Source organism: Lithobates pipiens, unplaced genomic scaffold (assembly GCF_037356315.1).
Source record: "Lithobates pipiens isolate NorthernLeopardFrog02 unplaced genomic scaffold, aLitPip1_a1.2 Scaffold_27, whole genome shotgun sequence".
Taxonomy (NCBI): domain Eukaryota; kingdom Metazoa; phylum Chordata; class Amphibia; order Anura; family Ranidae; genus Lithobates; species Lithobates pipiens.
Genome location: NW_027507788.1, coordinates 140,280,938 through 140,402,833, shown reverse-complemented (window position 1 = coordinate 140,402,833; position 121,896 = coordinate 140,280,938). Strand labels below are relative to the sequence as shown.

Below are 121,896 nucleotides of genomic sequence, written 5' to 3'. Positions count from 1 at the left end.
TATTTTAAAATTAATAATTTTTTTTTTTTTTTATTTGATCACTTTTATTGCTGTCACAAGGAATGTAAACATCCCTTGTGACAGTAATAGGTGGTGACAGGTACTCTTTATGGAGGGATTTTACTCCTTTACACTTCAAAGTATTCAGATCGCTGTTTTCGGTGATTCTGAATACTATATGTTTTTTTTAAACGGGCGCCATTGTCACCCGAGTAAACGGGAAGTGACGTCATGACGTCGCTTCCACGTTTACAATTAAGAGACTTTAATGACGGCTTCATTCCAGTCTGTCCCTAGCCACCAGAAGCTGCGGTTTGTTGACCGGTAAGAGTGGTGGGAGGCGGCGGGAGGGGGACACATCTACACTGACCACCAACATAAGCGACACATCTACACTGACCACCAATGTAAGGGGACACTTCTACACTGACCACCAACGTAAGCGACACATCTACACTGACCACCAATGTAAGGGGACACTTCTACACTGACCACCAACGTAAGGGGACACTTCTACACTGACCACCAATGTAAGAGGACACTTCTACACTGACCACCAATGTAAGGGGACACTTCTACACTGACCACCAATGTAAGGGGACACTTCTACACTGACCACCAACATAAGGGGACACTTCTACACTGACCACCAATGTAAGAGGACACTTCTACACTGACCACCAATGTAAGGGGACACTTCTACACTGACCACCAACGTAGGGGGACACTTCTACACTGACCACCAATGTAAGAGGACACTTCTACACTGACCACCAATGTAAGGGGACACTTCTACACTGACCACCAACGTAGGGGGACACTTCTACACTGACCACCAATGTAAGGGGACACTTCTACACTGACCACCAATGTAAGGGGACACTTCTACACTGACCACCAACGTAGGGGGACACTTCTACACTGACCACCAACGTAAGGGGACACTTCTACACTGACCACTAACGTAGGGGGACACTTCTACACTGACCACCAACGTAAGGGGACACTTCTACACTGACCACCAATGTAAGGGAACACTTCTACACTGACCACCAACATAGGGGGACACTTCTACACTGACCACCAACGTAAGGGGACACTTCTACACTGACCACCAACGTAAGGGGACACTTCTACACTGACCACCAATGTAAGGGGACACTTCTACACTGACCACCAACGTAAGGGGACACTTCTACACTGACCAGCAACGTAAGGGGACACTTCTACACTGACCACCAATGTAAGGGGACACTTCTACACTGACCACCAACGTAAGGGGACACTTCTACACTGACCACTAATGTAAGGGGACACTTCTACACTGACCACCAACGTAAGGGGACACTTCTACACTGACCACCAACGTAAGGGGACACTTCTACACTGACTACCAACGTAAGGGGACACTTCTACACTGACCAGCAACGTAAGGGGGCATTTCTACACTGACCACCAACGTAAGGGGACACTTCTACACTGACCACCAACGTAAGGGGACACTTCTACACTGACCACCAACGTAAGGGGACACTTCTACACTGACCACCAACGTAAGGGGACACTTCTACACTGACCACCAACGTAAGGGGACACTTCTACACTGACCACTAATGTAAGGGGACACTTCTACACTGACCACTAATGTAAGGGGACACTTCTACACTGACCACCAACGTAAGGGGACACTTCTACACTGACCACCAATGTAAGGGGGCACTTCTACACTGACCAGCAACGTAAGGGGACACTTCTACACTGACCACTAATGTAAGGGGACACTTCTACACTGACCACCAATGTAAGGGGACACTTCTACACTGACCACCAACGTAAGGGGACACTTCTACACTGACCACCAATGTAAGGGGACACTTCTACACTGACCACCAATGTAAGGGGACACTAGTTGTGTGAATGGCGGAGGGACAGGAAATGATAAATGAATGGGGGGACACAAGTCATTCCCACTCACAGCCACTGTTATTAACCCCTGCATCACTGGGAGATCCCCCCTCCAGGCCGTATCCAGCTGGATTAATAGAGGATGTTTAGATGAAGCAGCAGCCTGCAGGTAATGGGTTACACATCATTGGGGTGTGGCTCCACTTTGTAATATTCGGCATACAGGACCATTTGTTCAAAAAAATCGAAGTTTTAATGTGTTCTCTTCTGCTTGCAGCTCTCCCCTTATAAGCATCATCATCGCACATCTGCAATAACCCCAGCCCCCAGTAGGGGGAGCCAGCATGTGACTGTCTTTGACCCCGTCGTCCTTCTCGCAGGCAGCTCTGTGGTTTTCAGCACTGCAGCAAGCTCAAACTCCGCCCAATCCCCTTGCGTCGCCTTGGACACGCGGAACGTGTCACCTGTGTGCGGGCGTGTCCTCTCCCCCACCTTCCCCCTGAGCTGCGAGCTTCCTACTTCCGGTGTGCAGGAAGGAAGGTGCGGGGGAGCTGGTCTGCGGCTCTGTGTTCAGGTAACTGATTGTATGCAGTGGTAGATTTATCTGTATGTGCGGACACGTTCTCACTCTGTGACATATAGACAGCGGTATGTGTGTATATGTAGATATACATATACACTCTCTCCTGTCATCACCGGCACACCAGTGTCATTCCTAGACCCCTCTGCTGTCTGTAGACGTGGTGGACCGTCCCATACATACCAGTCTGAAGTCTGCACCTGCCTCTGCTCTATACATTCATGGGACTGCAGTCATCACAACTCATTTCTACACCCTCTTCCCATCCTACTGTAAATATGCATGGGGACTCTGTTATCACTTACACACCACACCCCCTCCGGTGTTCTGCACCACACACACCCTCCACCATCTCATGTGACCTACCACAATGTATACATCGCTCCACACTGTCCCTGATTTCTAAGGACTGTCCCTCTTTCTTCCTCATTTGTCCCTCATGTTGGTCTCATCTATATAGTTGTATATAAAATGCACTTTTTATCTATTAAAGGGTGTTTTCCAGCACTAAAACTTTCATCGGATTTCTAAATTGCTGCATTGATAAAATTCCAAAAAACAATATAAAGGAATATTAGTGGTAAAAAAGCACTTGTGGGTTTAACCAATCCGTCTTCCTTTTTTTATTTTTTACTTTATTTTTAAATTTTAATACAATTCTCCTTTAAGGGGGTGTGGCGGGGTGTGTCCTATGCCTGCATACTTTTGCTGATAGGTGTCCCTCATTCCCATCTCAAAAAGTTGGGAGGTATGATGTATCTGAACTAGGGATGCACCAATGCCTTTTTTTTTTTTTTTTTTTGTACTCGCCGATACCGATTACCAATACCTACTGGTTTTCACTTCAGCTGTCAGCAATGGTACAAAGCATTGAAAAGTTATTTACAAATGAAATAAATAGATTTTTGATTTTGCGCTTTTTCAATGTGAAATGGTGTAAGTGTGTGTGTGTGTGTGTGTGTGTGTGTATGTATGTATGTATGTATGTATGTATGTATGTATATGTGTATGTATGTGTTTTTTATTTATATATATATATATATATATATATATATATATATCAAAACTAGTCACTAACAAAGCAAACAAAAAAAAGTTTTAATTGTTTTATCATTTATAAAATAGACGTGAACAAAAAAAAAAGCAGGAAAATAATAAAGGGAGGAGAATAGGGAGTTGAGGCTGATTAAATTAAGGAGTTAAATAGAGGAACATTCATTCATCCCTTTGCTCTGCAGATGAAGAGACAGATTCAAAAATATACAATGTTTCTTTTTATTTTAGTGTTTCAGTGGCTGAGCAATGAATTTGTTTTTTTTTTCAGCTCCAATTACCTCTTTAACACTTTACCTGTCAACAGGGGAGACCCACTGACAGCTCAAAGAACCGAGCTTGGAAGTATCGGTTTCAGGTATCAGTGTATTTGCATGAGTACCGATACTTGCACAAATACTCAGTATCGGTGCAGCCCTAATCTGAACCTATATTCGGTATTTTTCACATTTTCTCCAGCACACTGTAGAGGCCACTTATAACACACAATTCTAGCTTGCTTCCCCTTTCCTCCCCATGTTGGACAGGCCAGTGGCAGGCAATCCTCTACAGGCTGCACTGTGACAGAACTCTGAATTCTTTCAGATTTGGGGCTTTTTTTTTTTTATGTTTTTTTTTTTTTTTTTTTCTCTTATTGAGTGGATCAGAACCTTGCTTTCTCATTTAAATGTGGCCCTCCTGATCACTAGAGGGTTACTGATCGAAAAAATCTCTGGGAGATTCAGGTACTGCTACTTTCTTGTGTATTAAATAGAAAATGTATACTTCGCTGTGGTAACAGTATAAGTTAACCAGGATAACGCAGCTGCAGCATACCACGTGATATAAACATAGTGTGATAAGAAAATTAAAAGTGCTGCACTATTGTCTCCCATCACATAAACGCCACAAAAATGCAATAACACTGTGATTCAGTGTAATGAACAAATAGAAAAAGTCCAAGTGGCGATCAATCGTGTATCAGAAATGGGACACCAATCTCTGACTACCGGCTTAGGTGATACAATATCATCTGTCTCCTATTGTATAGAACAGGGATATGCAATTAGTGGACCTCCAGCTGTTGCAGAACTACAAGTCCCGTCATGCCTCTGCCTCTGGCTGTCATGCTTGTGGCTGTCAGTCTTACTGTGCCTCATGGGACTTGTAGTTCTGCAACAGCTGGAGGTCAGTTAATTGCATGTCCCTGCCATAGCAGATCATCCCTGGCAGCTGTAGTATGCTTTCACCGGAATGCTCCTCCACATGCCGATATGTTGGGCATAAAGCAAAGAGAACCACTAATGGTGTACTCTTTATAGGCCTGGTGGACAAGGTAGAAGAGTTGCTCTGCTTGCTTTTTCAGTTCATTATCCCTGTGCTGGTCAGGGTGGTATGGCATGAACAGTTTGCGGTATGATGCCTTCAATTCCTCCTGAGTAGCACACCTGGCGTTTAGCAGCACATAGTTAATTTACTGCTGCTTTCCTACCATACTAGCAAAGTGAACAGTGAGTATCACAATGGTGACATCCCCATATTTTTTTGGGTCAGTGTTTCAACTCCAGTCCTCAAGTTGCCCCAACTGGTCATGTTTTCAGGCTTTCCATTATTTGCACAGGTCATGTGATCAGTTTCATCTGAGGGAAATCCTGAAAACATGACCTGTTGAGGTGCCTTGAGAAATGTGGTTTTCACCATTCTGCCGTTAATATAGCTGAAAACGCATGCAATGGCAGGTGGCACTTGTTGGTGTTAGCAGGTGGCACTGATTGGCGGTGGCACTGGTTGTCACTGACAGGTGGCACTCGGCACTGGTTGGTGGTGATTCTGGATGGCACTGGCAGGTGGCACTGATTGGCGGTGGCACTGATTGGCGGTGGCACAGGTTGGTGGTTGCAGGTGGCATTTATTGGCGATGGCACTGGTTGGCACTGATTGGTAGGTGGCACTGATTGGCAGTGGCAGGTGGCACTGGTTGGTGGTGGCATTGATTGGCGGTGGCACTGGCAGGTGGCACTGGTTGGCGGTGGCACTGGTTGGCACTGGCAGGTGGCACTGGTTGGCAGTGGCAGGTGGCACTGGTTGGCGTGGCACTGTCACTGGCAGGTGGCACTGGTTGGTGGTGGCAATTGTTGGCGGTGGCAATGGCAGGGGGCGCTAATTTGGCGGTGGCACTAATTGGTAGTGCCTGGTGGCACTGATTGGCGGTGGCACTGGTTGGCGGTTGCAGGTGGCGGCGGCACTGGTTGGCGGTTGCAGGTGGCGGCAGCACTGGTAGGCGGTTGCAGGTGGCGGCGGCACTGGTTGGCGGTTGCAGGTGGCGGCGGCACTGGTTCACGGTTGCAGGTGGCGGCGGCACTGGTTGGCGGTTGCAGGTGGCGGCGGCACTGGTTGGCGGTTGCAGGTGGCGGCGGCACTGGTTGGCGGTTGCAGGTGGCGGCGGCACTGGTTGGCGGTTGCAGGTGGCGGCGGCACTGGTTGGCGGTTGCAGGTGGCGGCGGCACTGGTTGGCGGTTGCAGGTGGCGGCGGCACTGGTTGGCGGTTGCAGGTGGCACTGGTTGGTGGTGGCACTGGTTGGTGGTTGCAGCTGGCATTGACTGGCGGTGGCACTGGTTAGCATTGGCAGGTGGCACTGGTTGGTGGTTGCAACTGGCATTGACTGGCGGTGGCACTGGTTGGCGGTGGCACTGGTTGGTGGCAGGTGGCACTGATTGGTGGTGACACGTGGCATTGGTTGGCAGGTGGCACTGGTTGGCGGTGGCACTGGCAGGTGGCACATTGAGCACTCTGTTACTGAAAAGTAACAGAGGAGCTGTCAGAATTGAGCTTTAATGTCGGGAGTGGGCGGGATCCAGCCGGGGAGTGAAACTGACAAGTAACAGAGAGGCAGATCTGTCAGATTTGAGCTTTATGTCGGGGTGGGCGGGACTCAGCAGCTATCAAACATCAGCCAACGATTGGGCTGCATAAGAAAAGGGGCAAGGCCACATACAAGTAGCGACCTGCCCAGATCCCATTGGCTGGTGTTTGATAGCTGCTGGATCCCGCCCACCCCGACATCAAGCTCAAATCTGACAGAGCCTCCTCTCCTCTCTGTTGCGTCTCAGTTTCACACACTTAGCGCGGTGCTTGATGCTTGCCAGAGCCGCTGAGTGTGGAGGAGGGAGAAGGACGGCAGTCGGTGTTAATGCGCTGCATGTCTGGGGCATCAATAGTGAGTGGGGCTGGTGGCAGCTTAGGCGGCAGGTTGCGATTTCTGGTCGCATTGGTTATCTGGCGCCTGGGGTTTGTCGAGCCGTGGCTTATGGTGTGTTTTTCATAGGTCATGTGACCCAAAAACTGCATTAAAAACGTAACGCAGGTGCATTATTGATGTATTTTTGCTGCTTTTTCAATGCATTTCAAGGGGGAGGTGCATTTTTGGTGTGCTTTTTTTTTTTTATTTTTTTTTTTTTTTGACCAAAAATGCACCAAGCAAGATTAACACAACGGAAGCACACCGGACCAGTGTGAAGGAACACAAAGAAATTTAAAGGGACGCATTTTTCATAAGCTTTTTTTGCTCTAAAGGCACCAATAAATTCATATTTATATAAACACTAACCGTCGTATAGTAAAATGACAGTGGGCAGGATGCGCTCTCGTTCTGGGAGGAAGTCATAAGATGACTCCTCAGAACGGCCACTCTCGCGGGCCCGCGGGGTCGCGCAGCGATCACGGCCGCGCTGTGTTCCTAGGATACGGCGATAAACTGATCTTAGTAAAAAGCTGATGCTGCTTTCATCACAATTGAAACCAACAATTCAAATTTCTTTGGAAATAATTACTTCTGCGCTCTCTGTGGTGCTTCATCTCCACAATTAGGTTTGTCGTAATTTCCACGCTCTCGCTTGGAGCCCCTCCATTTTTTTCTGTCCAGGTGGGGAGAAGTATTCCCACGGGCTCCCAGGCCTCACCTGTCCCACTGAGCCGGCGTTCTCCATTTGCGATCTTTTTTTTTAATTCACACAACGTTTACATCCGTGCTATCCTCAAGACCCTGACAAAGGGGAGGCACCCGCGAAACGCGTAGGGAATTTTATGTATAAACTGCTGGGAACTTGCACATTCCTGAACTCAAATTGAATCATTAAGACTGTAATGTATCTTTAAATTTAGTTTTTTAGAAAATAATACATTTTTGTATAATTGTATTGTCTTTCAATTTATTCTAGTCCCACTTTATTCTATTATTTATTTTAAAATATATTTACATCTACTCTCTGGGATGGTTCCTCTGTAGGAATATTGGTGTTCCACGCCCACCCCACCCCTACACAATCACTTTTGGAAGAATGTGCTGCTCTAACGTTGTCCTGTTTTGTTGAGATTCCTGTTGCCCGCTTCCGTTTTGCCCTTTCTACAATTTAGCAGTTGGATAACCTGAACAACAAGAGCTCAGTTAGGGAAAAAAATCAATTATTCTCTATGGAGATGGTTCACATCTCCACTCCAAAATGCACCAAGTTCTGGACTTTTTATTTTTTTTGGCAGTTTTCTGCTTTTTACATTGGTGACCTCTTGACCTGCACAAAATTGCGCAACTTTCTGCCTGAAAACTCCACGCTCCGATGTGAATAGAGCCTAAAACTGGAGAGTGCAAAATCTGGTGAAACTGCGTGCAGCTTTCAGGTTTTATTGTGAAAACTTAACTGAACAAGCCAAAGTTAGAAGCTGATTGGCTACAATGCAGAGCTATACCAGATTCTGAGTGCTCCAGTTTTGGTGAATCTACACTTTTAAGTCTACATTCATCCTGGTGATGGTCCAAATAGTAGTGCCAGGAATTGGTTTCCTGCTGCGGCTCTCAGCGACTGGGTGCAGCTATTTTGTGTGCATCCAGCAGCAAACACCACAGGTAATAGCTGGCCCTGCAGAACGCTGCAAAAAGCTGTAGCCGGCTGTGACCTGTCATTATAGCGAACAGGGCCGGCCGCTGCACCTAGTCGCTGAGAGCAGCATCAGGAACTGTTGCTACAATTCGCACTGGCCTTAAAGAGGAAGTAAACCCTGATGGGTTTACTTCCTCTTTTTATCCCTGCAAAGGTAAAGCATAATGGACTACTATGCATCGCATAGTAGCTCATTATGTGTCACTTACCTGACACAGGAGCCAGCGAAGTCGCCGCTGTCCCCTGTAGTCCGCCGCATCCATCTTGCTGGTGGCGTCTCGCAGCTCCGACGAATCACAGCGGCGAAGCTGCGATGACGTCACTCCCGCGCATGCGCACGGGAGTCGCGTCTCGCAGCTCCGCCGCTGCCATTCGGCGAAGCCGCGATGACGTCACTCCCGCGCATGCGCACGGGAGTCGACAAATTAGGCAAATCCATTCTTGGACTTGCCGCATTTAGTGCGCCTGCGCGCCGCTGTCTACGGCGCATGCGCCGTAGACAGCGGTGGACATTTTCGGGCAAATATCTCCTAAACCATGTAGGTTTAGGAGATATTGCTTGGACCTACAGGTAAGCCTTAATCTAGGCTTACCTGTAGGTCAAAGTGGTTTGAAAGGGTTTACTTCCTCTTTAATTGGCGATGTGATTGTAGCCTTAGCCTTTACTGCCCACTGAAAGTCTGATAAGGCAGCCAATAGGGGTCATACTCATGTTGCTATATAAACCTTTCCCCTGGCTTCCCTGCCTAGGAGAGAGGATGTAAGATCCCAGGAAGTGCTGAGTACTCCGGGTCACACTCCTCCAGCACACTTCAGAAACATCTTCTAGTGAGATTTGTGGTACTAAACATTCCCCAAGATCTTACCAGAATGGTGACCTCTGTAGTGCAGAACCCCCGAGCTATGATGCCTAAATGTACAAGTGTTTGAGATATATATATATAAAACAAAAACAAATTTTTTTCCGAAGCATTTTGACATCTGAATTTCTAAGCAGACCTTATTCTACCATGATGGTCCTTGTTTAGAAACTTCTTGTCATAGGGTAACAACATTGTGCCCATCTCCCTGCTGTTCTACACTATCACCCTGTCTTCTGATAGACTACAAGAGTCTGTTCGTTGCATGGTCCACGGTTACCATCAGGAACCCACCTTGAGAAATGGCATGCAGCCATCACTAGAGTATGTGCGTGTAGATGGAAAGTGTCTGCAGAGGGTGCAGGAAATCGGTTATAATTAAAAAAGAGAAACCTCTTTAACAGCTATGAATCATCAAACTGCAGCGTAATGAAAGCCTGCTGTCAGTGCCAGGTTGGCACTTTTAGCCTGTGGCTCTGTATATTGTTTTCTCCGTCAGGGATTACTGAGATGTAGTCCTTCTAAAATTCCTGCAGTGTCCTTGACGTTTTCTTGCTGTGTTATGAAGTCTTATTTGTATCCTGCATCTGCCCAGAGCTTTTCTGATTGCAGTGCTCCCTGACAGGAGCTTTCTGTAAGCTCTTCCTCTTGTAGATGTTTTATTAATTTTGTACAAAGTACATGTTACTGCAGATTTCTGTTATAGACAAGTATATACACCCACCGGCCACTTTATTAGCTACACCTTGCTAGGACTGGGTTGGACCCCCCTTTTGCCTTCAGAACTGCCTTAATTCTTTATGCCATAGATTCAACAAAGGTGTTGGAAACATTCCTCAGATTTTGGTCCATATTGACATGAGAGCATCACATAATTGCTGCAGATTTGTCCGCTGCACATCCATGATGCAAATCTCCCATTCCACCACATCCCAAAGGTGCTCTATTGGAATGACATCTGGTGACTGTGGAGGCCATTGGAGTACAGTGATCTCATTGTAATGTTCAAGAATCCAGCGGTGAGATGATTTGAGCTTTGTGACATGGTGCATTATCCTGCTGGAAGGAGCCATCAGAAGATGGGTACACTGTAGTCATAAAGGGATGGACATGGTCAGTAACAATACTCGGGTAGGATGTGGCATGTAAACGATGCTCAATTGGTGCTAAGAGGCCCAAAGTGTGCCAAGAAAATATCCCCCACAGCATTACACCACCATCAGCTTGAATTGTTGATACAAGGCAGGATGGATCCATGCTTTCATGTTGTATATGCCAAATTCTGACCCCACGATCTGAAAATCGAGACTCCTCAGACTAGGCAATGTCTTTCCAATCTTCTATTGTTCAATTTTGGTGAGCCTGTATGAATTGTAGCCTCAGTTTCCTGTTCTTAGCTGATGGGAGTGGCACCCGGTGTGGTCTTCTGCTGCTGTACCCCATCTGCTTAAAGGTTTGTAACAAATGGTTATTTGAGTTACTGTTGCCTTTTTATCATCTCAAACTATTCTCCTCTGACATCAACAAGGCATTTTCTGCCACACAACTGCCGCTCACTGGATATTTTCTCTTTTTTGGTCCATTCTCCGTAAACACTAGAGCTGGCTGTACGTGAAAATCCTGGTGCATCAGCAGTTTTTGAAATACTCAGACCAGCCCGTCTGGCACAGACAACCATGCCACGTTCAAAATCCCCTTTCTTGCCCATTCTGATGCTCTGCTTGAACTTCAGCAAGTCGTCTTCACCACGTATAGATGCCTAAATGCACGACGTTGCTGCCATGCGATTGGCTGATTAGCAATTTGTGTTACCAAGCAATTGAACAGGTATACCTAATAAAGTGACCGGTGAGTGTTTACTTGCTGCAGATTATTTGCATCAACAAGAGCAGTAAATGGAGAGGATTGCGTGTAAAATAAAAAATAAAAATCCTAAAGATTTTAATAGCCTTTTGTTTACCTTGATTTATTTTTGTCTGCAGCTGGTCATTGGTTTTGGTATTCTCTGTGTAATGTGATTGTAGAGACTCTGTTGCCAGACTATTAATTTCAACAACCGTTGTCCCTCTGTGTGTCTTTTCCATATACAGCGCATTCTATTTACCTGCACAAACCTCCCTTGTGTAGATGCCCAAAAGCCTTGAGACTGCTGTTTGCCACCATCTCAGATATGATGTCAGCAGATTTATAGCTGTCATTCCAGCGACACTATAGTATTCCCCCTTCACTCTTCCTCCAGCTACATCAGTTTATGTAGGGCAGTGATGGCGAACCTTGGCACCCCAGATGTTTTAAAACTACATTTCCCAGGATGCTTAACTACACTGCAGAGTGCCAGAGCATCATGGGAAATGTAGTTCCAAAACATCAAGGTTTGCCATCACTGATGTAGGCAATGGATGTAAAAGCTGGGCCAGCACAGAGTAATGTGTTACTTCGGTAGGAGGAGGAGAGGGCTGTGACTTGCAAGGAGGCAAAGCTGTGCTCTGAAAATGACTTTTAGGCCTCATGCACACGGACGTTTTTACAGCCGCTTTTTTGAGTGTTTTCTGCAGCTTAAAAGCGCCTGTCCATGTTAGTCTATGGCTTCATGCCCACCTAGGCGTTTTTGAGCTGCAAATGGCATAGGCGTTTTTAAGCTGTAAAAAAACCCCAGGACCAGTGCGTTCCGTGGCGCAGAGCTAGAGCTCTAAAAACGCGAATCGTGGAAAAACGCGCATAAACGCGTAACATATTTTCTTTGTTTTCTGAGTGCTATAGCCAAGAGATGTTTCTTTAAAAAACGCGCAAAAACGCCAATGCAAAACGCGGTAAAAATCGCGTTTTTAACAACGATTTTTCCAGGCGTCGGAGCTAGCTTTGCAGCCAGTTTTTTAAAACGTCCGTGTGCATGAGCACTTACTAGAAGAATACGATTTTCTGTCCATTTTCAAAGCAAGTAATCCTGCAAGGAAGCATTTGAAATGTTTGAATTTTGTGCTTTGTGTGTATTTATTATTTTTTATCTTTTTTATTTTTTTAGGTTGATGATGGTCTTTTTACGTAAACCAGTTACAGGACTGGGCAATTTAAAGTGAGAACGATGGAGGGAAAAACAAAAACTCATGGCAGACTAATCTGTAGATAGAGATGTAGGCAATTGTATAATATTGACCCTTGCTGCGAAATTAAACTTGGACCCACCCTCTACCGCCTCTAAAGTTTTCCATTGGTCAGGGGAAGCTATAATCGTGCTCAGGAAGTGGAGTCTCCTAGATGGTTTGCCCTATAGCGGAGTTCTACCCAAAAAAGGAACTTCTGCTTTAAGGGAAGGTGACCCCCTGACATGCCACGTTTGTCATGCCATTTTTTTTGGGGGGGGGCAAAAAACCTATTTTTCGTGGGTTCCCGCTCCCGGGGCACCGCGGCGCCGGAAGGAAGTTCACCTCTTCCCCCCCCCTCCCTCCTGGAAGGACACATCACAGGTCCCAGATGATTGCTCGGCCAGTCACAGCGTGGCTGGCGCATGCGCAGTGCGTGCCCGGCTGTGAAGCCACAACCTGTGACAATTCTGGCGCCGCAGAGAGGAGGGGTAGATGAGCGGAGCTTCGTTCCCCCGCATCTCTGGACCCTGGGACAGGTAAGAGTCCGATTTATTAAAAGTCAGCAACTGTATTTGTAGCTGCTGATTTTAATTATTTATTTTTTATTGGAACTCCGCTTTAAAGTATGACTAAAGGCAAAACCTTTTTAGTTTTGGACAGAGTGGGATGGACTAGAACACCTATCATCAGGTTTTTATTGCAGTCTGTGCCCTGTTTACCATTATCATCAAAAGTGAAAGTAAAGAAAACCCCAGATTTTGGGTTGTTTCTAAAAATTTAATATTTGGAAAATCACCCAATGGGGCCACGAGTTCTGGTGATCTGGGGGTCCCCACGGAATTACCTTAATTTGCAGGATTATCCGTAACTTCCTGTTTTGGCTTTGGGGACAGGAAGTAAAGGTAAATCTCACCAATTGTACACACAGGGCATGTCTGTGCGGTTGATACGTTTGGTGTACTTTTTCAGTGCGTTTTTGATGCATTTGCAAGCTTCATGCGTTTTTTTTTAATTATTTTTTTTGTAGGAGGAATTGTTAGACACAAAACCCTACAAAAAATGCACCAATAACACGTCCATAATGCACATTCAACGAGGTAGAAGTTATGGACGCTTCTGGAAGAGTGGTGTGCCAGTGGTAAAAAATCCCTGGAATCATTAAAGGCCCTGGCAGGGTATATAGTCACAAGCGCTAGTGACCTCCTGTAGTGGTGAGGTCCATGTGAGTTTTTCAGCCTTTGGTGGTATTGATGCACCGATCACGTGTCAAGGTGGTGGATGGTGGAGACATACAGCAAGAATAATTATAACATCACATCACTTGTGGATATTTTTTCTCTTTTTTTTTTTTTCTTATTAGTGCACTCTCTGTAAAGCTATAGAGATCTGGGAGAGCCGCTACTCTCGTGCACATCGCTGGATCAAGGTAAGTAGGGGGGCACATGCAGCACAGAAGGTTTTATTTATTTATTTTTTATCCTTGATGCATAGAATGTATTAAGGCAGCCTTTCTCGACCTTTTCAACACAGAGGAACCCTTGAAATAGTTCTCTGGTCTTGGGGAACCCCTACTAAAAATGAGAAATCTACAATTCATGATACATTAGTGTGATGGTCAGTGGGACCTTTTTCACCATGAAAATGATTGCAAATAGTGTGTGCGTGTTATACGCCAATACTTCAATTTTAGCTGCCTTGGAGGGGACAGGGAGCGGGGCAGGATGAGCACCGTTAGATACAGTGAGAATCTCCTGTTTACTCGGCGGCCTCTGTAATAGGAATTCCCGTATCCTGGGCCGCCATTGGACCACTGTTCTGTCTATAACGGGAGATTCTCACTGTATGTAATCTGTTGGAGCTTGTCCCACCCCCTCTCTGCCCCCTCTGGGCCGCACCGATGGCACTGATGAGGCTGCATTGATGGCAATGGTGAGGCTGTAGATGGGCACTGACCCAAAGTTTTTTTTTTTTTTTTTTCTCTTTTTTTTTTTTTTTCCCTGAAACTTCCCTTTTAAAATGAATGTGCGTGTTATACGCCAATAAATGCGGTACCTCCTTACAGATAGCTAAAAAGATCAATGGGATCTTGGTAACAGTGGGAACTTATCTTAGAGGCAGACATTGCCAAATGCTGAAGGAACCCCTAGCAACCTCTGGAGGAACCCTGGTTCAGAATCGCTGTATTAAGGTAAAACAAAAAATAAAAACCCCTAAGGCTTTACAACCACTTTAACCTTCAGTCTAGTGTCACCTGTCCTTGTTTTTTTTTCTTTATGCTCCCTCCAGCCTGTACATTGTGGTAACGGTAAAATGTGTATTGCCTCAATGCGCGATGGTGCAATACACTGTGTGCAGCACCATTCATGTTCCTCTGTCCTGTTTGTTAAAACTTCTGTTTGGTGAGCTGTAAATATGAGTCAAGTATTCGTTATCTGCTATCCCCCCCCCCTTCTACAAAACTCTCTTGTCTTCTTTTGTGGTATTTGGGTGTCATGAAAACTTTACTCGAGCCATCTGTCATTATCCTCCAAAACCCCTCATGTTCTGTTTAAAGCTTAGTCAGGTGTCACACCCTGTTATTGAGTCATTAGTCGTTTTGAGCTATTACAGTTTTATTAATCGGTGGTCATTTAAAGCGGAGTTCCACCCATTTCTGTGTAGCTACTGACTTTTAATAAACAGACCCTCACCTGTCCCACGGTCCAGCGATGCGGCCACCTGAAGCCTTGCTTCGCTCCTTCTCCTTCTCTCCGCAGCACCAGCATTGCAAGTTTGGGCACCCGGTCGTGACAGCTTGTAGCTTCACAGCCAGATGCGCACTGTGCATGTGTGAGTCACGCTGCATGTTCTGAATGGCTGGGCAACCTTCTGGAACCTGTGACATGTCCCAGAAGAGGACAGGGAAGGAGGGGGGAGAGGAGAATTTCTGCTCTGTGCCATGAGTGAAAGTGGGAGCTGCGTACCTGTCAAAACTAGGTACCCGCTAATTGTAGCACGTCAGGGGGGTCAGGAGTCCTTAAAGTGGACGTTCCACTTTAGGGTGGAACTCCACTTTAATCCTCCATTTGTCCTGCTCGTTGCTTATTACCACACTTGTCCTTGAAATCAGTGGTCATCAACCCTGTCCTCGGGGCCCACTAACAGGCCAGGTTTTATGTATTACTGTATTTATCGGAGTATAACACGCACCCCAAGTTTAGGAGGGAAGTTTAAGGAAAAAAATTCAGTGTCAATTGCAGCCTTGTCAGTCATTTGCAGCCTTCCATTGCAGTCTTGCCAGTCATTTGCAGCCTTGCCAGTCATTTGCAGCCTTGCCAGTCATTTGCAGCCTTGTCAGTGTGTTTGTGGTTTAAAAATGGTGCTACCGAGATACAGAGCAGATGTCCTGTGTATCTCGGCGGCGCTCGGTAGTTCTCGGCGACCTTCGGCTATTTTCGGCCGTTCTCTGCCGCTTTTCTGCTTTTTGCGGCCAAAAATACCCGAAGGTTGTCGAGAACTACCGAGGAAAAAAGAGCATGTTATTATACACCAATAAATAAGGTACCTTGGGGGAGATGCAGACTAGAATACTGAAATCACTGAGCAGCAAATGATATCGCCTGTATTTGTTATCTTGCAAATCTGGCCTGTTATTGGGCCCTGAGGACAGGTTTGATGACCACTGCTTTAAATGCCTTGTGTGTCAGAAATAATTTTCTCTTTTGTCACAAACAGCAGACGTTCCTCAGCTTTACAAACTGATACACTGCCGCTGTGCTACATTCATACCGGTGATTATAGCCAGTGCTAATTGTAGTGGCCGTTCCTTCTGCAGCTCACAGCGACTCTCAGCAACTAGGTGTAGCCACCACCCCCTGCACTACAATGACAGGTGGCTGTTCGCTGGATGCACAGGGAACAGTGATTACCTGCATCGTTCCCTGCTGGACAACGTTACTATTCGCACCGGCTCTAATCCCTGGTGTGAATATAGCCTTAGGCAGAGCCGACAGACCATCCACTTCACATCACATTCACCACAGTGCCTGGCTTGATACATTTCAGATGACATAGGTAGGTCCGCATGGTCCCTGCCACATGTTTTACCTCCTTTAATGAAATGTACATATGTGTGGGTACACACTAAACGGAGTAACGCAGTGTGAACGGGGCCAAAATCTGTTGGGTTTTTTATATATAAGGCTAACATAAACAGGTATTACATTGTCATTGCATTAAAGCAAAACTAAATTGCACATTGTATGGTTGAGCCAGAATGTCTGTTTGCACAGCATCCCAGGTGTTCTTCATATTGAATTGGAGGGGTTGTAAAGGTTTGTGTTTTCACCTTAATGCATCCTATGCATTAAGGTGAAAAAACACCTGTCAGTGACCGGCCCCCAGCTCCCCCATTTTACTTACCCCTCAAACTTGTCCCATGGGGATGCACCGTCTGTCTGGGTTTCTCAGCTCTTGATTGGATAGATTGGTAGCAGCCCAGCCATTGACTCCCGCTGCTGTCAATCAAATCCAATGACTGGGGGGCGGGGCCGAGTCCTGCATTCGGAAATGCTGGACTCGGGAGCTGCAAGGTAACCCCCACGGAGGGTGCTTCTCCCAGGTAGTTATCTGAAGTAGGAGGGAGCCGAGAGAGCTGCTGAGGGACCCCAGAAGACCAGGATCGGGGGGCCACACTGTGCAGAACAAGCTGCACAGTGGAGGTAAGTATGATATGTTTGTTTTAAAAAATTAACTTTAGTGTCACTTTAAAGCTGAAGTTGGATCTGTATATATGTTTTGCCTTCTCTGGTGCCTTCCTATCCCTATCATCAATGTACTGATCTTTTTAACCACTTCAATACTGGGCATTTTTACCACCTTCCTGCCCAGGCCATTTTTCGGCTTTCTGTGCTGTCGCAGTTTCAGTGACAATTGCACAGTCATGCAGCGCTGTACCCAAACTACATTTTTAGCCTTTTTTTTTTTATTTTTTTTTTTTTTTGGAGACAGAGCTTTCTCTTGGTTTTATTTCCTCTCACACTGTGACATTGTGTGAGGAGAGGAATGATGATAACTGGCAAGTTTATTTACATGTATTCAGCTGTGATTGTCCCCTTACAGCAATCACAGCACACCTGATGTGTGCCCCGGGGGGGGCGGGGTTCTGGGAGGATGTTTATAGACGTCCTCCCAGAACGAGAGAGCCGCGCTGTAACGGTCTATCAGCTATAGTGTGGGTCTGAAGTGGTTCAATCCATTTTGTCTTCATTACATGCCTGTAGTCACTGAGTCTCTGTTCTTTTCTTTGCAACTCTGGTGGGAGAGGCTGGCAGGATGCTGTATATGGCTTCCTAAAAAACCTCACAGCACCCTTTTGGAGGAGTTATGCAAATATCAAAATGCCTTGATGGGTGGATGTTAGTCTGGAGGCGAGGAAGTCCTAGGCAGGCTGTAGACCTTTCTAAATAAAAATAAAAAAACACATGGGATGCTGAGTCTCTGATTAAAGAACTGAAATCCAATGAATGAATGGGGCGGGCCAGGGACAGTCAGTGTTAGGAGGAAAGGGCTAGATGATGCTGGATGTTCTCCAGCCAGTGAGCGAGATGTGCTCTATCTGACTTGCTGCAACTTTTAATGAACACTACAAGAATCTCAGTGTGCTATGAAATGAGGGAAAGCGTTTTCATTACAGGACAGGAGCATGTACAGCTGTGCAAGACTAAGAAAAGGTGAACTACATACTGACCCCCCCCCCCCCCCTCTGTGGTTGATGAACCAGTGCAGCAGTCCAAGGATTTGAAATCCTGCCCTTCTCCACCTCATTTCTGCCCGGGATGTATAAGAATGATTCAAACTGGTTATCACCGGTACAGAGAATTACTCTGATCCATCCCAAAAGGCCCCACAGAAAGAAAAGGGAAAAGGAGCAGGGATTTTAATTCCTTGTGCCACTGCACCAGCTATGTTGGCACTGACTGTTCATCGCCCAGGGAGGTAAGTACAGCGAGGAGGTGTGTAGAGTGCGGTTTACATTTTTATTTTTTCTCAAAAGGTGAACTAACCCTGGAAAGGTTTGTGTTTTATGTAAGAATTTTCTGTTCTTATTTGTTTTGCAGGTAAAAATCTCCACATTGCCAGGAATGATGGTATCTAAGCAGGCCTTTATGTTCAGCTTGGGCTCCCTCTATCTGTCCCTTCTATTTGTGTTTCTTCTCATGGACGTCTACGCCAGACCTGCAAACAATTCGTCCATAAAGGAGAAACCCCTGGAAAGCAAAAACGAGAATGAGATACTGCCTCCCGACCATCTGAACGGGGTGAAGATGGAAATGGATGGTCATTTGAACAAGGATTTCCATCAAGAGGTATTCTTGGGCACAGACGACTTCAACGAAGACTCCGAGCCAAGCAGGAATAGGAGGAAACTAGCAGTTATCTTTTCTAAGTAAGTAACTGATTACAACACAAGTCAGGCAAAGCGCTCACAGATCAGTCGTATTGTATATTTATAGGAAATGTAATGCTTGCAGTGCAATGTCTGTAAAAGCCGAAAGGTGGCACAATTCCCCTAACTTAGGAACAGTACAAGTTTGCATTCAGTTTAATGTGACTGGTAGATGTTCTATGCATTAGTCACTACTGCAAACTACTGAAGTTCCTTATATCCGTGGTGATGCCAGGTGCAAAAGCCCAGGAGTCCGCTGCTGCATGTGAATACAAAGAATCGGGCCGCACACTTAGATATGCAATTCCTAGTGTTCTGAAGAATTATGTACATACTTTAACCATTTGCTTACTCTGCACTTAAACCCCTCACCTATCCAGACCAATTTTTAGCTTTCAGCGCTGATGCACTTTGACAATTGCACAGTCATACAACACTGTACCCAAATTAAATTTTTATCCCCCCAAATAAGCTTTCTTTTGGTGGTATTTAATCACCTGTGAAATTTTTATTTTTTAAAAAAATGTAAAAAGACCGACTTTTTTTAATTTAAATTTTTTTAATTTTTATTTTGTTATAAAATTTTAAAACTGGTAATTTTTGTCCATCGTTGATGTATGCTGATGAGGCGGCAGTGATGGGCACTGGTGGGTGGCAGTGATGGGCACTGGTGGGTGGCAGTGATGGACACCAATGGGTGGCAGTGATGGGCACTGATCGGTGGCACTGATCGGTTACACTGATAGGCAGCACTTCTATGTGGCACTTGTGGGCATTTTCAGGTTGCAATTATGAGGCATAATTGCCTCTTCCGTTTCGGGACCGATGTCCCTTTAAGGTCCACTGTTAGCGTGAGGAGAGAAAAAAAGCAATCACCAAGCTTTTGTTTTGATCATGTGATCAGCTGTCATTGGCTGACAGCTGATCATATGGAAAGGGCTCGGGACTGACCCCTTACTCAGATCGGTGATCAACCGAGTCTCAGTGACTCGGTGATCACAGGTACACGTGCAGGTAGCGTGCACAGGGGAGCTCATTATATGACGGCCTCCCGGGAATTCACATCCGCGCTGTGGCAGTCATTCGGCCATAGTGCGGATGTCAGGTGGTTAAAGGTAAATCTATGAAAAACATTGGCCCTAAAGGAAGATTTTACCCCCTTCATGACCAGGGCATTTTTTTTTGCTTTTCCACCCTGCAAAAATTAGTCATGCAACACTGTACCCAAATTAAATGTGTATATTTTCTTTCTATACAAATGAAGCCTTCTTTTGATGGTATTTGATCATCACTGGGTTTTTTTTTTTGTTTTTGTTTTTTAAACGAAACGAGAAAAGACCAAAAATTGTGGGAAAAAGCTATAGTTTTTACATTCTGCTGTAAAACATTTCCAATAAAAAAAAATGCAAAAATCAAGTTTCTTCATAATGGATTTTGCAGGCCAAAATATATTCTGCCACATGTCTTTTGTAAGAAAAATGCTAATATGTGTATATTGGTGTGCATGAAAGCTATGGCATCTACAGATGATTGTGTAAATATACTGAACTTATTTTTATTTTATATATATATTAGTAATGGCGGTGATTAGTGACTTATAGTGGGACTGTGATGGGCAATCTGACACTGGGAACTGGCTTACGCTGGCTGGAGAGGGGTTAACAATGTGTAATGACTGCGGCTTTAACCAGTCAATATGACAGATTTTTCTCCCTGCTGTGCAGGCAGAAAAAAAAAAAAAACGCCACATCACTGCGCCATGTACTGAGCCCTGTGTTGTTAATAAATGAATGGCTTTGTACTCTGATTCACTAAGCCAATCAGCAGGTCCACGCCATAAATCATTGGCATTGGGGCACTCTGAAGGCAGGAGGAGCCAGAAGTGCCAGTGGGGGACCCCTAAAGAGGAGAATCAGGGCTACTCTGTGCAAAATCATTGTTTTTTTTATTTTTTAAAAATAAAATGGAACCTTTATCATCACTTTTAGTGCCGTAGGAAACGCAGATAGCAGCAGAAGAGTTCTGTTTCAGTTCATGATGCAGATTTTATCCTTCCCAGGCCACTCCCCCCCCCCCCCCCCTTATTAGAATGACTGACTAGGACTTTGCTTCACAGTTGCAAAAGAAGAAAAGTTCAAGCCACTTGTATATATTTATTGCTGGGTCTTCTGTTCCCTCGCTATAGTTGAATGATTATTGCTATATATCAGGCTATGGGAATTGTAGATGTACTACGCAATCAAAGTATACTTGAGAGATCTATCCTCTTCCATTGCTGACCTCCTTTTGAAGATGCGCTGATCCTCCTGGCTTCAAAACTTTGAGTTTTTGATTTAAAAAGTGGATGTAAACCCGATTTATGAAATATGAGCCGGACACATATATCTGCAGTATTTTCTTATCTCTCTCCAAAGTCCCCTGACTTTCTCCTGCTCCTTTCTTCCGTTATCAGCATGATAATGTCTGACAAGTTCTCCATCACAGGAGATAAAACCAACCTGAAATTTGTGTTGGGGAGGTTCATATAAATTAGCAGACAGCTAAACTATTCACAAGACAGCTCTGAAAATCGCTACCTATGAGGGGGGGGGGGGGTGCCTTTCCTCCAATCAGCTGTCTTGCCTGTATGCCCTGACTTCACTTCCTGTGCTGAACAGGAAGAGAATGTCATCTGAACTTTCTAAAGAATATATAAAGCTGAAGACAGCAGATATAGATGTAAAACTTATGTAGGGAGATTTGTTTAATCTCTGTGTATCATCTGAGGCTGTTCACTTCACTGGGTATATGTGAGGGTTTAAATCCACTTTAAATTAAGCTTGCGGCAAGTGAAGTCGGAACCTCATTTGTTCCAGGTCAATGACCTTTAGAAGCATGAAGATCAGCATGGCAGTCAGGTGATTAAAGCTGGATACACACTATATCATTTTGTTTAGATTTATTCCTTTAGATTTACCAAAAACCATATAATATGAGGTAAATTCTAAACACTTTCAATTTGTATGCAATCAGGCAGACCCTTGTACTACACAGTTGAAGGTAAATCCAAAGGAAATCGAACAACAAAAGTTGTATAGTTTGTATCCAGCTTTACACTTTAGCAGGGTGGATTCAATTTAAATCGAGTCAATTTAAAGCGGGAGTCTGCCGGGAGTGCGCGTTTTTTTTTTTTTTTTTTTAAAGCCAGCAGCTACAAATACTGCAGCTGCTGACTTTTAAAATAGTGACACTTAACTGTCCAGCGCGCCCGCGATGTCGGCACCCGAAGCCGATCTCTCGATCGTCTCTCGGGTGCTGCCGCCACCATCTTGGGTATGGGAATCAGGAAGTGGAGCCTTTTGGCTTCATTTCCCGGTTCTCTACTGCGCATGCGCGAGTCACGCTGTGCAATGAGGATGGACCCGCTGCCTCTGGGATGTGTGTGTTTCCCAGCAGGCAGCGGGGGACTTTCGGAAAGGGGCGTAATCTACGCCCCTTTCCGCAGAGAGCTATCCCGGAAGTGGGTGCAGATACCTGTACTGTACAGGTACCTGCACCCCCCTCCCCCCTGAAAGGTGCCAATTGTGGTGCCGGAAGGGGGGAGGATTCCAATGAGCGGAAGGTCCACTTTTAGGGTGGACCTCTGCTTTAAATCATAATTTCTAAAGAACTGTCATCTCTGTCCCGCAGCAGCTCCTCCTCTGACCCGCTGTTGACTCACCAACAGTCCCATTCACTTTAATGGGACGGCTGGTGACGTGGCAGTGACCCAGCAAGCTGAGGGACATGGCGGCAGCAGGTGAGTGGATGGATGCCCGCTAACAGGCACTGCCATTATGGATCTGAAATGACAGGTGCTCTTTAAATGTAAGGGCTTATTCTTACTGGTAGTTAGAATCTTTAATATTTGCAAACAAAACGAAGGGTTTCCTATTTAGAATAATAAGATGTCAGGTTAGTAAAACAGAAATATCAGAACCGATTTTAGGTTAGTCATACATGGTTGAACTACTTAAATTCTTTTGTTTAATTAAAACAATATTATTGCCAGTGCATGTTATCTCAGCTTGCAGAGCTTGGATTCCTTGAATGAGTTTACAAAAAATGTAAAATATTGCACAATGCTACATAAATAAGCTCAAGTTCATGCTGAATAAATGTAATTATTATTGTCTTAAAGTGGGGTGCCCCCCCAAAAAAAAAGTCAGCAGCTACAAATACCGCAGCTGCTGACTTTTAATAATCGGACACTTACCTGTCCCAGGGTCCAGCGATGCGGGAGAACGAAGCCCCCCCCCCCCTCGTTCCCCGCTCTGCCCGCGGCGCCGTCATTCGTACTGTGGGCACCCGGCTGTGGCTTCACAGCCGGGCACCCACTGCGCATGCGCGAGCGGCGCAGGGCGCCGTGATACGCCGCACAGTCACCTGGGACACGTGACAGGTCCCAGATGACTGTGTGGCGCGAGGGGAAGCGATGTCACCAGCCCGGGCAAGGAAGAAGGCAGACTGAGGGACCCCCTAGCAACAGGTATTTAGAGGTGAGTAAAAGAATGTATTTTTTTCCAATTTTTTTTTTTTTTTTTTTTTTTTAAGATTTTTATTCCCTTTTTTTTATTTTATGGTGGCAACACCACTTTAAATAGAAAACTATCTCTATATAGATTTTTGCGCCAAAAATTTATTACAATTTGTTAAAAGTAAAAAAAAAAAAAAAAAGTGTGTGTGTGCATATATATATATATATATATATATATATATATATATATATATATATATATATATATATATATAATATAATATAATTTTTTTTATTTTTTTTTATCCACCTTGCACTTCAGTAGACAGTCATAGGAGCCCACATAGACCTCCCTCTGAATGTAAATAAAGGAGCTATTGACAGTTTTACTGAAGCATCTCGGCCCCCGACATAGACGCGTGTGTGACTGTATACAGAGGAGGAACAAAACTAAGATAGAAATAGCAGTTTTTGTGGGTTTTTTATGGCACGCCTCTCTAGTGAAGTCTTCTCTGGAAACTTCTGCAGTTTTGTGGTCAGGGGATCCATCCTTGAAATTTATATGTTGTAACCATAGTAAAATGTATGATGGATTTTAAGGGAAGTTAGTCATTATAAGTACTGACTAATATGACTAATCTATATGACTACTATATCACTTCTTAAAAGTGCTAGACATTTGACTTCGGTGACATGAGTCTGAATCACATGTTTTTGTGTTTTGTATGGGTTCAGTAAAGTAACAGGCCATTCAGAATCAATATTTCAGATTTGAAAAGATGCCAGCAAGATGAATTGTATAACAGATTTGGATGTTTCTGCTGAAGACTAAGTATCCAGCTCCACCCAGTTGTGATGGCCCCTACAAAGGCATTTTCACTCTGTTTCAAAAATAATGCAAGCTAGGGGGCCTAGAACTAGTCACCAGTGTTAGCTGTATAGCAGTGGTAGTCAATGTATTTGCTATAGGGAGCCTGAAGTGGGGCCCCCTGACATGCACATAATAATCAATATATACAATATTTTAGAAAGCTGTCAGACCACAGATATACTATAGGAGATGGTCAGAGCCTACTACCATGCTACAAGATAAGGTAACGTTATAGGAGTTTTTGAACACAGTCATAGACCAAAGACACAATAGTCAAGACTCTCCTTCTTTACAAATTAATTCTTCCATATATGTGCTCTCTACAGCCCAGTTAAAAATTACTTTTATCACATTAACCACTTCGGACCCAGGCCAATTCTGACATTTCTCTCCTACATGTAAAATTCCTAATTTTTTTGCTAGAAAATTACATAGAACCCCCAAACATCATATATGTTTTTTTAGCAAAGACCCTAGAGAATACAATGGCGGTCATTGCAACTTTTTATCTCGTACGGTATTTGCGCAGCAATTTTTCGAACGCGTTTTTTTCAGAAAAAAAACAGTTTCATGCTTAAAAAAAAAACAGTAAAGTTAGCCCAATTTTTTTGCATAATGTGAAAGAGGAGGATACGCCGAGTAAATAGATACCCAACATCTCATGCTTCAAGATTGCCCGTGCTCGTGGAATGGCGCCAAACTTTGGTATTTAAAAATCCCCATAGGCGACGCTTTAAATTTTTTTACTGGTTACATATTTTGGGTTACAGAGGAGGTCTAGGGCTAGAATTATTGCTCTCGCTCTAACGTTCGCGGCGATACCTCACATGTGTGGTTTGAACAACGTTTTCATATGTGGGCGGGACTTACGTATGCGTTCGCTTCTGTGTGCGAGCTCACTCAATAAGACCCCATATCTCACCTCTAGGCTGGGAAGAATAAAAAAAAAACGATCATGGCTTCCTAGCCAGATCGGCGCCAATAATTTGAATACCGAGACGGCGTGACGTCATAACATCGCGCCCGGCCTCCGAACGATCATAGAGACTCCGGGGACAATCTAGCCCGCCGGAAATCTCTATGATCACTTGCTGGGGGATCCTGTGACCGACTCACTGATGGAAACAGTGAGTCGGTAGAAGCACCGGAGGGCGGCGGGAGGGGGGGGCGTCCCCTCCCGCCGCCCGTAAGAACGATCAAGAGGCGGAACAGCCGCTATGATCGTTCTTATGGTGTAGGGAATCGCTGGCTGAAAACGGCAATATCTGAATGATGTCTGTGGCCTCAGGCATCATTTAGATATAACCAGCGAAACCCCATGACGTCAATAGACGTAGTGCGGGTCTCAAGTGGTTAAAGGGGTTGTAAAGGCAGAAGGTTTTTTCTCAATGCATTAAGATAAAAAGCCTTCCGTGTGAAGCAGCTCCCCCTAATACTTACCTGATGTCCCTCTGTCCAGCGATGTCCAAGAGTGTCTCAGCCATTCGACATTCTCCTTCCTGATTGGCTGAGACACAGCAGTGGTGCCATTGGCTCCCGTTAATAATGGGAGAGAGTGGCCCGGGCCAGGGCTCCGTGTTTGAATGAACACAGGGAAGTGTGACCCATAGCAAGCTGCTTGCTGTGGGGGCACTAAACAGGAAGGAGGGACCAGGATCACAGAAGAGGGACCTGAGAAGAGGAGAATCTGGCTGCTCTGTGCAAATCCACTGCAACAGAGCAGGTAAGTATAACAGGTTTGTTATTTTTATAGCAAAAAAAGAGACTTTACAATCACTTTAACTAAAAGCTGCAGGAGCCAATGGCTCCCATAGCTGGTGGCTTCATGGGTCAATCGGAGAACATAAGGCAGGAAGAGGTGGGCCACATCTCCCCTGTGGAAGTTTTCCTTTTAATGTTTGTAAAAAATAAAAAAATAAAAATGCCCATGCTATGGAAATCCACGAACTTGACCGTGCTAAATTCCATAATGTGTGGCCAACCCAAATATAATTTCTGAATTTAAATTGACTAAGTGGACACAGCCTACCTGCTGTAGTGGTCTTTTTTTTTTTATTGAATCACAAAACTGGTTGAGCAGAATTAGAAATATTTGGTAACCTTTGTGTAGTCAGCAGTTTGGCTGCAGCTTTGCTTTATACTATATATGCATGGCAGGATGATGATGTGTAAAGGGTATGGGGTAAATCCCCTATCTCTGCAAAATAAGTGATTACATTTGGCTGCTCACTATTGCTGTAGAGCAGATACCCGCTTCTGAGAAATCTGGGCCCACGTCTTCGGTAAGAGTGTGCTCATTGGCTCTTCCTGTTGGAAGCAATGCCTCTTCACGTACTTTTACAAGAAACTAAACCTGTCTGATTGAAACAGCTTGATAACCTGAAACCTGACTGAACGTTGTGGTTCTGAGAGGTGCAGAATATATGCCCACGCACGTAAAGATCTCTGTTAGTGTTTGCAGACTTTGCTGAGCTAGGTGATTTTTGCTGAACTGAATTGCAGAGGTTTGTATTTAGTGTGAAAAAGGGAAGATATGGGAAATGATCACCCCCCCCCCCCCCCCCGACCAATATATTTTCAAAACAGGTTTTATTAAAAAAAATTGCATTTATAAAAAAAAGGTTAGACACAGACAATGTAAACATGGTAAAAATTTACAATCGTAGCACACCAAAAAAACAATCTGGAGAACATTAACAAGACAAAAGGAAAGGCCTCAACAAAGGCCAATAATATGGGGATCATAGAACAAGCATTAACAACTTCTAATGAGCAGTGTGCAAGCATTTAAATATCAAGGAACAGCTCAATGCTATGACTTCATTGCCTCTTGGCCAATATAAAGGGTCTCCTAAATTGAGAAATCCATGCATTTTTTTATTTTGTTTTGATCACTTTAATTGCTGTCATAAGGAATGTAACCATCCTTGTGGCATGTACTCTTTATGGACGGATCTGGGGTCCATAAGATTAGCAGTTTTGAATACTTTCAATTTTAAAAAAATTGCGTTATGATGCCGGTAACCCAGAATCAATGACCTGTCGTGTCATTGCTTCTGGGTTACCATAGCGACTGCCTGATCAGAGCCAATTCCGGCTTTGTTCGGGTCTTGCGGTGGGGCAGGAGAGCCCAAGCGAACCACAGAAAGCGGAGGGACGGGTGGGTATGGCGGGGGGTGGGAACTTGATAACAGAGTGGCTGGTTATCCACTCTGTTTGTTATTACAAGAAAGCTGACTGTCTGCTCTAAAAAAAAACGGTACTGGGGCATCACCCTGGCACAACCACTTGAAGTCAAATGACATACCAGGTACGTGACTTGGCGGCCAGTGGTTATCACAAATATGACAGAATCAAAAGAATTTGATGGGGGAATCCCTCCCGATGAGCTATTGTGTTCTCCTGGTGGGGGAAACTGTTCCTGCCAGGAGAAGATTGATTATTGCTAGTGGCTATAACAGCTGCTAGCCCTGTAAAATCCAGCGGGCTGGTTATACCCAAGTTGATTAATCAACTTGGGTACATTTAGCCTGCCCATACATGGATGCAATCTCAGCCGGATCAGTAGCTTCAAATTAGGGCTGGGGAAAAAATTGATTAAAAAAGTTAGGCAAATTGACAATTTTTTTTTTCACCACCGTGCTGGTCCTGAGGTGCTGTGGGCAGGAGATTTTAGGCGAGGCTGCGGCTTCGGCCTAGTCCACTAGGCCAACACCGTGGCCTCACCTAAAAACTCCTGCCTGCAGCTCCGCAGGACCGGCACGGTGTCCATCAAAAAAAAAAAAAAAAAAAATCGCTTCGAATCTAGTGTTTGTGTTTTTTTTTTTTGTTTTTTTGAAAATCGCCCAGCTCTAATTCAAACGGTCTATGGCCAACATAAGCCTCTGGATACAAAGGTCTGACAGGAGTGAGTTAATATGGTGATTATGCCTGTCTTCACAGCTAATTTATATGGCCATACTAAATAGTAAGGCTGGGCTCAGGTGTGTTCGCCATCAAAATGCTATAGCCTACAGCACTAGTCAAGCGGGGAAAATCATACAGGGCGGTTGTACAGAAGTCAGTCAGTAGCTCCACTTCTGCACAGCCTCTGTGTCCATACATGGATTGAAATCCACAAAGTTCTTGCTGAATTGGTTGAATTTTATCCATGTATGGCCGGCTTTAGATTTCCCTTGTTGGAAGAAATCTATACATGTATGACTAGCCTTTAGGCTCATTTACATGGGTAGCCGGGGGAAGTAAAAGCATGCCGCCGTTCAGGGATGTACACGTTACAGCAGACAATTAAACCCCCTGTCATGTTTGGCAGCCTGCACCGCCACTGAACTTGACCCAATCAAAGTAATAGGGTTGCAGTGCAACCACCATACAGCTGCATGCAATGCACATGGTTTTGGCATGGTGGTTCATGGTTCATGTTAGAGAGTTTAAACAGGTGACATATTTCCTCTCAGCTGCCTGTCAACCACCCTCTAGAAAGTGACTCACTGCAGATTGCTTTTCAGAGGGATAGCAAGGGCTGCTTCACATCTGAAGCAGCCTTTTCCTTTTTGCTCGTTGTTTGCTTCATTTGGCCAGCTTGTTGGTGGACAATAGAGGAGGGAAGAGAGTGTCTGTCTGGTTTGTAAACACAAAGTGTGCTCAAAAGCAGAAACCTCAGCCATCTTAGGTGGGTGTCATCTTCACTTTCTCATATTGGGTTTCCTCGCCGTGTCTGTGGGGGCTGCTATGTGTAAGAAAAGAGGGGGCATGCGTGCTAGGTGTGGTTTCCAGTTATCACATTGTTTTCACACTCAATTGTGGTTTTTACACTCCAATGTTTATTTGTGTTTTTTAGTTTGTGTATTTTATCTGCATTTCAAGTGTGATTTCACAAAGAGATTATGTTTGTTTACTTTGTGGTTTTTACTTCCTAGAATTTTTAGTTTGTTTTTGCTTTTAGTTTGCTTTAAAGTGATGGAATGTTTACAAACATCAGCCATCATTCATTGTAGAGTGATTGCAGTTTGACAATTGAGAACAGATGCTTATCACAGATCCCTTTTCAGCGTTCCTGGCCATTTTTTTTTTTTTTTATGCTGGCCATACACAGATTGAATTTCAGCTGGTTTAGCAGGGACCAATCAAATTTCGATACATGTATGGGCCGGGAGGTTGATCAATAGATTGACTTATGTCCTACCGCCCTGTTGGATTTTTGCTGCTTGATCAGCACTGCAGCTATAGCCGGCAGCACCCGATCCGTGTATTCTGGTGGCACAAATGTCTCTCCGCTGCCAGAATACAAAGGCATAGTGGCAGGATTCCCCCATCGAGTGTTCATGGGGGGAATCAAGTCATTTATTTTTATTTTTTTCCATTCATCCCTCTATGTGCTGCCTTAGGCTGGCCATAAGCGGTTCGAATCTTGGCTTGTTCAGCAGGAACTGGCCGAGATTCGAACCATGTATGGGCAGGCTTAATGTACCCATGTTGATCGAATAACTTGGGTTCAACCAGCCTTTCATATTTTAAATCCAATTATTAATGACTATTATAGCTGCTAGCAGTAATCACTATTTTCTCCCAGCGGGGATGGCTCCACGGGAGGGATTACCCCATTAACACTGTCTTTGTTGTTAAGGGCAGTGTTTCTCAACTCCAGTCCTCAAGGCACTCCAACAGGTCATGTTTTCAGGATTTCTCCTACATGAAACAGCTGTGGTAATTACTAAGGCAGTGAAACTGATCAAATCGCCTGTGCAAAATAATGAAAAGCATGAAAACATGACCTGTTAGGGCACCTTGAGAACTGGAGTTGAGAAACGCTGGATTAGGGAATCAAGTGATTTTCTTTCCTGCAATCTGTGGTTGCAGGAAAGAGAATGCTCCATCTATGGCCATACACACGGGCTGAATATCAGGCAGCATTGGCCTTGTTCAGCAGAAACTGGACGACATTCGGCCCATGTGTATGGCAGCTGGTCTGACAGAAGCCGGCCGAACGTCCGGTTTTTGTCGAAGGGACACGACCAAAAAAGGTCTGTCAGTACAGGCAGCCAATGGCTGAGAAAGCTGACCAGTGTGTTCTAGCAGGATGGCCCTCCCACTGTCGGAACACAATAGCTCAGTGGGGAGATCGCTGTACTAACATTGGATTGTCAGTACAGCAGCTCCTCAGTGGTTCAGTCCACTGGGTTGAGCGGGAAAAAAAAAAAAAACAGCATTTGCTGGGCTTCAAAGAGAAGTATGGGATTATTTTTTATTTGAGAAAATCATACTTGCCTAGGTGGCTGCATCTGTGCCCTGATGGCTCTAAGGCTGAGAACTGAGTGATAAAACACCGCCAATTGCTCGGTTCTCGCTCCCTGAGCAGAGAGCTGGTGACTGTCATTGGCTCTCTGCTGCTCTGTCCCTCCCTTGCTCACTGGAGCCCTGGGCTGAGAGGCTGAGCCGGGTGCCAGTTCAGGCACGTGGGCGGATCCTGACATGGTCATGATCTTTCCTGATCCTGGACCGGCTCTGACATCAGTCGACAGTAGTCTTGAACCGGCTGTCTGCTGAAAATGGGTGACGGGAGGGTAGAATGAACTGCATTCCTGTGATCCACAGAAGTACAGCCAATCGAGCTTTGGCTGTACTTCTCCTTTAAGGAAACATGTGGAAGTGCATACTATTTAGAGATGAGCACTGCAAAAACATCTTAACATGTGCTCACTGAAAATACACCGTACTTTTCTTTTATTTCTTTGAGATGTGGAATCGGATTTCCCCAAAGTGTGCCCACGGTTTTCTGGTTACTGGCCTCTGAGCTGACTTCACATGTGTCAGATGGTCACTGATATCCGCTCACTTTTTTTAGTGTAAACAACTTGTGTTTTTTTTTTTTTTTTTTTTTTTTTTTTTACTTCTTCTTCTGAAAATGCTTGTTTTTCTTTTATTCTGAAGATATAGAAAAAAATCCCAACAGCTTCGTCACCTGTTGCTGTTTGTCATCCTGCCAAGCGAATATCTGATTTGGGGAAATAAAGCCTTGCTCAAAGAGTGCCCACACAACCACATCATCTATTTTTCTAATTGGGCTTTGTGCGGATGTAGGAAGTTCCGCTTCTCTTCAAATGTCACCACATATTACTTTTTACAGCAGAAATGTTCTGCAGATCCTTTCAGGTGAGCTACTGTGCAGTTGCACTCTGTTGTACTGGCACAGTGTTGAGGCATTTAGGTCCCCCATCACCCACCTCCCTCACCCCCCCATATGTTACATTTAAAACGAGTCCTCTCCGCTCCTCCCAGGACCTCCTGCTCTCTAGCTCCCTTGCCACCACTTCTCATGCTCACCTCCAGGACTTCCCCAGAGCTTCTTCCATCCTCTGGAACTCCCTGCCCCAGTATGTCTTGTCAGCTCCTACCCTCTCCGCCGATCCCTGAAAACGTAATTTATTCAAGAAAGCCTACCCCACCTCCACCTAAGAACTCTACCCGGGTCACCTCCATCAGATACTCCCCTGCAGCTATTACCTTTTGATCTTCAACTTGTTACATTCCAGTCACCTGGTATCAACCAGAAAGAGAAACTCCAGAAATATGATATTAAACCATGTTGCCTTCCAGCAGTCTATCACATAAAATCCCAATAAAATACATTTTGTGTTTTTGGTTGTAACATGACAAAATATGGAAAACGTCAAGGGGTATGAATACCTTTTCAAGGCACTGTAAATCCTGTATAATGCCCGTTTTTATGCATTTTTTTTTTTTTTTAGGTCTGGTGACCTACCAGAAAAGTCATTTTTTTTCTTGTGTCAAACAGCTAATTACCCAGTTGAAATACAAATCGGTGAGATGTCTTATCTGCCAAAGAATTTGTGGTTAAATCCATTCACTTTTTGTGATTCACGCTCTTCTTGCAGTCAGAACTACCAAGCATGACACCACATTCTGTGTTAGGCTACTTTCACACTAGGGTGGCGGATCTGTAGTTTTAGTGGCAATTTTTGGCCGCTAGCGGGGTACTTTTAAATCCCCCGCTAGTGTCTGAATAAAAGGTTAAAACCTCCCGTGTTGTGGCACTTTCGATTCGCTTTATATTCATTCCAATGGGCAGGGGTGGTGTAGGAGCGCTGTGTACAGAGCTCCCAAACCGCCCCAAAGATGCTGCTTGCAGGACTTTTTTTTTCCAGCCCGGCAAACGCACCACCTCAATGTGAAAGCACTCAGACTTTCACACTGAGGAGGCATGAGAGGCAGATTTCAGGTGCTTTACAAGTGATCTTTTTAGCGCTAAAACGCCTGAAAACTGTGAAAGGGGTCTTACAGTTAAATTGCATGTGAACCTTAACTGAAAGAGCTTTAGCAAACTATGTCAATTTGTCATTATGTGGTGAACATCAACACTGCTGATCTCCTGCCACTCTGTGATTACATGTATTCCAGCAAAGGCTGTATAGTATTTTTAAGGGTGAATTTCCTGATGGTGACAATAGTAGTAGACCATCTCTGTGCAATATGCATCCACACAACCGCTTTTAATCTCCATTGGGCGCATGTGAAAATGCAGGAGTACATTTAGCATATAACCGTGTCTGAACAGCATGGCATGACCACCAGGTATTTTAAAGAAGCCACAGATTTAAAAATATTGAATATGAAAGCCTATATGAGATTTTAGTATTTGGTTTAAAACAACACCTAACTGTCACATAAAAACATCATAAATCATTCGTGTGTGATGCGGCGTGCTTTATTTTCTCTCTCCTTCTTCTTTTCAAGGGTGGACGTGAACAAAGATAACCAAATTAGTGCACAGGAGATGCAGCAATGGATCATGGATAAGACCGAAGAGCATTTTAAGGAGGCCGTGAAGGAGAATAAGCTTCACTTCCAGGCTGTGGATCCAGATGGGGATGGTAGGAAATGGTTCACTTAATCCCTGTACACACTAATAGTCTATTTTTCGTTCAACCCAGCGGGTTAAAGGAAAAAAAAAACTGAAAGTTCTGGTTGGAGCCTCTGTACTAACGGTCCAACGTTAGTACAGCAAACTCCCCCCGCTGATCGGTTGTTTTTTTTGACAGGAGGGCAGCCCCCGCCAGAACATTCCGATCAACGCTCTCTACCATTGGCTGAGAGTGCTGATCGGGAGCCAGTCAGCTGCTGGTTTTCCAGTATGCTTGCCCGACAGAAGCTGGCCAAATGGCGGGCTTCTGTTGGTCTGGCTGACATACACACAGGCCGAGTGTTGGACAGATTTTATTGAACCGGCCATTGTCTCCCGACCAGGGCTGGTGCAAGGATTTTTGACACCCTAGGCCAGTGATGGGGAACCTTGGCACCCCAGATGTTTTGGAACTACATTTCCCATGATGCTCCACTACACTGCAGAGTGCATGAGCATCATGGGAAACGTAGTTCCAAAACATCTGGGGTACCAAGGTTTGCCACCACTGCCCTAGGCGAAAGTGAGAGCGTGAGGGAGCAGTTCTGGACAGTGTGGACACATGTGACGTGATGTCACTGATGTGTCAGTGTGGAGACGGAGACGGGGGCGGGGGGGGGGTGAGGTGCGCTGCTTCACGCATGTCGGAGGCTCAGCGCTGGTGTATAGTGCAAGCTCTGTGGACAGTGCTGGAGTAGGACAATCAGCGGTCAGGCGCCCTAGGCGGCAGTGCGCCCTAGGCGGCTGCCTAATCCGCCTAGTGGTAGCACCGGCCCTGCTCCCGACATTCTGCCCATGTGTACTAGGCAATCAATTCGGTAACGGACTACCAAAGGACTTGACTTGCAAGCCAAGTTGTATAGCTGGGGTGTGGAAATGTACAAATTCAGTGTTGGTGATCAGTCTGTGTTGCAGGTCAATAAATCAACACCAGTATGCAAGTAAAAAAAGATATAAAAAGAGTTCATATGCAGCGCCTGATTAAATAAGCCTGGAGGAAATGGAATCCAGGGAGACGGTGTGTAAAAAAGACAGTACCCTCACACCAGCTTTGGTGTATGCAATGACACATCATACCACAGTGCACCTATAAAATACTCCTACCAGAGGGTAGATGGACAGAAGCGTATCAGCACAGGTGCCATGGATGTCTCCAGGCTCCAGCATGTACGGCTCTCTCACACTGCAGGCACTACAACTGGTTTCCCTCTCCAAAGATTAGTGATAGGTAAGGATGAGCTCAGGTGTGTTTGCAGCTGCCTGTTGCCTGCGCCCACCAGGAAGCCTTCACTCCGCAGAGCTATTCTCAGGCAGTAAGACATTTCCCGATCTGTGCAGCCGCGGATCGGAAAATGTCTCGCTGCCTGTGATTAGCAATGCGGAGTGTTGGCTTCCTGGCAGGTGCGGGCACGTGGAGCTGCAAACAGGTCTCTGCTCAGAATCCAGCCCTGCTCCACTCGGTTATCCAATAATGGAAATGCACCCAACAATAGATATAAGGAAGCGCATAGTGAAGCTTGTTTGGGTAAATGAATTTATAAAAAACTCACAGAACAAATTTTAAAAAACAAGCATTAAAAAGATAGCGTCCTTTGTGTCCTCATGGCATCACCTAATGCATTTTAACCAATCGGTCGTCCTCAGAAGGGTGGTTAGTGGACACATGCATGCAGTATATATACACAACCGGTTTTTATACCCCCGGGTGAGAAACACCAACACATCCATTAAAGAATCGGTGCATACTAATTGAAAACAACATAAGCATATCTATACAACTTTCAATTAAGAGAGTGAGTATACAATAGAGTATATAAAATAAACAATTCACAAAGCATAAAAGAATCTAGTGCTCTCCATATAACAGGTTTAATGTCAGCATAAATTAAAATCTTACTTACAAACTTGGCACTTCAGCCGAGTGCAGGCACATGAGCCTTGTATAACTGTTGGTTTCTAATCAGGAAGATGGCTGCGGGGGGAGGAGTCACATCTGACGTCACCCGCGGCCATCTTCCTGGTTACAAACCAGCAATTAAGTTTGTAAGTAAGATTTTCATTTATGCTGACATCAAACCCGTTATATGGAGAGCACTGGCTTATTTTATTCTTTGTCCATATGTCTGGGGAGATGATCGGCTCTATCAATTGCCAGTGGCTCGTTGAGATGAGTACCCCAGGTGTGGGTCAAAAGCTGAGTGACCTTTACAGGTCAAGTCTGTGGTGGATGGGCTGCAATCACAGCTTTATCGTCTTGTCTGTCATTCAGTATTGCACGTAAGGAGGCTCTCTTTGTTCTCATACTGGATGTCTCATCACTGAACCATTATACATGGGCTATTAATATATTGCACTGTACAATTAAAAAATCATGCTTACTTGCTCTGCATCAGGAATCCTGAGTGTGCAGTGATTGTTTCCTGAAGCTATGTACAGCCCCTCCCACCCACTATGATCTGTCTGACTTGCATACAGAAGCACATAGACCCAATGATGACATCACTGAGTCCAAGATAAAGAATGCAATGCAATATTTTTTTTTTGAGAGGGAGGAACCAGGGAGGGTAAAATAGCTTTAAATCTCAAATATAAGACTGAATACAGTCAGTGGGAGTGAAAGCATGCCAAGTATGTGGTATTAAAATGAACTTATTTTATTTACCCAGCTTGAGCAAACCAATGGGGTAAATTCAAAGTTAAACTCCAGGCACAAAAACACTAACTTAAATATCACTCAAACCCCGCAAAGGATATGAATCAATTTTGTGAGCCTTTGCACACCCAGATATTAAATTGTAAAAGTAGCAGTGGCATAATTACTGCACTGTGCAGAGAGTAGAGCTGTGAGAGACCCAGGAGGCTCCACACATTACAGAATGCAGAAAACTACAAGAGGGGGGTGGAGACAAGACCGGCCACCCTGCACAAGTCGAGAGCAGCAGTGACCGGTCTTAGTACAGGAAGCTCCTGCACAGAGGTAAATTCTGACACTAAATTACTGCACAGATCTGGAAGAAATACACAGAGCACACCACGGTTAAAGGAAGAATACAATCTTTACTTATCGTGGAGTTTGGCTGTAGACTACATTTACACTAATGCATTTCATGAATGCACACAAAATTGTGCATGTGTTTATGAAACGCACAAAAAACAGACCACGCTTGTGCTGCGTGTTAATTTGTACCCAAAATGATGCAAGCAGACACATGGTTTTTATTTTCACTCATTTTTATTGGTGTAAGACGCACATTTTTTTTGCAGGAAAAATGCAACAAACATGTACATAAAACCACTCGGTAAAACAAAATGCGCAAAGCTTGATGCTTGGAAAAAGGTCTCTGAGCTACTTTGCTGAACATAGGGCGGTCCATTGCTTGTGCCTGATGTGTGTTATAGTGTGAATGGGAACTTAAAGTTGCTATAAACCCTACATATACCCAGTGAAGTGATACGTATGCAGAGATTAAACAATCCTCCTACATAAGTTAAAATGGCTGTCCTCTACAGCCATTTAAAGTGCACAGTTTTCACAACATTTCTGAGCTGTGGGCATCTGATGTCGCACATGGCAAAGCAGGGAGTTGGGTGTAATCTAAGATCTGAGTGGAGGAAATACACACACTCTCTTAGGGAAACATGCACAGCTGAGGCTGTCAATCACCTGTGTGCTTGGAGGGTTTGAGCGAGGCTGTCTCCTTGGATTGCTTGGTGTCCAGATAATTTATCAGAAGTAGATATCTAAAAAGAGATACCAAGCTTGTCCAGCCATGTGAATGGAGACCGGTTAACCAGCATGTGTTTCCCGTACCGCGTGCGCTCCAAGCCTCACTCTCATGCGTAAGGCATTCGCGTCCCAGCAGCCTCTATGCGTTTTGCAAGGTATGATTGCGTCATCAGAAAGATGCTGGGATAGTGCTCTCCATTGTATTTATAATGCTGTCTATTCAATCGTTACATCCCAATTTAAAAGATCGCCTATTTCGCTCCCCCCAAAGTAGTGGATCCGCCATCTTGGTTACTGGCCAGCGTCAACCCATTCCCATCTGGTATTTAGCACCGCCCGTTTCTATCCCCCGGAAGTGGTGAATCCGCCATTTTGGGTACTGGCCGGTGTTCGCCCCTTTCCCAGCTACTGGATCTAATCCAATTAATCCATTAATATAATAATACACACACACACACGGTACAACAATCCAATTTTTATATATATATTATTATTGTTAGGTATAAACACAACAGCTTGCTACCTAATGTTCCCCTTACTCCGGTTTACGATGTGGAATGCTTTAACACTTTCTTTTCCACCTGCCTATCCGCCCGTTTACTGTGGTGTCCCCAGTGGACAAAGTCACACTTCCTCTGGTGAAATAACCCATAGTTGCTGTATGTGATAAGTAAGTAAGTGAGGAGGTGTGACCCTTTTGTTCACTGGGGACACCACAGTAGACGGGTGGAAAAGAAAGTGTTAAAGCATTCCACATCGTAAACCGGAGTAAGGGGAACATTAGGTAGCAAGCTGTTGAGTTTATACCTAACAATAATAAAATATAAAATTATATATATCTCTATCTCTCACGCTCTCTCTCTCTCTCTCTCTAGATATAGAGAGAGAGAGAGAGAGAAAAAAAAATCTCTGAAAATTGGTTTAGATCCAGTAGATGGGATGAGATGAGGGCGAACGCCGGCCATGATTGAATGAATAGACAGCATTATAAATACAATGGAGAGCACTATCCCAGCAGCTTCCTGATGACGCAATCAAACCTTGTGAAACGCGTAGAGGCTGCTGGGACTGTGTGAAGGGAATGCCTTCCGCGCGGGAGTGAAGCTTGGAGCGCACGCAGTACGGGAAACTAAAGGGGAACACACGCCGGTTAACCGGACCCCATTCACACGGCTGGACAAGCTTGGTGTCGGCATACTGGCACCTTAACATGTGAGTGCAATAATCTTTTAGCTTTTTTAAATAAAATAATTGGGAATTACTACACCATGATGGCTATTTATTTTCTATGAGGATTAGCTAAGCACTATAACCACTAGCATATTGCCTGAAGAGTATACAGACTGACCCGTTGTGAGGAGTGGTTATCCGTTTTAATGAACCAAAAATTGTCCACTCGCCTGTATCTGGTGAGTGGCCAATCTACAAGGTGGTGGCACACAAGGGTGAAGTTTTGTTGCATGATTACGATATGAAGAAACAGGAGTTGGTGATCACTCACTGAGGCTACACACTTGGGACTATACTTTTTAAGGAAATTTCTTGTTGGATTGATATTATTTGATCACACACTTTTTATTTATTGGCTTAGTCTTCTGTTTATAAATTGTGTTTCTCACAAAGAGGGATTTATTTTCACGAACTTTTGTATTTGTGTTTGCAATTTTACTGTTGGAATTTAGCACGTAAAAGTAAAGTTTTCAGAGCATATAAATAAATATATATATATATATATTATACCTTTTTTTGGTTTTTGAATATAACTTATATTTTGGTTTTGATCATATAATATTTGCCACAATGGATATGGTTTAAATGTTTATTTCAATCAGTGCAATCTGGCTGGCTTGATTTAGATTTGGTGTTAAGGTACTCTTTATATTTAATCTGGAGGACATTAGAAATGCACTGATTTCACTTGGTGTGTCTGGAAATATTTTGCTGCATGACTTTTATTTTAAGTAATACACATCATTGTGGGATCGCACTTTTTTCTCAATGGTTGACTGCCCTTTATTAAACCTTTACATTATTTTGTTTGCAGGACATGTGTCTTGGGATGAGTACAAGATTAAGTTTCTCGCCAGCAAGGGTTTCAATGAAGAGGAGGTTGCAGAAAAGGTGAAGAACAATGAGGAATTGAAGATTGATGAAGAGAGTATGTTTCCTCGCTCCTTTTTGTTATCTATTCATTTATTGCAATTCCATTTCTCCCATCTTTCAATTTTTTTTGTATTTACTTTTCTGGTGTAGGAATCATTTTTGGGGGGGGGAAAAAACAAAAACAAAAAAGTTAATGCAGCAATAACAGATGTTTTTGTCATAGAATAGAATGTCAGTAATGGGAATAGAATATTTCCATTATTGCTTGTCCCAGCTCAGCATATTTTTCACTATCATACTAGAACCTGTTTTGGGTAAAAGCAGATAGGGCTGCTGGTAGGTTTTTAATTTTCGGAAAGAAACTGGGTAACCAGTTTCATTCCACAGAAGATTGGGAAGATGGAAGATTAGCATGCAGACATAGACAAACCATTTGGGCATTTTTTTTTTTTTTTCAGTGGCACCTGACTCTCCTTAATGGGTACATGTACACATTTATAGCAGTTTAGAAGCAGTTGAGGTTAAAAGCCTTATTTTTTTTAAAGCAAAAATTTTGCGTTCAGGATGGTAGTTCAGGGGCACTTGAAACACCAAATTCTTGTAAGGCTTCATCTAGATGGGACATTTTTACAACCTCTCCTGAACGATTTAACTTGACAGATAGTAACCCACGTTTGAAATGCCCATTTTGCCATGTTTACCTGCCACTTAGAAGCGTTCCAAGATAGCTAAAAATGAAAAATGCCTGTAAATGAAATGCATCTAGAAGCGTTTGGTACTTGAATTGCCTCTAAACTCAGCATCTGAACTTTTTTTGCTTTCCAAAAAAGTCTCTAAACTCAACTGCCTATAAATGACTATAAGGCTGCTTTCACACTGAGGCACTATAGCGCCTGTGAAAAGCCTCTCCTCTCACTCTGTACACTGGCAGGACGCCAACAAAAGGTCTTTGCAGCGCTGTAGGAGTGTATACATCGCTCCTAAAGCACCCCTGCCCATTGAAATCAATGGGCAGAACCGCTGCGGCGCTTCACGGTCAGTTTTAACCCTTTTTCAGCCACTAGCGGGAGTTAAAAGCACCCCGCTAGCTGCCGAAAACCTCCACAAAAACAACGGTAAAGCGCTGCTGTAGCGTCACTTTACAGTCAGTGCCTGGTGCTAAAGTATCCTAAACTACCCTGTGTACATGTACTGATAAGATAACATTGAGGAGAGTTCAGGAGCAGTTGGAAAAAAATGCCCAAGTGCTTCGAAACGCCCGTTTAGCAGCAGTATACATGAGGCCTAACAGTGCGCAAACGCATCTAAACACGGTAACTCACGTTTATAAGCGTTTTCGTTTACAGGCGTTCTAAATGGGGAAATATATAATTTTTTATATATATTATAATTTTTTTTTTTATCTTTTATTTTAGTTTAAAAAAAAAAGAAAACATGAAAAAAAATGTTTGCCCCCTTCCTGACCATGCGATACAGCACTGCGCCGCTTTAACTGACAATTGCGCTGTCGTGCGACGTTGTATCCAAAAAAAATGTATGTCCATTTTTTTCCCCCACAAATAGCTTTATTTTGGAGGTATTTGATCACCTCTGCCCCACCACTATACTTCCCTGCTCATCTGCCCCACCACTGTACCCCCCTGCTCATCTGCCCCACCACTGTACCCCCCGCTCATCTGCCCCGCCACTGTAATCTATGCATTAAGATAAAAATCTGCCTGTGTGCAGCAGCTCACCTAAGCCCCATCTCTATTAAGTGAAGTGCCTCTGCCGTCTGGTCGGCTGAGACAGCAGCGGCGCCATTGGCTCACGCTGCTGTTAGCCAAACATGGGGGGGGGGGGGGTTGGCCACTGCCCCCTGCCCCCTCTCTCCTGATTGCATCTCTCTGCTGTCAAAGTCAATTAGCCAATGGTGCTGTTGTGCCTCTGCCTATCGGGAGGGAGAGTCCAGGATGGCAGAGGCACTCGTGGATTGAGATGGGGCTCAGGTAAGTATTAGTGGGGCTGAAGGGGGCTGCTGCACACTGATTTTTTTTTTTATCTTAATGTATAGAATGTGTTAAGATAAAAAATCCTTCTGCCTTTAGCATCACTTCAACTAACTTTTTTTTTTTTTTGTTCTAATTGCTTCTCTCTTCCTGCTAACCTTCCCACTACTTGATTGAGTGATGTACTCCAAAGTCTGCCCATAGCCTTCTGGGATATCACATCACACATCCCAGAAGCCTGCAGTACCAGAAATGCAGAAGTATCGTGTGATGCTTTGCCACTTACACCTTGCAGCCTTCCAGAACATGCGACAGGATGTCCCAGAATCCTTTGCGTATGAAGGCTACTGGCCAAACCTCACCCCCAGTCCCTGGAGGATGGTAGTAAAGTGACAAAAGTAGAGCGTTGTGCTAAATTGTGGGTATAGTCAAATTGCGTTGCCAGTGGGAGAGCCCAAAGGGGCATGGTTTTAATATATCCTGAGCCTATTTACTGTATACACAGCAGGGGAACTGTTGTTTTTCCAGCAGGGGTACTTTTATCTGTCATGTAGGTCCCAGTAATTGTCAGTTTTGCCGTTTGAAAGTTTACTGGGGGCAGTTATAACTTCAGCAGACTGCCCCCTCTTTCTGTGCCTCCTCCTGTGGGACCATACCTAGAGAACAGCTCAGTACCTGGGAACTTCACAAGTAAGAACTGCAGCATAACAGGCAGCTACACAGTGTGCCTATAGAGCATGGGTCTTCAAACTACGGTCCTCCAGTTGTTCAGGAACTACGATTCCCATCATGCCTAGTCAAGACTGTGAATGGCAGAGTTTTACAATGCCTCATGGGTTGTGTAGTTTCGCAACAGCTGGAGGGCTGTAGTTTGAGGATCCCTGCTATAGAGGATGTCTGCAAGAGAATTAATCTGAGCTGGGGCAGCAGCAGACAGCACAGAGCCGACATCAGTCAAACAAAGGAGGGAGGAGGTGGATCCTGACAAGATTGTCGGCATAAGAATCCAGAGAAGACTGTAGCCTCTCCCACAGGTATTTACCTTGATTTTAACAGAAATGGCGCACTTCCCATAGGGCTGGAAAGATTTTGATGTATTGGCTCACAGGGAGTAGGATGTAGCTAAAAATAGAAACCCATACTTCTCCTTTAATTTGTAAAAATTTAAATTCTCCCATTGCATGTGGTTTTTAACCTACTTTAGAACTTCCTAAAATAATCAGTGAGTGCTTAACAACCAGCAGCTTTTGAGATGCAAAACAATTTGGACGGAAGTATGTTATGTAAGTGTATAAAGTGCAGAGTTCAGTAGTGGGTAGTGTGCAGTGCTCAGGATTGTGTGTCGCACAGGGTGTATGAGTAAGTAATACACAAACCAGTGTACAAATAAAATTGTCCAGTCTATACATATGGAATCACTCCATGCATCTATCCCCTTTCCTTATTACACACAGCGTGCAGGATGCTAAAACTCTTACAGAGATGGTTCGTTCTAATTTCATGCTGCCCCTAATAGTCTCCTGAAAGCTCAGCTTCTTCCTTGGGTTCCTTTAAAACCTTCTCGTCCTTTTGCATGCGTTTCCTGCACATGCATTACTAGAAAAGCTTATTTTTGCTGAATGGGATCACCCAGATAAACATTTTCTCCCTCCTAAGAGATTTTCTATTCTCTGGAGGAGAAATTTTCCAAAAAATGGAAAGTACCAGCAATTGACGCAGTGATTTCCAATGTGAATAATAATCTAACTTGTCCTGTAGACAATGCAGAGATGCTTAAGGATCCAACAGATAAAAAGTTGTAATCCCTGCTAAAGTCTGCCTTTTTCTTGGCAGGTGCCGTTGCTCAGCCTGCAGTTGTTGCGTCTGCAAATCCCTAAAGGAACAATTTAAACAGGCCCTTGGAGAGCTTCCTGCACAACAAGCTTTGGATTTTAGTCAAAATGTCTAAACGCCCTTCATTTAAATGGGCTCTTTCCCCTGCATCAGGGGCTTCTGCCTCTAGGCAGTGGCGACGGCCTCCACTCTCAGACTCTAGAGGAAAACCTCAGGGTCAGACCCAGGCTCAAAAGAAGTCCTGGGGTCGTAAACCTGCAAAGCAGAATCCTAAAGCCTCATCATGAAGAGGCAACCCTCCTCACCAAGGTGGGGGAAGACTCCTGCAGTTTTCAGAAGTCTGGAAAAAGATTCAGGACAGATGGGTCATCTCCACGGTAATGCTGGGGTACAAGCTGGAATTTTGGGACTTTGCAACGTCTCACTTCCTGAGGTCAGGCGTTCCCAAAGATCTAGAGAAGAGATAATCTCTGTTTCAGGCACAAGACCGATCAAATATCTCAAAGGGTGATCATATAGATCCCTACAAAAGAGCAAGGTCTGGGGTTCTATATATATCTTTTCCTGCTACCAAAACCAAATGGACGTCAGACCCATTCTAGCTCTAAGACGGGTCTCAAACTGGCGGCCCTCCAGCTGTTGCAAAACTACAAATCCCATGAGGCATTGCAAGACTGACAGTTAAAGCATGACTCCAACAGGCAGAGGCATGATGGGCCTTGTAGTTTTGCAACAGCTGGAGGGCCGCCAGTTTGAGACCCCTGCTCTAAGAGATCGAAATCAGTTCCTGAAGATCCACTCCTTTCACATGGAGACGATCAGGACAGTAGTTTCTATCCTCCTAGGAGGAGAACTTCTGGCATCAATCGACATCAGGGATGCATATCTGCATGTCCCTATATTTCCCGCTCAACAAAAGTTTCTGTGGTTCGGTTGGAACAGCAGCATTTTCAATTTGTAGCCCTTCGGGTTAGCCACAGCACCCCGGGTGTTCACAAAAGTGCTGGCCCCACCTCTAGCCAGGTTAAGGGCACAGGACATAACAGTCGTAGCGTACCTAGACAACCTATTGCTAATAGTTCTGTCTGTGGCTCGTTTGGAGCAAAGCATATGCACCACGACCAACTATCTGAAAAGTTTGGGTTGGATTCTCAACCTAGAAAAATCTTCCTTTAATACCGTTAAAGAGATTGGAGTACTTGGGTCTGATCATAGACACAGCCCAGGAAAGGGTGTTCTTACCTCAGGCGAAGATCAACTCCATAAAGGACCTGGTACAGATGGTCAGGTCAAATGGCGACCCCCTCCATTCACCTTTTGAGGTTACTAGGAACAATGGTGGCTTCATTCAAAGCAGTTCCCTATGCCCAGTTTCATTCAAGACTGTTGCAAAACAGTATTCTGTCCGCTTGGAACAAATCAATTCAAGCTTTAGACTTGCCAATACAGCTTTCCCCAAGTGTGTCCCAAAGCCTCACTTGGTTACTATCCCAGAATCTACTGAAAGGAAAATCCTTTAGATCAGTCATCTGGAAAGTTGTAACGATGGATGCCAGCCTTTCAGGCTGGGAGCAGTACTAGAAAAGACAACTGTCCAGGGACAGTGGTCAAGAACCAAAAGAACTTTGCCCATCAATAGCCTAGAGATTCGGGCAGTACCTCTGGCTCTAAAGGCCTGAACTTTCAGTTTACGGGATTGTCTTGTCAGGATTCAATCTGACAATGCCACAGCTGTGGCCTATATCAATCACCAAGGGGGCATCAAAAGTCTTGCAGTGCAGAGAGAGGTGAACCATATTCTAAATTGGGCATAAAGGAATGTTACGTGCCTTTCGGCAGCCTTCATCCAGGGAGTAGAGAATTGGCAGGCGTTATTCCCAGGGGAATGGTCTCTTCACCCCGACCATATATTTCGGGCTTTTTGCCAAAGATGGAGGACTCGGACGTAGATCTAGCGTCCAGGTTCAACACGAAGTTAGTCAACTTTGTGGTCAGAACAAGGGATCCACTCGCATGCGGAACGGATGCATTGGTGACCCCATGGGATCAGTTCTCACTGATCTATGCATTCCCCCCCCTAATCAGTTGCTGCTTGGACTTCTTTGCAGGATCAAGCTGGAAAGAAAGCCAGTAATTCTGGTGGCACCAGCAAGGCCCAGAATTTCATGGTATGCAGAAATCGTAAAGATGGCAGTGGAGGGCCCATGGTCCCTCCCACTATGGCCAAATCTGCTCTCTCAGGGACCGATATTACATCCTTCCTTACGGTCTCTAAATTTAATGGCTTGGCTATTGAAACCCACGTTCTGAAGAAACATGGGCTTTCCGGGTCAGTTCTCTCTACCCTGATTAATGCAAGGAAGCCAGCTATACATTATAGAGTCTGGAGGGCTTATGTTTCCTGGTGTGAATCCAAGGGTTGGCACCCTCGGAGATATATCATAGGCAAAATTCTTGCCTTTCTACAATTAGGGGTAGAAATTAAATTGACCTTGAGTACTATTAAAGGCCAAGTCTCAGCTTTATCAGTCTTATTTCAAAGACCACTTACTCTACGCTACTCATTCTTTAGTCCGGGGTTTTATACAAGAGGTAACGTGGCTCGATCCGCCCGTCAAACCTCCCTTGAACCCTTGGGACTTAAACTTAGTTTTGTATGTGTTACAAAAACAGCCATTTGAACAGATACAACATATTCCCTTAGTCCTTTTGACAAGGAAGTTGGTTTTTTGGTTGCTATATCTTCAGCAAGGAGGGGTTCAGAATTGGCTGCTCTTTCTTGTAAAGGGCTATATTTGATTTTTTCATGAGGACAGCGTGGTGTTACACCCTCGTCCAGGCTTTTTGCTAAAAGTGGTCTTAGGTTTTTACCTGAACCAAGATATTGTCCTTCCGTCGTTCTTTCCAAAACCATGTTCCAGGGAAGGAAAGTCACTACATTGTCTTGATGTGGTGAGAGCAGTGAAAATCTATTTAAAGACAACTGCTCAGATTCTTAAGACTGATGTCTTATTTATTCTGCCAGAGGGTCCTAATAGAGGTCAGGCAGCGTTGAAATCCACTGTCGCTAAGTGGATTCGGCAAGTGATAATTCAAACCTCTGATTCCCCCAAGTTAAGGTGCACTCTGCCAGGGCGGTTAGTGCTTCTTGGGCAGTGCATCACCAGGCCTCCATGGCTCAGATCTGCAAGGCCCCAACTTGGTCTTCAGTGCATACATTTACAAAGTTTTATCAGGTGGATGTAAGGAGGTATGAGGATATCGTAGTCATATTGCTATGGGACGTCCCATTAAGTAATTAAGACTCTGTGTCCCATGATGTATGATAAAGAAAATAGGATTTTTATAACAGCTTACCTGTAAAATCCTTTTCTTGGAGTACATCATGGAACACAGAGGTCCCTCCCCTCTTTTTGGGGATTTAAGTATATTGCTTTGCTACAAAAACTGATGTACTCCTGAAAGGAGGAGGGGTTATATAGGGAGTAAACTTCCTTGGTTAAGTATACCAGTGTCAACACCTGAAGGTAGCCTATAACCCATTAATTAAGGCTCGGTGTCCCATGATGTACTCTAAGAAAAGGATTTTACAGGTAAGCTGTTACAAAAATCCTATTTTTCCACCACTGACATGTTGAAGATCTTTTGAATAAACATTACAAAATATATAGCCATGAATTTCATTATCCACCTCCACATGTGTCGTTCTCTCCCTCCTGCTATCGCTATCCCTCTCCTCACCTCTCTCGAGGTCTCTCTCTTCCCCCCTCACCTCCAAGATGGTGGTTGTGCAGAGAGCAATGATACAGATTTGTATGATAAACATGGGCCAACAGCGAGTAAAGAGATGCGTAGCGGTCAGCACTGTAAGCAGTGGAATGGTGTATTTTCTTGCCTTTTAACAAGGGGAAGGGCTGTATAATAAATGCAAATGTTATTTTTTACATAAAACAGGACCACCTGCCCAGGGGATCTTAGTTTTCCAGCTGTTGGTACTGTGTGAACTTTTTCCTGTGCGCTAATATTATACTTTTTTTTTTTTTATCTGACCCTCGTGGATTCCCTGAAATCCATGGATCACAGGTGAAGACCCCTTGCTCTAATACCTTGTAGTACATGCTGATTTTGCAGCATGCCTGTTATATTAATGTTTGCTGTAGTTGGCAGGCACTTTGACTTACATTTACCCATTCTCTCGCAGCACAAGAAGTTCTGGAAAACCTCAAGGACCGTTGGTTCCAAGCAGATAACCCACCAGCTGATCAAGTCTTGAACGAACAGGAATTTCTGGCCTTCTTGCACCCCGAGCATAGCCGAGGAATGCTCAAATTCATGGTGAAAGAAATCGTCAGGGACCTAGGTAAGTACGTTGTCTTACAAAAGAAAACAATTCCAAGAAACATTGAGGTTGATTTGCTAAAACTGAAATGTGTAAAATCTGGTTCAGCTCTGTACAGAGTTTTTGTCAAAGCTTAATTGAACAAGCTGACGTTAGACGCTGATTGGCTACCATGCAGAGCTGCACCAGATTTTGCACTCTCCAGTTTTAGTAAATCAACCCCAATGTATTGCACAATTTTTTTTGTGGGGCACACTGAAGCTTATTAAAAAAAAAAAGTGAAGGCAAGAAATTGGCAGTGAGCCTTACTGAAGCCGACTAGTGTAAGTTGAGAGTACACTAGTGTCAGAGGAAGCAGCTAAATTGTTGGATTGGCAAAAAAAATTTGCACCCCCCCCCCCCCCCCCTCTTTTTTTTCTTCTTTAACATCATGCACTAATCCCTAACACTCTCTTGTAACAATGTAACAAAGTACCTTCATTTGCTTCAAAACCCTTTCCAACAGCAAAAGTACTTGCTGTACTTGCTGTGATAAGTATGTTATTATTGCTTTTCTGTTTGGCAGGTTTCAGGCTTGGGAACGTCAGTGTCACGTTTCACAATCGCTCTATTTTACAAAGCAGTGCACAGATGAGCATTATTTGCTGCTCTGTTTTTAAAATTGTGTGTTGTTTTCACAGCTTTTTACCAACTTTTCTGCCTGCCATGTCTTAAAGTCATCTCTATTTTTCAACCATTGAAAGATGCAGGAAGCCTTTAATTGTTGGGTTATACTGCAACCTACAGGAGTATTGGACACTAGCAAAAAAAAAGCAAACTTTAGGCCACCCTAGGATACCTCTCCCTACTACCAACATACCACAGTTTTTCTTTAGTGTCCTAGGATGATGTATGTGTTTTTCTGCAGCTCTTTTGTGTTATTTTGCTAGCACTTTTTTTTTCCCTTCAATTTTGCTTTTTTTTTTTTGCCCTCAACAAATACGCTTTCCTGCATTCCTACTGGAGCTTTTGTCTTTTTGATTGTAGCTTTTTGGTGCAGTCATCATTGACCTGACTTTTGGAGTAGTGTGTCTACACACTGCTATATTGGAGGTTGCAGATATTTTTTTTTTTATATATTGTATTCACATCAGTCCTTGCCCTCAAGGAGCTTACAATCTAAGGTCCCTAACTCGCATTCATACATTACGTTCTAGGGCCATTTAACCTACCAGCATGTCTTTGGTGTGTGGGAGGAAACTGGAGTATCCGGAGGAAACCCACGCAGGCACAGGGAGAACATTAAAACTCTAGTACAGGGGTGCTTAACCTGTGGCTCTCCAGCTGTTGCAGAACTACAAGTTCCATGAGGCATTGCAAGGCTGACAGTTGCGCAAGCATGACTCTCGAAAGGAGAAGCATGCTGGGACTTGTAGTTCTGCAACAGCTGGAGAGCCACAGGTTGAGCACCCCTGCTCTAGTACATAGCCTGAAAATAACTCCTCGGGTGCTTTCCAGACTAGTCTGGGTAACGCTTGCTCTGTCTCTGAATACTCAGTGAGTAGGCTGGCCAGTCTAAGCACTGGGAGTTTCCTCATTTCCTCTGTCCCTGTATGCCATTACTTCCTGTTCCTACTGGTTATGCCATGGAATGGTATTGAGCGCTGACGTCATCCGCTGGGTGGATTTTCTTGCACTCTTCTTTCTTACCTGCTATACAGTGTGGAGAAAGTATTTCCCTGCTGCTGCTGCTTCTTGTAAAGAGCCACATGGAGTTTTGATCTTTACCCGTTTCCTGTCTACAGTTACTTTGAGCTTTGGCCATATGACCCTCATCTGCTATTTGCTGTTCATATCAGAGTACCTGTGGCCTTCTCTTATCATGACCCTATATATTGCCTTACTGCGACGCAGTTGCAATGCATATGATTCTATGGGTGAGACAGGCCAAGTACCCCTAGCTAATGGTTTTGGGGCCGCTTGTTACATGTCTACTGACTGTGCTGATGTCTGGAGTTGTTATCCTCTGGTTAATCCACTCCTTCCTCTTGAGACCTTGTTTAGCTCTGTTGAGTGTAGTTAGACCCTTTTTGGCCGAAGTTATTACCCTGGTCATGCAAGACTTTGACTCAAATCACCCAGTTATTTGCTAACTCTGATTGCAGAGGGAACGGGCATACTCCTGTACCCTGTCCTGCAGGTTCTAGATCTGATTTAGCCTTACTGGCTTCCGAGCCAGTGGATGCAGAGAGTCCTGTTTTGATTCTGGATTGCTCCAGTCCTTGACTGATGAGCTTACCCCTGAGGAGTGCTTAACCCTTTAGCAGCAGTAAGGAGCATTTTTTTTTTTTTTCTGCCTGCAAATTGCTCCCAAAAACACAAAAAAATGTTGTTGTTTTTTCTGCTCCTAGAAGCTGAAGCTTCAAAAATGCTTCTAGACTAAAATAGTACGCATGGACACAGGATAACACTGTTTACTTCTAGAAGCAGATAAAAATATGCTGAAAAGCTGCTGCTAGGAGCGTTTTTTTAAGCTAGTGTGCATGGACGCTGCTATTACTCAAAGGGGACTGATAAAAGTAGTTTCCAGTAAAGGACATGCCTTGCTTTAAGGACTCAACTGATGAGTGGGTTGGAAGCCCTTTCTAAAGCTCTGTTTTTTTTTTTTTCGCTAGCGATTCTTGCTATTTGTCTTGTTCTGGCTACATTATCAGACCTTGTCCAAAATCGATTAAAAGATATTTAACCACTGCTGCGGTTGATCTATTGCTTATAGAATCTGTGGAGCAGATGGCTGTAGTGTTAGGTATCAGCTACGAAAGTTTGCTGGAAGCCCCCTGGATGTGTGCAGCAGCATGATCTTTGACCGCAGTGTCCACTGGATAAGTTCTGGGCCTCTGTCCCTGGTACCATGTAACACTGTGTCCCATCACAGCGATCACGTGTCCAGTGGTAAACAATGGCTTTCATTCATGATGCCATTGCTTACTACTGTGATTGGTCACATTTATCACATGATATAGGACCAATCACAATGACCTTGTACCATGTGATAGCGGTGGCCAATCACAATAATAAACAATGCCATCATGAATGGATGCCAAACACAGAAATAATTCCTTATCACGGTGGTTCTCATCCTGGGAGTAGGGTCCCCCTCAGGGGTCGATTGATGATTTGCCAGAGTTCACGAATCCTGGGCTGTTCCTGAAGCCCGCACTGCTCTCCCAGCCTTTTTTGCAGCCACCCAGCAGGACTGTGCCTGGAGCCTTTAGCCACCCAGCTGAGCTGTACCTGGAACCCGCGGCTGCCCACTCAGCCTCTTCGCAGCTACCCATTCAGTTCACGGCATGGCTGGGGGGGGAAGGAGAATAGAGTTGAGCTGATTGGTGAGGAATGTAAAGTGAGAGGGGCTGGGGGAGACCCTATCTCCTGATTTCGGCTTAGGTGTCACTACTACGAGACACCACAAAGTCGGAGACGCAGTGAAACTGGAGACACAGTGTGTAACACTACCTGTGATTATTGTTGCAGTTAAAAGTCCCAACTACAGTTCTCAGATCAAAAGATGACCTCGATCAACAGCACCTAAGTTGGCTCAACTCCCCGCCAGCGTTGCCACTCATCCCAACTCCCCGATCGTACTGCCACTAATCCCATTCCCCCCACCAAGGAGTAAGAAAAGGAATAAAAATAGAGAATACATGGGAGGGAAAGAGGGGAAGGAACAAAGAAAAGGGGAGAGAAAGAATAAGAACAAGAAAGACAGCTAGAGAGAGGGATGGTAAAAAAAAAATAGGATGGAGATAAAAGGGAAAGAAAAAGAGAGTGGTACATCCTAAAATGTTTTAATACTGTACGAGGGGAAGGGACTCCAAATATCCATGGATTAGGGGCGCAAATTACATGTCTTGCCTTGGGTGCTGGCAACTTGGCAAATTTACAAGGGGTCATGGCACTAGAAAGGTTGAGTACCACTGGCTTATCAAGTGATCATCACTGCACTCATGCAGCCCCAGAACATGACACTACCACCACCATGCTTGACTGTAGGCAAGACACACTTGTTTGTTATCACCTGGTTGCCGCCACACACACTTAACACCATCTGAACCAAATACGTTTCTATCTTGGTCTCATCAGACCATAGGACATAGTTCCAGTAATCCATGCCCGTAGTCTGCTTGTCTTCAGCAAACTGCGGGCTTTCTCGTGCATCATCTTTAGAAGAGGCTTCCTTCTGGAAGACAGCCATGCACACCAATTTGATGCAGTGTATGGTCTGAGCACTGTCAGGCTGACCCCCCCCCCCCCCCTCAACCTCTGCACCAATGCTGGCAGCACTCATACGTCTATTTCCCAAAGACAACCTCTGTATTTGATGCTAAGCACGTGCACTTAACTTCTTCGGTTGTCCATGGTGAGGCCTGTTCTGAGTGGAACCTGTCCTGTTAAACCGCTGTATGGTCTTGACCACCATGCTGCAGCTCAGTTTCAGGGTCTTGGCAATCTTCTTATAGCCTAGGCCATCTTTATGTAGAGCAACAATTCTTTTTTTTCAGATCCTCAGAGTGTTCTTTGCCATGGGGTGCTATGTTGAACTTGGTGACCAGTATGAGGGGGATGACACCAAATTTAACACACCTGCTCCCCATTCACACCTAAGACCTTGTAACACTGAGTCATATGACACCGGGGAGGTAAAATGGCTAATTGGGCCCAATTTGGACATTGTCACTTAGGGGTGTACTCACTTTTGTTGCCAGTGTATCCAAGCAAAGTTAATGTTCTCATCTGTGCCTATTCAGTTTCACACTGTTATTCCCATGTTTCTATGTGCTTTTATACTTCCTGTATGCAATTTCTACAAGTGCATTTCATTTTGGTGTTGTGGAAAATGTTTAGTAAAACTTTTTATTCTTCCAATTCTACCTGCCTTTTTTCCTGCAGTGTTCTTGCTTGTTCTCATTTTGACATGTGATATCCAGGAACTGTGAGCCCCAGCTAAGTGCAATGGGCAGCACAGTGGTGTAGTGGTTGGCACTTTTGCCTAGCTGCAGAAGGGTCACGGTTTCTCCCTGTGCCTGCGTGGGTTTCCTCCCGCACTCCAATGACATGATGGTAGTTTATGTGGCTCCTGTCTAAATTGGCCCTATTATATGTATGTATGTGAATATGAGATAGGGACCTTAGATTGTACGCTCCTTGAGGGCAGGGACTGATGTGATTTGTAAAATATAAATGTAAAGCGCTACGTAAATTGAAATAAGTAACAATCCCGCCAGGGTCATGCACATTACAAATCTTGCTCCATTGTGTTAACGTGGAAGCAAATGTTCATGTCTCATTGGTCGTTCTACATATTACAGTGACTGGAAAGTGTGGCTCACCACATACACCCACCTACCCTGAGAGCCAGATGCAGCTTAGTCAGATAATGTACCACATAGCTCCTTCTGCTAGAATGGGTAGGAGGAAGTATTATTGTCTTTAGAAGTACAGAAGCCTTGTATAGTAAGGTCATGTGATCTAGCGGGAGGTAGTATGTGTGAACGGATCTAGAGCTGAAGTGTTTTTCTTTTTTGTTTTTTTATTTCTTTTTTTTCTTATCTTTATCTTTTACTGTTAGAAAATTGTACAAATGGATACTGATATTGTAAGCATACAAAAAATGTGTGCCCAGTTTTATATATGCGTCAGTGTCCCAATAGAAAGTTTTTCCATTAAAGTGGAAATCTGAAATCTTAACAAAGCACATTCTTCTATACGGTGTACCTTTTTTCTATCCAAAGCACTGAGTGTGATTTCTCTCTGTTGCCTCCTTCCTTTGTTATCCGCCTGAGTCACTTCTGACGGCTTTACCCAACATAAGAGATAAAAAGGTGGTGGGGGACGAGAACTCCAGCACTATGCATGTTCTGCATGTTTTCTGTGCGATGTGTGAAGAGGGATATGTCGCTTCCCGCCAATCATGACTCGGAGCTATCTTCACTAGGATCTGTAGAGTGTAACTTCAGTTCTGTGCCCCCTGCTTTTCAAAGCTGAGGGATCCTGTGCAAATTCTGCTCTTTGAATGGATGTAGAGGACCGATAGCTGCAGATAATCAGGTACAACTTATGTAGGTGGAATTGTTTCATATCTGTGTATCATATCTGAGGCTAGTCCCTTCATTGGGTATATCTGAGGGTTTTCAGCCACTTTAAATTCTAAACTCATTAATACAATTTTTATCTTTATGAGATGCAAATTTAAACAGTTGAACATGACATCCCTTCCCAGATGTAATCTCCTTGCTCTGCATGTCCCCGGGTCTACCAGGAAGGGCAGGAAGCCACCAGCATGGCTGCCGTTGTTGCACCTTGGGATTTACACTCAGCTGGACTAGTCCAGAGCCGCTCAGCAGATTACATTGTTTGGCAAGCGCATTTCTCGCTCTACGTTTTGTGAGTTGCCCTTTTTAGTAATAATACAATATGTATTGCTACACTTAGAAGGTGCTGTTCCCTTCTTTCCATAGCTCATTTGAACCAGCTTAATCCAAACAAACTAATATAAACTGACAGAAAGCTGGAGTTAACTATGTCTGATTTCCGTAGGGGTCTCAAACTGGCGGCTCTCCAGCTGTTGCGAAACTACAAGTCCCATGAGGCATTGCAAGGCTGACCGTTACATGCATGACTCCCACAGGCAGAGGCATGATGGAACTTTGTTTCACAACAGCTAGAGGGCCACCTGTTTGAGACCCCTGTAGGATGCATTTGCAGCCCATTCATTTTAATGAGCTGCTTTAACACATTACACATTATAAGTTAACACACTGCAAATGTAAATATAAATGGGCCTGTAATGAAACGTCCCACACTCCGCTTGAGTGCTTTGGTCATATACCCTTCCTCCCAGTCTCAATATAGATATCAGATATTCCAACTGCTCACAAGCACAAAACAGTACGATACTTGTTTAGTTGCTGAACATTGACTCCTTATTAGAACCAGAAAATAAGTCTTATATTCAGGAAAAGAGGAGGCCCCCCCCCACCGCTGATATTACTCTAACAATAAACCTGTTACCAGAAACATAAATTAACAAGAGCTAATTAACTAATCCCTTAAAGCAGCCGATGTGAATCCCTAACTTCACTACACATTATCATGCATCTCAACACAGAACTCCTTCATATAAGTGCAGGGTTTAATTATCACCAACAACAATGGGTGAAAGATTCTTAGAAGCTGTGGCAAATCAGACTAGACTTATTTACATTATAGAAGACAACAGACAGGTGGCTGGAGTTGTTGACAGCATCCAACAGTGATTATCAATCATTATTTCTAATATGGCATATACAGTGTTTCCACAGTATGTGTGTCTTGGGGGGGATATGGACCTGAATCCAAAGTAACACCACCTCACAACCTCACAAAGAGCACCGTTCCCCCAAATGCCAGGGCCCATGATCGGTAAACAAGAGGCTAGCATTCAGTCCCCTCCAAAAGCCTCTGTCCTGGGTAGGTCTGTCACAGGGCCCTACTGACTTATATGCTATATATTTTAAAATGCACAGAATTTTTTTTTTTATCACGAAAATGCAGCAGTAAATGTGAGATTCTGGCACATAGGTTCCCTTTCTTCCATCCTTACTCTCTCGATCTCTCTCCTTTTTTGTGACAACTTTTTTCCCCTGTCATTATCGGCCCCATATTTCAGCTTGCTATAACACATTTAGCACACCTGAATCCTTGCCTCTGTTTTGGAGTGTTCTATGCAGCAGGACTGATACCTAGAGGTGCACCGACATTTTGGCCGCCGAAAATTATCATCCAAAAATTATGTTTTTGGTATCGGCCGATAGCAAAAATCAGCCCACACCGAAAGGGGCGGGGTCAGTCTCAGGTGCCACAGTCCTCTACTACCTCCTCCTCCCCTCCTCGTCGCAATCTCTCTACCCCTCAGCTGCTTTATCTAGGGATATTGGTGATTGCTTGTAACTGCCCCACCACACCGATCACGGCTGACTGTTCCCTTATCCTCCAACCAGTCCCCCTCCGCCCCCTCTCCTCGATCTCTCAGGTTGGAGAGTGGAGGTAGGAGTTGGTAAACCCAGCTCCTTTCTTTTACGAATGAACAGAATCAGTGATTACTGACTTTGTTTATTCACATAACTGAAACATTATAACTTGTGATTACGATGTCTGTTTATGAATGGAGAGGAGCCCCTGTCTCACCTGCATTCATTTTCAGTGCAGCTGAGGCTGCAGAGAAAGGGACTGGAGAATTCTTATCCTCAATCCCTTTCTCTGTCTCAAAGGGGAGATGTTAGGGGTCTCAAGACCCCTGATTTCTCACCAAAGCCCCTCAACAGGGCTAAAAAAAATTTTTTTTAAAAAGACTGAAAAATAATTGAAAAAGAAAAAGAGTTGTAAAATATAATAAAAATTAAAATAAAAAACACACTGACCCCATCCACCCCCCCCCCCCCCCCTCCCAAAAAAAAGAGCATTGTAAAAACATAAAAAATATGTAGCACTTACCCCCGAAGGAGCTGCTGGTTTTAATTGGGCCTGCACTCTACCTAGAAACCCCACTATCTTGGCTCAATCCCCTTGGCACAGCTGTGGTGCAGTGTAACACAGTACAATATACAACAATGCATAGTACCTGTATTGTACCTTCAGGATTCACTGGCTCCGCCTGGTGGGGAAAAGCAATACACCACACAACTGGATACTTGACCAAAAATATTGTTTACTGTAAATGTTTCAACAGGTGGTTACAGTAATCCCAACATAGGACAGCAGCACAATATATTTCAATATGACAGAATATATAGAGATAGAGATTCTATTGATATGAACCTGGGAGCTCCCCTTGCTTTTAAAGGATATACATGAGGCCTCACTTAAAGTACTTCAATCCAGGGGTTTTCTTCCCTAGCTCAAGTCACTCCTTTGTATTTGTAATCCAAAGTAATGTGGAAGATTAAGCTGAAATGCTCCTGGTGTAATTCTAGTAACTTGGTTACATGCGCTGAGGTGCCAAAGTAAATAGGCCCCAAGCCTGCTCAGTGCCAGTGGCTCTGCTACACCTCCGTTCAGCTGCAGATTCCAGTGAGGCTTGTATGTGAGTCTAACTGCGTGCAAAGATTACGGTGGGTCGTAACGTGCTCGCCAACTGGATCAGAGTTTCCTATGATCACTTTGGTCCGGTGATTGTCGCTTGTCGTTGGGCCAGATGCTCTGTATCGCTCCGCCGAATCGATCCGATTCTCCACTGAATGTCTTTGGTCTTCTCAATCTGGCTACCGTCTCTCAGGCTCTGTCAGGTCACCTCACAAGAACAAACAGGCTGGCGCTCTGCGATGGCTGTCGGCCGCTGCCTCTCGGGACACCCCTCCACAGATCCGTACAGGCAGGTAGCGTGGTCCCAAGAGACCTAAAATTGCCGCTGTTCTCCCTTAAATCCCCTACCCAACATGCACTGCGTAAGAGAGTGTTCATGGGTAGGTCACACACGGACTCCTGGGTAATGAGGTCAACCTTCAGAATCCAAACAAACGGTCACTTCCTGTACAAGTAATGAGGTTGTTCTGAGGTAAATGATAAATAGGTGCATTACCCATATTTGGTCACTAGGGGCTCTAGTGCGAAACTACAGTAATGTCCATATACCTCACATTAAAGCATGCATAATCACATCAATAAACAAGGATGTCAACGCTACAAATATATGAAAACAAAAAACTCACACGTGCCACTTTCGCATGACATGAAAGGTATCCGCGAGTACTTGGGGAAAAAAAGTATCGGTACTTGGTCTTAAAAAAGTGATACGTTTTATTTAAAATATAAAAATACATTTTTATTTTATATAAAAAAATTTTTTTTAAAAGTCATTTTTGGTTTTCTGTATCTGTTTCGGAACCAAAAAACCCGTTCGTTGCATCCCTACTAATGCCCTATATCAGCACAACACACTTTATGTGCCACTATTGCCTTTTTGTAGCATCCAATTGCAGACTTGCTAACTTCTAAAAGTTTCCTGGTATGATAACCTGTGCCACAATGATAAGGTAAAATTAGAGCCTGTAGCATGGACCAAATTTAACGTCAAATTAGTGAAAGATGCCATGTTGGATCCAACACTTTACCCCCTTGATTTTTTTGTTTCCAACCACAATTTCCACCCAACGCACCCATTTAGATATCTACAACTGTCCCATGATTTCAGAAGTCCGTTCCCGTCAGGGGAGGCCCAGATGGTGACCTCTGACTTGGGGAAAAAATGTACTAGTTATGAATGCTCAGAAACAGCCCACCTCCATTCTTTATGCCTAGTGTCCTCTCCGGAGCTATCTGCATTTCATCAGTGCTGGTTTAACCAGTTGCCGACCGCCGCACGCCGATGTACGTCGGCAGAATGGCACGGGCAGGCATAAGGGCTTACATGTACGTCCCTTGCCTCCCGCGGGTCGGGGGCCCGATCGCATTCATTCATGGCCACCCCCTCGCGATCGCTCCCGACGAATAGAAATCCCCCGTGACATCACTTCCTCTCCTGTAATGTAAACACAGGAGAGGAAGTGATGTATTCTCTCCTCCGTGTCGGTATTTTTTCCGTTCCGACACGAAGGAGAGCGGATCGGTGAGTTGCACCAACACTCTACACACACAGTAGAACATGCCAGGCACACTCACACCCCCCCTTTACCCCCCGATCACCCCCCCAATTACCCCTGCCCCCCAGTCACAGTGCCACCAATGTCATTTTTTTTTTTTTCTTTTTTTTTTTCTTTTTTTTTTGCATTGGTGTCATTTGTGACTGTAATAACTGTTAGGGCAGTTAGAGTTAGCCCCCTTTAGTTCTAATGTACCCCCCTAACCCCCCCAATAAAGGTTTAACCCCGTGATCACCCCCCGTCGCCAGTGTCACTAAGGCTGGGTTCACATTGCAGCGGTTTATGAGAACGAATGTGATTCGCACCGCACTGCAGTGCAAATCACATCCGATCTCTGTGCGATTCGAGTTCAGCCATTCGCCGCACCCGCCGCAAATTCGCACGGGACCCTTTTTTTGGCCCGCAGCAGAATCGGATCGCATGGGTGTTTTTTTTTGTCATTATTCAATCGCTTGAGGCAAAAAAATAAAATATTCAATGGGCTCAACATGCCTCTTATCAATTTCCTTAGGGGGTCTACTTTCCAAAATGGGGTCATTTGGGGGGGTTTTGTACTGCCCTGCCATTTTAGCACCTCAAGAAATGAGATAGGCAGTCGTAAACTAAAAGCTGCGTAAATTCCAGAAAACGTACCTTAGTTTGTAGATGTGACAACTTTTGCGCAAACCAATAAATATACAATTATTGACTTTTTTTTTACCAAAGACATGTGGCTGAATACATTTTGGCCTAAATGTATGACTAAAATTGAGTTTATTGGATTTTTCTAATAACAAAAATTAGAAAATATCATTTTTTTTCAAAATTTGCGGTCTTTTTACGTTTATATCGCAAAAAATAAAAATCGCAGAGGCAATCAAATACCATCAAAAGAAAGCTCTATTTGTGGGAAGAAAAGGACGCAAATTTTGTTTGGGTACAACATTGCATGACCGCGCAATTACCAGTTAAAGCAGCGCAGTGCCAAAGTGTAAAAAGACCTCTGGTCATTTACCAGCAAAATGGTCCGGTCTGAAAGTGGTTAATAATGTTCCTGAGTTGGACCATGGGGACTGGAAGGACGTATGGGGCTTTCCTTTTAAAATGTTGTTCTCCCTACGGGACCATCTCATTCAATTTTAAAATTGTTCACAGGGCGGCTCGCCTTACACCATATAGACTGCATAAAATAGGACCTATTCATTCTCCAGCCTATTGGCGATGTACCCACCCTCAAGGGGACTTTTTGCACATATTCTGCGCCTGTCCTCACATAGTTCAGTTTTGGACACAAGTACTATCAGAAATAAACTCGCTGGCTACTACCCCCATTGCCCTTTTCCCAAAGATATGCCTGCTAGGCCTCATAGAGGATATATTTCCTAGAAATATTTCCGGTCTCCTGCTCTTTTATGCAGGCAAAGCTATTGTGCTCTGCTGGAAACGAAGATTCCCTCCTTCCATTCCCTACTGGGAATCACAAGTTAATAATGCCCAACCATATTACAATGATACATATACTCATAGGGGTTGCCCCAAAAAGTACGACAAAGTTTGGGCTAAATGGCTGGCTGAGCCCTTGACAGCAGTGGATGGTTGATTACTTCATATATTATTATTATTATTAAGAGCGGCTTAATGTGTCCATAGGGCTCTTTTCTGTTCCTGGAAATATTTACCAGCATGGTCTGTCACATACCGGTTCCTGTTAACTTATGTTCTGGTGGTACAGTCTTCAAGGCCACATTATTACTGTCTAATATCATTGCTTTGTGTGCCTGAGACTAAGTTATGGTTGTTATGTGCATTGTTTTGTATTGTACTAAAAAACGAATCTAAAAAGTAAAAAAAAAAGAAAAGGCAGACTACACATCATTTCTTCAAAAGTTGGTGTAAAGCACCTAGTTAACCTTTTAGTCATGCTCAACCTTTATTATGATGCCTGTTTGACTTTTTAACTATAAGGCCCCTTTCACACTGTCGGACCGTTCAGATCCGCCTGTCAGTTTTGACAGCAGACCCGAACAGGCGCTCCATGTTGGTCTATGGAGCGACGGATGTCAGCGGTGACGTCCACTGACATCCGACCCGGTCCGATCTACGTTTGCCTCTGCTATCTGTTTTCATCCGATCTCTCCATAGAATCCAGCGGCGCTCGACAAGCCCCTCCCCGCTCAGTGAGCAGAGAGGGACCTGTCATCCGCCGGCTCAGCGGAGATCAACGGAGAGTTCTCCCGCTGAGCTGGCGGACTCTGTGCAAGCAGATCCTCCTCATCTGAATGAGGCCTAAGGCTCCATGCACACCGGAGCTCATAAACGGCTGTTTTTTTGGAGTTTTGGGCTTTTTTTTTTTTTTTTTTTTTTAAACAGCCCATAAATTCCCCTTTTTGTTATCCTATGTGTCCATGCACATTTTTGATCCATTAAAAAATAAATTGAAAAAAGAAACACTAACACGGAAAAACGCTATTGCAAAAAACTTTAAATGTTGAAAGACTCACTGCAAAGCTACTGGTCTTTTTTAACTTTAAGAAAGTTTTATTGTTTTTTCATAGTTAAACAGAATAGCAATGGCTCAATTATAATAAAGAATCATATAACAGAAAGTCAGCCGGTACACATGTACCTCTAAACAAATGAAATACGTGTAATTTAAACATACAGAATACCATGAGACAGCCACACACTCAGCAAAACATAACGTATCCATGAACACCCTCAAAATGGTCTGAACTGTCAGGGGAGACCCTTCCAATACAGGTCAATCCGGTCCAGGAAACCAGAAGTATAATAAAAACTAAAAAAACGGGGGATCCGGCTTAAGGCCCCAGAGCGACCCCTGAGAGTCCAGGCCCCCCCCCCACCCCAATGGGAGCTAACTGTGTGAGAGCCTAGAACTCCCAGAGAGCGCCCCGAAACCCCCCACCAAACCCACCCCCCACTGGTAGAGTTTGTCCACATAACGGGCTTCCTGGGCCACCAAGTCAAAGGTAGATAAACTGTTTTATAAGTACAGATAGGCAGGAGGTCAGACTGTAATCCCCCAACCCCCTAACCCACCTCTGACCCTCTAATGTGTGTGGGTGTCATAACAAGTTTTGTAGAACAAATAGAGAGGGAGGTAAAAATACCCCCCAAGAGAGGAAAGAAGAAAACGTGGGAAAAAGAGCGAAAAGGAGAATAGAAACAGAGAGGGTAGTACTTGTGTATCTACAATCAACATGACAAGCCAGGTCTAAGGGGAAAGTGGCAATAAGCAGCCCAGGGATCCCAGGTGGCATAAAAGCTCTCAACCTTATCGTTCAATTTAGCCACTAGGTGTTCCTGCGACATAATCCAAGAGATTTTCCTTCTACAACACTGGAAAGAGACCGTAGGCTTCTTCCAGGCCTTCGCTATCGTAGTTTTAGCTCCCAACAATATGAAGAAGGCAAGTTTCTGTTTATATGGATAGGTTGGGGATGTATTGATTAAGAAGAGCTACATTTGGGTTAGGATGTACAGTGGTATCGGATACTATGTTGATGGTACGGAAAATTTTCTGCCAAAATGAACGGATATGTGGGCAGGTCCACCATATATGTATCATAGTACCCTCCAACTCGCAGCCTCTAAAGCATAGGGATGAAGTACCTGGGTACATCCGTACCAATCTAGCGGGGACATAATACCAACGGAATAAAATTTTAAAGCTGGCTTCTATTAATGAAATATTATAAATACCTTTTAAAAGAACGTGTAGCTGCCTGGAACCACTCAGTCAGGGACCATGAGCTTCCCGCGTCCTCCTCCCAGGCCCGAGCGTACGTTGGCTTTCCCATCCTTGTCAGGAGCGCTGTGTAAATCAGAGAGATGCTGCCTTTCTGGTCCGAAGTATTAACACACCAGTTTTCGTAAGGTGTGATGGAGGGGGGTGTCTGTTGATCAGACCAAATTGATTTTAAAAAATGAGATATTTGGGAAAATCTGAATAATTCCGTATCTGGCATTTCCAGTTTCTTTCTACAGTGAGAAAGGGTCAGGGGACCCACAGGAGAAAGAAAGTGGCCTGTGCGATATAGCCCTTTGTCAGTCCACCATTTGAAAGCCTGAATGTTCAACCCAGGCGGGAAATTGGAATTGTTAAATAGGTGGGCCAGCGGTTTCAGTGGAGAGGTCAGAGTATTACGTTTGAATAGCTTTGAACAAAGGGCTACAGAGTGGGATAGTGTAGGTGACATGATGGCTGGTCGCGCCTTCGGATCACACCAAAGAAGGAAGTCTATCGTGTGAAGGGGGACTGCTTTCCTCTCCATAGAAAGCCAATCCGGTTTTGGGCCCTTGGAGAAGACCAGAGAAATTTGCGACAACTGTGCTGCTAGATAATAGTTCCAAAGATCAGGGAGACCCAACCCTCCTTGAGATTTCAAGCGAAGCAAAATTCTAGATGGGCATCGGTAACCCTTATTCCCCCAGACAAAGCGAATGATCTCAGATTGTAATTTGTTAAAGAACTGTTTTCGGACCGCTATGGGAAGAGACCGAAACAAGTACAGAGTACGGGGAAGGAGCGTCATTTTGACAGCATGCACCCTACCTAGCCAAGACAGACCACACCTCGACCACTGATCCAGATCTCTTCTGCAGTTGGCTAACATAGGGGGATAATTTGCATTAAACAGATCTTTGATGTTAGGAGTCAGTTTGATCCCCAGATAAGAGATTTCTTTGGGAGCCCACACAAAATCAAAGTTTCTAACAAGCTGCAGAAGGCGGTCCGGCGGAATGTTAACATTCAATGCCATCGATTTATGCATGTTAACTCTAAGTCCAGAAATCTCACTAAACTTACCTAACACTTTGTAGATCATTGGTAAAGAAATTAGGGGAGAGGTAATATACAGAAGGAGATCATCTGCATATAATGCACATTTATGAATCTGGTCCCCACAAACCACCCCCCGAATGTCAGGGTTCGTCCGGATAGCTATCACTAGGGTTTCTATGGCAATTGCAAACAGCAGGGGGGAGAGTGGACAGCCATGTCTAGTACCTCTTCTAATGTGGCACGGGGCAGAATATCTACCCATCAAGCGTATTTGGGCGGAAGGGGTGGAGTAAAGTGAATTGATCAGATTAAGAAAAGAAGGGCCAAAGCCCCATCTGTGCAGGATATCCGATAAATAATCCCAGTCGATCGAGTCGAACGCTTTGTGTAGATCGATCGAAAGGAGGAACCCTTCCTGAGGGGGACCTCCATCCCATTGGGAATTGAGGAGAGATATGACATCGATGGACCGTCTTATCTGGTCCGGGCCCTGTCTCCCGGGAATAAAACCCACCTGGTCTCTATGTATGTATGAGGGAATAAAGCTCGCTAACCTATTGGCCAATATCTTAGTCATAATTTTAATGTCATTATTCATGAGAGATATAGGACGGTAGTTTCCCACTTCACTGATGTCCTTGCCTGGTTTGGGTATTACCGAAATATAGGCCGAATTAAGGTCTAAACTCAGAGGTGACCCCTTCCCAAGGGAGTTGAATAGGGAGACCAGGTGAGGTGCTAAGGTGGAGCTAAACTTCTTATAGTAACCCGTAGAAAAACCATCTGGACCGGGGGAAGAGCCTATTTTCAAAGAGTTGATTGTATGTAACACTTCTTCCTGGGTAAACGGGTTTTCCAAGAGGTCTTTGTGATCAGTAGTCAGGGAGGGCAGTGGGAGGGAATCTAGGAAGGTCTTCCGAGTCGATCCCGAGAGATCGGGTGACTTTTCATAAAGTTTAGCATAAAACTGAAGAAAGGCCTCCATGATTTTCTCTGGATTCTGTGATAACTCTCCCGATGGCAGTTTAATTTTAGGAAAAGCTAAGATGCGGTGTTTGGGGCTTAGTTTAACAGCAAGTTTGGAACCGATCCTATCTCGTTGACTATAAAATCTAGCACCTGTCCATCTAAGATGTCTTTCCGCTGCTGTCGTTAAGTGCAAATTCAATAAGGTCCTAGCCTTATCCAGTTGAGCGAGGGAGGCCGGAGTAGGGTGACGCTTGTGAAGCCTAGCCAACGATCGGAAATCATCAGTCAGCTTTATCGTGTCAGCTTTATGTTCCGCTCTAAGTTTTGCAGATAATTTGATGATTTCTCCCCTAACAACTGTCTGTCTTATGAGCCGCCCAGATCGTCATAGGGGAAACGTCATCAGTCGTATTGTTACGGAAATAGTCTTGAATAAAGCCCTCAATAACCGAACAATGGGCAGGATCGCTTAAAAGGGATTCCTGTAGCTGCCAGCGAGGAGGGGACCCCGCCCCCATTGGCCTGTTTATACACAGAGTGACCATTGAGTGATCGGATAATGGAGTATCCACAATCTTAGAGCAAATGACAAGGGGGATCGATGTGGGGCGGACAAAGATGTGGTCTATCCTGGCCAGAGTATTATGGGGCACCGAAAAGTGCGTGTAATCTTTTGTACGGGGGTTGACCTCCCTCCAAATATCAATCAGGCCCGCCGAGTGAAGTAATTGGGCGATCTTAACGCTCTGTCTAGGCGGATGTCTGGGTTTTTGATAGCCATTACCCGATTTGTCCAAGGAAGAATCAAAAGCAATGTTCGAGTCTCCCCCAAGGATAATAGTACCCCTAAGATGAGGTTTAATCTTATAAAGTAAGGAGTCAAAGAAAGCCCTCTGCCCTTTGTTGGGGGCATAGTAAGATATAAAAGTATACATTTCTCCAGCAATCTTCCCTGATACCACAATGTATCTTCCCAGCGGGTCCGCTATAGTCTCATGGTGTGAGAGATTAATATGCTTGGCCAGGCATATGGCCACCCCCTTTGTTTTGTTTGCTGCGGAGGATAGAAAAAATTGGGGGAAGTGTTGGTGGAGAAAGGTAGGATTATATGAAGCTGGGAAGTGAGTCTCTTGTAATAAGAGAACATCTGCATGCATAGACCGATAACTTTGAAACATTTTCCTACGTTTGACAGGGGAGTTGAGTCCCTGAGTGTTATGTGAAAAGATTTTGAGAGTGGGAGCAGAATTGGTGGGACTAGTCATGAAAAATGTGTGTAGAGGCTAGCTTGTAGGCAGCATTCTTACCCGTGTAGCGAAACCGTGCTACTTGGAGGAGTAGGAGCAAAGTGGGAGCCAACTCGCTGGGGCCTGGGAAGGAAGACCACGGTCCGTCAGGGATCCAGGTACTGCAAAATTGAGCAAAAGAGAGGAGCCATAGAAAAGAGGTGAAAAGAGAAAAGGAAGAAAGAGAAAGGGAAGAAAGAGACAATGTTAATAACACCTGTGTGACATCAAATGTATTCATATACCTTACCGAAAACGTTACCCAATGAAATCTGGGGTCCCCAAACCCCTTCCCACCCCTCGGGCGGAATGTATGGGTCATTCCGTCCCTGTAATCTAAGAGGACCGGTTAGTCCTAATTATAGGACCACCAGTAGAGTTCCCAAGGGCACTAGAGGTGCTCTGGAAACCTGTCGGAGGTGCACTGGGTCCACCACAGCCCCAGTAACCGGAGAACTAAAACAAGAAAATGAGGGCTGTAACTAAAGCCCATAAGAACACTTATATGCAGAACGTCCCTGAGATGAAGAACAAATCTAAAATAGTACTAACCACCAGTAAAGAAGCAAAAAAAAAAAAAGAAAAGTACAAATAACAGAACCCTGTTACTGGTCACTGAGATTTCAATCAAGATAGCTACTCAGTAGGTCCAACCGCTCCCATGTCCCCACTTCCCCAGAGTCAGCCCACTCCAGCCGGGCATAGGGCTGGGGCAGGCTGCCCGCTACAACATCAGGGACCCCGTCTGCCAAAAACCTCCCCCAGGAGTCGCCAGCAGAAAAAGGTGTGCCAGCCTGGCCCGAAAGCCGAGGTTCCTGACAGGGAAAACCCAGAGTAACAAATGTAAAGTAGAGAGAGGTAAAGTGAACCCCAGGTCAGGATAAATACGATCTTCTAGAGTCTTGTAAAACCTTAGATGAACAAAACTTTCACAGCCCACCCTCCCAACCTCCCCCCAAGAGCTAAGACCCCTCAATCCCTCCAATACACCCCCCCCTCCTGAGTCCACCAGTCAAATAGCAACGAAAAAAAAAGGGATAAAAATTGATTAGATCAGGTAAAGGGACCAGAGCCAAAGGAGGGAGACTCAGTGGGGGTCACTGGACCGTTCCGGAGGTGGCCGAAGACCGAAAGAAAAAAGGGGAGTTTTTGACAAAAATCAGGAGCATAGATCCATTCTTCTGTAGACGATTCCACATCAGGGCGGGAGATTTTCTTTGGAACGTTTGGAATGCTGTTGTAGCCAATTTGGTTGAAGAGGACTGGCTGGAGGAGGCCTCTTGGAGGAAGCCGGAGTCCCTCTGAAGGTTTGCCTGGAGGATGGGTCTTGAGGAATCAAACCCAGCTGTAACAAAAGTCTCTCACCGTCAGCAAACGAGGAGAATCCATGACTCTTATTCATATAAGAGAAGTTAAGGCGAAGAGGAAAAGACCACCTGTAAGGGATCTGCTTATCCGCCAGGATTTGAAGTAGGGGCTTGAGGGCGCATCTTTTCTGTACCGTATATGGTGACAAATCAGTAAAAATTTGAATCTTATGTCCCAGCAGTTTGAGGTTGTCTGAGAACCTAGCCTTTTTCATAACCTCTTCCTTTACAGAATAAAAGTGTGGTTTAACAATAATGTCTCTAGGGAGGCCATCTGAACGGGGAGGCTGTAGGGCCCTGTGCGCCCTGTCGAGTTCCAGACGTTGCTCAGTAATGTCAGGTATTAAGTCCTTAATCAGCCGCTTCACAGCAGCAGGGACATTTTTCTCGGTTTCTGGAAGTCCCCTGATCCTAAAGTTGTAATGTCTCGATCTATTCTCGAGGTCGTCGATCTTTGCGCATGCGGTTTCAAGCTGATCCTGCAGATCCTGTAATCTGGCTGTATTCTGATTAATTCGCACTACTGCCTGATCTGCTTTCTTTTCAATAGTATCCATTCTCACTCCTATGTGCTGCAAATCAGAATGTATGGATGCAGTAATCTGTGCCGCATTTTCTGCCAGGCTTTTGGCTAGAAGTTGAGAAAAAGCTTCCATCATAGAGGGAAAGTCATTGGGAGTGGGGGCTGCAGTATCTGTTTCAGCATGAGAGAGAAGCATGCCTGTGTGAGGATCCAGCATGGGGGTGGAAGGAAGTTCCCTGTCCAGTCTGCCTAGCAGGGATTCTGTGGAAGCAGGAGAGACTGCCTGGGGGAGAGGAGGAAAGTCTGTACCTGGGGAGCATGGAGGGGCCAGGTCCTGGTCAGCTATGGACTCCTCAGCGAGATCCGCGCTGTGTGTTGTCCTAGGTCCCGCCGCCGCCATCTTGGCATAGCTGACAGGAACGTTTGACGCTGACATCTGCCCCAGGAGATTCCGCCGCGGGTGCGAGACCGACATCCGTGGGTTCCGGGCGGTATCGCCTATCTGACAGGCCCGGTGGTGATCGCCGCGGGACGTTCCGAGGGCTCCGGTTCTCAATTTGGGGCCGTGGTGGAGCGGAGCTCTAGCAGCCAGCGGCCATCTTGTGAGCTGCCGCGCATACGCCACTACTGGTCTTTTTTATAACGTTATTTTAATGTCCAGTGTGCATGGAGCCTAAAGCAAGGCCCTTTATGTGTTGTGGTTATTTGATTTAGTGTGCATACTGTTTAAATATTGTTTTCATTTGCAAATGTGAGTCAGTAAAATGAGACAGGCACGGCAGCCAGCCTATGTGCAGTGATTGTGATATAATAGGCCCAGGCCAACTCCTGCAGTGCTGCTTAAAATGATTGTAAACACTGAACTTGTCAAACAACCCATTCAATTTAAAATAGAAATGAAAGGCAAAACATTTTTGTAAAGCTATAAAAATAGTTTATACCCTTTTCCCCTTCTTTTTTTATACGTGATCACATTCCCTCTGTTCTCAGCTGCGTAAGAGCTGGGGGGGGGGGGAGCAGCACACTGAGCTTCCCAGTGAATGGCTGTGCAGCGGAGGCGTGTCAGGACAAATCTGATCATTGGATTAGAGCACTCTAAATTCCCAGCATAGCTAGAGAACTGACCATTGTGTGCTCTCCTGCTTAGTGTGGTCAGTTTTTTTTATTATGAAAGCAACGAGACTTGCAGGAACACCAGGGATTTCACACAAAGGAAGCCATACAAAGAGAACAGGATACTGTCTCACGTGGTACAGCAGGCACAAATTGGGAATATGATGTTTTGTGGTTACAAAGTCCTGCCCGTCTCACTCTATTTTTGTCCGCTGGATCAGATGAGAAATTTTAGGGCACCATTTTGTGTGTCTCTTGCAATTTGAGTGATCTGCACCCCCACCCCCAGGAGGGCCTGGGCTGGGCTGGTGGTGGATGTGGGGTTGGACATCTGCAGTCACACTCTTGAACGTGCATCTCTTGTCATGCCTGTGATGGGATGAATCTTTCAATAACCTCTGCTGTACATGGGGTTTCTAACAAAGTGGAAGACTCAAACTAGCGTTCTCTGCCATTGGCTGGCTGAAAGCGCCGACTGGTTCGGTCCGCCATTTATTTATTTTTTGGCCCGTGTGTATGGGGCTTAATACCGTCTATAGCGCACAGAAATAATCCACCATGTTTCAGAAAATGTGTAGTATCGATAACCCCCCTTTTTGTAGATGAAAATAACAAGCTGCTCACCATCTGTCTGGCAGAAAAGCAAAGAAAGTTCAGAGAAACAGTGCAAGTAGATAGATTGTCTTGTTGCCTGTAGTAAGACCTCTGCTAAGGCCTTAAGCCTAGTACACAAAGGCTGAATGTCGGGCGGCAGCGGCCGGTTCAATAAGAAAAAGGCCAACATTTGGCCCCGTGTGTACAGCAGCCGGTCCAACAGAAACCGGTTGTTCGAAAAAGGTCTGCCAACCGGTCATGATCAGACCGGAGCACAGAAGGGGAGATTGCTGTACCTGCATCAGATTGTTAGTACAGCAGCTCCAGCCTGATCTGTCATTTGTTTTTGTTTTTTTCAGCTAGTAGTGTGTACAAGGCTTTTGTCATTCTTTAGTGATTGGACAATAGTAAGAAATATACAGTAGCATGATACTTATTACTGTGCAGTTTTAAATAATTTTTTAACTAGTGACCCCCCCCCCACTTTACATTCTGTGCAGATCTGATGAGTCATCTTTCTGAAATCTTCAACCACATTGTGCACAGCTGTACTAACGTGTTATGTAAATATCTGTCATTTCTCTCTCTTTCTTAATTAGTAGACCTATACCATTTTTCTAGGTTTCATTGCATATTGTTGAAACAGAATGTAGTAAAGGTTACAAGAAAACCAAATGTGTGGCTTCCGCCTGCTGACTACAACATTTGCAGTTCCCACATGCTTCCTTTCACCCCATAGTAAAAGAATCTCTGCTGCTGGCCTCCCTTCTTGAAAAGGCTTGTGTCTTTGGCTGTCATGCTGACCCCTTGACTTCAAAAGTGGATGTAAACCCCCTCTCATCCTTTCTAAACTACTGCCATAGTGCTGATCTCTAAGGTCTTTTTGACCTCAGAAGAGGTCCTGTCATGCTTTTTTTTTTTTCTATTACAATGGATGTTTACATTCCTTGTAATAGGATTTTTTTATTTTTTTTTTAACAGTGTAAAAATAAAAAGTAAAATAACTAAGAAAAAAAAAACTTAACGCGCCCCGTCCTGCCAGCTTGCATGCAGAAGCTAATGCATACGTGAGTAGCGCCCACAAATGAAACCGGTGTTCAAACCACACATGTGAGGTATCGCCACCCTCATTAGAGAGCAACAATTCTAGCCCTAGACCTCCTCTAACTGAAAACATGCAACCTGTAAAAAATAAAATAAAATTTAACAGTCCCCTATGGAGATTTTTAAGGGCAAAAGTTTGTCGCCATTTCACGTGTGGGTGCAATTTTGAAGCGTGACATGTTGGATATCAATTTACTCGGTGTAACGTTATCTTTCACAATATAAAAAAAAATTGGGCTAACTTTACTGTTTTATTTTTTTTTAATGCAAAAAAGTGTATTTTTCCCCAAAAAAGTGTGCAAATACAATGTGACAGAAAGTATTGCAACGACTTCCATTTTATTCTCTAGGGGGTTAGGAAAAATCTATAATGTTTGGGGTTCTAAGTAAATTTTCTACAAGTTAAAAAAAAATTTTTTTTTGCTAAACACCAAATTTTAGAGGCTTGGTTCTTAACTGGTTAAAACGTGCTTGGATGTTAAAGTGGTAGTAATGGCTTTTTTGTAATTTATACCTACAGGTAAGCCTATCATAAGGCTTTCCTGTAGGTACAGTAAATATCTCTTTAAACATGCATCGTCCACCGCGCTGTCCATAGAGAGGGCTGTGCCACGTAGAAGTGACATCATTGCTGCTCAGCCAATCAAAGGGCAGTTGCCCTCAAAACCCAGAAGGAAAACCAGGTGAAGATGACAGCCTTGTCAGCCGTAATAGCGTGCTGCTGGAGGGCTTAGTTTTTAGGTAAGTATTTCATAATGTGCTTGTATGCGATGCATACTAGCACATTGTGTACTTTATTTGCAGGGAGAAGTTGGTTGTTTTTATTTTAACTACTGCTTTAATCGTGGGTGAAGACTGACCCAGCTCTCCCTATCTTCAGGTAATCGCTGGCTGTGTGGTTACATGCAAACAGCAACAGACCGCTGTGGCTCCTGTCAGCCTGCAATTGCTTTGTACAGGTTCAACCACCTGTAATTTCTGCTGCTAGAATCCGTGGATTCTGCCACTGGACCAAACTATCCCTTGTGAATGAGGCCTAAGACTTTGCACACATTTTTTGTTTTACTGTACCTGGAAAGAAATGAACTGATTAAAACTGAAAGTTTAGCACAGTTCCTTTAAAGCTGCTTTAGCTTTGGTTGCTTGCTGAGATTAATAAATAAAATGGCACTTCATTGATTTTGAGTAATAACGCAAACAAAAAAAATCTAAACCTTTTGAAGAAATGGACAAGTGAATAAAATCATGTTTCCTATTCATATTCATGACGTTATGGTCTAGAATTGTTCATATTGGTTTGTAATGTATTATGTAGTTTGATGTACTTGTTGGCACTATTTAACGTACAATTCTTATTTATCTTTCATTCAGATCAGGATGGCGATAAGAAGCTGACCCTCTCAGAGTTCATTTCTCTACCTGTGGGCACAGTTGAGAACCAGCAGGCCCAAGATATCGATGACGATTGGGTGCGGGACAGAAAGAAGGAGTTTGAAGACGTGATTGATACCAACCATGATCACATTGTCACCATAGAGGAACTGGAGGTCAGTGATTACAGCTGTGCTAGTAAATGATTGTCCTTGTTACTATAGCTGTGGCCAGTTGTGTATCTTCGTCACATTTCTTATTACCTGTGCTGCATATATACCTACGTAGCTCTCGCCCTACACTAACTGTTACTTTTAGGCCTTGTACATTTCAGTTTCAGAATTTGTAACAGCAGAGTGTGCAGTTTGAAAATCCTTCAAGCTTTAAGCAGTCACTTTAAGCAAGCTTGCCAGAAGACCATATAAGCTTTAGCACTACTTGAAGCTTGTTAACTGTTTGTTTTTGTCTAGGGGGTGAGGAGAGCGGAGATATACTTGCCTAATCCACTGATCCTCTGACCGCAAAACATGTTGCTCCTGCAACCCCCCATGCTAGCTGTCTTGTGCATGGACTGTTCCTGATGTGATCATGCCCATGGCTCTAGACTTGAGGACAACCAGAACAGTCCACCACTGGACATGAGGGATTGCTGCTTTTTTTTTTTTTTTTTTTTTTTTTTTTTTGCGCCACTGGAAAAAAAAGACAAGTTAGCCTATAAAGTGTGGGCACAGCCCCTCTGCATGTGAAAATAAGAATTTTGTCTGGAATTCTTATTTATCATGGGAGGGTGAATGAATGAAGGCAGACCCTCCCATTCAGAGACCAATCAGAGAGAGGTCAGAGCAAAGAGAAGAGAAAAAAAAGGAAATGAGGAGTAACTGAACACTAACCGGACCAGCTTTATACAGCGGCACAGGGGCTTACACTGTGGAGGCGAGTTAACCCCTGTAGGGGCAGGGAGTGCGGTAATTTGTTCTACACACGGAAAACGCACCGGTGGTGATTCAGAATACACCAGGCACTGAGCACAAGTCACTTTTATTGAACTTTTGTGGAATTCTTCTGAAAAAACTTTCTGAGAAAAAAAAATTTCCTGAGGGTTTTTGTTTTGTTTACTTGTTTTTCTGTTTTTTTTTTCTTCAAAAAAATTTCAAACGGATTTTTATTTCATGTTTTTTTAAATGTTTTTGGAAATGTTTTCTTGTGTGAAGATTAAATAAGCTCAATAGGCTCCATATGCACGTATTTTGCACTATAGCACGTAAGCACTTTTGATTGTACACAGTCGCTAATTTCATTTAATTTTATTTTCATATGGTTTCTTCTACATTTTTTAGTAATTTGTAGATATTTTTTGCAATGTGATTTAACACATAAGAACATATGCAACATTAGCACTATTGAGAAGGCTGGATTAATTTTTAACTCATAAGTAGTATGCGATTTTTGCACTGTCCTAGGAGAAGGCCATAACTACCACCTTGATATTTATAATTTTATTTCTTATGCCTTGCAGTGGCCTTTTGGCCTATCCTCTGCTTCTAAAGTGCTCACAAGGATTTTGGCACCTTTGGTCATCCTTCTCAAAACTCGGGGTACCCAGGAGATGATCTGAGCAGCCCCTCCTCCCAATCATACTTCACAATGACAAGGGGGTGTTATGCCCCAGAGTCCAGTGGTGGCAAACCTTTGCACTCCAGATGTTTTGGAACTATATTTCCCATGATGCTCTGCCACATTTCAGAGTGCATGAGCATCATAAGAAATGTAGTGCCAAGGTTCGTTTTCACTGTGCCTAGACCATCCTTCCTTCTAAAGGTAGTTTCAGCATTCCATCTTAATGAGGACATTGTTCTGCATTTTTGTGCCCTACTCCTAAGCATCCAAAGGAGGTCTTGCTACATTGCCTGGATGTTGTCAGAGACAATAGATTATATCTATTAATTAAGGAATATAATCGCTAGAGCTTATACGCTTAAACAAGCACCCCCCTTGTACTCTTGCACGCACAATCCACCAGATTTGTTGGAGCATTCTAGGCCTTTAGGCCCCAAGCCTCTATTGCCCAACTGAATAAGACCACCTCTTGTTCTTCTGTTAATATTTTTTTCAAAGTTTTATCAGGTGCACGATCAATCTTCTGCCGATGCAGCTTTTTGCTGCAAGGTTCTTGCAGTGGCGCTCTGAACCCCATTTTTTGGCCTGTTGGCACAATTCTATTCCCTGGTTGTGCGCCACACTTGTATTCATTGCTTTGAGATGTCTCTGATTTATGAATAAATTCACAATGCACTGTACAATTAAGAAAAGAAGAATTTTTACTTGATTGCAAATTCCATATCTTAGAGTACACTACATGACACATGCCACCCACCCTAACTCTCCTTGCTACTCAGAATTTCTCGCTACAAAATTGAGTGGTATGGGGTAGCATTATTGGGTAGGTGCCCAGGGGTCATGTCAAACTTGCCAGTGTCCAATCCTCTTGAGGTATGAAGCTATAACCATGCTATGTGAATGGGTTGCAAAGGTCTTGTACTGTATTCCATGATGTGGAATTTACAGGTAATTCAAAAAATTCCTCTTAACACAAGCAGAGTAAACTCTCTTGATTCAGATCTGGTGTCGGCCTTTTGCAGCTCTGACAGTGTGGGGAGTTGTGTAGCAACACAAGGACCCAGTCAGGTTTGATACAGTGTAAGCAACATGCTGATAGGAGGGGAGAGCAGAATGATACAGATGAGCTCATCAGTCTGTTGCTGCTCCTTTGGCAAAGAGGGTCCTATAGGTCTCTGGCCCATTTTCATAATGCCAGGACTGTCCTTTGTGGCAAAGCTTGGTAATCTTAGGGCTGGATGGGGGGAAAAAAATACTAAGCCTTTGGCGAATCAACTGTCCCCTTAACTGGTTCCTGACCAGCTCATGCAGCTAAACTATTGCAGAATGGCTCTCTTGGGCGAAATCCCATATGGGTACTTCCTTCCCTTTTTCGGCCACCGTGTGGCTGCAGGTGGGACCCGATGCGTGTGGTCACGATTGCGTGCATGAGTGTCAGCACTGGAATTTGTGTGTATACACAAATCCCTGTGCTGTCAGAGGAGAGGACACGTGTCGTTTGTTCCTAGTAAGTAGGAACAATGATATGTCTCCCCTCCTACTCAGTCCTATCCCCATACCGTTAGAACACTCTGAGGGAACACACATTTAACCCCTTGATTGGCCCCTAGTGTTAACCTCTTCCCTGCTAGTGACATTTACACAGTAATCAGTGCATTTTTATAGCACTGATCGCTGTATAGATGTCAATAGTCCAAAAAATGTGTCAAGTGTCCGTCACAATGTCTCAATACCACTAAAAATCTCCGCCATTACTAATAAAATAATAGAAATGCCATATATCTTTCCCATAGTTTGTAGATGCTATAAGTTTTGCGCAAACCAATCGATATGCGCTTATTGCGTTTTTTTGGGGTTGTTTTTTTTTTGTTTTTTTTGTTTTTTTTTTTAATACCAAAAATATGTAGAAGAATATATGTCGATCTAAACTGATCAAGAAATTAGTGGTTTAATTTGGGGGATAATTATAGCAAAAAAAAAATTTTTTTTTTTTCAAAATTGTCGTTCTTTTTTCTTTTTTTTTGTTTATAGCGCAAAATATAAAAACCGCAGAGGTGATCAAATACCATCAAAAAAAGTTTTATTTGTGGGGAAAAAAGGGTGCAACTTTTGTTTGGGTATAGCATTGCATGACTGCGCAATTGCCAGTTAAAGCGACGCGGTAAAGGGGGTAAAATCTTCTGGGGCTGAAGTGGTTAAATAGTAAGTCTGTCAAATGTGCATTTAGATGTTTGCCTGAAATTCAGCTTTAATATTTCATTACTAACACCAAAACGAGGAGTCAGAACCAAATAACTGCTGCAGCCCTATTTCACAAGCAATTAGGAAAGGAGGAAGAAAGTCTAGTTTCTGCTAAAATGTTGGAACTGTTTGATTGTATAGAGTTTGCTTACTTTTTGATTATTACAAATGGTTTATCTTATTGGCACACTTGGCCTAATGTGTGTGTGGTCACTCTCCAACAAGTGTAGACTCATTTGGATAGATTGTTACATAGTAAGTTAACTTGAAAAGAACACATTCATCAAGTTCAGCCAATAGAAAATAATATGGATGAAACAACTGCATCCAGAGAAACCTAAACCCCCCAGTTGATTCAGAGAAAGTAACAAAAAAAAATGATGAAAGCGTGGTCCAAATTTCTCTGTCAGAATAAACATTTCTTCCTGATATCCCACAAGGCTTGTCCGTTTTTTATTTCCTTCCCTTCTCAAAAGTAATTTGTATTCTTCGCTTTGACCCCCGATCATGCAGAGTGCATCTCAGCTCTTGTTGTTGTGTTTTTTCTTTTTTTTTATTATTATTATTTTTTTTTTATCTAAAACCAAATACATTTTTTTCATTTGCATTTTGCAGGAGTACATGGATCCAATGAATGAATACAACGCTTTGAATGAAGCCAAACAGATGATCGCTGTAGCAGATGAAAATCAAGACCACCACTTGGCTCTAGAGGAAATCCTAAAGTACAGCGAGTATTTTACAGGCAGTAAACTGATGGACTATGCAAGGAACGTTCATGAGGAGTTCTAAACTGTTCCCGCTGTTCACCCAGATGAACCACCCAACCCTTTTAGCTGAAGAAGCTTTAGTCACAGGGACATCTCTCACAGTCTGATGAGAGAATATACACCAGTCTTGCTGCTACTCTACCTGTGTATTTCTAGTGTGCAGTATTGAGTGGGGAAATCGCCTCCCCTGCCAACTCACAACCTTCATGGCAGAATTTGCACATATGTCATGGCTTTGATTTTGCTTCTGTGATGTGCTTCATTCCATTAATGTAATTATAAGAAATGCTTGCAGAGTCCACTCTCTCTCTTCTCTGCCGCTGATCATCCTGGATAACGCTAAAAGAAAAAAAGACTAACCTGGATATGGCATATGCCAAGCCGTCCGTGTTAAATGTAATATATCAGAAGTCTTCGCTGTTAATAAGAACATTTATTTATGTGTAATGTTATGTTAAATACATATGTAAGACAAAAAATCTGTAATTAGCATAACATGCCCAGAAATATATTTTTTTTGTGTTGTATAAAGAGTATCTGTACTTTGCTTAATGTTAGTGCAGCTTTTTTGTGAGCTAACGTCTATGAGAAAGCAAAAAATTTGTGACAAATGCGTCTTTGTGTTTTGTTTTTTTTGTTCTCCTTCGGCTCTGATGGCTTCTAAGCTTTGTGGTGAGGGAGGTTCTTAGACATGGCAAAGAATTCAAATGAACTTGTACTAACAGTTTGAACCAATGTAATGGAGTAATAGAAGAACATTACAGTCACTGTAAATATTAGTTTCTTTCATATGCTGTCCTGTGCTCCCTAGAGTTCTGCCCCTCCTCACCAATCTTAGGATGCAGTGTGGCCAATTCCACAACCTGCTGAGAGGTGACTGCATTGCGAACTGTGAAACTAGGGGTTTCCAACAAGTCTAGCACAGACTTGTTTAAGATTCAGTATTTTCATACAACAACTTGGGTTCTTAAGGTATGTAGGGACTGTATAGTAATCTCTTATGCTTTTTACTTCTAATCTTTAGGGCATGATTTGGGAGGCAGAGACATTAATGTAGGACAGTAAAGAGATCCCGTCCATCTTAAAAAAAATAAAATAGTAAAATAAGTTTCCTGCAAAATAGGTATATACTCTCCTCTCCAGTAGCCACTGTTTGCTACCTTCCCTCCGGTCCAGCACTGCAACCTCAGTAAAACTCTATACCATTTGACACTTACAGTGGTGTTGAATGCTAGTGAACCATGCTGCATGCCTTGATTCCATTATCAGACCCCTATGCCTCAGCTGTGTTGTGTAGTGACTTTGAGATGAGAGTAGGCAAGAGACGGGTATCCGATACTCCCAGAAATGTCGACCGGAAAAAAGTCTTCTGGGGTTGCGTTGCTAGATTTGAGGGAAGGTAAGAGATGAGGGCTGCCAGAAAAGTGGCGGGAACTTGTGTTATGAATTATTTATTTTTTACATTATCAGGGTGCCTTTTAAAGAAACAATAACTTAAAGGGGAAACGAATAGGAACTGACCCCTAAAATGGCTTTACATTTTTTTTAAAGCTCTTTTTAGAGTAAATCTTTGCATTTCAAGCTAGGGTTCCCTCTTCATTCCCCAACAGTACATATTCAACTGTCCCTTTTCCTTTTGTCATTCTGGCTACCAGGAGCAAAGGGAAATACCCACTTCCCTTCCTCTCATGTGATGACAATAGTGATCAGTTCAGCACATGCCGCTTGACCTTTTACAGGAAAACAAGGGGATGGTGAATGTCACCGGTTTGATGTGTAATCATTGGTAAATGGGATTTATAATCTATTTAAATAATTTTAAGATTTGTTCTTCTATCAATGGCTACAAAGCATGTCTTTGTGGTAGTATGGGTTTCTTTTATATTTATGAGTTTCTTAAATTATGCAACTTGGGCATTTCCCCCATTTATAACATATTAACCTAATTTTCCAGAAGGAGTTTACAGTTAAGTGCGTTTTCAACTTTTTTCCTCAACTTCCTTCCTCAACTTCCTTCAACACTTTAAGTAGAGAACTCTGTATAGGGTAAACCATGTAGGGGAAGTTTCAGTGTAGAACTTACACAAATTGAAAACTTTGTCCTGGCTCCTGAAAGGACTGCTGTTACCTGTCATCATATATCCTGGGACTTTGCTCACGTGACCTTGGTTTCTTACTCCTATTACAAAGTAATAAACAAGAAATGCATAATAGAGAGTGAATATCTCTCGTTCTGGCGAGAGTTGAGACCACAAAAGTCCAAGTTCACCACTACAGCCCCTAGAACATCCAAGAAGACATTCGGTGATTGAACACTCTGGTGTCTACTAAACTGTAAAACACGTTTTGGGTAAGATTACTCCAGTGGGTTTTTGTAGCAAAAAAATAAAATAAAAATCCTGCAAGAAAATTAGTTTTGGCTCAACACATCGTCATGAGACTTTCCTTTGGCATTTTATGTCAGAACACCAGTTGGGGAAAGTAAAGGGAGAAAGAATGGGCTATAAATGGTACTGGTATTAAATATGTAATTTGTTCATAATTGTTGCTTGCCTCCTTTAGGCCTATCTGTGTCATTTATGTCTTTTTGAGTTTATTTTTGTAAGACTAAGACTGATATCAAAACTTTTATCATGCTATAAATAAAAGATTATTCTGGTCTTATTTCTTTGTGCAGTGTGTGTTTAACCACTACAATACAGGGCACTTTCACCCCCTTCCTTCCCAGCCCAATTTTCAGCTTTCAGCGCTCTAGCGCTTTCAGTGACAATTGCGCGGTCATGCTACACTGTACCCAAATGAAATTGTTATCATTTTGTTCGCACAAATAGAGCTTTATTTTGGTGTTATTTATTCACGACTCCGTTTTTTTTTTTTTTTTTGCGATATAAGCGCAAAAATAGCGGAAATTTGGAAAAAAAACAATATTTTCTTTTTTCTATTTGAAAAGAAATCCAATAAAATCAAATTTTGTCATAAATTTAAGCCAAAATGTATTCTGCTACATGTTTTTGGTAAAAAAAATTCCGTTAAGTGTATAATAATTGGTTTGTGTGATCACGGGCATATGTACGCAAATGATCATGTACATATGTGTGCAGGTGATCACGTACATATGTGTGCAGATAATCATTGGGACATGTGATTTTAGTGGGACATATGTGGGGGACATGTTTTTATTATTAGGGACATGTGTTTTTATTATTTGGGGACATGTATGTTTTGGGGACATGTGTGTTTTGGGGACTGTGTTTGTACTGTGTGGTGTGTTGTGTGTTTACACTACACTGATGATCAGTGAGTAAAAAGCTGTAAAAAGCAGCCCATACTCACTGATCATCAGCCGGCTGCAGCGTTCTGCTCTCCTCTCCTCAGCGGTGACTTCCGTGTGAGGAGAGGAGAGCCGATTGCCTAGCAACCGGCTGTTTGTTTACATCACATGACGGCCGTGATTGGACACGGCCGTCATGTGATCAGGAGGGCCAATCACAGAGCCCTCCTGCCGATCTGAGATGTGCCGTGTCCGGGTGACACGAGCACATTGGGATCGCGCCGCTGCGCGAGCGCGATCCCGCTACTCCTGAAGGACGTTCCTGAACGGCCTGTCAGGAGTAGACGGCTCCCACCCGGCCGTATATATGCATTGGCCGGGTGGGAAGTGGTTAAGGACCATCTCCTGGCAAGTCTACATTTTTGATGAACTTCCTACCCATGTGCAGCTCCCCGAGGTTTATTTTATTGCCTCTTTCTGTAGAAATTTGTCATTTAAGTCCAGGTGTCCTATCCATGCGCTTTGATCTTTAGCTACCAGCCCTGTAGACCGGAAGAGTCATGATGATACGGGTCTGCAGAATTGGGAGGGGGGGGGGAGGGAGGGAGTGGTGGGCAGTCCGATCACCTTGCTTGGGTGTCTGGTCTGCTCAACTGGAAACGCTGTTTAGCAGGCAACATTTGCCAATCTGCTATGCCTAAAAGGGGCTGGTGGTTGCATGATGAAGCACTGCCCAAACAGTAAAGTTGAGACACTGTTTTTTGGTTTGCCCAGCAGCATTCAAGAATTGTTACATTTTAACTTAAGTTTGCGAATTAAAGGGAAAAAAAAATGACGATTACAACTCCATAAATTCATGTGTGCCAACTTTATTTACTCGGTGAAGAATAATAATAATGTCCCTGAGGACATTTAGCAAGGCCCTGATTTAGGAGTATATTCCATCCAAGATAATATATCAAAACCTAAACACAAACTAGTGGAGCAAGAGCGCGTGAGGGAAGCATAGAAGCTTCTGTTGGGTTTTTATTGACGTCTGTTCTCTCACTTCCTCTTCCAGTGACTATAGACAGAATGTAAGGAGGAAATCTCTCCAAGAAAACAGTGTTCTGATGTATTTGAAATTGGTCACCAGGTGTGTAGTATCTAATGTGTGAGAGTAAAATGTTCTGTTTTGCAATGTTGTTCCCTAGCAGCAGAAGGACAATGGCAAACAACTGACATGGACATATGGCAGTTGCACATTTTACCACTACATTTTTGTGTTTTTCTGCCTTTCAGTAACTAAAACTCTGCATAAATAAATTTCTGACATGTCACAATATACAGCAAATATATAAGTTTTTTTTTTTTTTTTTTTTTTGTTTTTTGTTTTTTTGCGTGAGCTAAGGGTAGATGTATTCCAGGAAATAAAACTCAGTTTCATTGTGGGCCGCATGATTGTCCTCAAAGGGCCGGTTGTATCTGTAAGACTGTATCAATTTATCCAGGACTTTTTTTTCTCATTGAATAAGTACAGGAACTCAACCATGCCCCCTACCAAACTGCATCGAACAATGGGTGTGGGAGAATCGTAAAGGGGCAATAAATACTAGGAGCGCATTGTGTATAGAGGTCAGGGATGCACTACATATGGAGTGCAGGGATTAGGGGTTTGCTATGCATAGTGTGCAGTAATCGGCTGTTCACATCTCACTTCCACCCCTCCTGCTGGGTGTGAGGGCCAAATGAAATGGCCTGGAGGGCTGGATTTGGCCCGTGGGCCTTGTGTTTGACAGGTGTACTACATGAATCCTCTGCTCTTACTCAAGACGGCTGCTGCTAAACATGCTAGGGGGTGTTCTTAAAAGTGATTTCTTAATAAAATAAAGCATAGAAAACGAATGGATGGGGGAGTTTGCTTTGAATATTAAAAATGAAGTAAATAGCGTTTTTGGTTTGTGGTGCTGAGGTGCAGTATATTTCGCTTTTAAAGGATAAGTTCACGTTTTGGAACATGTTACATGTTTCACCCATATTTAGAACGGGTTACATGTTCCAGCAGCTGCTGCCTCTCTCCCCCTCCCCAGTGACAGTGGGCGGGCATGTTCTCCGGGCACCCGCTGTCACTTTATGAAAATAAACGTGGCCATGGGAGGCTCCGCCTACTCGGCCATGTCATTCATTCACAGTCCTCTGTGAATGGGAAGCTACATGTTTCCAGGCGCCAAGTAAAAAAAAATGCACATTCTTTTACCTGCAAAAAAAAAATGTGCATTTTATTTTTATTTTTTTAAAGTTGAACTTCTTTCTAGTGCCGTTGTCTTGGCTAAGATGTCTACAGTCTCCTTTCACCCATATTGTAACTTTGAAGTAAGTCACAAGGTAAGAGGCTTTGGCAGGGGCTGATCTGTGTCAGATTTTTGTGATCAACAAGGATTTGTGTGATTGTGTTCTCTGAGCCGGAATCTCAGTCTAGGAAACAGGCGCTGACCCTGGATGATGCCTGGATGTCACCCTGAATCGAAAAGCACATAACTACATTATCACTGATTTAGTACTGGTAAGTGTTTTATCTTTAATCCGTATTTGTGATGGCTTTTTATCAGTTTATAATCTCTGGGCAAAGCTTCAGTGAATTAATGCACACATCTGTGTAGAGTGTTGAAGATCTTCAGCATTTATATTTGGCTGCAATCCTTTTTTTTTTTTTTTTAACGCGTTATCAATACAAATAATGCAAATATTTTAACTACAACAATGGTTTAGGGTTGAGGGCTGGATTTACATTGATTGTGCATTGGCAGACTGGATACTCTCAGGCAGATGAACTTTGTAGTCTAAAATCCTGATTTGGAGTGTGGTGAATGCGTTCAGCATGAGTGAGCATAGCAGCATAAAATGACCAAGCTACAGCAAAAAGTTAAACCAAAAGCATATGGTAAAATTAAAGATTTTGCCTGCCTGGTAAGTAGCAACTCTAATGTCTGTCTTTAGAAGCTTTGCACGCCAACAGCGGCGTTTCCTATTGCAGTCTCTTGCTGATACATGCCTGTTTTTTACTCTGCATTTTGTAAGTATTCATTTTACTTGCGCAATAAAGATATTGCCAAACGGTACTTCACTATAGTTCCCTCCTTTTTATCCCATTTTGGGTACTATTTTCCTTGGATGATTATTATGAGCATGGGAGATTTGCTTTGTGAATCAATGTAAATCTGCCATTTTCTGGCCACCATTTCAAGCCTGAAATGACCCCTAGACTGAAAAGCTAGGGGTCCATTCCATACGATGGGTGGGGACATTGGAGGGGGTATTGCGCACCTCAAATTTTGGAGCACTTCGCACTTTATGAATTGAAGCACATAGTTCACTAATATATGGACGTTCACCTTTTAATTGTTATGTGATTATTTAGGTTATTGTTTTGTAGTGTGTGTGTGTATGTATATGTATATATATATATATATATATAATATAATTTTTTTTTTTTTTTATATTGGTATCCAACTCATCTGCTTGTTTCCAATGCTGCATCCCCCCATTGCTTGCTGTTGTTCCTCGAGGAGCTGCTATGGCACCATTGTGTTTTATGTGTTCCAATTGAAGAATTCTTCTGTCTAGACCAGGGGTCTCCAAACAAAGGACCACTTTACTGTCCTTCAAACATTTTTAGGGGGCCAGATGGTGGCCAGTGGGATTAGAAAATGCCCCATCAATGGGAGTAAACAAATGCCCTATCATTTGCATTAGTGGGAGAATAGTGGCCCATTGTTTGTATCAGTGGGGGGGTGGAATAGTGGCCCCTTGTTTGTATCAGTGGGGGGGGGAAATGGTGCCCCCTTGTTTGTATCAGTGGGGGGGGGCAAATGGTGCCCCCTTGTTTGTATCAGTGGGGGGGGGGGAAATAGTGCCCCCTTGTTTGTATCAGTGGGGGGGGGGAAATAGTGCCCCCTCTTTGGCCCATTGCGAGTCTGCGGGAACACCTGTTTAAAGGCCCTTGAGTAATCGGCCAAAAGTGTTACTAGCCTTTTGTAAAAAAGAGGTCCAGTACTACTGGTAAGCATGCATTTGTTTTATCTAAGGTGGCAGTGTCTCTGGTGGTCAGCTGCACATGGGAATTTAAGAAAGACAAAAACAGAACATTCCATAGCTTAACCACTTGCTTACTGGGCACTTAAACACCCTTCCTGACCAGACCAATTTTCAGCTTTTGGTGCTCTCACACTTTGAATGACAATTACTCAGTCATGCAACACTGTACCCAAATGATTTTTTTGTCCTTTTTTTCCCACAAATAGAGCTTTCTTTTGGTGGTATTTGATCACCTCTGGGGTTTTTATTTTTTGCGCTATAAATGAAAAAAGACCGAAAATGTTGAAAAAAAAAACGCATATTTCTTTGTTTCTGTGATAAAATTTTGCAAATTATAATTTTTTTTCCATAAATTTTGGCCACAATTTATACTGCTACATATCTTTGGTAAAAATAACCCAAATTAGTGGATATTATTTGGTCTTTGTGAAAGTTAGAGAGTCTACAAGCTGTGGTGCGAATCGCACAAAATTGATCACACCTGATGTACTGGTGGCCTATCTCATTTCTTGCGACCCGAACAAGTCAGGAAAGTACAAATACCCCCCAACTGACCCCTTTTTTGAAAGTAGACATTCCAAGGTATTTAGTAAGATGCATGGTGAGGTTTTTGATGTTGTCATCTTTTTCCCACAATTCTTTGCAAAATGAAGATTTTTTTTTTTTTCTCACAAAATTTTCAATGTAATAGGTTATTTCTCTCACATGGCATGTGTATACCACAAATAACACCCCAAAATGCGTTCTGCTACTCCTTCTGAGTATTACGATACCAAATGTGTGAGACTTTTACACAGCCTGGCCACATACAGAGACCCAATATTGAAATAGCACCATCAGGCGTTCTAGGAGCATAAATTACACATCTTATTTCTCAACCACCTATTACAGTTTTGAAGGCCCTGGAGCACCAGGACAATGGAAATGCCCACAAAGTGACCCCACGTGGCACTGACAGATGGCACTGGAGGCAGATGGGGCTGGCAGATGGCGCTGGCAGATGGGGCTGGCAGATGGCGCTGGCAGATGGGGCTGGCAGATGTCGCTGGCAGATGGTGCTGGCTAATTGCTCTGGCAAATGGGGCTGGCAGGTGGCACTGGCGCTGGCAGGTGGCACTGGCAGGCGGCACTGGTGGTGGCACTGGCGGCACTGGGGCTGACGGATGGCACTGGCGGCACTGACGGCACTGGGGCTGACGGCACTGGGGCTAGTAGGTGGCGCTGGCAGGTGGCACTGGCGCTGGCAGGTGGCACTGGTGCTGGCAGGTGGCACTGGCGCTGGCAGGTGGCACTGGGGCTGACAGCACTGGCGGCACTGGGGCTGACGGATGGCACTGGGGCTGACGGATGGCACTGGCGCTGGCAGGTGGCACTGGTGCTGGCAGGTGGCACTGGGGCTGACGGCAGGCGCTGGCAGGTGGCACTGGCGGCACTGGCCCTGGGCTGACAGATGGCACTGGGGCTGACAGATGGCACTGGGGCTGACAGATGGCACTGGGGCTGACAGTTGGCACTGGGGCTGACAGTGTAACAATTTATCACTTACAGATCGCTCTCCCTCCTCACACGCTGTCTCTGTGTGAGGAGGGAGAGACACGGCAATGGGAGATGATCTCATATGTTTACATATGAGATCATCTCCCATTGGCAGCTGCGATTGCGCTGTGAACAGCCGCTTTATTTGCCTGTCTCCGGGAGACACGGCGAATACAAAACTTCCCCCGGCGGTGCGCATTGCGGAAGTAAACACGAGGCCGTCCAGGGACAGCCAGGCGAAGGAACCCGCCTGCTCTAAGGCCGTCATTCGGCCATAGGGCGGGCGGGAAGTGGTTAACTCACCAACCAGTCTGCTAACCGACCAAATTAACCTGTCCAACAGTCTGTGTTAAAAACAGGGGTTTAGTTAGCACGCATTTGAAAATGTATGCGTAAGCTGTAAGGCCTCTTCACGGCACCCTGTGTATGCTTGCAGGCCTAACCGCTAATGAATTTATGAGCGTCTCCACAATGGAACCACATACGTTAAATGGATAGATGAGGAGCAGGTGGGCCTGGAGGCAGCCCAATCCCCCTTAAAGGAACAGGAGCACACTGGACTCCCAGCACGTAGCACAGTGGCAGCGAACATGCCCAGTGTGTCCCCGGACCATATTTACACCAGCAACTAACAAATGGCTCCTGCCCCCACCTATAACTGGCCTTCACAGCAAGAACACATGGAAGGGCAAACGCATAAAAGACAAAAACCGAACATTCCATAGCTCAACTCGCCAACCGACCAAGTTAACCTGTCCAACAGTCTGCATTAAAAACATTGTATTACCCACCTAATACTGTGTAGGTACCCTATTTGCAGCCCTGACCCATGGTTGCCACTAGATCGCTGCAGGTATACTTGGGGTATTTGGCATCAAGTTATCAGGCTTTATCATTTAAGTCTATGAGGTGGGACCTGCATGGGTCAGACTTGTTTTTCCAGCACATCACTCAGATGGTTTGTTGTCTTAAGATCTGGAGAATTAGGCCAAGGCAACACCTTGAACTAATTGGTATGCTCCTCAAACCATTCTTGAAACTTTTTTGTAGTGTGGCAGGGCACGATATCCTGCTGAAAGAAATGCCACTGCTGTCAGGGAACACAGTTTCCATGAAGGGGTGTACTTCAACAAACACATAAATGGCAGGTTTCCCAGCAAAACATTGCCAAAAGCATAATACTGCCTCTGCTACCTTCCCTTTTTTGTGTCCTGTTGCCACCTCTTCCCTAGGTAAGCACCACACAAACCTGATCATCCACATGATGTAAAAGAAAATGTGATTCATCAGATCAGGCCATTTTCTTCTATTGCTCCATGGTCAAGTTCTGATGCTCACTTGCCCATTGTAGGCATTTTGGCTGTGGATTCAGATCATAATGGGCAGCACCTTGTCAGTCTACAGCTACACAGCCCCATACACAACAATCTGCAATGTCCATATTTCTCTTTTGTTCATTGATGGGCACAGTATCTTCATCTTGACCTTAGGGTTATATTGTCGACTAGGCAGAAAGTGTTAAAAACAGCAACACTTGCACAGTACCATCCAGGGGGTGGTCCTACTGGCTATAACCCCTCACACTGCATCCATCAGCTCAGTTTTTTTTCTGCCTAGTGTAGGAGAAAGACCTGGCTCCCAGTGGGACCATTGGTACTGGTATTTTTTTCTTTTTTTCTGCATTTTTGATTCCTGTGATCTACAATCAACCGTCGGGCTGGGTGACAGGTTGGATAATATAGATCCCGTTAGTCTCACCATCCTGGTCATTGAACGTGAGCAGGCCCTAGCTACGTGCTGGGTCAGCCACAACATGCCCCGTCTGATCCAGGGGCAGCCTGTGATCTATATGCTCTGGGGCACACATATGACCGGGCTACTGCTGTCTGTGTCACAGTGTGCCATGGCCGACAGTCCCGCCATACTGCTTGGGTGATGGGTCTGTCCGTCGAATGCGTCCAGCAGTCCCTGCAGGAGGGGTAAGTATGATTCCACCTGTCTTGGCAGGATGGAGCACCTGGGCATTCCCTGGGAAGTCGACGAGGGGACCTCTCACTCTCCCTTTGTTCTCTCCCTGTCCCTTCCCTCTTCTCTATGCTATGGGTCGCTGTGTGACTGGGTGCATGGGGGTGTGGTGCACGTACCTGGCAGGGGGTCCTCCGGTGGGGCTCTGGGTGTTGGGGATCCGCTCGTCATCTTCCCTGTTTTTGGGCCATTTTTCTGTAGCCACAGCCAGTTTTGTCCTTCAGCCATTTTATGGAAGTTCGGCGAACAGTTTCTCGGCGCCCTCGGACGTTTTTGTGGAGGCTGCCATTTTGTATTAGCCTCAGATAGTTTTGCCTCTAGCGGTGGGTGCTTGTTTCCTATTAGAACAGTGCGTTTTTCACACAGACACCTCATGGATGACACAGGGGAGAGCGGACAGCAGCAGCACAGTGCAGTACTTGGGTCAGGGTGGTGAGTCCTGTTGGGGGCCCCTCAGTCTGTGGCAGCTAGGAGGGTGGGCATTTTGTGTGACTTGCCTTAGGTCCCTAAGTGGTGACAGGCAGGTGTGGGCCAGCATGGCGTCAGAAGCTGGCGCTTCTTCCCCAGGCATCCCTGTTATTGCAACTGGTTCCCCTGCCTATGGATGCTCTGTCGGCGGTCCTGGAGGCCTTTGTTGTTGGGGTGGAAGCGGCATGCGGGCGCAAGGGGGATAAAAATGCCCCCTCCCTCCACCGTCTTCTAGGGAAAGCTCTGATTCAGACTCAAGCCCCACTGTGACAGGCGGCCCCTGTTTTGACGTGTCACAGGATACAGACCAGGACTGTTCGGACAGTGAGGATGACTCCTTGTCCGGGTCAGCTCAGGAAAAGGGCGCTTGTAGGAGCACTTATTACAGTGGTGCGGGATACCCTAAAGATGGAGGATACGGCGGGGACATCTACAGAGCTGTCAGTCCCTTTCGGGTCCCACAAGCCAGCCTGCATGGCTAAAGTGTTTCCTCACCTTAGCTGGCGGATCAGTTGGTGCAGGGCCTTAAGTATGTCTGTGATGCGGCCTTAGATACCGACCCCTTGCTTTCTAGAGCCTCAGTATCAGCAGTGGTGCTACATCGCCTGATTTGGCTGAAGTGCTGGTCTGCAGACCAGGCATCTAAGAAAGCACTGGCGGCCTTGCCCTTCCAGGGAGAGAGGCTATTTGGAGCCTCACCGGATGACATTATTAAGAATGTTACTGGGGGTAAGAGTACATTGCTCCCACAGTCCAGAAAAGGTAAGGAGCCAATGCCGTAGGCAAGGGCCCTCCTTTTCCGCTCAGAAGCTGATTTTTCGTCAACCGGGTCGGCAGGTAAGCGTTCCCAGTCCGAGAAGGTGCCTGCTGAGGGACAAAAGCGTCCCTGGTTTCGCAAGCCAAACAAGCCTGCGAGCAAATCTGTTACCGCATGAAGGTTTGCCCTGCCCGCCTCTCCGGTGGGGGGGTCGTCTTCAGGAGTTTGCAGCCCAGTGGACCTCCCTGCTTTCTGACCAATGGGTCTGCGAACTGGTTTAATCAGGATACAAGATAGTTTCTTTCTTGTCTACCAAACAGATTTTTTTACCTTCATCTTCTTCCGGCTCATCGGGAAGTCCTGTTCGGGGCAGTACAGGATCTGCTGGTGCGGGGGGTGATAGTGCCTGTACCGGCACCGGAAAGGTTTCAGGGATTCTACTCCAATCTGTAGTCCCAAAGAAGGAAGGGGTCCGTCCGGTCCTGAACTTCAAGGCCCTCAACAGCCTTGTGGAAGTACAAAGGATCAGGATGGAATCAGTTCACTCAGTGGTCGCTGCACTCCATCAGGGGGATTTTCTGGCATCCCTGGACATCAAGGACTCATACTTTCATCTCCCCATAGGCATCAAGCATCAGACGTTTCTGCGATTTGCAGTCGGGGGGAGGACTACCACTTTGTAGCTCTCCCTTTTGGCCTGGCGTCGGCACCGAGGGTCTTCACCAAGGTGCTAGCCCCAATTTTGGCTTTGCTAAGGCAACAAGGGATCGCAATCATGGGTTACCGGGACAACCTCCTTCTGAGGGCAGCTTCCACCTCAGAATTAAGGGAGGACGTGGCAATCACCATGCAAACTCTTCAGGTGTTTGGTTGGGTACTGAACCTACAGAAGACTGTGTTGGTGCCGACTCAACGCCTGGAGTACCTGGGCCTGCTTCTGGACTCCTCAGAGGCGAGAGTCTTTCTCCTTCGGACAAGCTGCAGACTCTTCAAGGTGCGGGGGAAGTTTTTGGTGTCCCACAGGTGGTTGTCGCTGTGTTTTTGCATGAGAGTCCTGGGTCTCATGGTAGCCACTTTCGAGGCGGTACCGTATGCTCAATTGCACACTTGAGTCTTGCAAAAAGAGATCCTGTCCAAATGGACGTGGTCTGGGCTCTGCGGGTGTATCTGTCTGCTACGGCTCCTTTTCGGAGGTCGGACTCGCTGGTCCAAAGAAGGGACTGGCGGTCTCGGCCACCATTTCTCGGTGGATCAGACAAATTATGGTTCAGGCTTATGCCATAAGGGGGAGGGCGACTCCCTTTCCTGTCATGGCACATTCTACCAGGGCAATTGGTGCCTCTTGTGCTTTCTGACATCAAGTGTCCGTTTCTCAGGTGTGTAAGGCGGCGACCTGGTCGTCCGTTCACATTTTCACTAAATTTTACAAGGTTGATGTGAGCGCATCTTCAGATGCTTGCTTCGGCCGCAAGGTTTTGCACGTGGCTGTTGAAAGGTTGCAACTTTTCCATTGAGAAGCTCTGGTTGTTATGGGTGGAGTTATTTCTTGATGTTCCTACCCCTCGTTTTTTGACACTGCTTGGAGACGTCCCTAAGGTCAAAATGAAGATGCTGTGTCCATCAATGAACGAAAGAGAAAATAGGATTTTTGTACTCACCATAAAATCCTTTTCTCTGAAGTTCATTGATGGACACAGCCCCCCACCCCTCCTATTTATGTTTGTACTGGTTTTGATGAACTGAGCTGCTAGATGCAATGTGAGGGGTTATATCCAGTATACCTGGGCGGTACTGTGCAAGTGTTGCTGTTTTTAACACTTTCTGCCTAGTCCTCTCCTAAAGGGGCGATATAACCCTAAGGTCAAGATGAAGATGCTGTGTCCATAAATGAACTTCAGAGAAAAGGATTTTATGGTGAGTACAAAAATCCTATTTTTCCTGCTTTCAACACCTCAATTTTAGGGACTATGTGTTTACTTGCTGTCTAATATATGCCACGACTTTCAGATGCCATTATAATGAGATAATCAATGTCATTCAGTTAACCTGTCTGTAGTCATAAAATTATGGCTGATCGATGTAGATCAATTCCCTGCTGCAGCATCTCACCTTGTGACTTGCTATTATTTTGCTTGATCACTAGGGGAAAGGAGACTGAGAAAATGCTTTTCACAGCCTGCAGCAGACCGATATCATCTTGGCCTAGACAAAGTCACTGACTGGAGCTCAAGGGTGGCTTTTTACCCATCCCCATCCTGGCCTGTTGTAAAATGGCACCTGGACGGGAGCAATATTATCCGGGAGGACATCATATGATGTCCTCCCACTCACACACCTGGTGCATACCATAGGGGGTGCGCAGCGACATAATCTGTCACCTGCTGTGTCCACTGAAAAGACCAATTATTGTACTGGGTCTGCCCTAGTACCATGTGATCACTGTGAATAGTGCACAATGGCTTTCAGTCATAGCCATTCATTGTGTACTATTGTGAACAGTCCCAGTGACCGCATGGTACAAGGACCAGTCCCAGCGTACCTGTACTACGTGAGAGCTGTGGCCAATCACCGCTATCACAATAGTACACAATGGCACATGAATGCATGCCACTCACAAAAATTACTACTTATAACAGTGATCAGATTATAACTGTAATAAACAATTATTAAAAAAATCCTAATCACCTCCCCAGAACAGTTTAGTATCATTGGACTGATCTGGTCAAAGCATGTAGAAAATGTCACCAGTCCGTGTCCCTAACCACTGCCAAACCAGTCATACAATGATGCTCTACTGCTTTGGTGATAGTATGTAAAAAAAAAAAAAAAATTGAGAAAAATGTTAATTTCTTAGCTTTCCAAAAAATATATCTTCAAAAAACTCACCATGCATCTTACTAAATGCCTTGGGCTGTCTACTTTCTAAAAATGGGCCATTTGGGAGGTATTTGTACTGACCTACCTTCATAGAAAGGAAATAGGCCATCAGTATCAATCAATTTTCAAATATATATATATATATATATATATATATATATATATACCAGAGTATGTAAACTATAACTTTCACACAAATAGTGATGGCCGAACGGTTCGCCCGGCGGTCGTTTCGCGGCGAATTTCCGACTTTCGCCGTCCGCGGGTTCGAACGCCTTTTTCCGTCGTTCGCCCCGGCGGACTTACGTGTTTAATGTATACAAGAACTTTAACCTTTCGTGACACGTTTATCATGTGTTACAGGACAACCAATTGAGACATGACAGCTCATGGACACTTGGACATTCCCCCTAACCTATAAATACACCCGATCCGGTGGCCATTTTACATTCTTTCTTCTGTCACTGTAGGGAAAGGATCCTGTGTGGAGTAGGGACAGAGAAAACGCTAGCTATTTGGTACACAAAAGTTCTTTTCAGGACTGGTATAGGTGTTAGGTCAGCAGCCTGAGTTTCTTTTGTCAGTTTAGATAAAGGGACAGAGCGCTGTATGCTGCTATTTTAGGGACAGCTCAGCCAGATTAGTCTTTCTTCATCATCATCATCATCATCATCATTAGCTGTTACTATCAGGTCCACAAAAGAGCTGTTCCAGCTAATCGTTCCAGCCTACTCTTTTTTGCCAATTTGTATAGGGACAGGCAGGAAGCAGTGTGTCAGGCAGTGAGGATAATTTTAAAGACTTGCTGTTACTATTAGTTCCACAAAGGTTCTTTTCAGGACTGGTATCAGTGGTACGGTAATAGGCTTGTACACGTATAATATTCTTTCTTCCAAATATAGAAAGAATATTATACTTGACTGCTGCCCTTCTGCTGCAGTCTGCTAATCATTCACAACTCACTTGTTCCACAAAGCTCTTTATCAGGACTGGTAACTTGGTCTGTCTAGGGTGCTACGGTACATAGGCTTGGGTGCGGTACAGTCTGCTGTTCTGTAAGGACCGCTATCGGTCCACAATACATAGGGTTGCCGTGCACTACTGCTGACCGCTGCCCTATACTGCAGCAGTCCTTCATTGGTATAGGGACTGACGTACAGTCTGCTAATCACTAACACACAACCTGCTTGGTCCACAAAAGTTCTTATAAGGACTGGTAACTTGGTATAGGGTGCTACGGTACATAGGCCTGAGTGCGTTACAGTCTGCTGTTCTGTAAGGACCGCTATCGGTCCACAATACATAGGGTTGCCGTGCACTACTGCTGACCGCTGCCCTATACTGCAGCAGTCCTTCAGCGGTATAGGGACTGACGCACAGTCTGCTAAACACTAACACACAACCTGCTTGGTCCACAAAAGTTTTTATAAGGACTGGTAACTTGGTATAGGGTGCTACGGTACATAGGCCTGAGTGCAGTACAGTCTGCTGTTCTGTAAGGACCGCTATCGGTCCACAATACATAGGGTTGCCGTGCACTACTGCTGACCGCTGCCCTATACTGCAGCAGTCCTTCATTGGTATAGGGACTGACGTACAGTCTGCTAATCACTAACACACAACCTGCTTGGTCCACAAAAGTTCTTATAAGGACTGGTAACTTGGTATAGGGTGCTACGGTACATAGGCCTGAGTGCGTTACAGTCTGCTGTTCTGTAAGGACCGCTATCGGTCCACAATACATAGGGTTGACGTGCACCACTGCTGACCGCTGCCCTATACTGCAGCAGTCCTTCAGCGGTATAGGGACTGACGTACAGTCTGCTAAACACTAATACACAACCTGCTTGGTCCACAAAAGTTCTTATAAGGACTGGTAACTTGGTATAGGGTGCTACGGTACATAGGCTTGAGTGCGGTACAGTCTGCTGTTCTGTAAGGACCGCTATCGGTCCACAATAGATAGGGTTGACGTGCACCACTGCTGACCGCTGCCCTATACTGCAGCAGTCCTTCAGCGGTATAGGGACTGACGCACAGTCTGCTAAACACTAACACACAACCTGCTTGGTCCACAAAAGTTTTTATAAGGACTGGTAACTTGGTATAGGGTGCTACGGTACATAGGCCTGAGTGCGTTACAGTCTGCTGTTCTGTAAGGACCGCTATCGGTCCACAATACATAGGGTTGCCGTGCACTACTGCTGACCGCTGCCCTATACTGCAGCAGTCCTTCATTGGTATAGGGACTGACGTACAGTCTGCTAATCACTAACACACAACCTGCTTGGTCCACAAAAGTTCTTATAAGGACTGGTAACTTGGTATAGGGTGCTACGGTACATAGGCCTGAGTGCGTTACAGTCTGCTGTTCTGTAAGGACCGCTATCGGTCCACAATACATAGGGTTGACGTGCACCACTGCTGACCGCTGCCCTATACTGCAGCAGTCCTTCAGCGGTATAGGGACTGACGTACAGTCTGCTAAACACTAATACACAACCTGCTTGGTCCACAAAAGTTCTTATAAGGACTGGTAACTTGGTATAGGGTGCTACGGTACATAGGCTTGAGTGCGGTACAGTCTGCTGTTCTGTAAGGACCGCTATCGGTCCACAATAGATAGGGTTGACGTGCACCACTGCTGACCGCTGCCCTATACTGCAGCAGTCCTTCAGCGGTATAGGGACTGACGTACAGTCTGCTAAACACTAATACACAACCTGCTTGGTCCACAAAAGTTCTTATAAGGACTGGTAACTTGGTATAGGGTGCTACGGTACATAGGCCTGAGTGCGTTACAGTCTGCTGTTCTGTAAGGACCGCTATCGGTCCACAATACATAGGGTTGCCGTGCACTACTGCTGACCGCTGCCCTATACTGCAGCAGTCCTTCATTGGTATAGGGACTGACGTACAGTCTGCTAAACACTAATACACAACCTGCTTGGTCCACAAAAGTTCTTATAAGGACTGGTAACTTGGTATAGGGTGCTACGGTACATAGGCTTGAGTGCGGTACAGTCTGCTGTTCTGTAAGGACCGCTATCGGTCCACAATACATAGGGTTGCCGTGCACTACTGCTGACCGCTGCCCTATACTGCAGCAGTCCTTCATTGGTATAGGGACTGACGTACAGTCTGCTAAACACTAATACACAACCTGCTTGGTCCACAAAAGTTCTTATAAGGACTGGTAACTTGGTATAGGGTGCTACGGTACATAGGCTTGAGTGCGGTACAGTCTGCTGTTCTGTAAGGACCGCTATCGGTCCACAATAGATAGGGTTGACGTGCACCACTGCTGACCGCTGCCCTATACTGCAGCAGTCCTTCAGCGGTATAGGGACTGACGTACAGTCTGCTAAACACTAATACACAACCTGCTTGGTCCACAAAAGTTCTTATAAGGACTGGTAACTTGGTATAGGGTGCTACGGTACATAGGCTTGAGTGCGGTACAGTCTGCTGTTCTGTAAGGACCGCTATCGGTCCACAATACATAGGGTTGCCGTGCACTACTGCTGACCGCTGCCCTATACTGCAGCAGTCCTTCATTGGTATAGGGACTGACGTACAGTCTGCTAATCACTAACACACAACCTGCTTGTTCCACAAAAGTTCTTATAAGGACTGGTAACTTGGTATAGGGTGCTACGGTACATAGGCTTGAGTGCGGTACAGTCTGCTGTTCTGTAAGGACCGCTATCGGTCCACAATAGATAGGGTTGACGTGCACCACTGCTGACCGCTGCCCTATACTGCAGCAGTCCTTCAGCGGTATAGGGACTGACGTACAGTCTGCTAAACACTAATACACAACCTGCTTGGTCCACAAAAGTTCTTATAAGGACTGGTAACTTGGTATAGGGTGCTACGGTACATAGGCTTGAGTGCGGTACAGTCTGCTGTTCTGTAAGGACCGCTATCGGTCCACAATAGATAGGGTTGACGTGCACCACTGCTGACCGCTGCCCTATACTGCAGCAGTCCTTCAGCGGTATAGGGACTGACGTACAGTCTGCTAAACACTAATACACAACCTGCTTGGTCCACAAAAGTTCTTATAAGGACTGGTAACTTGGTATAGGGTGCTACGGTACATAGGCTTGAGTGCGGTACAGTCTGCTGTTCTGTAAGGACCGCTATAGGTCCACAATAGATAGGGTTGACGTGCACCACTGCTGACCGCTCACCTATACTGCAGCAGTCCTTCAGCGGTATAGGGACTAAGAGTTTTGTCACAGGGTCATTTAAAAAATGACATGCAGAGGAAGAGGCAGGCCCTTCCGCAGGGGTGGTAGGGGTAGGGCAGGAGCAACAGGCTTGAGCCAAAGTGGGAAGTTGCAGAAGGTGCGTTCAATTACTTTAAAGGATGCACCAGACTTGGTTGAGTGGCTCGCTCAGCCTTACTCTTCTGCACCCTCCTCATCCTCTCGATCTGCACCCTCTTCTTCACTCTCTGCTATGTGCACCCCCAAAGACACTACCACCAACAACACGACCACCACCACCACCACCACATACCTTCCGCTTGAGTCACTGGAATTATTTTCCGATCCATATCAAGAGGACATTTCTGATGCGCAGCCACTCTTGGTATTGGATCAGGAAGAGGAGGTAGCAACAAGCGCTACTCAGCAGTCTGACGCCAGTACCCAGATCAGCCCAAGGAGGAGGTTGGTCCCCGGTGTTGCTGCCTACTCTACTTATAGCGGTGGGGAAGGTGACGTTGATGATGACGTGTCTAGTGATGTCACGTGGGTGCCCACAAGAGAGGAAGAGGAGGGGAGTTCAGAGGGAGATATGGACCAGCAGATAGGGAGGAGAAGCAGCAATGACTTACATTGCACAGCAGGGACAAAGCAGACTGCAAATGTATCAGGAGCGAGTCATCGACCATGTACGGTCACATCTGGCGCTCCCAGGACACCGGCACATGGCTCCGCAGTGTGGGCTTTTTTTAACGTGTCCGCTGCTGACAATAGCGTTGCCATCTGCAATCTTTGCAGTCAACGCGTTAGTCGCGGTAAGCCCAATACTCACCTAGGGACGACCGCCTTAAGAAGGCACATGAGCAGCCATCACCGAGCCCAGTGGGAGCAACGGAACACACAAAGCCACACTGCAGGCTCTCACCGTCCAGCCTCGTCTTCTACTTCTCCTTCTCCTCTCTCCTCACAATTGTCCTCCACTCCACCTTCCATCACGCCAAGCTCACATTTTTCTGCAAAAAGGCAGGCTTCCGTGGGCCTAATGTTTGAGCGTAAAAAAATGATGACGCCGGATAACCCTCTTGCCCAACGGTTGGCGGCTGGCTTGTCAGAACTCATAGCCCGCCAACTACTGCCATATAAACTGGTGGACTCGGAGGCCTTTCGCAAATTTGTGGCCATTGGAACACCACAATGGAAGGTCCCAGGAAGGAAGTATTTCTCAGAGAAGGGCATCCCAGAGCTATATGGCCATGTTCAGCGGCAAGTGAATGTATCTCTGGCACACAGTGTCGGTGCCAAGATACATCTGACCACAGACACGTGGTCTAGCAAACACGGGCAGGGAAGGTATATCAGTTTTACTGCCCACTGGGTGAACCTTCTGACGGCCGTCAAGCATGTAACCCGTGGCACCCGTGTAGATTTGGTTTTACCGCCACGGATTGCATGCAGGCCTGACTCTTCTTCTCCTCCTCCTACTCCATCCTCCTCCCTCTCCTCCTCAGCTGCCTCCTCCTTTTCCGCTGCTAGCGTCTCTTCCACTGCACCGCCCAAGCTCCCCAGAACCTATTCCACATGCCAGGTGAGACGTTGCCATGCCGTGCTGCGTCTGTTGTGCCTGGAAGCAAAGAGCCACACTGGCCCGGCACTCCTTTCAGCTTTGCGTTCACAGGCAGATGAGTGGCTAACACCGCTCAATTTGACAGTTGGTAAAGTGGTGTGTGACAACGGTGCCAATCTGCTTAGCGCATTGAAACAGGGCAAAATCACGCACGTGCCGTGCATGGCACACGTCTTAAACTTGGTCGTGCAGCGATTCCTTGTCAAATACCCTGGGGTCCAGGACATCTTGCGGCAGGCAAGGAAAATCTCGGCCCATTTCAGAAGATCTTACACGGCCATGGCTCGCCTTGCTGACATTCAGCGGCGACACCATCTGCCGGTCAGACGTCTTATTTGCGATTGCCCGACGCGATGGAACTCAACCTTCTATATGCTTGATAGGCTGCTCCAGCAGAAACGTGCAGTTAACGTCTACCTGTATGAACTCTGCGAAAGAAACGGTTCTGGGGAGCTGGGTTTTTTTTCACCGCGCCAGTGGCTGCTCATGCGCGACACATGCAGACTTCTGCGGCCATTTGAGGAGATCACCAAACTGGTCAGTCGCAGCCATGGCGCCATCAGTGACATGGTACCTTATGCCTTCTTTCTGGAGCGTGCATTGCGTCGTGTCATTGATCAGGCTGTGGAGGAGCAGGAGCGGGAAGATGAGGAAGTCGCAATGCTGGATGAATTCCCAGGGGGGGCTACTCTATCTGAGACAAGTCAACAACAGGAGTCTGATGAGGAGTCAGAGGAGGATGGTGCCGGGGCGGATGAGCAGGAGCAAGAAGAGCATGCTTTAAACCTTTCTGGGATCCCTGTTGTGCGAGGATGGGGAGAGGAGAATGAAGAGGACGACATTATCCTGGATGATGAGCAGGAGCCAGGCCACCACACCGCTTCCACTTTAGTGCAAATGGGGGCCTTCATGCTCCAGTGTTTTAATAGGGACCCCCGTATAAAAAGCATGAGGGTCAAGGACCAGTACTGGGTGGCAACGTACTTAGACCCCCGGTACAAACACAAAATGGCGGAAATGTTACCGCCGTCGCAGAGGGCTGTCAGAATGCAGCACTTCCAGGCCTTGCTTCGAGAAATGCTGCATTCTGCTTTTGCGTGCGCTGGCAGAGGAGCAATTCCCACTCCCAGAGAAGGATTTGCGGGTACCAATCCAACAGCGCCTGCAAGAAGAGGCCGGTTTGAAGATGTGTTGGTGACTTCGGATATGAGGTCATTCTTTCAGCCGACCCATCGACAGGTGTCATCCGGATCCAGCATCAGGGAACGCCTAGACCGTCAGGTGTCCGACTACATTGGGTTAACGGCCGATGTGGACGCTCTGAGGAGTGATGAACCCCTAGACTACTGGGTGGGCAGGCTTGACCTCTGGCCAGAGCTTGCCCAATTTGCAATCGAACTGTTGGCTTGCCCCTCATCCAGTGTCCTGTCCGAAAGGACGTTCAGCGCAGCAGGGGGGATTGTGACCGATAAGCGTACTCGCCTAGCTCACCACAGTGTTAACTACCTCACATTTCTAAAAATGAATGAGGCATGGATCTCGGAGGAATTCAACACATGTGATCAGTAGACCATGTATATGTCTATAAACAATTTTTGGAATCAAGCACACAGACCTTCTTAATTCATTTGGCTCACTTCCCTGACCCAAAAAAGCACACCGTACTATATGCCCCTACCCTCCTCTTTGAAGAGGTTGAGCGGTGTCATATTTCTACTGGGGCTGCTTATTATGAGGGGTTCCCACCATCCCTGTGCTGTGCTGACTTCCTCCTGGGTGTTCTTATTATGAGGGGCTCCCACCATCCCTGTGCTGTGCTGACTTCCTCCTGGGGGTTCTTATTATGAGGGGATCACACCATCCCTGTGCTGTGCTGACTTCCTCCTGGGGCTGCTTACGGTGCTGCTGTCAGCGCTGTATGTCACGGAGCTGCTGTCAGCGCTGTATGTCACGGAGCTGCTGTCAGCGCTGTATGTCACGGAGCTGCTGTCAGCGCTGTATGTCACGGAGCTGCTGTCAGCGCTGTATGTCACGGTGCTGCTGTCAGCGCTGTATGTCACGGAGCTGCTGTCAGCGCTGTATGTCACGGAGCTGCTGTCAGCGCTGTATGTCACGGAGCTGCTGTCAGCGCTGTATGTCACGGAGCTGCTGTCAGCGCTGTATGTCACGGAGCTGCTGTCAGCGCTGTATGTCACGGAGCTGCTGTCAGCGCTGTATGTCACGGAGCTGCTGTCAGCGCTGTATGTCACGGTGCTGCTGTCAGCGCTGTATGTCACGGAGCTGCTGTCAGCGCTGTATGTCACGGAGCTGCTGTCAGCGCTGTATGTCACGGAGCTGCTGTCAGCGCTGTATGTCACGGAGCTGCTGTCAGCGCTGTATGTCACGGAGCTGCTGTCAGCGCTGTATGTCACGGTGCTGCTGTCAGCGCTGTATGTCACGGAGCTGCTGTCAGCGCTGTATGTCACGGAGCTGCTGTCAGCGCTGTATGTCACGGAGCTGCTGTCAGCGCTGTATGTCACGGAGCTGCTGTCAGCGCTGTATGTCACGGAGCTGCTGTCAGTGCTCTGTATCTCCTGCACCCTCTTGTTTGCCTACCCTGGTCCCTGACCTTCCCTCTCCTCCATTGCCTTCATTAGCTCCATAGTCCTGAATTGTCAGAACAATTTCCCAAATAAAAAAAAAATGCTTGTAGTTATCGATCCCAAATTCACCTCATACATGTATTATGCTATTGTCCAGGTGGTGGGACTACGTGCTACCCCCTAATAATTACCCCGTGGCCGCAAATTCGACCTAAAGGTTTGCGAAATTCGCCTCCCATTGAAGTCAATGGAGCCCGCGGCGAACGGTCGTTTTCGCGAACGTTTGTGTCCGTTCGCGTTTCGCGTTCGCGAAACGTCCCGTCGGAAGTTCGTCCATCACTACACACAAACTAAATAATATACACAGATATGGCTATTTTTTTACAAAAGAAATGTAGCAGAATACATTTTTTGAAAAAAAATATCTAAAAAGGTTATTTAATTCTTTAACAGAAACAAAGAAAAATGCAGTTTTTTTTTTTTTTTCTAAGTTTTCAGTTATATAGCAAAACACTGAAAACTCCATGGTGAATAAATACCACCAAAAGAAAGCTCTATCTGTCTCCAAAAAAATTTGAAATGTCGTTTGGATACAGTGTTGCATGACAAAGTAATTGTCATTCAAAGTGTAATAACGCTAAAAGCTGAAAATTGGCCTGGGCAGGAAGAGGGTGAAATTGTCCGATATTGAAGTGGCTAACAAATTATGAAGCTTTCCTGAAAAATTATACTTTTGTTGTATAAACAGGAGTGTCAAACTCTTTCATCATGGGCCCGCATCAGCATTATTTTGCCCTCAAATGACCAGTTGTATCTGTATAAATGTATTTACTCTTTATCATATTAATTAATTGCTTCATTCAATTACTGGTTTTAATAATGACTTAAAGCAGCCGTCACTAAATGGCGGCCCGCGGTCCGAGTCCGGACCGAGCAGCGCTTCTGCCCGGACCGCCATGCCGCCAGTGTAGCAAGCGACAGCAATCACTGGTTTGCTGGGACCGCGGGTTTCCCCAGCAACCAGTGACGCTGCGCGCATGCGCCCGCCCCCTGCTCCTGGCCGCGTCTCTCGGAGCTGAAGAGACACGGGCAGTAGGCAGTGTGACGTCACGTGCGCGCCCCGCCCCCCTGCTGCCCGCGGTTCCCGGGTCCTGGATCTCAGCGCGAGGCAGCTTCAGTTGTGCCCACACTCCTGCAGTTAAGGTATGTGGGCACATTAGTTATCTATTAGTGATCAGTGTTGTGCACACTGTTGGGCATATTTTAAGGGGCTTTTTTTTGTAAAGGGCACGCTGATGGGAAAATTTTATGTTAAAGGGCACTCTGATGGGCACATTTTATTTTAAGGGACACGCTGATGGATATATTTTTTATGTGCACACTGATGGGCATGTTTTGTTAAGGTGCCCCTTAACAAAATATGCCCATTGATGTGCACATTAAAAATATACCCATCAGCGTGTCCCTTAAAATAAAATATGCCCATCAGAGTGCCCTTTAACATAAAATTTTCCCATCAACGTGCCCCTTAACATAAAATAAGGGTCACGCTGATGGGCACCTTTTATGTTAAGGGGTAATCCGATGGACAAATTTTATTTTACGGGACACGCTGATGGTTATATTTTTAATGTGCACATCGATGGGCATATTTTGTTAAGGGGCACGCTGATGGGTACAACAAAATGTGCCCTACAAAATATGCCCATCGATGTGCACATTAAAAATATACTCATCAGCATGCCCCTTAAAATAAAAATTGTCCATCAGAATGCCTCCTAACATAATAGGTGCCCATCAGTGTGACCCTTATTTAATGTTAAGGGGCACGCTGATGGGCAGATTTTATTTTAAGAGCAACACTGATAGGTACATTTTATATTAAAAGGGGCACTTTGATGGGCAAATTTTAAGTTAAGGGGCGTGTTTTGTTGTGTCCATCAGAGTGCCCCTTAATATAAAATGTGCCCATCAGCATGACACTTATTTTATGTTAAGGGAAATCCTGATGTGCACATTTTATGTTAAGGGGCACTGTGATGGGGACACCTGATGTAAAGGGGCACTGTGATGGGGACACCTGATGTAAAGGGGCACTGTGATGGGGACACCTGATGTAAAGGGGCACTGTGATGGGGACACCTGATGTAAAGGGGCACTGTGATGGGGACACCTGATGTAAAGGGGCACTGTGATGGGGACACCTGATGTAAAGGGGCACTGTGATGGGGACACCTGATGTAAAGGGGCACTGTGATGGGGACACCTGATGTAAAGGGGCACTGTGATGGGGACACCTGATTTAAAGGGGCACTGTGATGGGGACACCTGATTTAAAGGGGCACTGTGATGGGGACACCTGATGTAAAGGGGCACTGTGATGGGGACACCTGATGTAAAGGGGCACTGTGATGGGGACACCTGATGTAAAGGGGCACTGTGATGGGGACACCTGATGTAAAGGGGCACTGTGATGGGGACACCTGATGTAAAGGGGCACTGTGATGGGGACACCTGATGTAAAGGGGCACTGTGATGGGGACACCTGATGTAAAGGGGCACTGTGATGGGGACACCTGATGTAAAGGGGCACTGTGATGGGGACACCTGATGTAAAGGGGCACTGTGATGGGGACACCTGATGTAAAGGGGCACTGTGATGGGGACACCTGATTTAAAGGGGCACTGCGATGGGGACACCTGATTTAAAGAAGCACTGCGATGGGGACACCTGATGTAAAGGGGCACTGTGATGGGGACACCTGATGTAAAGGGGCACTGTGATGGGGACACCTGATGTAAAGGGGCACTGTGATGGGGACACCAGATTTAACTTGATCTGGGATCACCAGATGTAACTTGACAATAAATATTGTTGAAATGCTAAGGAAATTGTACATTTCTCATGTTTTTGATAGATATACAGTTACTACAATATTTCTGAGTCGTAGCACAGACTTGAGATTCGGACCTCGGCCCAAAGAAAATTTTGGCGACCGGACCTCCTTTAATTTTAATTCATTACCCCTGACTTAAAGACTTAAGCTGCGAATGGCAACTGCAGACCGGCAGCTGCAGACCGGTTGAAAAGGAGGGTCGCACATGCTGGTACCGTATATACTCGAGTATAGGTCGATCCGAATATAAGCCGAGGCCCCTAATTTACCACACAAAAACTGGGAAAACTTATTGACTCGTGTATAAGCCGAGGGTGAGACATCCCTGTGTCCATCGCTGTGTCCTGTCCATCGCTGTGTCCCGTCCATCGCTGTGTCCCGTCCATCGCTGTGTCCCGTCCATCCCTGTGTCCATCCCTGCCTACCTGTGCCAATCTGCAGCCTCTGTGTGCCATGCCGCACCTCTCCTCCTCGTCTGACAGACGGCGGCCATTCCACTGTTCAAAAGCCGCGCCTCTCTGTCTGTGATAGGCGAACACTCAATTTCCCAGCAGTCAGTGTTCTGCCTATCACGGACATCCTCTCATCCTCGTCCGTAGTATGAGAATGAGCGGATGTCCGTGATAGGCGGAACACTGACTGCTGGGAAATTGAGTGTTCCGCCTATCACAGACAGAGAGGCGCGGCTTTTGAATAGTGGAATGGCCGCCGTCTGTCTACCTGATCTCCGTGACTCGAGTATAAGCCGAGGGGGGCACTTTCAGCCTAAAAAAAGGGGCTGAAAATCTCAGCTTATACTCGAGTATATACGGTATCTTCCACAAGAAACTTTATTGGCAACTGCTCAGACAATATGGTTCTGCCATGGTGTTCTGTCTGAAGTCGTTTCTAGTAAAGTTTCTTTTGGATACCAGCGTGTACCAGCTCCCTTTCAACTGGCATAGAATTGTATTGTTCTCATAATAATTCTAAGCAGCACGGCCACAGTTTTCTTTTCACAGGTTATCACAATTTGGGATATAATTTTGCACTATTCGCATACTGGTATATATAGAAAATTCACCTTACGTTGTTCTTAGAAAAATAGGGGGAATAAGCTTTCCTCCTTGATATATAATTTTTGGGTTGAGGTTCACATAGAAACCACTCATTTGTGGATTGATTATTAAGGGATTGATTAAATTAATCCACACTAGTTGATAGGGGTTGTGTTATGTACACATAGATATGGTCACTGGAATGTATAGAATAACTATATGATGTCTTTTTTGGAAATCAGCTAGTTCACACTAGACATGTGCATTCGTTTTCGTCCGAATGCATTTTCGTCCGAATTTCAGCTATTTTCGTTTTCGTTTTGACAAACGATAACGAAAGCACAAAATCCGAAAAACGAAAGATCCGACATAAATAAATGCTTTATTTTCGTTTTCATTGTTACAACAGTTCGATATAGAATAGGAGATTCGACATGACTCTGACAACAATCTGTGTCTATAGAACCTGTGGTCGAATGTGCCTAACCTTACCTCTATTAGTCCAAGATTATATAGAGAAAATATTCGACAGAGAAAAAAGATTTGACAGAGAGAAAAGATTCTGCAAGATACTGTCCTAAAAAGTGTTTGGGGACCCGGGTCCTGCCCCAGGGGACATGTATCAATGCAAAAAAAAGTTTTAAAAACGGCCGTTTTTTCGGGAGCAGTGATTTTAATAATGATTAAAGTGAAACAATAAAAGTGTAATATTCCTTTAAATTTCGTAGGGGGGGGTTGTCTATAGTATGCCTGTGAAGGGGCGCATGTTTCCCGTGCTTAGAATTGTCCCTGCACAAAGTGTAATTTATGCAGGAAAAAAAGTCCTTTAAAATCACTCGCAGCTATTATGAATTGTCGGCTCCCGTAATACAGAGAACACTCATTGAAAGTCATTGATAAAAAAAAAAAAAAAAAAATAAATAAAAAAAGCGTGGGGGTCCCCCAAATTCAATTACCAGGCCCTTCAGGTCTGGTATGGATATTAAGGGGAACCCTGCCTCAAATTTAAGAAAAAATTTGACGTGGGGTTCCCCCTAAATATCCATAACCAGACCCTTTATCCGAGCACGCAACCTGGCAGGCCGCAGGAACAAAACCCCCAAAGCATCCTCCCAATGTTGAGGGCATGTGGCCTGGTACGGTTCAGGAGGGAGGGGGGGGCGCTCTCTCTTCCCCCCCTCTTTTCCTGCGGCCTGCCAGGTTGCGTGCTCGGATAAAGGGTCTGGTATGGATTTTTAGGGGGAACCCCACGTCAATTTTTTTCTTAAATTTGAGGCAGAGTTCCCCTTAATATCCATACCAGACCTGAAGGGCCTGGTAATTGAATTTGGGGGACCCCCACGCTTTTTTTATTTATTTATTTATTTATTTTTTTATCAATGACTTTCAATGAGTGTTCTCTGTATTACGGGAGCCGACAATTCATAATAGCTGCGAGTGATTTTAAAGGACTTTTTTTCCTGCATAAATGACACTTTGTGCAGGGACAATTCTAAGCACGGGAAACATGCGCCCCTTCACAGGCATACTATAGATAACCCCCCCTTACGAAATTTAAAGGAATATTACACTTTTATTGTTTCACTTTAATCATTATTAAAATCACTGCTCCCGAAAAAACGGCCGTTTTTAAAACTTTTTTTTGCATTGATCCATGTCCCCTGGGGCAGGACCCAGGTCCCCAAACACTTTTTAGGACAATAACTTGCAAATTAGCCTTTAAAATGAGCACTTTAGATTTTGAACGTTGGAGTCCCATAGACTTTAATAGGGTTCTAAAGTATGCTATATACTAGCTCCGTCGAATCTTCTTTATACATTCGACAGACACCATAAGCCTTCAAAGACAGATTCGACCGTGATTCATGTGGATTTTCGTAAGGGAATGCAATTTTTGAACGAAAAACGAAATAAATAAAAACGAATTTCGGGAGTAACTAAATAAATTAAGTTTTCAGACGAAAACGAAATTCCGAAACGAAATATTTTACTCTGCACATGTCTAGTTCATACTTGTGAGGGGAAATTTGCACAACTGAGTGGAATCAAACATATTTAGTGTATTTACAGATTTCGTTAAAATTTATTATTGTTCCCTCTTATATCCAATTTTTGACTCAAAGTCCCTGATAGAATATATCACCCATTAATAGAGGCTACTACCTATGTGGATGGATATATATCAGTGAAGCCATCAATCTATGCATATAGGCAGTAGGGAAAGGGATACATCACTAATATAGATATACTTTAAGCCTGGGAAACGGTGAGGTTCACTAACGGTATTTTTCTTAATAGTTTGAACATATATATTGGAGGTAGCGCCAATAGCCCATATTAATCATTTAGCATGTCCACAGTACCCCCATCCTCCTTTTACTTTAGATGCCAATAGCCCGCCCCCCCCCCCCCCCCCACCATTAGAAGTCAAGAGTCCCCCCACCCTCCCTTACATCACAAGGCTCCTCCTTACCTTGTGCTGCAGCCGAGAAGAAGGTGGGGCAGAGAGTGCACCGTCCAGAAGAGGACCAGAGGAAGGCTGAAGTCTGGTGAATGCTGAGACCGGGGGAGGCGGAAATGAGGGGGTGGTGAGGCTGCACAGAGAGCTGCAGGATCTGTAGGGGGAGTTCTTTCATCCTCTCTGCTGCCAACTACTGAGATGGAGGTCAAGGGAGCAGAGACGGGAGAAGCGCAGGATCTGGCAGAGGAATTCCATCCTCCTCCCTGCTGCTAACTGCTGAGACAAGGTGGGGTCAGTGATGAGGGGGGTGCTGCAAAGGCCACATGAAATGGCCTTGAAGGCTGGATTCTGCCCCCGGTCCTTGTGTTTGACAAATGTGCTGTATAATGAAGTCAAGAATATATTCCAGCAGATTTATAAAATATTCAAAAATACAACTTTATAACTCTCTATTTTTTTTATTTTTTTAAATTACATTTAAAGGCCACAAATAACATGCATATAGACAAAGGGAAAGCAAATCTTTCCTATGGGCCATGCAGACGAGGATGTAATTTGGGAAAACCCATTAGGGGGATACATAATGTAGTATTTCCCAAAATGTACGGAAACAGATTTGTTTGCATTATATCACGTGTTGCGTTAGTAATGTCTCTGAATCACCAGTCCAGTTTACAAGAAATAAAATCTTATAATACACTTAATCTAGTCCAACTTTGTGTTTCTACAGTGGGCTTTGGTTTATAAAAGCGCTATTTTACTGGTGAGACCTAAAATGCCACATTTACTATAGTGTGGCATGAACCTGTGTTTCCTTCTCGCATCCAGAAACATGAAGGGGAAGCTCTTTTTTTCCCCCCATGACAATTAGACTGCATACCACAGGTTCACTTCTCTTTTCCGTTAAGGTTTCTCATAAATAAGTTGTATTACTTTGAAGTGTTGTCCTGAAAAATGATAATAAAAAAACCCTGTAAGCATTGCATGGCACGTTTTTTTTGTCCAATTGGTGGACAGTTCAGTGGGGTTGCACACAACAGCAACAAATGCTGAAACCGATGGAGGAGATGGCAAACCGATACCTGATTGCTATGCTTTCAGCAACGTTAGGGGATCTCTTTTAGCCCCCATATTTATTAAAGTCCAACTCTAGACACAAGAAAAAAAAATACTCTTCTTGACTCCCCCCCGCCCAGCTGTAGAAGTTAAATGCTCATTTCTGTCTAGGGGTAGACGAATAAAGGGTTCTGACAGGTTTCTGACATTTGTTCTACTGGTCCAGTCCCCCCCCCCCCCTGAGCTTTCTCTTTAACGTGCTCCCAGCCATGGTTGCATGCTTACCTCCTCACATACAGTACAATGCAGGGTTATTAGTCCTGCATTGTGCATGATGAAATGAAGGGATCACTTTTACTGCCCCCCAGCTGCCCACCTAAAGTGTGAAATACAGCTGGAGGAGGCTATTCACATGCTACGGCTTGTTACTTTGGCTGTCTGGTGTTTTTACTTTGAAATCAAACCACAGAAAAATCCCTGGCATTTAATTAGTTGCTGTGGTTAACACCACTCCATTTTTTTATATTATAAATAAAAAGGTAAAGATTCAGCAGATGATTGCATTGCCAGACTGTGAAGTTAATACAAACACTGTCAAACCAACATAAGTGTTATGAGGGCTTTTTTTTTTTAAATTAATGTCTCATTTCCTCTGCTGGAAGGCTCAAGTAAGGCATGCCACAGGTTCATTGACTTTGAGTTGTATTCTATGTCATTCACGTTCTAGGATTTCCTTGTACTGTGAACAGGTCAGTCTACATGTGTTACACGGTCATACTGACTGAACCTACAATAAGACACAAGGGGCTGGAGGACCCTTATGAGGAACAGTTACAAAGATTAGACTTATTCTTCCTGGAGAAAATGGCGCTTAAGAAGGGATATGATCACAATTTACAAAACTTTAACCACTTGCTTACTGGGCGCCTAATCCCCCCGCCCAGACCAATTTTCAGATTTCGATGCTGTCACTCTTTGAGCGACAATTACGCTGTCTTACAACATGGTAACCAAATAAAATATTTAGCATTTTCCTCCCACAAATTGAGCTTTCTTTTGGTGGTATTTGATCACCTCTGGGTTTTTAAAATATAAAAAAAAAAAAAATGGAAATTTTATAAAAAAAAAAAATACTAAACCATTTTATATTTTGTTAATAAATTTTATAGACAGGTAATTTTTCTCCATTGATGTACGCTGATGAAGCTACACTGGCTACACTGGCTACACTAAACTGCCCTCGGGAACTTCTTAAAATAGTCGCGCAATCGATTAACCTGGTATGCTTAGAGTCCCCAGCTAACAAAACCCAAGATTTCTGCAATGAGTTATCAGATTTTTTTCATCAATAAAATCAACAACATCCGGAAAACAATTAATCAGAAAAAAACAGCCAACCTCAGTCAACTAAAGCAAAAAGAAGATATCGACACCAACATCCCACAACCACCGAAGTTTTCTCTGACCCCAATTACCACGGACACCACTAAAAACATCATCAAAAACCTTTGCAACAGTACATCACCAATTTACATCATCCCCACAAAACTCCTGAAAGAATGTTCCGACATCGTGGCTCCCACTATAACTCACCTCATAAATCAGTCGTTTAAAGAAGGGATTGTTCCGGGCGTCCTCAAACAACGCATCGTCAAACCCCTGCTCAAGAAACCCAACCTTGACCCTCAGGACCCTAACAACCGCAGGCCGATAACAAGCCTTAACACCATCTCCAAGATTATGGAGAAAGCGGTAGTACAACAGATACAACACCACCTGGACACACACAAACTCCTGAACCCGCTGCAATCAGGCTTCCACCCGGGCCATGGAACAGAAACAGCACTCCTCAAGATATGGGACGACGCCCTCGAAGCAGCAGATGACAGAGAATCATTTTTCCTGGTACTGTTGGACCTCAGTGCAGCGTTTGATACAGTGGACCACAATACTCATCCGCCTCACTGAAGTAGCAGGAGTCTCAGACTCAGATCTACAATGGTTCGCATCCTTCTTAGGAAATCATTCTCAGAGAGTGAAACTAGGAGCATTCTCCTCTGAAACTCGGGCAGTCTCTTGCGGAGTCCCTCAAGGATCACCCTTGTCACCAGTACTCTTCAACATATACATCTGTCCACTCCTCAAAATCATCAGAATATCAGACCTCTGCTTCCACTTATATGCTGACGACACACAACTCTACTTTTATCACCGGACAAAAAGACCATCATCAGCAACTAGAAAATTGCCTCACTTTGATAGACGACTGGATGACCACTAACTCCCTCAAACTCAACAAATCGAAAACAGAGCTTCTTATCCTGCACGCAAACCAAAATTCCCAAACCAAGATCCCTTGGACACCACCCACCATCTTCGGACAGACCATCTTCCCAAAGACCAAGACCAAGAGTCTCGGGGTCACTTTTGACTCAGAAATGTCAATGGATGCTCAAATAGGAGCTGTAGTCAGTGGTTCTCATCATCTGCTCCACCTGCTATGCAGACTCATCCCCTTCATTCCAAAGGAGGACAAAGCAGTGGTAGTTGGAACAGTCATTAATTCACGACTTGACTACGCAAACTCCTTTTACATAGGATTACCCCAATATCAACTTGTGCGCTTACAACTTATCCAAAACATGGCGACAAAGCTGATAACAGGAAAAAAAAACCCTGGGAGTCCATCTCCCCTTGGTGAAATAATAAAAAAGGTGCAGCGCTTAGATTATGACAATATCTATATAATCTTTTACCAGTGTAAATAATATAATCAACTTTAATAGTGAAAAAAACTCTGCATAAATTAACACTATTAATGATTCTATGTTTTAGACAACACTATATCCAAATATACAAAAAAAATTGATATACGTATATCCACCAAGGTGAACGTGTTAAGAGTCCATAAGTGAAACAATATGGTGACAAAGTGCAATATCTTGAGAAGTTATAGTGACTTCAGTGAATACTTTTCAGAAATCCACCACCACTTGAGAGGAGGCTTACCAGATGTAATGGACCCAGTTAGGTATATACCTAGTGAGTCACACGAGTTTATTGATGTAAATCCACACGAAAAAACAGCTGGCAAAACTTGTAACTTCTCATGGGTACCAGAGTAGACAGAGAGATGACCCAAAAATAGATGAAATGGCTATCCACCTTTTGGGGTGACTGAGGACAGAGATTCTTCCACGTATATTATAGGCCAAAAAGAAGAAAATACAGCCTCATAGTGAAATACCGTTTAAAACTTTTATTGACATTAAAAGCGTAAATGAGTACTCACATATTACAGGCAAATACAAGCATGGAAATAAAATCTGGCAACGCAGTGGCATCAACGAGCCCTTCCCGACGCGTTTCTCCTAAACAGGCACCATCTCCCCTTCCCTAAGGAGCCTACATTGGCTAACCGTAAAGAATCGGATCACATTCAAGACCCTCTGCCTCACCCACAAATGCACACATGGAGATGCTCCTTAATATCTATTCGAGAAAATAAAACACTACACACCCAACTGCAATCTTTGATCTTCTAACCAAAACCTCCTCCTCATTCCCAAATCCCGATACAAATCAAAGGGGGACGGAGATTCGCTGTCTAAGGACCACGGCTCTGGAACGCTCTACTGACCTACATCCGCATGGAATAAAACCATCAAGTCTTCAGGAAAAAATTCAAGACCTACCTTTTCTAAGAAGGCTGACCTTAGTATAAGAAAAGGAGGGGAAAGGGGAAGAAGGGAGGGGGGGGAGGAGGGAGGGAGAGAGGAGGGGAAGGGGAGGGGGTAGGAAGGGTCTGCTATACATTAATGCTGGGCTCCTCTTCTTCCCCCACCCCCCCCCCCCCCTCGGGGTCCTTTCTCTTTTATTTTTCTCTTCCTTTTTCCTTCTTTTTCTTGTAGTAGAATAAAGAAGGTAGTGGGGAACTCAGCAAAGAGTCTGGAAAGAGGGGGGAGGAAGGAAGGAAGGAAGGAAAGGAAGAGAAGAGAGACTCAATAAGAAATAGAAATAAGCGAAGTGAAGCCAGGAGGGAGTGGGGGAAGGTTAGGGTCAGTTCTCAGACTCACTACTTAAGTTTTATTCTTTTCTTTTTTTTTTTTGTTTCCAATTAGGTGGGTCCCGTTGAAAGGGACTGATTAATCTGCGATATGCAGGAGGGGGGCTCGGGAGGGGCAAGGAGCAACCAAGCGGGCTCACCCTACTGATAGTTGGTACATTTTACTAAGTGTTAGGTTGTGGTTGGTATGGTATTTCTCTGTTGTCTTTTTGTAGGTGCACATGGAGGTGGGGAAGACGAGACATGCAGCAACAGGTTAAGAATGGTATATATTCATCTAGAATAAAGTAATGGCTAAAGTATTAAAAATAATGACTTATAATGTAAGGGGAATGTGCTCAGCCCAAAAAAGGGGTCGTTTATGGCAGGAATTAAGCCATCAAGCTGTAGACATTGTTTTTTTGCAGGAAACATATTTTACGTCAGGATCAGTACCAAGGTTACCGTTATTCCCATATAACCAGTGGTTCCATGCAGTATCACCCATTGCGAGAGCTAGAGGAGTATCGATAGCCTTTGGGAACACGTGCCCCCTGACATCTATAGTGGTGAATATAGATCCAGAGGGGAGGTTCCTCTTTATTAAGGGAATACTGCATAGACAAGGGTACACATTTGCTTCGATATATGCTCCAAATACTTACACAGTTGACTTTTTGGAAAAGACACTGAGAGCGTTAGAAAAATTTAGGGAAGGGTTTTTGATTCTTGGAGGGGATTTTAACATTATTGTTGATACTAAACTCGATACAACAACAGGGAAAACACAATTATCACTTAGAGCACTTAAATATGTAAAAAAATTATTCCGAGCCTTACATCTGGTAGATAGTTGGAGGGCATTAAATGGAGAAAGAAGAAACTATAGTTACTATTTAAAGAGCCATAATGCCTATATTCCAGGCTGGATTGGATCTTGGTAGACCAATATTATCTAGAGTATGTAAGAACGGTAACCATTGAACCAATAACGATCTCAGATCATGCTCCGGTAGTGGCAGTGATTTCACCTGCATACGTGGGCCATAGGGAACGGACGTGGAGATTAAATGAATCACTATTGGACGATAAAAAAATATTAGAGGACCTACAACACAAATTGGTGGAGTATTTTGACTTAAATACATCAGAGGAAGTATCGGAGCAAACTGTGTGGGATGCTCACAAGGCGGTAGTTAGAGGAGAATTAATAGCGCATGGTACACGAGTTGAAAGGGAAAAAAGAAAAGAGATAGAAGATCAGCTGGAAAAAATAAATGAGTTGGAGATCAAACATAAGATTACTTGTGAACCAGGAGATGCCAGGCGGCTGGGGATTTTAAGGGAGGAGCTCTCCAGGTGCCTGGACAGAAGGGCCAGGGATAAATACAGATTCTTAGCACACAGGTTCTATGAACATGGGAATAAATGTGGTTGATTATTGGCTAGACAATAAAAAAAAAAAAAAAGAAAGAACTCTCCCATGTTCACGAGATCAGAGTGAATAATAAACAAGTAAGGGATACGAAACTAATAGCCACGCAATTTCAACAATTTTATAAGGGGTTATATGACATTCAACCCATCTTGAGTCAGGCGGAAGACAGGGGGAGGGTAGAAGAGATAAGAGAATATATTGGTAGTTCCACAATACCAACGTTCCCCCCTAGGATAATAGATAAACTAGAAGCACCAATAACTAAAGAGGAAATAAGAAAAGCAATAGAGAACCTGCCGATGGGGAAAATCCCAGGTCCCGATGGGTTGACAAACGCATATTATAAGAAGTTCGCCCAAATTTTAGAAACACCCTTATGTAGATACTTCAATCAAATTACAGCATCTAATCCAATGTCTCCAGAAGCACTGCTAGCATATATAACAGTTCTACCAAAACCTGGGAAGGACCCACAAGAATGTGCTAATTATAGACCCATATCCCTGCTTAATTTAGATACTAAATTAATGGCAAAAATCATAGCCACTAGAATACAGGAAGAGGTAACACAATTGGTTCATCGTGAATAAACGGGTTTTATGAAAGGCAGAGAAACCAAGGATAATACCATACGAGCCTTACACATACTCTACTGGATGCAAAATGGTCCAGATAGGCTACCCAGAACAATGCTATCAATGGATGCTGAAAAGGCATTCGATAGAGTGGATTGGGACTTTATGATGGAAGTGCTGAAAGTAATAGGTATGGGAGAGCGAATGATGGGATGGATAGCAGCCTTGTATGCAAAACCTAGAGCAAGAGTCAAGGTAAACGGTACTCTATCAGGTTGCTTTGACATACGAAATGGCACAAGACAAGGGTGTCCTCTATCCCCAATACTGTTTGCCTTGACTCTGTAACCATTTCTGTGTAGGGTGAGAGAAAATAAGGGAATAAAAGGGATTAGAATAGGATCTGAAGAGCACAAGGTATCAGCATATGCTGATGATCTACTATTCTATCTTTCTGAACCACAGGGATCAATAATGGCACTAATGGAGGAGGTCCAGAGATATGGAAAACTGTCCAACTTTAAAATAAACATGGAAAAATTTATAATATTACCTTGTCATGTACCACCATTAATGTCAATGTTAATGAAGAATAACTTTCCATTTATGTGGGAAAAGAAATCATTATATTATTTAGGAGTACATATCACGGCAGAGGCCAAATCTCTATATGAACTTAATTATGGATCTCTAATAACAGAAATAACTAAAGATTTGAATAGGTGGAAAGGTCATCCATTGACATGGTTCGGAAGGATAAATACTTTGAAAAGGAATATAATACCTAGAATAATATACATCTCATATACCGTACCTATATCAGTGCCCCAGGTCTTTTTTAAGAGAATACGTAAAATATTCATATCTTTTATATGGAATGATAAAAACCCCAGGACAGCATATGATATCCTGCGCAGAAATAAGAAGGAGGGTGGAATAGGGCTTCCAGATATCTTCATGTACTACAAAGCAATGTCTATGGTACGTATACTAAACTGGGTCCATGACTCCTTAAATAAGGCATTGGTCTCGGTAGAAGAAAGAATGGCGGGTAGAAATCTAGCAGGGGCCCCATGGATACAAGCCACAAGTAGAGCATTATCAAAGTGGACATCACCATTAGCACGGAACACGTTAGCAGTATGGGATAGAATGAACAAAAATGGAAAATACGCCCCACGCACATCACCGCTAGCCCCATTAGGTGGATACCCATGGTTCCCACCGGGGGAAGAAAAGGGAGCATTAGGTTCCTGGGGCTCAGGGGGGAATACAAGGTGTTCAAGATATGCCCCATTAGGAAGTTTATTCCCTTTATCAGAGTTGGCAACATCACAAGGAGATATACATATGTCAAGATGGAGATATTATCAAATGAGAGACTTCTTTAACAAACTAGAACCTCAAATAAGACCTCTGAGCTCCCTCACGACATATGAGAAGATGTGCATGAAAATGGAAAGACCAAATAACTTACTATCTCAGATGTATAAATTGGTTCTTAGCGAACAAAGTAGCACAACCCCTTATTTTGTAACACCCCTTTCACACCAGGGCGTTTTGCAGGCGCTATAGCGTTAGAAATAGCGCCTGTAATCCGCCCTAAAGAAGCTGCACCATAGTTTGATCCCCCGAGGGCTTTCCCACTACAGCGGTGCGCTGGCAGGACGTCAGGGAAAAGTCCTGCCAGCAGCTTCTTTGGAGCGGTGAAGGAGCGGTGTGTTTACCACTCCTCCACCGCTGCTCCCCATTGAAATCAATGGGGCAGCGCTGTAATACCGCCGGCATTGCGTATTGCCGGCGGTTTTAACCCTTTCTCGGCCGCTAGCGGGGGGTAAAAGCTCCCCGCTAGCAGCCAAAATGCGCCGCAAATCCGCCGCGAATCAGGCGGTAAAACACCACTAAAAATAGCGGCGTTTTACCGCCCATGCTATCGGCGGTGTGGTGTGAAAGGGGTCTAAGAGAGTGGGAGAAGGAATTAAGATGCACATTCGGACCAACACAAATAAAAAAACTTATGGAACTGATGCACTCGACATCAATAAGTGCAGCAATACAAGAAATGTCATATAAGTTTATAGTCAGATGGTACCGAACTCCAGCTAGAATAGCAGAGATATACCCAACAGCTGATGGGCATTGCTGGAGAGGATGTAAAGGTAAGGGTACATACCTCCATATATGGTGGAATTGCCCAAAAATTAGGATATTCTGGGAGGAAGTGGCATTATGGATAGGGAAGATAACAGCAAAACCCATAGAAATTAAACCTTTACAATATTTGTTTCATGGGACAGAGGGATCCATTAAATCATACAAAAAAGAAGTCATACCACATCTGCTAAATGCAGCAAAAGTATTAATACCCAGGTACTGGAAGCAGATTGCATGTCCCACCTTACTGGAATGAAAGAGAGAGGTAGATAAAATAATGGAGGCTGAAAAATGGATATATGATATAAAAAATCAACAAGAGAAATATAAAAACATATGGGCAGGCTGGAAGCACTATTCCCGAGAGATAGAGAAAGATTAAGAGATACTAGATGAAGAATTCTGATAACCCCCCCCCCCCCCCGAACCCCCCCAGATGTCCTCAAGGGGAGAGGGGAGGAAGGAATCGAAAGAAAAATGGAGAAGTTGCTGCGTGAGCTTGTGTCCTCCAAAGGTGCATCAGAGAAGGGGTAAATGTGTATATGTGAAGTGAATAAGTGATGGAAACGTTATTGGAGGGAAGGCTTGGGGGAAGGGGGAGGAGGAGAGATAACTTTTGGTGGAGACACATAAGTAAATAACACAATTTTTAGAAATCATAAAGGAAGGGGAAGGACCCAAAGGATCCTCTTAAGCACAAATATATAAATAACACACTAAGGACACATATGGAATAAAATCACGTACCGTATTTATCGGCGTATAACACGCACTTTTTTCCCCTTAAAAGCAGGGGAAAATCGTGGGTGCGTGTTATACGCCGATCCCCCGAAATTCTGAGCCTCTGGGCGGCTTTCAGCCGCCTTCGGCTCTTCAAGGTGACTTTTGGCCGCCTTCGGCCGTTCTCAGAAGCTTTCGGCTGTTCTCGGAAGCTTTCGGCCGCCGAGAAGAGCCGAAGGCGGCCGAAAGCTTCAAGAACGGCCGAAGGCAGCCGAAAGCTTCCGAGAAGAGCCGAAGGCGGCTGGAGGCCCGCCCAGAACTAACGCACGCCGCGGAGATACACATCCGGCTCTGTATCTCGGCGGCGGCATTTAAAAAAAATAAAATAGACACGGCTGCAATGGGGGACAAGACTGAATAAGGCTGCAATGGGGGACAAGACTGCATAAGGCTGCAATGGGGGACAAGACTGCACTGGTGGACAAGGCTGCATAAGGCTGCAATGGTGGACAAGGCTGCATAAGGCTGCAATGGTGGACAAGGCTGCATAAGGCTGCAATGGTGGACAAGGCTGCATAAGGCTGCAATGGTGGACAAGGCTGCAGATGACACTGATGGGCATATAAATGTAAGTTTTTTTTTTTCCCTTAAACTTCCCTCCTAAAAGTTTTTTTCCTTAAAATTCCCTCCTAAACTTGGGGTGCGTGTTATACGCCGGCGCGTGTTATATGCCGATAAATACGGTAACTATAAATAATGTTTAAAAGTTGGTTGAAGGCCAATAAATATGCCCATAATTTAATTAGTAGAGGGTAGATTTTTTTTTTCCACTAACAATGAAGTAAAGGAATCACAAGGGCATAATGAAAGCACATATAGAAGGGAAATAACACAGGGGGTAAGCTCAATCCCCCCCCCCCCCTTTTTTTTTTTTCACAAGATATCTCTCCTCCTCCAGAAATCCCCCCGGCCACCTTCCAGTATTGTTATAGACATGTTATGGATATGTATGTTAATGTGGAGATATTGAAGGATCTGTTTAAGCTTCAAAGTCTTATGATTGAATGAAATTGTTTGTCGTATTTGTATAAGGAAAATAATAAAAAAATGAATTAAAAGAAAAAAAAATAAGCCTAACAACAAAGCATGAATACAGCGCCTTGAGGCGATTCAGTTTGCATTGTAGTGCTATACAAATTATTCATTCATTCATGGGCACTGATAGGCTCCGATAGGCTGCATTGATGGGCACTGATAAGGTGGCACTGATGGGCACTAATAAGCAGCATTAGTGGGCACTGAGAGGTGGCACTGATAGGCATTCATAGGTGGCACCGAAGGGCACTAATAGGTGGCACCGATTGGCACTGGTAGGTGGCAATTTTTGGCACCACTGGTGGGCATTGATAGGGGGCACTGATTGCTGGCACTTTTATGTACTGCTGGGTGCTGGTTCGTGGCACTGTGGGCACTGGCTGGCGGTACTGGTGGGCACAGATGAGGCTGCTTTGCCTCTTCCTCTGGGACCGATGTCCCTTCAAGAGAAGCCATTGATCAGGTTTTGTTTTTCCTCACGCTGTCAGCCTGAAAAGAAAAAAAAAACGATTACTGATCTTCTGTTTTCATTGGCTGACAGATAATCACATGGTAAGGGTCTGGCATCAACCCCTTACTCCAATGTCTATTGACGGCCTCGCGGCAAAGTAGATCTGAAGGGGTTAAATGATGACTACATCATTGGAAGAAAAATATGTTACCTGAGGTCTCTAAAGAAGACAGCCACACTGCAGTTCGATAAGAAGCAGTTCAGTCTCAAATTGCGTAAGAGGTTCTTTACAGTTAGAGCATTAAGGGTGCATGTCTTTATTGAACCAACTATTGCATGTGTATATGTAAATGCAAGAATTTTTTATTTTTTTTTGTTAAATCTAAGTTTACTGAAAATTTTATATATAGACTTGTAATGCAGAAGTGATATACATATATATATATATATATATATATATATATATATATATATATATATATATATATATATATATATATATATATATACATAAAAGCAACAATTCTCAAAACAATAAGGAACACTGCAGTTATAAAAGTGTGCATGATATTCTACATATAACTGGAACCATTACAACTATATAATAAGGATTAGTGTTAATACTAACAAGAGGGAATGAACCATTATAGAAGAATATCTATTACAGAATATAATGAACCAAATAGCATCCAATGCTTGTCTTAAGAGGGAAAGTGGATACATTATAGCCTCTTAGCACCAGCAATAGCCAGAATACTTTAATCTTTAGCATCCATTGTCTAATCCAGAAAGGGTGTACATGTAAAAAAAAAATAATAATAATAATAATAAAATAAAAAACCAGCAAGCAAAATACAGAAAAAGAAAAGAGAAAAAAAAAAAAACAATAAAAATAGTGAATAAAAAGAATATAATAAAAAAAAAAAGAAAAAAAAAAGAAATTTTATAAGTAACACACCTTTCATAAAAAGTCACATCAGTAATGTTAGGACATTTACAGATCTTATGCAAAATAGCAAATCAGATGGCTCTTTGTCAATCTGCCATCAGACCAATAAATCCTATGAGTCCTTCTCAGCCCTTGTGCATCAGTTTTCTTCTTGTGCAGGTGTCCTTACAGTAGAAATGGACAAACTTCCGATGGGACGTTTCGCGAACGCGGCCAAAAATTCACGAACCACAAAGTTTGCGGCGGGCCCCATTGACTTCAATGGCAGGCGAACTTTAAAAACCTACAGGTCATATTTTCAGCCACAAAATACTTACTAGCTGTGCACACATAGTCCCACCACATGGCCACTGACATAACACATGTATGAAGTGAATCTGGGATCGACAACTACAAGCATTCTTTTTTTATCTGTGAAATTTTGACAATTCAGGACAATTCAGGAGCGCATGAAGGCAATGGAGGAGAGGAAAGGTCAGGGAAGGCTATGAAGAGGGTGCAGGAGATGATCACCAGCACCGTGATATAGAGCACTGACACCAGCACCGTGATAGAGTGCACTGACACCAGCACCGTGATATAGAGCACTGACACCAGCACCGTGATAGAGTGCACTGACACCAGCACCAAGATAGAGAGCACTGACAGCAGCACTGATACCAGCAACTCGCTGCTGGGCCCCAAACATATGACACCGCTCAACCTCTTCAAACAGGAGGGTACGGGCATATAGTACGGTGTGCTTTTTTTGTACAAGGAAGTGAGCCAAATGTAGAAAAAAGGTCTTTGTGCTAGATTAAATAGTTTATAGAGATATACATGGTCTACTGGTCACATGTGTTGAATTCCTCCGAGATCCATGCCTCATTCATTTTTATAAATGTGAGGTAGTCAACACTGTCGTGAGCTAGGCGAGTGCGCTTACCGGTCAAGATCCCCCCTGCTGCGCTGAACGTCCTTTCGGACAGGACACTGGACGAGGGGCAAGCCAACAGTTCCATTACAAATTGGGCAAGCTCTGGCCAGAGGTCAAGCCTGCCCACCCAGTAGTCCAGGGGTTCATCACTCCTCAGAGCATCCACATTGGCCGTTAACCCGATGTAGTCGGACACCTGTCAGTCTAGGCGTTCCCGGATGCTGGATACAGATGACACCTGTCGATGGGTCGGCTGAAAGAATGACCTCATATCAGAAGTCACCAACACATCTTCAAACCGCCCTCTTCTTGCAGGCGCTGTTGTATTGGTACCCACAACTCTTTCTCTGGGAGTGGGAATTCCTCCTGTGCCAGTGCACGCAAAAGCAGAATGAAGCATTTCTCGAAGCAAGGCCTGGAAGTGCTCCATTCTGACAGCCCTCTGTGACAGTGGTAACATTTCCGCCATTTTGTGTTTGTACCAGGGGTCTAAGTACGTTGCCACCCAGTACTGGTCCTTGACCCTTATGCTTTTTCTACGGGTGTCCCTGTTAAAACACTGGAGCATGAAGGCCCCCATTTGTACTAAACTGGAAGCGGTGTGGTGGCCTGGCTCTTGCTCATCATCCAGGATAATGTTGTCCTCCTCGTTCTCCTCTCCCCATCCACGCACAACAACAGGGATCCCAGAAATGTTTAAAGAATGCTCTTCTTGCTCCTCCTCATCCGCCCCAGCACCATCCTCCTCTGACTCCTCTTCAGACTCCTGTTGTTGACTTGTCTCAGATAGAGTAGCCTCCCCTGGGAATTCATCCCGCATTACGACTTCCTAATTTTCCCGCTCCTGCTCCTCCCCGGCTTGATCAATGACACAACGCAATGCACGCTCCATAAAGAAGGCATAAGGTACCATGTCACTGATGGCGCCATGGCTGCGACTGACCAGTTTGGTGATCTCATCAAATGGCCGCAGAAGTCTGCATGCATCGCGCATGAGTAGCCACTGGCGCGGTGAAAAAAACCCCAGCTCCCCAGAACCTGTTCTGCCGCAGAGTTCGTACAGGTAGACGTTAACTGTACGTTTCTGCTGGAGCAGCCTATCAAGCATATAGAAGGTTGAGCTCCATCGCGTCGGGCAATCACAAATAAGACATCTGACTGGCAGATTGTGTCACCGCTGAATGTCAGCAAGACGGGCCATGGCCATGTAAGATCTTCTGAAATGGGCCAAGATTTTCCTTGCCTGCCGAAAGATGTCCTGGACCCAAGGGGATTTGACAACAAATCGCTGCACGACCAAGTTTAAGACGTGTGCCATGCATGGCACGTGCGTAATTTTGCCCTGTTTCAGTGCGCTCAGCAGATTGGCACCATTGTCACACACCATTTTACCAACTGTCAAATTGAGCGGTGTTAGCCACTGATCTGCCTCTGAACGCAAAGCTGAAAGGAGTGCAGGGCCAGTGTGGCTCTTGGCTTCCAGGCACAACAGATGCAGCACAGCATGGCAACATCTCACCTGGCATGTCGAATAGGTTCTGGGGAGCTTGGGCGGCGCAGCGGAAGAGACGCTAACAGCGGAAAAGGAGGAGTGAGGAGTCAGCCGAGGAGGAGAGGGAGGAGGATGGAGTAGGAGGAGGAGAAAAAGAGGCAGGCCTGTATGCAATCCATGGCGGTAAAACCAAATCTACACAGGTACCACGGGTTATATGCTTGACGGCCGTCAGAAGGTTCACCCAGTGGGCAGTAAAAGTGATATACCTTCCCTGCCCGTGTTTGCTAGACCACGTGTCTGTGGTCAGATGTATCTTGGCACCGACACTGTGTGCCAGAGATACATTCACTTGCCGCTGAACATGGCCATATAGCTCTGGGATGCCCTTCTGGGAGAAATACTTCCTTCCTGGTACCTTCCATTGTGGTGTTCCAATGGCCACAAATTTTCAAAAGGCCTCCGAGTCCACCAGTTTATATGACAGTAGTTGGCGGGCTATCAGTTCTGAGAAGCCAGCCGTCAACCGCTGGGCAAGAGGGTTATCCGGAATCATCATTTTTTTACGCTCGAACATTTGGCCCACGGAAGCCTGCCTTTTTGCAGAAAAACGTGAGGATGGCGTGATGGAAGGTGGAGTGGAGGACAATTGTGAGGAGAGAGGAGAAGGAGAAGTAGAAGATGAGGCTGGACGGTGAGAGCCTGGAGTGTGGCTTTGTGGGTTCCGTTGCTCCCATTGGGCTCGGTGATGGCAGCTCATGTGCCTTTTTAAAGTGGTTCTGCACCTAAAAAAAAAATATTAAAAGCCAACAGCTACTAATATTGCAGCTGCTGACTTTTAATAAAATCACACTTACCTGTCCCAGGGTCCAGCGATGTCGGCGGCAGATGACGAGCGATCGATCGTCTCGCTGCTGCCCCGCCGCCATCCTCTGTCAGGAAATCGGGAAGTGAAGCATTGCGGCTTCACTGCCCGGTTCCCTACTGCGCATGCGCGAGTCGCGCTGCGCGTCTCTTCTGGTCCCCCGCTGTGTCCTGGGAACTGAGTGTTTCCCAGAACACAACGGAGGAGCGGGGCGTCTGCGGGGGTCTGCGGCGGTCTGCCCGGAAGTGGGTGCAGATACCTGGATTATCCAGGTAACTGCACCCCCCTCCCCCCTGAAAGGTGGCGATTGTGGCACCGGAGGGGGGGGGAGGGATCAGATTAGCGGAACTTCCCCTTTAGGGTGAAGAACTGCTTCAAGGCAGTTGTCCCTAGGTGAGTGTTGGGCTTACCGCAACTTATGCGTTGACTGCAAAGATTGCAGATGGCAACACTATTGTCAGCAGCGGACACGTTAAAAAAAAACCACATTGCAGAGCCATGTGCCGGCGTCCTGCGAGCGCCAGATGTGACCATACATGGTTGATGCCTCACTCCTGTTACATTCGCAGTCTGCTTTGTCCCTCCTGTGCAATGTAAGTTCTTCCTGCTTCTCCTCCCTATCTGCTGGTCCATATCTCCCTCTGAACTCCCCTCCTCTTCCTCTCTTGTGGGCACCCACGTGACATCACTACACACGTCATCATCGACGTCACCTTCCCCACCGCTATAATTAGAGATCTCGGAGTAGGCAGCATCAGCTGGGACCAACCTTCTCCTTGGGCTGATCTGGATACTGTCGTCAGACTCCTGAGTGGCGGTTGTT

At 44.7% G+C, this 121,896-nt stretch overlaps 1 protein-coding gene across 1 annotated transcript; it reads left to right on the top strand.

Annotated features, from left to right (window-relative positions):
- Positions 1–2,323: 2,323 nt before the first annotated feature.
- Positions 2,324–78,158, top strand: SDF4 (stromal cell derived factor 4). Its single transcript, XM_077457572.1, has 7 exons — positions 2,324–2,479; positions 18,494–18,822; positions 32,943–33,079; positions 38,880–38,993; positions 46,961–47,119; positions 70,867–71,042; positions 75,340–78,158. The coding sequence occupies exons 2-7, from the start codon at positions 18,518–18,520 to the stop codon at positions 75,514–75,516; spliced, it is 1,068 nt and encodes a 355-aa protein (XP_077313698.1). The 5' UTR covers positions 2,324–2,479; positions 18,494–18,517; the 3' UTR covers positions 75,517–78,158.
- Positions 78,159–121,896: the final 43,738 nt, after the last annotated feature.

Excerpts from the sequence above, each read along its gene's own strand:
- SDF4 (XM_077457572.1), top strand. The coding sequence starts at position 18,518 with ATGATGGTATCTAAGCAGGCCTTTATGTTCAGCTTGGGCTCCCTCTAT. Across the intron at positions 18,823-32,942 it reads CTAGCAGTTATCTTTTCTAA|GGTGGACGTGAACAAAGATA; the intron begins GTAAGTAACTGA and ends CTTCTTTTCAAG. Across the intron at positions 47,120-70,866 it reads AGAAATCGTCAGGGACCTAG|ATCAGGATGGCGATAAGAAG; the intron begins GTAAGTACGTTG and ends TCTTTCATTCAG.